Source organism: Calliphora vicina, chromosome 2 (assembly GCF_958450345.1).
Source record: "Calliphora vicina chromosome 2, idCalVici1.1, whole genome shotgun sequence".
NCBI classification, from domain to species: domain Eukaryota; kingdom Metazoa; phylum Arthropoda; class Insecta; order Diptera; family Calliphoridae; genus Calliphora; species Calliphora vicina.
In genome coordinates, this window is record NC_088781.1 from 89,085,222 (window position 1) to 89,229,400 (window position 144,179).

At 31.5% G+C, this 144,179-nt stretch overlaps 2 protein-coding genes across 2 annotated transcripts; one reads left to right on the forward strand and one right to left on the reverse strand.

The window, feature by feature from the left end:
- Nucleotides 1-13,968: 13,968 nt before the first annotated feature.
- LOC135950659 (uncharacterized) lies at nucleotides 13,969-91,436 on the forward strand. The gene is made up of 2 exons (XM_065500189.1): nucleotides 13,969-14,836; nucleotides 91,276-91,436. The coding sequence occupies exons 1-2, from the start codon at nucleotides 13,969-13,971 to the stop codon at nucleotides 91,434-91,436; spliced, it is 1,029 nt and encodes a 342-aa protein (XP_065356261.1).
- Nucleotides 91,437-92,048: 612 nt separating this feature from the next.
- Nucleotides 92,049-93,242, reverse strand: LOC135950660 (uncharacterized). The gene has a single exon (XM_065500190.1). The coding sequence runs from the start codon at nucleotides 93,240-93,242 to the stop codon at nucleotides 92,049-92,051; it is 1,194 nt and encodes a 397-aa protein (XP_065356262.1).
- Nucleotides 93,243-144,179: the final 50,937 nt, after the last annotated feature.

Here is a 144,179-nt window from a genome sequence, read left to right on the forward strand (position 1 = left end):
TTTGAACTTGATGCCCCTGTTGTAGATGTATAGAATGGGCCTCTGTTTGGTGTACATGCTGAAAGTTTAGACAAATGTAATAAATCCTTCATAAATCAAAGATTTCAATTTTGTAAGTGAATTAAATGATCACTTGATAAAAGGCTAAATAATCGAAAGACTGTGGGAGCCATAAATTCACTAGCTTCAGTCTGCCGGGGAGGTTCGTGTCTTCCTATATTTAGTCTCAAAAGAACAGATATTATTTATATAGACTCCCGGAAAATTAAATTAACAAAATTATAAGTGGACCACCATAACTATATATATCAAAAGAAATTCCCCAATATAGTTAAATATGTTGTAAATGTTACCTATTATGTTAAGATTCCATGATGTTGTTTGGAATCTACGGCTCAAAACCCGCGCCTACCTATATTCTGTTGCCGAATCTGTGTGGTCAGAATCCCATAATAGATCTATCCTAACTTAGATTACACCATGAACGAAAACATTAAAGATTTTAGCAATTCATCGCAAATTTATTAATTTTAAAAGTTATTCAACCCATAAGGTGTATTAGAAAGTAAACAAAAAAATATTAACTAATAATAATTTATAATAAGTAATTGATAGTAAATAAGAATATATTAATAAATTTACAAATAACAAAAATAATAATAATATTTAATAATCCATTTGAATGATTCTGTTTGCAAAATAAATTTAAGAGAATATCGGTTAAGAAACCAGAATTACAAAATTTAGAACAACAAAAAATAAAATAATGAGAATGTAAAGTTTTTTCAATTGTTTCAAGTTTTATGACTATTTAAAATTAAATTAACATTTTTCTGTTGTTCTCTTTTTCGTAAGTTTAGTTTCTCTTTAATATTTCTTCTTTTCTATATTTTATTTTCTATAACGATTTTGTTGTTTTTGTTATTTGCATGTTATTTTATTTTTAAATTTTAATAAAATTCATTTTAGTTTTTAAGAGAATATGCAAGAGTAGTAATTTTCATTGATTTAATATACAAATTATTAAGTTATTTTGAAACTCACCAACTTTAGATATGTCGCAGAGGCCTCTCGATTGTCATTAGATGGGATGTTGGACTAAATGATAATGAAAATAAAATTCTTGCATATACGTACAATAATATCTATAGTATAATAAAGATATAATGATGTTTAGGGTTTCCCTTTAGAGTTTAAGTTTTAGCAAAGTTATTTAACATACATTAACATTTATGATATTAGGACAATATTTAATATCAAAACCAAAACTTAACACATAAGATAAATATTTACGTTAAAAAAAATCTTTTTTGTAAAAAAAAAACTTGTCTTAAATTAGTTTATAATTATGAAGCAAATGTTTAATTGGATTTTAGGTAGGCATGTATCAAAACGGAATATTTTGTTATAATGTGCACTAGATGGATATTAGCACATGAAGAAAAATGTATAATAGTTTTAACAAAACTATTATTTCTTCTTGAAAATAATTAAAATAATATGTGAAATTATAATGACTTTGGCTTCGAAATCATAACCAATTTGAAGATAGTTGAGGTTATGTTTTTGATATTTGTGACTTTTAGGTTATCGAACGTGCTTAAACTTCACTTTGGGATGGAAAATATATTGGACAATAGTATTGGGAAAATTGTAGTTACGATATGCAAGAGTAAAATTTGTTGGCTGGCTATCATTTAGTCAAATTGTTAACGATGATAGACCTATTAGTAAAATAAAAGGCTTTAGAATTTATTCAAAATGGTAAAACGCAGAATTGTTTCTTACCAGCCAATGATTTACTAGCACTTTTGAATTTGGAAATATAAAAATTATCTAGTTTTGTCAAATAGAAATTAGCAAAACCGAACACCATTTGGTTACACAATGTTGAACTCCGGTAAAATGTATTTGGGATTACATAAATTTATGGGTAAATCTTATATCATGTGGTCTTTCAATATTACGTAAGATTTACATCCAGCTTATAGATGGCTTTAACACTTCGTGTGCCTAAATAAAGTTTCATTAGAATTAACACACAAAATTTACCAGAACAATTGTAACAATATACCTTTCAATTATTTGCAAGATCTTGGAGTTGACAGTAAATCTTTTAATTGTAACTTGATCACTTGTGTAGTTTTAAATGTAACTTTTTTTTAATAGAAGTAAAGACGTCTAAATAGTTGCACAATCCGATGATAAAAAGAAAGAATTTTTGGGGTTTTACATTAACGAAAGCACGTTCGTGGCTAGTGTTGCTAAACTTTTTCCACCAAACCTCAATGATTATTTTTTTATAAAATAATTATTATAATCAGTAATTCTACCTCAACATTTAAACCAGAGTTGGTCAAATAAGCTTTTGCTTATTAGTGAGACATTAAACATGTTTATAAACATTGTTTAATGTGCTCTCCACAGAAACATGTTTGTATACCACTATTGATATCCACTCTCATGCATATATCTATATATATAAAAGTGAATGTGTGTCTGTATGTATGTATGTTTATTATTATTAGTTTGGGATCTATAGACGGCTAAACGGCTGAACCGATTTGCTTGAAATTTTTACAGTACATTTATGTATGTCTGGAAGGAGCTATAGGCTACTTTTTGTTTTGAAATTTTAAGTGGGCGTGGTACCTCCCATACAAAGTTAATTTTAAAAATCAAATATTTAGGAAACTATAATAGCTATAGTCCTCAAATTTTGCATGAGCAATTCCACTGTTTGTTTAAATATTTGCGGCAAAAATGGGAGTAGTAGCCATAGAGGGCGTGGCACCTCCCATATGATGATAATTAAAAAAAATGTATATATGGGAAACAATAAGATATATGGTACGGTTATTCTACCATCAATATTAATATTTAGGACAAGAATGGGCGGACTATCAATAGTGGGCGTGGCACCTCCCATACATATGATGACAAATTATAAATAGGGAAAGCTATATCATCTATCAATATTAATATTTAGGACAGAAATGCGCTGACTACCAACAATATTAAGTAAATGTTAAAATTTGTATACATTTGAAACCCTTATCTATATATAAAAGTGAATGTGTGTTTGTTTGTATGATTGTTTGCTTATTTGTATTTTATACGTGGAGAAAAATCTTGATCAATCAATAATGTTAAGTTAAAATTAGTATACCTGTGAAAGTATATATAAATACTAATCTTCGAAATTACATGAGGTAGAAATTTTTATTACCATATTTCCTGTACGAAGTAAATATTATTTATTGCTTATTTAGGAAAATATGTAGATTCTACATTTTGTGTGAGCAATTCAATTACTAGATATTTGGGCCATAAATGATCGGTTGTGGACATATGGTCTTAGTATTTAGGTAGTAACATTTCGATGATAATTTATAAAAACTAAAAAACAACTTTTTACCCTTAGTAGTAATAAAACCCTATAAAAACTATTTTGAGACCTGCCATCAACGTGAATGTTTAAGTTTTATTACCTGAATTTTTATTCTTTAAGGGTTTGACCTGTTCCGAAATTTGTACCTAATTTTTTAAAGAAAAGTGATATGTTTAAATTTTATTACCTGAATTTTTATTATTTAAAGGGTATGACTTGTTCCGAAATGTGTACCTAATTTTTTAAAGAAAAAGTGATATATAACGTGCATGCAATTTTAATATTTAGTTGAATCTTTGATTCTAAAAGAGTTACACATTTTTAAGTGTCCAAATTTATTAATAAAAATGCCCCCCAAAAAATCATCGCTATACAAACGTACCAAAAAAGCGTTGTCTTCGCAATCTCAAAGAGCAAATGAAACTTCGGGAGAACGAGAAGCTCGCCTCAGAACTGAAGCGAGTAGAGCTTCAACGTCTAGAGCAGCTGCGGCTTTTGAACAATACAGCGAACGTATTGAAAGGGAAAGATCGCGATCATCAATAGAGCGAGCTGTCGAATCAGAACGCGAAGAACGACTTCAAAGTCAGCGACAACGATCCACAATATCACGAGCTAACGAAACGCCGTCAGAACGAGAACTACGCATAGAAAATATGCGGCAGCATGCCACAACATCACGAGCTAACGAAACACCGCCAGAACGAGAACTACGCATAGAAAATATGCGGCATCATGCCACTACATCACGAGCTAACGAAACGCCATCAGAAAGGGAAGGGCGCCTTCAAGGTCTGCGTCACCATGCCACAACATTGAGAGCAAATGAAACATCAGAACAACGAGAAGCACGCATGGAAGCCCAGCGTATTCAAACATCATCAAGAAGAGCAGCAGAGAGGTCAGAGCAACAAGACTTGCGTCGTGAACAAAATCGCAATCGAATGGCGGTTAATCGTCGGAATACTTCTGATGCTTACGCACGTATTGCATTTAATTACAGAACAGATATGGACTATGCTAATGATATATTAGTGGCAATTGGTCCCATGAATGTAGTTTGCCAATATTGTAATGCACACAGGTACAAAAATGAAGCTCCTGGAATGTGTTGTTCAAACGGTAAAATTGTTTTGCCAGATATGCTTCCACCACCAGAACCTTTAAAGTCACTGATTTCAGGTAAGTCTTTTTAAATCTATATCAATTAACATACCAAATATTTATTATGAATGACTCTTTTTAGGAACTAGCGAGGATTCTCGAAATTTTCTTAGTAACATAAGAAAATATAATTCGTGTTTTCAAATGACATCATTCGGAGCTACTAAAGTAGTTCGAGATAATTACATGCCAACATTTCGTGTGCAAGGACAAATATATCATCTAATGGGATCAATTTTGCCAATTCCAAATGAAGAGCCCAAGTTTCTTCAAATTTATTTCATGGGACAGGCAGATGATAATGTTCAGGTACAACAACGGCAGCATTATAACCCTGGAACAAAGCAACGTATTGTAGCTGAATTACAGGTAATGTTTCATGAAAACAACGAATTAATAAGGGCCTTTAAGCAAGCCAAAGATGACCCGCGATTATGTACAGATGACCACGTCATAGCGATTCATGCTGATAAAACACCAGCTGGACAATACCAAGGACGTTACAATGCACCCACAATGGACGATGTGGCAATTCTAATGGTTGGTGATCCAATAGCCCCACGTGATATTATTATTCGTAGACGTGACGATCGAACAAACAGGATAGCTGAAACTCATCGTTCATATGACGCACTTCAGTATCCAATTATATTGCCATATGGGGAAGATGGATATCATTTTGAGTTACGGCAAATTAATCCAGCAACAAGTAAGTTGAAATATTTTAAGATCTTATTATAGATATATTCCAAACTTAAACTAATTTTTATTTTTTCTAATTTCAGATGTAACAACAAGGAAAAAAGTGAGTGCAATGGATTTCTATGCATATCGCATAATGATACGCCAAAATGTGAATCACGTTCTAAATTGCCGGGAATTATTTCACCAATACATTGTAGATATGTACGCGAAAATTGAAACGGAGCAATTATTATACATACGCCGTAATCAAGCTAAATTACGAGTGGATAATTATATTCATCTTAGGGATGCGTTAAATAATCAAAATGATATAAATCCCAATGAACTTGGCCAAGCCATAATTCTACCAGCAACTTTCACAGGCAGCCCACGTCATATGCAGGAATATTGTCAAGATGCAATGACGTATGTTCGATCATATGGACGCCCAGATCTGTTTATTACATTTACATGTAATCCCAAGTGGAATGAAATTATTTCTGAATTGTCCAATGGCCAAAAATCAGCACATCGACATGACATAACAGCACGAGTGTTTAAAAAAAAATTAAAATCTCTTATGGATTTCATTGTAAAATGTCATGTATTTGGAGAAACACGGTGCTGGATGTATTCTGTCGAATGGCAGAAACGTGGATTGCCACACGCTCATATTTTGATTTGGTTGGTTGAAAAAATTACACCTAATCTTATTGATAATATAATTTCTGCAGAGATACCCGATCCAAACATTGATCCAGATTTGCACGAAATTGTAATTAAAAATATGATTCATGGTCCATGTGGAATCATTAATACACATTCTCCATGCATGGTTGATGGAAAATGCACAAAGAAATATCCACGTCAATTGCTTCAACAAACAATCTCGGGAAATGATGGATACCCACTTTATCGCCGACGTTCTGTGGATGATGGTGGCCAAACAATTTCAGTAAAGATAAATGAAAATGATGTTGATAATCGCTGGATAGTGCCTTACTGTCCATTGCTTTCAAAAACCTTTAAAGCGCATATAAATGTGGAGTATTGTCATTCTGTAAAGTCTATCAAATACAGCTGCAAATATGTAACTAAAGGGTCGGATATGGCTATTTTTTCGTTGCAAAATCCAAACGATGAAATTACTCAGTATCAGATGGCCAGGTACATTAGTAGCAATGAATTAGTTTGGCGAATTTTAGGATTTCCTATTCATGAACGGCATCCCACAGTTGTTCATTTATCAGTACATCTTGAAAATGGACAACGAGTTTATTTTACAGAAGGAAATGCGCGAGAGAGAGCAACAGAACCACCGGCTACAACACTAACTTCATTTTTTGATCTTTGCAGAATGGATTTATTTGCTAAAACATTGCTGTATTCAGAAATTCCAACGTACTATACGTGGAATGCATCAACAAGGAAGTTCCAACGTCGTAAGCAAGGGAAACCTGTTGCAGGATGGCCAAATTTATATTCAACAGATGCATTAGGTAGGGTGTATACTGTCCATCCCCAAAATTCAGAATGTTTTTATTTAAGACTGCTTTTAATTAATGTTCCAGGACCAACATCTTTTGAGAACTTGCGTACTGTTGATGGCGAAATATGTGCAACGTATCGAGAGGCATGCCAAAAACTACAATTATTGGAGAACGATAGTCATTGGGAAACCACGCTTGCAGATGCAGCGGCAATCAACCATCCTTCGAAAATAAGAATAATTAATAAATTTACAAATAACAAAAATAATAATAATATTTAATAATCCATTTGAATGATTCTGTTTGCAAAATAAATTTAAGAGAATATCGGTTAAGAAACCAGAATTACAAAATTTAGAACAACAAAAAATAAAATAATGAGAATGTAAAGTTTTTTCAATTGTTTCAAGTTTTATGACTATTTAAAATTAAATTAACATTTTTCTGTTGTTCTCTTTTTCGTAAGTTTAGTTTCTCTTTAATATTTCTTCTTTTCTATATTTTATTTTCTATAACGATTTTGTTGTTTTTGTTATTTGCATGTTATTTTATTTTTAAATTTTAATAAAATTCATTTTAGTTTTTAAGAGAATATGCAAGAGTAGTAATTTTCATTGATTTAATATACAAATTATTAAGTTATTTTGAAACTCACCAACTTTAGATATGTCGCAGAGGCCTCTCGATTGTCATTAGATGGGATGTTGGACTAAATGATAATGAAAATAAAATTCTTGCATATACGTACAATAATATCTATAGTATAATAAAGATATAATGATGTTTAGGGTTTCCCTTTAGAGTTTAAGTTTTAGCAAAGTTATTTAACATACATTAACATTTATGATATTAGGACAATATTTAATATCAAAACCAAAACTTAACACATAAGATAAATATTTACGTTAAAAAAAATCTTTTTTGTAAAAAAAAAACTTGTCTTAAATTAGTTTATAATTATGAAGCAAATGTTTAATTGGATTTTAGGTAGGCATGTATCAAAACGGAATATTTTGTTATAATGTGCACTAGATGGATATTAGCACATGAAGAAAAATGTATAATAGTTTTAACAAAACTATTATTTCTTCTTGAAAATAATTAAAATAATATGTGAAATTATAATGACTTTGGCTTCGAAATCATAACCAATTTGAAGATAGTTGAGGTTATGTTTTTGATATTTGTGACTTTTAGGTTATCGAACGTGCTTAAACTTCACTTTGGGATGGAAAATATATTGGACAATAGTATTGGGAAAATTGTAGTTACGATATGCAAGAGTAAAATTTGTTGGCTGGCTATCATTTAGTCAAATTGTTAACGATGATAGACCTATTAGTAAAATAAAAGGCTTTAGAATTTATTCAAAATGGTAAAACGCAGAATTGTTTCTTACCAGCCAATGATTTACTAGCACTTTTGAATTTGGAAATATAAAAATTATCTAGTTTTGTCAAATAGAAATTAGCAAAACCGAACACCATTTGGTTACACAATGTTGAACTCCGGTAAAATGTATTTGGGATTACATAAATTTATGGGTAAATCTTATATCATGTGGTCTTTCAATATTACGTAAGATTTACATCCAGCTTATAGATGGCTTTAACACTTCGTGTGCCTAAATAAAGTTTCATTAGAATTAACACACAAAATTTACCAGAACAATTGTAACAATATACCTTTCAATTATTTGCAAGATCTTGGAGTTGACAGTAAATCTTTTAATTGTAACTTGATCACTTGTGTAGTTTTAAATGTAACTTTTTTTTAATAGAAGTAAAGACGTCTAAATAGTTGCACAATCCGATGATAAAAAGAAAGAATTTTTGGGGTTTTACATTAACGAAAGCACGTTCGTGGCTAGTGTTGCTAAACTTTTTCCACCAAACCTCAATGATTATTTTTTTATAAAATAATTATTATAATCAGTAATTCTACCTCAACATTTAAACCAGAGTTGGTCAAATAAGCTTTTGCTTATTAGTGAGACATTAAACATGTTTATAAACATTGTTTAATGTGCTCTCCACAGAAACATGTTTGTATACCACTATTGATATCCACTCTCATGCATATATCTATATATATAAAAGTGAATGTGTGTCTGTATGTATGTATGTTTATTATTATTAGTTTGGGATCTATAGACGGCTAAACGGCTGAACCGATTTGCTTGAAATTTTTACAGTACATTTATGTATGTCTGGAAGGAGCTATAGGCTACTTTTTGTTTTGAAATTTTAAGTGGGCGTGGTACCTCCCATACAAAGTTAATTTTAAAAATCAAATATTTAGGAAACTATAATAGCTATAGTCCTCAAATTTTGCATGAGCAATTCCACTGTTTGTTTAAATATTTGCGGCAAAAATGGGAGTAGTAGCCATAGAGGGCGTGGCACCTCCCATATGATGATAATTAAAAAAAATGTATATATGGGAAACAATAAGATATATGGTACGGTTATTCTACCATCAATATTAATATTTAGGACAAGAATGGGCGGACTATCAATAGTGGGCGTGGCACCTCCCATACATATGATGACAAATTATAAATAGGGAAAGCTATATCATCTATCAATATTAATATTTAGGACAGAAATGCGCTGACTACCAACAATATTAAGTAAATGTTAAAATTTGTATACATTTGAAACCCTTATCTATATATAAAAGTGAATGTGTGTTTGTTTGTATGATTGTTTGCTTATTTGTATTTTATACGTGGAGAAAAATCTTGATCAATCAATAATGTTAAGTTAAAATTAGTATACCTGTGAAAGTATATATAAATACTAATCTTCGAAATTACATGAGGTAGAAATTTTTATTACCATATTTCCTGTACGAAGTAAATATTATTTATTGCTTATTTAGGAAAATATGTAGATTCTACATTTTGTGTGAGCAATTCAATTACTAGATATTTGGGCCATAAATGATCGGTTGTGGACATATGGTCTTAGTATTTAGGTAGTAACATTTCGATGATAATTTATAAAAACTAAAAAACAACTTTTTACCCTTAGTAGTAATAAAACCCTATAAAAACTATTTTGAGACCTGCCATCAACGTGAATGTTTAAGTTTTATTACCTGAATTTTTATTCTTTAAGGGTTTGACCTGTTCCGAAATTTGTACCTAATTTTTTAAAGAAAAGTGATATGTTTAAATTTTATTACCTGAATTTTTATTATTTAAAGGGTATGACTTGTTCCGAAATGTGTACCTAATTTTTTAAAGAAAAAGTGATATATATAACGTGCATGCAATTTTAATATTTAGTTGAATCTTTGATTCTAAAAGAGTTACACATTTTTAAGTGTCCAAATTTATTAATAAAAATGCCCCCCAAAAAATCATCGCTATACAAACGTACCAAAAAAGCGTTGTCTTCGCAATCTCAAAGAGCAAATGAAACTTCGGGAGAACGAGAAGCTCGCCTCAGAACTGAAGCGAGTAGAGCTTCAACGTCTAGAGCAGCTGCGGCTTTTGAACAATACAGCGAACGTATTGAAAGGGAAAGATCGCGATCATCAATAGAGCGAGCTGTCGAATCAGAACGCGAAGAACGACTTCAAAGTCAGCGACAACGATCCACAATATCACGAGCTAACGAAACGCCGTCAGAACGAGAACTACGCATAGAAAATATGCGGCAGCATGCCACAACATCACGAGCTAACGAAACACCGCCAGAACGAGAACTACGCATAGAAAATATGCGGCATCATGCCACTACATCACGAGCTAACGAAACGCCATCAGAAAGGGAAGGGCGCCTTCAAGGTCTGCGTCACCATGCCACAACATTGAGAGCAAATGAAACATCAGAACAACGAGAAGCACGCATGGAAGCCCAGCGTATTCAAACATCATCAAGAAGAGCAGCAGAGAGGTCAGAGCAACAAGACTTGCGTCGTGAACAAAATCGCAATCGAATGGCGGTTAATCGTCGGAATACTTCTGATGCTTACGCACGTATTGCATTTAATTACAGAACAGATATGGACTATGCTAATGATATATTAGTGGCAATTGGTCCCATGAATGTAGTTTGCCAATATTGTAATGCACACAGGTACAAAAATGAAGCTCCTGGAATGTGTTGTTCAAACGGTAAAATTGTTTTGCCAGATATGCTTCCACCACCAGAACCTTTAAAGTCACTGATTTCAGGTAAATCCTTTTAAATCTATATCAATTAACATACCAAATATTTATTATGAATGACTCTTTTTAGGAACTAGCGAGGATTCTCGAAATTTTCTTAGTAACATAAGAAAATATAATTCGTGTTTTCAAATGACATCATTCGGAGCTACTAAAGTAGTTCGAGATAATTACATGCCAACATTTCGTGTGCAAGGACAAATATATCATCTAATGGGATCAATTTTGCCAATTCCAAATGAAGAGCCCAAGTTTCTTCAAATTTATTTCATGGGACAGGCAGATGATAATGTTCAGGTACAACAACGGCAGCATTATAACCCTGGAACAAAGCAACGTATTGTAGCTGAATTACAGGTAATGTTTCATGAAAACAACGAATTAATAAGGGCCTTTAAGCAAGCCAAAGATGACCCGCGATTATGTACAGATGACCACGTCATAGCGATTCATGCTGATAAAACACCAGCTGGACAATACCAAGGACGTTACAATGCACCCACAATGGACGATGTGGCAATTCTAATGGTTGGTGATCCAATAGCCCCACGTGATATTATTATTCGTAGACGTGACGATCGAACAAACAGGATAGCTGAAACTCATCGTTCATATGACGCACTTCAGTATCCAATTATATTGCCATATGGGGAAGATGGATATCATTTTGAGTTACGGCAAATTAATCCAGCAACAAGTAAGTTGAAATATTTTAAGATCTTATTATAGATATATTCCAAACTTAAACTAATTTATTTTTATTTTTTCTAATTTCAGATGTAACAACAAGGAAAAAAGTGAGTGCAATGGATTTCTATGCATATCGCATAATGATACGCCAAAATGTGAATCACGTTCTAAATTGCCGGGAATTATTTCACCAATACATTGTAGATATGTACGCGAAAATTGAAACGGAGCAATTATTATACATACGCCGTAATCAAGCTAAATTACGAGTGGATAATTATATTCATCTTAGGGATGCGTTAAATAATCAAAATGATATAAATCCCAATGAACTTGGCCAAGCCATAATTCTACCAGCAACTTTCACAGGCAGCCCACGTCATATGCAGGAATATTGTCAAGATGCAATGACGTATGTTCGATCATATGGACGCCCAGATCTGTTTATTACATTTACATGTAATCCCAAGTGGAATGAAATTATTTCTGAATTGTCCAATGGCCAAAAATCAGCACATCGACATGACATAACAGCACGAGTGTTTAAAAAAAAATTAAAATCTCTTATGGATTTCATTGTAAAATGTCATGTATTTGGAGAAACACGGTGCTGGATGTATTCTGTCGAATGGCAGAAACGTGGATTGCCACACGCTCATATTTTGATTTGGTTGGTTGAAAAAAATTACACCTAATCTTATTGATAATATAATTTCTGCAGAGATACCCGATCCAAACATTGATCCAGATTTGCACGAAATTGTAATTAAAAATATGATTCATGGTCCATGTGGAATCATTAATACACATTCTCCATGCATGGTTGATGGAAAATGCACAAAGAAATATCCACGTCAATTGCTTCAACAAACAATCTCGGGAAATGATGGATACCCACTTTATCGCCGACGTTCTGTGGATGATGGTGGCCAAACAATTTCAGTAAAGATAAATGAAAATGATGTTGATAATCGCTGGATAGTGCCTTACTGTCCATTGCTTTCAAAAACCTTTAAAGCGCATATAAATGTGGAGTATTGTCATTCTGTAAAGTCTATCAAATACAGCTGCAAATATGTAACTAAAGGGTCGGATATGGCTATTTTTTCGTTGCAAAATCCAAACGATGAAATTACTCAGTATCAGATGGCCAGGTACATTAGTAGCAATGAATTAGTTTGGCGAATTTTAGGATTTCCTATTCATGAACGGCATCCCACAGTTGTTCATTTATCAGTACATCTTGAAAATGGACAACGAGTTTATTTTACAGAAGGAAATGCGCGAGAGAGAGCAACAGAACCACCGGCTACAACACTAACTTCATTTTTTGATCTTTGCAGAATGGATTTATTTGCTAAAACATTGCTGTATTCAGAAATTCCAACGTACTATACGTGGAATGCATCAACAAGGAAGTTCCAACGTCGTAAGCAAGGGAAACCTGTTGCAGGATGGCCAAATTTATATTCAACAGATGCATTAGGTAGGGTGTATACTGTCCATCCCCAAAATTCAGAATGTTTTTATTTAAGACTGCTTTTAATTAATGTTCCAGGACCAACATCTTTTGAGAACTTGCGTACTGTTGATGGCGAAATATGTGCAACGTATCGAGAGGCATGCCAAAAACTACAATTATTGGAGAACGATAGTCATTGGGAAACCACGCTTGCAGATGCAGCGGCAATCAACCATCCTTCGAAAATAAGAACGTTATTTGCAATAATATTGGTGTCTTGCTCACCAGCCAATCCAAAAGAACTATGGAATAAATTCAAAACATATATGGCTGAAGATATATTACACCGGGAGAGAGTTACCACAAACAACGCTACAATTGAACTCAACGAAAGAATGTATAATGAGGCATTAATTTTACTGGAAGACAAATGTTTGGAGATAAAGAATGTCGCACTCATTGACGTTGGAATGATTTCCCCGATTCGGTCAAGAACTGATGCACATGATCAAGATTTGCGACGAGAAAGAGATTACAACACCCAAGATTTGGAAAGTTTACTGGAAGAAAATTTACCACATTTACAACAAGAGCAGAGAATAGCATACAATACTACAATGGCAGCAATATCAAACAAACATGGAGGACTGTATTTTATTGATGCACCCGGAGGAACTGGAAAAACTTTTTTGATTTCATTAATTTTGGCAAAAGTTCGATCGCAAAAACATATTGCATTAGCTATTGCATCATCTGGTATTGCAGCAACACTCTTAGATGGTGGCAGAACAGCACATTCTGCACTCAAATTACCATTGAAGCCTCAATTTTACGAAGATTACACATGCAACATAAAGAAAAATTCTTCTATGGGTAAAGTAAAATCATAGTATGGGATGAATGCACCATGGCGCACAAAAAATCTTTGGAAGCCCTTGATCGCACTTTACAGGACTTAAGAAGTAATAACAAAATATTTGGAGGTGCATTAGTTCTATTAGCTGGCGATTTTCGTCAAACGCTTCCGGTAATACCGGGATCAACGCCAGCTGATGAGCTAAATGCATGTCTAAAATCATCATACCTTTGGAAACATGTTCACACACTAAAATTGACGACTAATATGCGTGTTCAGTTGCAACGTGATGCTTCAGCTTCAACTTTTTCCAAACAATTACTGGATTTAGGGAACGGTAAAATGCCAATCCATCCCACAACAAAATGTATAACATTTCCATCTGACTTCTGCAGGATGACGCAATCTATACAAGAGTTAATAAATTGCGTTTTCCCCAATATCGGACAAAATTTTAAAAACAAGCAATGGTTATGTGAACGCGCGTTACTGGCAGCCAAAAATATAGACGTTAACTCCATCAACAGCAACATTCTGAATACCATCGATGGTAATCTAAAAATTTATAAATCAATCGACACTGTTACAAATATTGAGGATGTCGTCAATTATCCAGTAGAATTTTTAAATTCGTTAGATTTGCCGGGCTTTCCACCACATGACTTGCAGTTGAAAATTGGTGCTCCTATTATTTTACTAAGAAACATTGATCCACCACGACTTTTTAATGGCACTCGACTTATAGTAAAGAAATTAATGAACAATCTAATCGAGGCGACCATTATAACTGGAAAGTACAATGGATCAGATGTATTGCTGCCACGTATTCCGATGATAACTTCGGAAATGCCATTTGATTTTAAGCGATTGCAGTTTCCTATTCGCCTAGCATTTGCAATGACAATTAATAAAGCTCAAGGTCAGTCTTTGCAAGTTTGTGGACTAAATCTAGAAAATCCATGTTTTTCACATGGACAGCTTTATGTTGCATGTTCGCGAGTGGGAAAACCCACAGACTTATATGTATATGCACCAGAAGGAAAAACCAAAAATATTGTATATCCTAAGGCATTAGAATAAAAAATAATTAATAAAAATAATGTATATATCAAACATTAAATAAAAAATGTTTTTCTATAAACTTCTATATTTAACATTAAGGTTATAAATAAGAAACAAATAATGTACTACTTATTAAAATAGAAACTAATTTGATAGACTAAATAAGTATATTGTAAATCATAAGATAATATAATAAGAATTAATTTAAAAGGAAAACTGTAGATTTTAATAACTTAATAAATATATTTGTTTAACTCTAAACTTTTTATTTCATTACGATACGGGTAGCGAAGCACACCGGGTTTTAGCTAGTTAATAATAAAGATAGATAAATACGAATGTTGATAAACAAATGCACAGTGTATCAATGGATATACAATTATTATAGAATTGTTTATTTAAATGCTTATGAGAAATATATTTTTTTTCATAATAAATATATAACAAATTTCCTGTATAAATTCATAACAAAGGTACTTTTATTGATATAATAATTTCATAAAAATCATAATTATATAATAATATAATTATTATTGAGTTAATTATAATAACTATTAAACATCCAAATTTTCTATATTTTGTAGAAGTTCTAATTAAATTTGAATTTAATTTGTATAAACTTGTAATAATAAGAAAAATCCAAAAAAAAAATTGTACTATAAAATCCTTAAGATTTTTTTCAAGAGTAATAGTCTTGAGTTTGTTGAAAAATATTAAAAAAACAAATAATTTTGAATTTTGTGATAAACGTCTATTACACAAATAATGGAAAACTAATGATAAATAATGGAAAACTAACTTACCTCTTGCAATACGATTGGAATCCATGATTGTCACATCTATAGTCTGTACATAATGCAATATCTTCAATACAATATTTCAATGCAATATTTATCCACATACATACGTATAAAATTACGAAAAATAATTTTACATTTGGCTGAAAAAATTATTTTGGTTTGGAATTGTCAAAATATTTGGTTGCTTTGATTTTTAAAATTTTTTGTCAACAGAAATTCGAATTGAATTAAAAGAAATAATTAAATCAATTAGTAATTGTATTGAAAATAAAATCAAAACCAAAAAAAAATTTAATTTAAAAAAAATCGACAATTATTTTTTCTGTGAAGCAATATGGAATCTGTTACTCTGTTTTTAAAAGTTATTATTTATTATTTATGACTGAAATAAAACACTTAATGTTTATTGCATTATTTTCTATTTAAACACATTATGTGTTTTTAATGATTTTTAATCTTTGGTCATTAAAGTGTTTTATGTGGTTGGTCTATAATTATTACTGTTGTTTTGTTGGTTGATAATGCGTTTAACGCAACACATTTTTATAGAGACCATCACTGGTAAAGTTTATATTTCATATGGCTATCAGTTTGCGAGAAATTAAAACAATAATAAATATTATTTTTATAATGTTTAGTTATAACTGAGCTACATGGGGCTAAACAAAAATACCCTTGGCCAGCTGGAAAGTTTTGAGCTATGTTTAAATTTTCACCAGCTAACTTCCTCTGAAATTCCTAAACTTTTCGAAGTCATATTTTTATAGTAATCTATCTTGTCTATAGTTTTGATGTACTGTAGCATGGAAATGTAAACATCCTGCTGATATTTTAAAAAAAGCATAAGAATTTCAAATTTGTTAAACATTTTAGAAATGTCAGGTGGTTTCTGTTAGTTTTTATTTGAGGTTGTAGTTGTTAGGATCAACTCGAATTTAAAATTTCAGTTAACAGTAAATATTTTATAATTTGAAAGTAAATTTTTAATTAGGCTTAAGTTCATTTTTATATTCTTATTATTACAAATTTATTATTTTATTAGTGTTGCTGTAGTCAACCTTTGGTTAACAATTTAGCTATGAATGTTTTTGTGTTTTTTCTTTCTTTCTCCTTGGTGTTGATTCATTGAATCAAACTGGAGATTGAAAACTGATTTTAGTCTTTTATTGTGCCATGTGTATATTTTATTTAATTTATAGATTTTTGGTAATTATTCGAACTTTTTTATATATATAATTTGAAAGTAAATTTTTAATTAGGCTTAAGTTCATTTTTATATTCTTATTATTACAAATTTATCATTTTATTAGTGTTGCTGTAGTCAACCTTTGGTTAACAATTTAGCTATGAATGTTTTTGTGTTTTTTCTTTCTTTCTCCTTGGTGTTGATTCATTGAATCAAACTGGAGATTGAAAACTGATTTTAGTCTTTTATTGTGCCATGTGTATATTTTATTTAATTTATAGATTTTTGGTAATTATTCGAACTTTTTTATATATATAATTTGAAAGTAAATTTTTAATTAGGCTTAAGTTCATTTTTATATTCTTATTATTACAAATTTATCATTTTATTAGTGTTGCTGTAGTCAACCTTTGGTTAACAATTTAGCTATGAATGTTTTTGTGTTTTTTCTTTCTTTCTCCTTGGTGTTGATTCATTGAATCAAACTGGAGATTGAAAACTGATTTTAGTCTTTTATTGTGCCATGTGTATATTTTATTTAATTTATAGATTTTTGGTAATTATTCGAACTTTTTTATATATATAATTTGAAAGTAAATTTTTAATTAGGCTTAAGTTCATTTTTATATTCTTATTATTACAAATTTATCATTTTATTAGTGTTGCTGTAGTCAACCTTTTCAATCTCCAGTTTGATTCAATGAATCAACACCAAGGAGAAAGAAAGAAAAAACACCAAAACATTCATAGCTAAATTGTTAACCAAAGGTTGACTACAGCAACACTAATAAAATGATAAATTTGTAATAATAAGAATATAAAAATGAACTTAAGCCTAATTAAAAATTTACTTTCAAATTATATATATAAAAAAGTTCGAATAATTACCAAAAATCTATAAATTAAATAAAATACACACATGGCACAATAAAAGACTAAAATCAGTTTTCAATCTCCAGTTTGATTCAATGAATCAACACCAAGGAGAAAGAAAGAAAAAACACAAAAACATTCATAGCTAAATTGTTAACCAAAGGTTGACTACAGCAACACTAATAAAATGATAAATTTGTAATAATAAGAATATAAAAATGAACTTAAGCCTAATTAAAAATTTACTTTCAAATTATATATATAAAAAAGTTCGAATAATTACCAAAAATCTATAAATTAAATAAAATATACACATGGCACAATAAAAGACTAAAATCAGTTTTCAATCTCCAGTTTGATTCAATGAATCAACACCAAGGTGAAAGAAAGAAAAAACACAAAAACATTCATAGCTAAATTGTTAACCAAAGGTTGACTACAGCAACACTAATAAAATGATAAATTTGTAATAATAAGAATATAAAAATGAACTTAAGCCTAATTAAAAATTTACTTTCAAATTATATATATAAAAAAGTTCGAATAATTACCAAAAATCTATAAATTAAATAAAATATACACATGGCACAATAAAAGACTAAAATCAGTTTTCAATCTCCAGTTTGATTCAATGAATCAACACCAAGGAGAAAGAAAGAAAAAACACAAAAACATTCATAGACTACAGCAACACTAATAAAATGATAAATTTGTAATAATAAGAATATAAAGATGAACTTAAGCCTAATTAAAAATTTACTTTCAAATTATATATATAAAAAAGTTCGAATAATTACCAAAAATCTATAAATTAAATAAAATATACACATGGCACAATAAAAGACTAAAATCAGTTTTCAATCTCCAGTTTGATTCAATGAATCAACACCAAGGAGAAAGAAAGAAAAAACACAAAAACATTCATAGCTAAATTGTTAACCAAAGGTTGACTACAGCAACACTAATAAAATGATAAATTTGTAATAATAAGAATATAAAAATGAACTTAAGCCTAATTAAAAATTTACTTTCAAATTATATATATAAAAAAGTTCGAATAATTACCAAAAATCTATAAATTAAATAAAATATACACATGGCACAATAAAAGACTAAAATCAATTTTCAATCTCCAGTTTGATTCAATGAATCAACACCAAGGAGAAAGAAAGAAAAATCACAAAAACATTCATAGCTAAATTGTTAACCAAAGGTTGACTACAGCAACACTAATAAAATGATAAATTTGTAATAATAAGAATATAAAAATGAACTTAAGCCTAATTAAAAATTTACTTTCAAATTATATATATAAAAAAGTTCGAATAATTACCAAAAATCTATAAATTAAATAAAATATACACATGGCACAATAAAAGACTAAAATCAGTTTTCAATCTCCAGTTTGATTCAATGAATCAACACCAAGGTGAAAGAAAGAAAAAACACAAAAACATTCATAGCTAAATTGTTAACCAAAGGTTGACTACAGCAACACTAATAAAATGATAAATTTGTAATAATAAGAATATAAAAATGAACTTAAGCCTAATTAAAAATTTACTTTCAAATTATATATATAAAAAAGTTCGAATAATTACCAAAAATCTATAAATTAAATAAAATATACACATGGCACAATAAAAGACTAAAACCAGTTTTCAATCTCCAGTTTGATTCAATGAATCAACACCAAGGAGAAAGAAAGAAAAAACACAAAAACATTCATAGACTACAGCAACACTAATAAAATGATAAATTTGTAATAATAAGAATATAAAAATGAACTTAAGCCTAATTAAAAATTTACTTTCAAATTATATATATAAAAAAGTTCGAATAATTACCAAAAATCTATAAATTAAATAAAATATACACATGGCACAATAAAAGACTAAAATCAGTTTTCAATCTCCAGTTTGATTCAATGAATCAACACCAAGGAGAAAGAAAGAAAAAACACAAAAACATTCATAGCTAAATTGTTAACCAAAGGTTGACTATAGCAACACTAATAAAATGATAAATTTGTAATAATAAGAATATAAAGATGAACTTAAGCCTAATTAAAAATTTACTTTCAAATTATATATATAAAAAAGTTCGAATAATTACCAAAAATCTATAAATTAAATAAAATATACACATGGCACAATAAAAGACTAAAATCAGTTTTCAATCTCCAGTTTGATTCAATGAATCAACACCAAGGAGAAAGAAAGAAAAAACACAAAAACATTCATAGCTAAATTGTTAACCAAAGGTTGACTACAGCAACACTAATAAAATGATAAATTTGTAATAATAAGAATATAAAAATGAACTTAAGCCTAATTAAAAATTTACTTTCAAATTATATATATAAAAAAGTTCGAATAATTACCAAAAATCTATAAATTAAATAAAATATACACATGGCACAATAAAAGACTAAAATCAATTTTCAATCTCCAGTTTGATTCAATGAATCAACACCAAGGAGAAAGAAAAAACACAAAAACATTCATAGCTAAATTGTTAACCAAAGGTTGACTACAGCAACACTAATAAAATGATAAATTTGTAATAATAAGAATATAAAAATGAACTTAAGCCTAATTAAAAATTTACTTTCAAATTATATATATAAAAAAGTTCGAATAATTACCAAAAATCTATAAATTAAGTAAATATTTTAAGTATAAATACTATGTTGGCCCTTACTTAGCATTTTTGCAATAGTCGGTACTCCGGGAGTTCTTTGTCATCTAGAAATCAAATGCTGAAACTTTTAGCAATATCGGCTAGCGTTAGGAGTTCGCACATTTCATTAAAAAAATAAAATAAAACATCAAATGTTGCATAGCTTTAGTTTGATTTAGAATGTCTTTAGCTGAAACTTTTCGTATTCCATTTGATTTTTCTTAAGGAGAATCTGAATTATTATCAAGCTTAAGTTCGTCTAAATTTATTTAAATTAAATAAAATATACACATGGCACAATAAAAGACTAAAATCAGTTTTCAATCTCCAGTTTGATTCAATGAATCAACACCAAGGAGAAAGAAAGAAAAAACACAAAAACATTCATAGCTAAATTGTTAACCAAAGGTTGACTATAGCAACACTAATAAAATGATAAATTTGTAATAATAAGAATATAAAGATGAACTTAAGCCTAATTAAAAATTTACTTTCAAATTATATATATAAAAAAGTTCGAATAATTACCAAAAATCTATAAATTAAATAAAATATACACATGGCACAATAAAAGACTAAAATCAGTTTTCAATCTCCAGTTTGATTCAATGAATCAACACCAAGGAGAAAGAAAGAAAAAACACAAAAACATTCATAGCTAAATTGTTAACCAAAGGTTGACTACAGCAACACTAATAAAATGATAAATTTGTAATAATAAGAATATAAAAATGAACTTAAGCCTAATTAAAAATTTACTTTCAAATTATATATATAAAAAAGTTCGAATAATTACCAAAAATCTATAAATTAAATAAAATATACACATGGCACAATAAAAGACTAAAATCAATTTTCAATCTCCAGTTTGATTCAATGAATCAACACCAAGGAGAAAGAAAAAACACAAAAACATTCATAGCTAAATTGTTAACCAAAGGTTGACTACAGCAACACTAATAAAATGATAAATTTGTAATAATAAGAATATAAAAATGAACTTAAGCCTAATTAAAAATTTACTTTCAAATTATATATATAAAAAAGTTCGAATAATTACCAAAAATCTATAAATTAAGTAAATATTTTAAGTATAAATACTATGTTGGCCCTTACTTAGCATTTTTGCAATAGTCGGTACTCCGGGAGTTCTTTGTCATCTAGAAATCAAATGCTGAAACTTTTAGCAATATCGGCTAGCGTTAGGAGTTCGCACATTTCATTAAAAAAATAAAATAAAACATCAAATGTTGCATAGCTTTAGTTTGATTTAGAATGTCTTTAGCTGAAACTTTTCGTATTCCATTTGATTTTTCTTAAGGAGAATCTGAATTATTATCAAGCTTAAGTTCGTCTAAAATTAAGTGGAACTGGAATGTGGACAATTGGCAGCAATATGCATTAAAGGGTTAAGGAATAACGTGTGTTAAGGTTTTTTCGAACTCACTCCTTAAAAGCCCTTCCAAATGTTATTAAAAAGTTATTAAAAACAAAAACCGCGTTCTAAAGATGAGCCATCCATTGTAAATCCCTAATTTTTAAGTCATAATAAAGATTCTGAAATACAAATAGAAACTTCTGGAATTGACATGGAAAAATCTGTAATTTCTAAGAGAACCGTAAGATTTGCAAATTCGTCTAGAATATTTAAACGTAGCGATTTAAGCCAGCTAACTACCGTCTGCATTACTTAGAAGTAGCTTTGTAATGATAAGCATATGAATTGTAATGTAGCATTTAAAATAATCAATATGTAATTCTCATTTAGTTAAGATTATTTAACACATGAGTTAAGTTTTAATCAAAGGCTAGGAAGGAAATTCAATTGGAAATTTCTTAAATACAATTGCAAATGGTGTATTAAGTAGATATGTATGTGGGTACATTCATATATACATAAATATGCCCACCGTACATTTACTCGCATTATTGACAAATCTCACGAACCTCATCTTACACGAGTGTTAAATAAGCATCATATTCCAACAACCCCTTCCTTCCTGCCTGAATGCTTTCCGCACTGATTCCTATAATCTTGTTCTTCGTTAAAGGAAAATTTTGAGCATCTTCTTTCGTTGAAAACACCTACAAACAAATCGGAAAATATCCTTCATAATCTTGTTTTAACAAAAAATGTTATACATACACATGTAAAAGAACATTTACACACACACACACATAGACAAACAAACAAATACGCATACATATGTATGTAAATAAGTATACATCTATAGATGTATGTTTGTATGTATGTCTCTATGTATGTATGTATATGTTTATTATTTACATTGTACAACTAATACATAATGCAAAATATACATTCCTTATATACATACATTTACAATATAAAATAATAGTTTTCTATAAAAAATAGATTTTTGTTCAGAAATATGAGTGATCACAGATCGATATATTTTTCTCAATTTAATATTTTCGAAGTTTTCTATAAAAAAAAGATTTTGATCGTAAATCATATTCTTGATTTAGGATTTTTTAGTTTTTCACATAAAAATGGATTTTGGTCAGGAATATGAGAGATCACAGATCGATATTACTTTTTCCATTTAGGTTTTAATTAAGTTTTACATAACAAACTCAATGTTTGACCAGAAATATGAGTGATCACAGATTTCAATATTTAAAAAAATAGATTTTTTGGTTAAATAAATCAAATATGATCAGAAAAATTAGTGATCACTCAGAAATATCAGTGATAACTGATCGATATTACTTTCTCCATTTAAGGTTTTATTAAGTTTTACATAAAATAAATCGATTTCTGGCCAGAAATATTCGTATGAGTGATCATAGACTTCAAAATTTAAAAAAAATATATTTTTGTTAAATATATGAGTGATCACAGTTTGTAATCCTTTTTTCGATTTAAGATTTTTGTAGTTTTCTATAATAAAACCGTATTTTATTCAGAAAAAATAATGATCACAGATGGATATTCTATTCTCAATTTAAGATTTTTGAGATTTTCACATGAAAATTAGTTTTTGGTTAGGAATATACATAAGTGGTCACAGATCAAGCTCCTTTTCTTGATTTAATGATTTTAGAGTTTTTATATAAAAACAAGTTAGAGAGTATGATACCCTACACCTAGAAGATGATTATAAATAGTTATTTTTATGGAGCTATGACTAATTATGGACTGATCCCCACAAAACTGGGTGGCATGTCTTCTGTATATATGAAACTTATTTATTTTTCCAAATATGAAAAAATTTAGCTTCCTAGCGCTTTAGGGGCCTTTAGAATTGCGATTTATATGAAGTCGTTAAAAACTGGGGTCATTTTGGGACAGTTTTCGAAAAATGTCCGATATACCCGCCTATATATCGGGTATTATTTATGCTATCTACTTCAGTTATACCTTATCAGAAAGCTACGTTATCCTGCAATCCACATATAAAAAAATTTAGCTTCCTAGCTCTTTAGGGCCTTTTAAAATTGCGATTTATATGAAGTCGTTAAAAACTGGGGTAATTTTGGAACATTTTTCGAAAAATTTCCGATATACCCGCATATATATCGGGTATTATTTATGCTATCTACTTAAGTTATACCTTATCAGAAAGCTACATTCTCCTTCAATCCACATATTTATCCAAAAATTAAGCTTCCTAGCGCTTTAGGGGCCTTTAGAATTGCGATTTATATGAAGTCGTTAAAAACTGGGCTCATTTTGGGACAGTTTTCGAAAAATGTCCGATATACCCGCCTATATATCGGGTATTATTTATGCTATCTACTTAAGTTATACCTTATCAGAAAGCTACATTCTCCTGGAATCCACATATAAAAAATTTAGCTTCCTAGCTCTTTAGGGCCTTTTAAAATTGCGATTTATATGAAGTCGTTAAAAACTGGGGTCATTTTGGGACAGTTTTCGAAAAATGTCCGATATACCCGCATATATATCGGGTACTACTTATGCTATCTACTTAAGTTATACCTTATTAGAAAGCTACAATCTCAAGCAATCCAAATATAAAAAATTAGCTTCCTGGCTCTTAGGGGCCTCCAAAATTGCGATTTATATGAAGTCGTTAAAAACTGGGGTAATTTTGGGACAGTTTTCGAAAAATGTCCGATATATCCGCATATATATCGGGTACTAATTACGCTAGCTACTTAAGTTATACCTTATTAGAAAGCGACAATCTCAAGCAATCCAAATATAAAAAATTAGCTTCCTGGCTCTTAGGGGCCTCCAAAATTGCGATTTATATGAAGTCTTTAAAAACTGGGGTAATTTTGGGACAGTTTTCGAAAAATGTCCGATATACCCGCATATATATCGGGTACTATATATGCTAGCTACTTAAGTTATACCTTATTAGAAAGCTACAATCTCAAGCAATCCAAATATTTCCTAGCTCTTTAGGGCCTTTTAAAATTGCGATTTATATGAAGTCGTTAAAAACTGGGGTAATTTTGGGACATTTTTCGAGAAATGTCCGATATACCCGCGTATATATCGGGTAGTAATTACGCTAGCTACTTAAGTTATACCTTATCAGAAAGCTACATTCTCCTGCAATCCACATATAAAAAAATTTAGCTTCCTAGCTCTTTACGGCCTTTTAAAATTGCGATTTATATGAAGTCGTTAAAAACTGGGGTAATTTTGGGACAGTTTTCGAAAAATGTCCGATATACCCGCATATATATCGGGTACTAATTACGCTAGCTACTTAAGTTATACCTTATTAGAAAGGTACAATCTCAAGCAATCCAAATATGAAAAAATTTAGCTTCCTAGCTCTATAGGGCCTTTTAAAATTGTGATTTATATGAAGTCGTTAAAAACTGGGGTAATTTTGGGACATTTTTCGAAAAATGTCCGATATACCCGCATATATATAGGGTACTACTTACGCTAGCTACTTAAGTTATACCTTATGAGAAAGCTACATTCTCATGCAATCCAAATATAAAAAATTAGCTTCCTGTCTCTTAGGGGCCTCCAAAATTGCGATTTATATGAAGTCGTTAAAAACTGGGGTAATTTTGGGACAGTTTTCGAAAAATATCCGATATACCCGCATATATATCGGGTACTATATATGGTAGCTACTTAAGTTATACCTTATTAGAAAGCTACAATCTCAAGCAATCCAAATATGAAAAAATTTAGCTTCCTAGCTCTTTAGGGCCTTTTAAAATTGCGATTTATATGAAGTCGTTAAAAACTGGGGTAATTTTGGGACATTTTTCGAGAAATGTCCGATATACCCGCGTATATATCGGGTAGTAATTACGCTAGCTACTTAAGTTATACCTTATCAGAAAGCTACATTCTCCTGCAATCCACATATAAAAAAATTTAGCTTCCTAGCTCTTTACGGCCTTTTAAAATTGCGATTTATATGAAGTCGTTAAAAACTGGGGTAATTTTGGGACAGTTTTCGAAAAATGTCCGATATACCCGCATATATATCGGGTACTAATTACGCTAGCTACTTAAGTTATACCTTATTAGAAAGGTACAATCTCAAGCAATCCAAATATGAAAAAATTTAGCTTCCTAGCTCTATAGGGCCTTTTAAAATTGTGATTTATATGAAGTCGTTAAAAACTGGGGTAATTTTGGGACATTTTTCGAAAAATGTCCGATATACCCGCATATATATAGGGTACTACTTACGCTAGCTACTTAAGTTATACCTTATGAGAAAGCTACATTCTCATGCAATCCAAATATAAAAAATTAGCTTCCTGTCTCTTAGGGGCCTCCAAAATTGCGATTTATATGAAGTCGTTAAAAACTGGGGTAATTTTGGGACAGTTTTCGAAAAATATCCGATATACCCGCATATATATCGGGTACTATATATCCCAGTATGCAACATTTCGAGTCAGTTCTTTTTATCGAACTTATTTCGAATTAAAATCGAAAATATGAATTTATTATGATGCTCTATCCAATCTACATTTTTTAGAATATCGTATTTTAATATTTTATAGAAATCTCGAATAATGTTCGAGTTTTTTTTTTAATATAAAATTTTATTTATTCACAAATTGACAAGTTCATATACATACATATTATTCTTTTGTCAATTTGTGAGAAAATAATATTTTATTTCTTATCCTATCAATAACATATTCATAAAAATATAGTTTAACACGAAAAATGGATCGAAGACGTCTTAAAAGAAAAGCGCAGCCAATTATTGATGTTGTTTTTGACAATTCGATTCTTCAAAATCAGCAAACATCAGAAATATGTGCAGAGTTTATTGCATTTGAAAATGAAAACACATCTAACGCAACATTATTGTATAATAATAAAGATATTGAATATGCATTATTTCAAGAAGAAATTGCTCGATGGTATAAAGTATACGAAATTTTTCATATATTTAATCGAAATCGAATCATTTTAGAACATTTTTAATACCGAAAAAGGTATAGTATATCGATAAAAATTAGAATCAGAATAATAAACGATTTTCGACTCTTTATCGCTCTGCACTCTACTTAGGAAAACACGCACATTCTCGACATTATATCGAAGTCGATATCGATAAAATTTTACGAAAAAATGATTCATTTTCGATATAACTTCGAATCATTTTGCATACTGGGATGGTAGCTACTTAAGTTATACCTTATTAGAAAGCTACAATCTCAAGCAATCCAAATATGAAAAAATTTAGCTTCCTAGCTCTTTAGGGCCTTTTAAAATTGCGATTTATATGAAGTCGTTAAAAACTGGGGTAATTTTGGGACATTTTTCGAGAAATGTCCGATATACCCGCGTATATATCGGGTAGTAATTACGCTAGCTACTTAAGTTATACCTTATCAGAAAGCTACATTCTCCTGCAATCCACATATAAAAAAATTTAGCTTCCTAGCTCTTTACGGCCTTTTAAAATTGCGATTTATATGAAGTCGTTAAAAACTGGGGTAATTTTGGGACAGTTTTCGAAAAATGTCCGATATACCCGCATATATATCGGGTACTAATTACGCTAGCTACTTAAGTTATACCTTATTAGAAAGGTACAATCTCAAGCAATCCAAATATGAAAAAATTTAGCTTCCTAGCTCTATAGGGCCTTTTAAAATTGCGATTTATATGAAGTCGTTAAAAACTGGGGTAATTTTGGGACATTTTTCGAAAAATGTCCGATATACCCGCATATATATAGGGTACTAATTACGCTAGCTACTTAAGTTATACCTTATGAGAAAGCTACATTCTCATGCAATCCAAATATAAAAAATTAGCTTCCTGTCTCTTAGGGGCCTCCAAAATTGCGATTTATATGAAGTCGTTAAAAACTGGGGTAATTTTGGGACAGTTTTCGAAAAATGTCCGATATACCCGCATATATATCGGGTACTATATATGCTAGCTACTTAAGTTATACCTTATTAGAAAGCTACAATCTCAAGCAATCCAAATATGAAAAAATTTAGCTTCCTAGCTCTTTAGGGCCTTTTAAAATTGCGATTTATATGAAGTCGTTAAAAACTGGGGTAATTTTGGGACATTTTTCGAGAAATGTCCGATATACCCGCGTATATATCGGGTAGTAATTACGCTAGCTACTTAAGTTATACCTTATCAGAAAGCTACATTCTCCTGCAATCCACATATAAAAAAATTTAGCTTCCTAGCTCTTTACGGCCTTTTAAAATTGCGATTTATATGAAGTCGTTAAAAACTGGGGTAATTTTGGGACAGTTTTCGAAAAATGTCCGATATACCCGCATATATATCGGGTACTAATTACGCTAGCTACTTAAGTTATACCTTATTAGAAAGGTACAATCTCAAGCAATCCAAATATGAAAAAATTTAGCTTCCTAGCTCTATAGGGCCTTTTAAAATTGCGATTTATATGAAGTCGTTAAAAACTGGGGTAATTTTGGGACATTTTTCGAAAAATGTCCGATATACCCGCATATATATAGGGTACTAATTACGCTAGCTACTTAAGTTATACCTTATGAGAAAGCTACATTCTCATGCAATCCAAATATAAAAAATTAGCTTCCTGTCTCTTAGGGGCCTCCAAAATTGCGATTTATATGAAGTCGTTAAAAACTTGGGTAATTTTGGGACAGTTTTCGAAAAATGTCAGATATACCCGCATATATATCGGGTACTATTTATGCTATCTACTTAAGTTATACCTTATTAGAAAGCTACAATCTCAAGCAATCCAAATATAAAAAATAAGCTTCCTGGCTCTTAGGGGCCTCCAAAATTGCGATTTATATGAAGTCGTTAAAAACTGGGGTAATTTTGGGACAGTTTTCGAAAAATGTCCGATATACCCGCCTATATATCGGGTATTATTTATGCTATCTACTTAAGTTATACCTTATCAGAAAGCTACATTCTCCTGCAATCCACATATAAAAAAATTTAGCTTCCTAGCTCTTTAGGGCCTTTTAAAATTGCGATTTATATGAAGTCGTTAAAAACTGGGGTAATTTTGGGACAGTTTTCGAAAAATGTCCGATATACCCGAATATATATCGGGTACTAATTACGCTAGCTACTTAAGTTATACCTTATTAGAAAGCTACAATCTCAAGCAATCCAAATATGAAAAAATTTAGCTTCCTAGCTCTATAGGGCCTTTTAAAATTGCGATTTATATGAAGTCGTTAAAAACTGGGGTAATTTTGGGACATTTTTCGAAAAATGTCCGATATACCCGCATATATATAGGGTACTAATTACGCTAGCTACTTAAGTTATACCTTATGAGAAAGCTACATTCTCATGCAATCCAAATATAAAAAATTAGCTTCCTGTCTCTTAGGGGCCTCCAAAATTGCGATTTATATGAAGTCGTTAAAAACTGGGGTAATTTTGGGACAGTTTTCGAAAAATGTCCGATATACCCGCATATATATCGGGTACTATATATGCTAGCTACTTAAGTTATACCTTATTAGAAAGCTACAATCTCAAGCAATCCAAATATGAAAAAATTTAGCTTCCTAGCTCTTTAGGGCCTTTTAAAATTGCGATTTATATGAAGTCGTTAAAAACTGGGGTAATTTTGGGACATTTTTCGAGAAATGTCCGATATACCCGCGTATATATCGGGTAGTAATTACGCTAGCTACTTAAGTTATACCTTATCAGAAAGCTACATTCTCCTGCAATCCACATATAAAAAAATTTAGCTTCCTAGCTCTTTACGGCCTTTTAAAATTGCGATTTATATGAAGTCGTTAAAAACTGGGGTAATTTTGGGACAGTTTTCGAAAAATGTCCGCTATACCCGCATATATATCGGGTACTAATTACGCTAGCTACTTAAGTTATACCTTATTAGAAAGGTACAATCTCAAGCAATCCAAATATGAAAAAATTTAGCTTCCTAGCTCTATAGGGCCTTTTAAAATTGCGATTTATATGAAGTCGTTAAAAACTGGGGTAATTTTGGGACATTTTTCGAAAAATGTCCGATATACCCGCATATATATAGGGTACTAATTACGCTAGCTACTTAAGTTATACCTTATGAGAAAGCTACATTCTCATGCAATCCAAATATAAAAAATTAGCTTCCTGTCTCTTAGGGGCCTCCAAAATTGCGATTTATATGAAGTCGTTAAAAACTGGGGTAATTTTGGGACAGTTTTCGAAAAATGTCCGATATACCCGCATATATATCGGGTACTATATATGCTAGCTACTTAAGTTATACCTTATTAGAAAGCTACAATCTCAAGCAATCCAAATATGAAAAAATTTAGCTTCCTAGCTCTTTAGGGCCTTTTAAAATTGCGATTTATATGAAGTCGTTAAAAACTGGGGTAATTTTGGGACATTTTTCGAGAAATGTCCGATATACCCGCGTATATATCGGGTAGTAATTACGCTAGCTACTTAAGTTATACCTTATCAGAAAGCTACATTCTCCTGCAATCCACATATAAAAAAATTTAGCTTCCTAGCTCTTTACGGCCTTTTAAAATTGCGATTTATATGAAGTCGTTAAAAACTGGGGTAATTTTGGGACAGTTTTCGAAAAATGTCCGATATACCCGCATATATATCGGGTACTAATTACGCTAGCTACTTAAGTTATACCTTATTAGAAAGCTACAATCTCAAGCAATCCAAATATGAAAAAATTTAGCTTCCTAGCTCTATAGGGCCTTTTAAAATTGCGATTTATATGAAGTCGTTAAAAACTGGGGTAATTTTGGGACATTTTTCGAAAAATGTCCGATATACCCGCATATATATAGGGTACTAATTACGCTAGCTACTTAAGTTATACCTTATGAGAAAGCTACATTCTCATGCAATCCAAATATAAAAAATTAGCTTCCTGTCTCTTAGGGGCCTCCAAAATTGCGATTTATATGAAGTCGTTAAAAACTTGGGTAATTTTGGGACAGTTTTCGAAAAATGTCAGATATACCCGCATATATATCGGGTACTATTTATGCTATCTACTTAAGTTATACCTTATTAGAAAGCTACAATCTCAAGCAATCCAAATATAAAAAATAAGCTTCCTGGCTCTTAGGGGCCTCCAAAATTGCGATTTATATGAAGTCGTTAAAAACTGGGGTAATTTTGGGACAGTTTTCGAAAAATGTCCGATATACCCGCCTATATATCGGGTATTATTTATGCTATCTACTTAAGTTATACCTTATCAGAAAGCTACATTCTCCTGCAATCCACATATAAAAAAATTTAGCTTCCTAGCTCTTTAGGGCCTTTTAAAATTGCGATTTATATGAAGTCGTTAAAAACTGGGGTAATTTTGGGACAGTTTTCGAAAAATGTCCGATATACCCGAATATATATCGGGTACTAATTACGCTAGCTACTTAAGTTATACCTTATTAGAAAGCTACAATCTCAAGCAATCCAAATATGAAAAAATTTAGCTTCCTAGCTCTATAGGGCCTTTTAAAATTGCGATTTATATGAAGTCGTTAAAAACTGGGGTAATTTTGGGACATTTTTCGAAAAATGTCCGATATACCCGCATATATATAGGGTACTAATTACGCTAGCTACTTAAGTTATACCTTATGAGAAAGCTACATTCTCATGCAATCCAAATATAAAAAATTAGCTTCCTGTCTCTTAGGGGCCTCCAAAATTGCGATTTATATGAAGTCGTTAAAAACTAGGGTAATTTTGGGACAGTTTTCGAAAAATGTCCGATATACCCGCATATATATCGGGTACTATATATGCTAGCTACTTAAGTTATACCTTATTAGAAAGGTACAATCTCAAGCAATCCAAATATAAAAAAATTTAGCTTCCTAGCTCTTTAGGGGCCTTTAGAATTGCGATTTATATGAAGTCGTTAAAAACTGGGGTAATTTTGGGACAGTTTTCGAAAAATGTCCGATATATATCGGGTACTATTTATGCAATCTACTTAAGTTATACATACTCGCATATATATAGGGTACTATTTATGCTAGCTACTTAAGTTATACCTTATCAGAAAGCTACATTCTCCTGCAATCCACATATAAAAAATTTTAGCTTGCTAGCTCTTTAGGGCTTTTTAAAATTGCGATTTATATGAAGTCGTTAAAAACTGGGGTAATTCTGGAACATTTTTCGAAAAATGTCCGATATACCCGCATATATATCGGGTACTAATTACGTTAGCTACTTAAGTTATACCTTATTAGAAAGCTACATTATCATGCAATCCAAATATAAAAAAATTTAGCTTCCTAGCTCTTTAGGGGCCTTTAGAATTGCGATTTATATGAAGTCGTTAAAAACTGGGGTAATTTTGGGACAGTTTTCGAAAAATGTTCGATATACCCGCATACATATCGGGTACTATATATGCTAGCTACTTAAGTTATACCTTATTAGAAAGCTACAATCTCAAGCAATCCAAATATGAAAAAATTTAGCTTCCTAGCTCTTTAGGGCCTTTTAAAATTGCGATTTATATGAAGTCGTTAAAAACTGGGATAATTTTGGGACATTTTTCGAGAAATGTCCGATATATCCGCATATATATCGGGTACTAATTACTCTAGCTACTTAAGTTATACCTTATCAGAAAGCTACATTCTCATGCAATCCAAATATAAAAAAATTTAGCTTCCTAGCTCTTCAGGGGCCTTTAGAATTGCGATTTATATGAAGTCGTTAAAAACTTGGGTAATTTTGGGACAGTTTTCGAAAAATGTCAGATATACCCGCATATATATCGGGTACTATTTATGCTATCTACTTAAGTTATACCTTATTAGAAAGCTACAATCTCAAGCAATCCAAATATAAAAAATAAGCTTCCTGGCTCTTAGGGGCCTCCAAAATTGCGATTTATATGAAGTCGTTAAAAACTGGGGTAATTTTGGGACAGTTTTCGAAAAATGTCCGATATACCCGCCTATATATCGGGTATTATTTATGCTATCTACTTAAGTTATACCTTATCAGAAAGCTACATTCTCCTGCAATCCACATATAAAAAAATTTAGCTTCCTAGCTCTTTAGGGCCTTTTAAAATTGCGATTTATATGAAGTCGTTAAAAACTGGGGTAATTTTGGGACAGTTTTCGAAAAATGTCCGATATACCCGCATATATATCGGGTACTAATTACGCTAGCTACTTAAGTTATACCTTATTAGAAAGCTACAATCTCAAGCAATCCAAATATAAAAAAATTTAGCTTCCTAGCTCTTTAGGGGCCTTTAGAATTGCGATTTATATGAAGTCGTTAAAAACTGGGATAATTTTGGGACAGTTTTCGAAAAATGTCCGATATACCCGCATATATATCGGATACTATATATGCTAGCTACTTAAGTTATACCTTATTAGAAAGCCTTTAGAATTGCGATTTATATGAAGTCGTTAAAAACTGGGGTAATTTTGGGACAGTTTTCGAAAAATGTCCGATATACCCTCCTATATATCGGGTATTATTTATGCTATCTACTTAAGTTATACCTTATCAGAAAGCTACATTCTCCTGCAATCCACATATAAATAATTTAGCTTCCTAGCTCTTTAGGGCCTTTTAAAATTGCGATTTATATGAAGTCGTTAAAAACTGGGGTAATTTTGGGACAGTTTTCGAAAAATGTCCGATATACCCGCATATATATCGGGTACTAATTACGCTAGCTACTTAAGTTATACCTTATTAGAAAGCTACAATCTCAAGCAATCCAAATATAAAAAATTTTAGCTTGCTAGCTCTTTAGGGCTTTTTAAAATTGCGATTTATATGAAGTCGTTAAAAACTTTGGTAATTTTGGAACATTTTTCGAAAAATGTCCGATATACCCGCATATATATCGGGTACTAATTACGTTAGCTACTTAAGTTATACCTTATTAGAAAGCTACATTCTCATGCAATCCAAATATAAAATTTAGCTTCCTAGCTCTTTAGGGGCCTTTAGAATTGCGATTTATATGAAGTCGTTAAAAACTGGGGTAATTTTGGGACAGTTTTCGAAAAATGTCCGATATACCCGCATATATATCGGGTACTATATATGCTAGCTACTTAAGTTATACCTTATTAGAAAGCCTTTAGAATTGCGATTTATATGAAGTCGTTAAAAACTGGGGTAATTTTGGGACAGTTTTCGAAAAATGTCCGATATACCCGCCTATATATCGGGTATTATTTATGCTATCTACTTAAGTTATACCTTATCAGAAAGCTACATTCTCCTGCAATCCACATATAAAAAAATTTAGCTTCCTAGCTCTTTAGGGCCTTTTAAAATTGTGATTTATATGAAGTCGTTAAAAACTGGGGTAATTTTGGGACAGTTTTCGAAAAATGTCCGATATACCCGCATATATATCCGGTACTAATTACGCTAGCTACTGAATTTATACCTTATTATAAAGCTACAATCTCAAGCAATCCAAATATAAAAAAATTTAGCTTCCTAGCTCTTTAGGGGCCTTTAGAATTGCGATTTATATGAAGTCGTTAAAAACTGGGGTAATTTTGGGACAGTTTTCGAAAAATGTCCGATATATATCGGGTACTATTTATGCAATCTACTTAAGTTATACATACTCGCATATATATCGGGTACTATTTATGCTAGCTACTTAAGTTATACCTTATCAGAAAGCTACATTCTCCTGCAATCCACATATAAAAAATTTTAGCTTGCTAGCTCTTTAGGGCTTTTTAAAATTGCGATTTATATGAAGTCGTTAAAAACTTTGGTAATTTTGGAACATTTTTCGAAAAATGTCCGATATACCCGCATATATATCGGGTACTAATTACGTTAGCTACTTAAGTTATACCTTATTAGAAAGCTACATTCTCATGCAATCCAAATATAAAAAAATTTTGCTTCCTAGCTCTTTAGGGGCCTTTAGAATTGCGATTTATATGAAGTCGTTAAAAACTGGGGTAATTTTGGGACAGTTTTCGAAAAATGTCCGATATACCCGCATATATATCGGGTACTATATATGCTAGCTACTTAAGTTATACCTTATTAGAAAGCCTTTAGAATTGCGATTTATATGAAGTCGTTAAAAACTGGGGAAATTTTGGGACAGTTTTCGAAAAATGTCCGATATACCTGCATATATATCGGGTACTATTTATGCCAGCTACTTAAGATATACCTTATCAGAAAGCTACATTCTCCTGCAATCCACATATAAAAAATTTAGCTTCCTAGCGCTTTAGGGGCCTTTAGAATTGCGATTTATATGAAGTCGTTAAAAACTGGGGTAATTTTGGGACAGTTTTCGAAAAATGTCCGATATACCCGCCTATATATCGGGTATTATTTATGCTATCTACTTAAGTTATACCTTATCAGAAAGCTACACTCTCCTGCAATCCACATATAAAATTTAGCTTCCTAGCTCTTTAGGGGCCTTTAGAATTGCGATTTATATGAAGTCGTTAAAAACTGGGGTAATTTTGGGACAGTTTTCGAAAAATGTCCGATATACCCGCATATATATCGGGTACTATATATGCTAGCTACTTAAGTTATACCTTATTAGAAAGCCTTTAGAATTGCGATTTATATGAAGTCGTTAAAAACTGGGGTAATTTTGGGACAGTTTTCGAAAAATGTCCGATATACCCGCCTATATATCGGGTATTATTTATGCTATCTACTTAAGTTATACCTTATCAGAAAGCTACATTCTCCTGCAATCCACATATAAAAAAATTTAGCTTCCTAGCTCTTTAGGGCCTTTTAAAATTGTGATTTATATGAAGTCGTTAAAAACTGGGGTAATTTTGGGACAGTTTTCGAAAAATGTCCGATATACCCGCATATATATCCGGTACTAATTACGCTAGCTACTGAATTTATACCTTATTATAAAGCTACAATCTCAAGCAATCCAAATATAAAAAAATTTAGCTTCCTAGCTCTTTAGGGGCCTTTAGAATTGCGATTTATATGAAGTCGTTAAAAACTGGGGTAATTTTGGGACAGTTTTCGAAAAATGTCCGATATATATCGGGTACTATTTATGCAATCTACTTAAGTTATACATACTCGCATATATATCGGGTACTATTTATGCTAGCTACTTAAGTTATACCTTATCAGAAAGCTACATTCTCCTGCAATCCACATATAAAAAATTTTAGCTTGCTAGCTCTTTAGGGCTTTTTAAAATTGCGATTTATATGAAGTCGTTAAAAACTTTGGTAATTTTGGAACATTTTTCGAAAAATGTCCGATATACCCGCATATATATCGGGTACTAATTACGTTAGCTACTTAAGTTATACCTTATTAGCAAGCTACATTCTCATGCAATCCAAATATAAAAAAATTTAGCTTCCTAGCTCTTTAGGGGCCTTTAGAATTGCGATTTATATGAAGTCGTTAAAAACTGGGGTAATTTTGGGACAGTTTTCGAAAAATGTCCGATATACCCGCATATATATCGGGTACTATATATGCTAGCTACTTAAGTTATACCTTATTAGAAAGCCTTTAGAATTGCGATTTATATGAAGTCGTTAAAAACTGGGGAAATTTTGGGACAGTTTTCGAAAAATGTCCGATATACCCGCATATATATCGGGTATTATTTATGCTATCTACTTAAGTTATACCTTATCAGAAAGCTACACTCTCCTGCAATCCACATATAAAAAAATTTAGCTTCCTAGCGCTTTAGTTGCCTTTAGAATTGCGATTTATATGAAGTCGTTAAAAACTGGGGTAATTTTGGGACAGTTTTCGAAAAATGTCCGATATACCCGCATATATATCGGGTACTATTTATGCTAGCTCAAGCAATCCAAATATAAAAAAGTTAGCTTCCTAGCTCTTTAGGGCCTTTTAAAATTGCGATTTATATGAAGTCGTTAAAAGCTGGGGTAATTTTGGGACAGTTTTCGAAAAATGTCCGATATACCCGCATATATATCGGGTACTATATATGCAGCTACTTAAGTTATACCTTATTAGAAAGCTACAATCTCAAGCAATCCAAATATAAAAAATTTAGCTTCCTAGCTCTTTAGGTCCTTTTAAAATTGCGATTTATATGAAGTCGTTAAAAACTGGGGTAATTTTGGAACATTTTTCGAAAAATGTCCGATATACCCGCATATATATCGGGTACTATATATGCAGCTACTTAAGTTATACCTTATTAGAAAGCTACAATCTCAAGCAATCCAAATATAAAAAAAAATTTAACTTCCTAGCGCTTTAGGGGCCTTTAGAATTGCGATTTATATGAAGTCGTTAAAAACTGGGGTAATTTTGGGACAGTTTTCGAAAAATGTCCGATATACCCGCATATATATCGGGTACTATTTATGCCATCTACTTAAGTTATACCTTATTAGAAAGCTACAATCTCAAGCAATCCAAATATAAAAAAGCTAGCTTCCTAGCTCTTTAGGGCCTTTTAAAATTGCGATTTATATGAAGTCGTTAAAAACTGGGGTAATTTTGGGACAGTTTTCGAAAAATGTCCGATATACCCGCATATATATCGGGTACTATATATGCAGCTACTTAAGTTATACCTTATTAGAAAGCTACAATCTCAAGCAATCCAAATATAAAAAAAATTTAGCTTCCTAGCGCTTTAGGGGCCTTTAGAATTGCGTTTTATATGAAGTCGTTAAAAACTGGGGTAATTTTGGGACAGTTTTCGAAAAATGTCCGATATACCCGCCTATATATCGGGTATTATTTATGCTATCTACTTAAGTTATACCTTATTAGAAAGCTACAACCTCAAGCAATCCAAATATAGATAATTTAGCTTCCTAGCTCTTTAGGGCCTTTTCAAATTGCGATTTATATGAAGTCGTTAAAAACTGGGGTCATTTTGGAACATTTTTCGAAAAATTTCAGATATACCCGCATATATATCGGGTACTAATTACGCTAGATACTTAATATATACCTTATTAGAAAGCTACAACCTCAAGCAATCAAAATATAAATAATTTAGCTTCCTAGCTCTTTAGGGCCTTTTAAAATTGCGATTTATATGAAGTCGTTAAAAACTGGGGTCATTTTGGAACATTTTTCGAAAAATGTCAGATATACCCGCATATATATCGGGTACTAATTACGCTAGCTACTTAAGTTAAGATATACCTTATTAGAAAGCTACAACCTCAAGCAATGCAAATATAAAAAATTTAGCTTCCTAGCTCTTTAGGGGCCTTTTAAAATTGCGATTTATATGAAGTCGTTAAAAACTGGGGTAATTTTGGAACATTTTTCGAAAAATGTCCGATATACCCGCATATATATCGGGTACTATATATGCAGCTACTTAAGTTATACCTTATTAGAAAGCTACAATCTCAAGCAATCCAAATATAAAAAAAATTTAACTTCCTAGCGCTTTAGGGGCCTTTAGAATTGCGATTTATATGAAGTCGTTAAAAACTGGGGTAATTTTGGGACAGTTTTCGAAAAATGTCCGATATACCCGCCTATATATCGGGTATTATTTATGCTATCTACTTAAGTTATACCTTATCAGAAAGCTACATTCTCCTGCAATCCACATATAAATAATTTAGCTTCCTAGCTCTTTAGGGCCTTTTAAAATTGCGATTTATATGAAGTCGTTAAAATCTGGGGTCATTTTGGAACATTTTTCGAAAAATGTCAGATATACCCGCATATATATCGGGTACTATTTATGCTAGCTACTTAAGATATACCTTATTAGAAAGCTACAACCTCAAGCAATCCAAATATAAATAATTTAGCTTCCTAGCTCTTTAGGGCCTTTTAAAATTGCGATTTATATGAAGTCGTTAAAAACTGGGGTCATTTTGGAACATTTTTCGAAAAATGTCAGATATACCCGCATATATATCGGGTACTAATTACGCTAGCTACTTAAGTTAAGATATACCTTATTAGAAAGCTACAACCTCAAGCAATGCAAATATAAAAAATTTAGCTTCCTAGCTCTTTATGGGCCTTTAGAATTGCGATTTATATGAAGTCGTTAAAAACTGCAATCCAAATATGAAAAAATTTAGCTTCGTAGCTCTTTAGGGCCTTTTAATATTGCGATTTATATGAAGTCGTTAAAAACTGGGGTAATTTTGGGACATTTTTCGAAAAATGTCCGATATACCCGCATATATATGGTACTAATTACGCTAGCTACTTAAGTTATACCTTATCAGAAAGCTACATTCTTATGCAATCCAAATATAAAAAAATTTAGCTTCCTAGCTCTTTAGGGGCCTTTAGAATTGCGATTTATATGAAGTCGTTAAAAACTGGGGTAATTTTGGGACAGTTTTCGAAAAATGTCCGATATACCCGCATATATATCGGGTACTATTTATGCTATCTACTTAAGTTATACCTTATTAGAAAGCTACAATCTCAAGCAATCCAAATATAAAAAATTAGCTTCCTGGCTCTTAGGGGCCTCCAAAATTGCGATTTATACTGGGGTAATTTTGGGACAGTTTTCGAAAAATGTCCGATATACCCGCATATATATCGGGTACTATTTATGCCATCTACTTAAGTTATACGTTATTAGAAAGTTACAACCTCAAGCAATGCAAATATAAAAAATTTAGCTTCCTAGCTCTTTAGGGGCCTTTTAAAATTGCGATTTATATGAAGTCGTTAAAAACTGGGGTAATTTTGGAACATTTTTCGAAAAATGTCCGATATACCCGTATATATATGGGGTACTATATATGCAGCTACTTAAGTTATACCTTATTAGAAAGCTACAATCTCAAGCAATCCAAATATAAAAAAAATTTAACTTCCTAGCGCTTTAGGGGCCTTTAGAATTGCGATTTATATGAAGTCGTTAAAAACTGGGGTAATTTTGGGACAGTTTTCGAAAAATGTCCGATATACCCGCCTATATATCGGGTATTATTTATGCTATCTACTTAAGTTATACCTTATCAGAAAGCTACATTCTCCTGCAATCCACATATAAATAATTTAGCTTCCTAGCTCTTTAGGGCCTTTTAAAATTGCGATTTATATGAAGTCGTTAAAATCTGGGGTCATTTTGGAACATTTTTCGAAAAATGTCAGATATACCCGCATATATATCGGGTACTATTTATGCTAGCTACTTAAGTTAAGATATACCTTATTAGAAAGCTACAACCTCAAGCAATGCAAATATAAAAAATTTAGCTTCCTAGCTCTTTAGGGGCCTTTAGAATTGCGATTTATATGAAGTCGTTAAAAACTGCAATCCAAATATGAAAAAATTTAGCTTCGTAGCTCTTTAGGGCCTTTTAATATTGCGATTTATATGAAGTCGTTAAAAACTGGGGTAATTTTGGGACATTTTTCGAAAAATGTCCGATATACCCGCATATATATGGTACTAATTACGCTAGCTACTTAAGTTATACCTTATCAGAAAGCTACATTCTTATGCAATCCAAATATAAAAAAATTTAGCTTCCTAGCTCTTTAGGGGCCTTTAGAATTGCGATTTATATGAAGTCGTTAAAAACTGGGGTAATTTTGGGACAGTTTTCGAAAAATGTCCGATATACCCGCATATATATCGGGTACTATTTATGCTATCTACTTAAGTTATACCTTATTAGCAGGGAAACCAAAATATGCAAATGCATGTTTTTTCTGGTGAGTCTAATGAGCACATGGATAAGTTATTTACACGTTTCAGAACTATTTAAGAATTTTGGCATCGATTTGTTAGTGCATATTTTTGCATATTTTACCCTTAAATACATATTTTTGCATATATTTGTTTTAAGAGCATATTTATGTCATATTTTGCGTTTTTAGAGCATATTTTATTGTTTAATAGCATATTTTGAGTTTATCAAAAACAAATTTTGTCTTACTTATTTTTCGCTGTTGTGTTACAGGTTTTTACTTCCTTTGTTTAAAATTCAAAATTGAAAAATAGATGGCTTTTCACCAAAAAAAAAATTTAAAAAACAGAAATTTTTTTTTTTAAATTTAAAATAACAATTCGAAAAATTTTTTTATCCAAAAAATTAAAAAACTGAAAAAAAATTTTTGTTCACCTAAAAATATTTAAATTTTTTATTTTGAAGTATAATTAGGTGAAGGGTATATAAGATTCGGCACAGCCGAATATAGCTCTCTTACTTGTTTTAATATAAAATAAGCACTATTTTAATAATAGTTCCATCTAAATATCAAATTTTAGTTCTAATTCAAACTTAACCGTTCTAAGTGTTAAAGAAATATTGTCTTTTAAATTTGATCCTGTAACATCAGTTGATGTCGAAAGAACATTTGCTATGTTTAAAAATGTTTTCAGATCCAATAGACAACGATTTTTATTTGAAAATTTAAGTAAATTTTTTTGGTTAAAAATTATGTAAAAGTTTGTTTTTTTAAGAGCATATTTTTTAAATTTTAAGAGCATATTTTAAAGTTTTTACTGCATATTTAAAGCGCCTAAAACGCTTTTTTAGAGCATATTTCCGGTTTCCCTGCTTATTAGAAAGCTACAATCTCAAGCAATCCAAATATAAAAAATTAGCTTCCTGGCTCTTAGGGGCCTCCAAAATTGCGATTTATACTGGGGTAATTTTGGGACAGTTTTCGAAAAATGTCCGATATACCCGCATATATATCGGGTACTATTTATGCCATCTACTTAAGTTATACCTTATTAGAAAGTTACAATCTCAAGCAATCCAAATATAAAAAATTTAGCTTCCTAGCTCTTAAGGGCCTTTTAAAATTGCGATTTATATGAAGTCGTTAAAAACTGGGGTAATTTTGGGACAGTTTTCGAAAAATGTCCGATATACCCGCATATATATCGGGTACTATGTATGCAGCTACTTAAGTTATACCTTATTAGAAAGCTACAATCTCAAGCAATCCAAATATAGAAAAATTTAGCTTCCTAGCTCTTTAGGGGCCTTTAGAATTGCGATTTATATGAAGTCGTTAAAAACTGGGGTAATTTTGGGACAGTTTTCGAAAAATGTCCGATATACCCGCATATATATCGGGTACTATTTATGCTAGCTACTTAAGATATACCTTATTAGAAAGCTACAACCTCAAGCAATCCAAATATAAATAATTTAGCTTCCTAGCTCTTTAGGGCCTTTTAAAATTGCGATTTATATGAAGTCGTTAAAAACTGGGGTCATTTTGGAACATTTTTCGAAAAATGTCAGATATACCCGCATATATATCGGGTACTATATATGCAGCTACTTAAGTTATACCTTATTAGAAAGCTACAATCTCAAGCAATCCAAATATAAAAAAAAATTTAACTTCCTAGCGCTTTAGGGGCCTTTAGAATTGCGATTTATATGAAGTCGTTAAAAACTGGGGTAATTTTGGGACAGTTTTCGAAAAATGTCCGATATACCCGCATATATATCGGGTACTATTTATGCCATCTACTTAAGTTATACGTTATTAGAAAGTTACAACCTCAAGCAATGCAAATATAAAAAATTTAGCTTCCTAGCTCTTTAGGGGCCTTTTAAAATTGCGATTTATATGAAGTCGTTAAAAACTGGGGTAATTTTGGAACATTTTTCGAAAAATGTCCGATATACCCGTATATATATGGGGTACTATATATGCAGCTACTTAAGTTATACCTTATTAGAAAGCTACAATCTCAAGCAATCCAAATATAAAAAAAATTTAACTTCCTAGCGCTTTAGGGGCCTTTAGAATTGCGATTTATATGAAGTCGTTAAAAACTGGGGTAATTTTGGGACAGTTTTCGAAAAATGTCCGATATACCCGCCTATATATCGGGTATTATTTATGCTATCTACTTAAGTTATACCTTATCAGAAAGCTACATTCTCCTGCAATCCACATATAAATAATTTAGCTTCCTAGCTCTTTAGGGCCTTTTAAAATTGCGATTTATATGAAGTCGTTAAAATCTGGGGTCATTTTGGAACATTTTTCGAAAAATGTCAGATATACCCGCATATATATCGGGTACTATTTATGCTAGCTACTTAAGTTAAGATATACCTTATTAGAAAGCTACAACCTCAAGCAATCCAAATATAAATAATTTAGCTTCCTAGCTCTTTAGGGCCTTTTAAAATTGTGATTTATATGAAGTCGTTAAAAACTGGGGTCATTTTGGAACATTTTTCGAAAAATGTCAGATATACCCGCATATATATCGGGTACTAATTACGCTAGCTACTTAAGTTAAGATATACCTTATTAGAAAGCTACAACCTCAAGCAATGCAAATATAAAAAATTTAGCTTCCTAGCTCTTTAGGGGCCTTTAGAATTGCGATTTATATGAAGTCGTTAAAAACTGCAATCCAAATATGAAAAAATTTAGCTTCGTAGCTCTTTAGGGCCTTTTAATATTGCGATTTATATGAAGTCGTTAAAAACTGGGGTAATTTTGGGACATTTTTCGAAAAATGTCCGATATACCCGCATATATATGGTACTAATTACGCTAGCTACTTAAGTTATACCTTATCAGAAAGCTACATTCTTATGCAATCCAAATATAAAAAAATTTAGCTTCCTAGCTCTTTAGGGGCCTTTAGAATTGCGATTTATATGAAGTCGTTAAAAACTGGGGTAATTTTGGGACAGTTTTCGAAAAATGTCCGATATACCCGCATATATATCGGGTACTATTTATGCTATCTACTTAAGTTATACCTTATTAGCAGGGAAACCAAAATATGCAAATGCATGTTTTTTCTGGTGAGTCTAATGAGCACATGGATGAGTTATTTACACGTTTCAGAACTATTTAAGAATTTTGGCATCGATTTGTTAGTGCATATTTTTGCATATTTTACCCTTAAATACATATTTTTGCATATATTTGTTTTAAGAGCATATTTATGTCATATTTTGCGTTTTTAGAGCATATTTTATTGTTTAATAGCATATTTTGAGTTTATCAAAAACAAATTTTGTCTTACTTATTTTTCGCTGTTGTGTTACAGGTTTTTACTTCCTTTGTTTAAAATTCAAAATTGAAAAATAGATGGCTTTTCACCAAAAAAAAAATTTAAAAAACAGAAATTTTTTTTTTTAAATTTAAAATAACAATTCGAAAAATTTTTTTATCCAAAAAATTAAAAAACTGAAAAAAAATTTTTGTTCACCTAAAAATATTTAAATTTTTTATTTTGAAGTATAATTAGGTGAAGGGTATATAAGATTCGGCACAGCCGAATATAGCTCTCTTACTTGTTTTAATATAAAATAAGCACTATTTTAATAATAGTTCCATCTAAATATCAAATTTTAGTTCTAATTCAAACTTAACCGTTCTAAGTGTTAAAGAAATATTGTCTTTTAAATTTGATCCTGTAACATCAGTTGATGTCGAAAGAACATTTGCTATGTTTAAAAATGTTTTCAGATCCAATAGACAACGATTTTTATTTGAAAATTTAAGTAAATTTTTTTGGTTAAAAATTATGTAAAAGTTTGTTTTTTTAAGAGCATATTTTTTAAATTTTAAGAGCATATTTTAAAGTTTTTACTGCATATTTAAAGCGCCTAAAACGCTTTTTTAGAGCATATTTCCGGTTTCCCTGCTTATTAGAAAGCTACAATCTCAAGCAATCCAAATATAAAAAATTAGCTTCCTGGCTCTTAGGGGCCTCCAAAATTGCGATTTATACTGGGGTAATTTTGGGACAGTTTTCGAAAAATGTCCGATATACCCGCATATATATCGGGTACTATTTATGCCATCTACTTAAGTTATACCTTATTAGAAAGTTACAATCTCAAGCAATCCAAATATAAAAAATTTAGCTTCCTAGCTCTTAAGGGCCTTTTAAAATTGCGATTTATATGAAGTCGTTAAAAACTGGGGTAATTTTGGGACAGTTTTCGAAAAATGTCCGATATACCCGCATATATATCGGGTACTATGTATGCAGCTACTTAAGTTATACCTTATTAGAAAGCTACAATCTCAAGCAATCCAAATATAGAAAAATTTAGCTTCCTAGCTCTTTAGGGGCCTTTAGAATTGCGATTTATATGAAGTCGTTAAAAACTGGGGTAATTTTGGGACAGTTTTCGAAAAATGTCCGATATACCCGCATATATATCGGGTACTATTTATGCTAGCTACTTAAGATATACCTTATTAGAAAGCTACAACCTCAAGCAATCCAAATATAAATAATTTAGCTTCCTAGCTCTTTAGGGCCTTTTAAAATTGCGATTTATATGAAGTCGTTAAAAACTGGGGTCATTTTGGAACATTTTTCGAAAAATGTCAGATATACCCGCATATATATCGGGTACTATATATGCAGCTACTTAAGTTATACCTTATTAGAAAGCTACAATCTCAAGCAATCCAAATATAAAAAAAAATTTAACTTCCTAGCGCTTTAGGGGCCTTTAGAATTGCGATTTATATGAAGTCGTTAAAAACTGGGGTAATTTTGGGACAGTTTTCGAAAAATGTCCGATATACCCGCATATATATCGGGTACTATTTATGCCATCTACTTAAGTTATACCTTATTAGAAAGCTACAATCTCAAGCAATCCAAATATAAAAAAGCTAGCTTCCTAGCTCTTTACGGCCTTTTAAAATTGCGATTTATATGAAGTCGTTAAAAACTGGGGTAATTTTGGGACAGTTTTCGAAAAATGTCCGATATACCCGCATATATATCGGGTACTATATATGCAGCTACTTAAGTTATACCTTATTAGAAAGCTACAATCTAAAGCAATCCAAATATAAAAAAAATTTAGCTTCCTAGCGCTTTAGGGGCCTTTAGAATTGCGTTTTATATGAAGTCGTTAAAAACTGGGGTAATTTTGGGACAGTTTTCGAAAAATGTCCGATATACCCGCCTATATATCGGGTATTATTTATGCTATCTACTTAAGTTATACCTTATTAGAAAGCTACAACCTCAAGCAATCCAAATATAGATAATTTAGCTTCCTAGCTCTTTAGGGCCTTTTCAAATTGCGATTTATATGAAGTCGTTAAAAACTGGGGTCATTTTGGAACATTTTTCGAAAAATTTCAGATATACCCGCATATATATCGGGTACTAATTACGCTAGATACTTAATATATACCTTATTAGAAAGCTACAACCTCAAGCAATCAAAATATAAATAATTTAGCTTCCTAGCTCTTTAGGGCCTTTTAAAATTGCGATTTATATGAAGTCGTTAAAAACTGGGGTAATTTTGGAACATTTTTCGAAAAATGTCCGATATACCCGCATATATATCGGGTACTATATATGCAGCTACTTAAGTTATACCTTATTAGAAAGCTACAATCTCAAGCAATCCAAATATAAAAAAATTTAACTTCCTACCGCTTTAGGGGCCTTTAGAATTGCGATTTATATGAAGTCGTTAAAAACTGGGGTAATTTTGGGACAGTTTTCGAAAAATGTCCGATATACCCGCCTATATATCGGGTATTATTTATGCTATCTACTTAAGTTATACCTTATCAGAAAGCTACATTCTCCTGCAATCCACATATAAATAATTTAGCTTCCTAGCTCTTTAGGGCCTTTTAAAATTGCGATTTATATGAAGTCGTTAAAATCTGGGGTCATTTTGGAACATTTTTCGAAAAATGTCAGATATACCCGCATATATATCGGGTACTATTTATGCTAGCTACTTAAGATATACCTTATTAGAAAGCTACAACCTCAAGCAATCCAAATATAAATAATTTAGCTTCCTAGCTCTTTAGGGCCTTTTAAAATTGCGATTTATATGAAGTCGTTAAAAACTGGGGTCATTTTGGAACATTTTTCGAAAAATGTCAGATATACCCGCATATATATCGGGTACTAATTACGCTAGCTACTTAAGTTAAGATATACCTTATTAGAAAGCTACAACCTCAAGCAATGCAAATATAAAAAATTTAGCTTCCTAGCTCTTTAGGGGCCTTTAGAATTGCGATTTATATGAAGTCGTTAAAAACTGCAATCCAAATATGAAAAAATTTAGCTTCGTAGCTCTTTAGGGCCTTTTAATATTGCGATTTATATGAAGTCGTTAAAAACTGGGGTAATTTTGGGACATTTTTCGAAAAATGTCCGATATACCCGCATATATATGGTACTAATTACGCTAGCTACTTAAGTTATACCTTATCAGAAAGCTACATTCTTATGCAATCCAAATATAAAAAAATTTAGCTTCCTAGCTCTTTAGGGGCCTTTAGAATTGCGATTTATATGAAGTCGTTAAAAACTGGGGTAAGTTTGGGACAGTTTTCGAAAAATGTCCGATATACCCGCATATATATCGGGTACTATTTATGCTATCTACTTAAGTTATACCTTATTAGAAAGCTACAATCTCAAGCAATCCAAATATAAAAAATTAGCTTCCTGGCTCTTAGGGGCCTCCAAAATTGCGATTTATACTGGGGTAATTTTGGGACAGTTTTCGAAAAATGTCCGATATACCCGCATATATATCGGGTACTATTTATGCCATCTACTTAAGTTATACGTTATTAGAAAGTTACAACCTCAAGCAATGCAAATATAAAAAATTTAGCTTCCTAGCTCTTTAGGGGCCTTTTAAAATTGCGATTTATATGAAGTCGTTAAAAACTGGGGTAATTTTGGAACATTTTTCGAAAAATGTCCGATATACCCGCATATATATCGGGTACTATATATGCAGCTACTTAAGTTATACCTTATTAGAAAGCTACAATCTCAAGCAATCCAAATATAAAAAAAATTTAACTTCCTAGCGCTTTAGGGGCCTTTAGAATTGCGATTTATATGAAGTCGTTAAAAACTGGGGTAATTTTGGGACAGTTTTCGAAAAATGTCCGATATACCCGCCTATATATCGGGTATTATTTATGCTATCTACTTAAGTTATACCTTATTAGAAAGCTACAACCTCAAGCAATCCAAATATAGATAATTTAGCTTCCTAGCTCTTTAGGGCCTTTTCAAATTGCGATTTATATGAAGTCGTTAAAAACTGGGGTCATTTTGGAACATTTTTCGAAAAATTTCAGATATACCCGCATATATATCGGGTACTAATTACGCTAGATACTTAATATATACCTTATTAGAAAGCTACAACCTCAAGCAATCAAAATATAAATAATTTAGCTTCCTAGCTCTTTAGGGCCTTTTAAAATTGCGATTTATATGAAGTCGTTAAAAACTGGGGTCATTTTGGAACATTTTTCGAAAAATGTCAGATATACCCGCATATATATCGGGTACTAATTACGCTAGCTACTTAAGTTAAGATATACCTTATTAGAAAGCTACAACCTCAAGCAATGCAAATATAAAAAATTTAGCTTCCTAGCTCTTTAGGGGCCTTTTAAAATTGCGATTTATATGAAGTCGTTAAAAACTGGGGTAATTTTGGAACATTTTTCGAAAAATGTCCGATATACCCGCATATATATCGGGTACTATATATGCAGCTACTTAAGTTATACCTTATTAGAAAGCTACAATCTCAAGCAATCCAAATATAAAAAAAATTTAACTTCCTAGCGCTTTAGGGGCCTTTAGAATTGCGATTTATATGAAGTCGTTAAAAACTGGGGTAATTTTGGGACAGTTTTCGAAAAATGTCCGATATACCCGCCTATATATCGGGTATTATTTATGCTATCTACTTAAGTTATACCTTATCAGAAAGCTACATTCTCCTGCAATCCACATATAAATAATTTAGCTTCCTAGCTCTTTAGGGCCTTTTAAAATTGCGATTTATATGAAGTCGTTAAAATCTGGGGTCATTTTGGAACATTTTTCGAAAAATGTCAGATATACCCGCATATATATCGGGTACTATTTATGCTAGCTACTTAAGATATACCTTATTAGAAAGCTACAACCTCAAGCAATCCAAATATAAATAATTTAGCTTCCTAGCTCTTTAGGGCCTTTTAAAATTGCGATTTATATGAAGTCGTTAAAAACTGGGGTCATTTTGGAACATTTTTCGAAAAATGTCAGATATACCCGCATATATATCGGGTACTAATTACGCTAGCTACTTAAGTTAAGATATACCTTATTAGAAAGCTACAACCTCAAGCAATGCAAATATAAAAAATTTAGCTTCCTAGCTCTTTAGGGGCCTTTAGAATTGCGATTTATATGAAGTCGTTAAAAACTGCAATCCAAATATGAAAAAATTTAGCTTCGTAGCTCTTTAGGGCCTTTTAATATTGCGATTTATATGAAGTCGTTAAAAACTGGGGTAATTTTGGGACATTTTTCGAAAAATGTCCGATATACCCGCATATATATGGTACTAATTACGCTAGCTACTTAAGTTATACCTTATCAGAAAGCTACATTCTTATGCAATCCAAATATAAAAAAATTTAGCTTCCTAGCTCTTTAGGGGCCTTTAGAATTGCGATTTATATGAAGTCGTTAAAAACTGGGGTAATTTTGGGACAGTTTTCGAAAAATGTCCGATATACCCGCATATATATCGGGTACTATTTATGCTATCTACTTAAGTTATACCTTATTAGAAAGCTACAATCTCAAGCAATCCAAATATAAAAAATTAGCTTCCTGGCTCTTAGGGGCCTCCAAAATTGCGATTTATACTGGGGTAATTTTGGGACAGTTTTCGAAAAATGTCCGATATACCCGCATATATATCGGGTACTATTTATGCCATCTACTTAAGTTATACGTTATTAGAAAGTTACAACCTCAAGCAATGCAAATATAAAAAATTTAGCTTCCTAGCTCTTTAGGGGCTTTTTAAAATTGCGATTTATATGAAGTCGTTAAAAACTGGGGTAATTTTGGAACATTTTTCGAAAAATGTCCGATATACCCGCATATATATCGGGTACTATATATGCAGCTACTTAAGTTATACCTTATTAGAAAGCTACAATCTCAAGCAATCCAAATATAAAAAAAATTTAACTTCCTAGCGCTTTAGGGGCCTTTAGAATTGCGATTTATATGAAGTCGTTAAAAACTGGGGTAATTTTGGGACAGTTTTCGAAAAATGTCCGATATACCCGCCTATATATCGGGTATTATTTATGCTATCTACTTAAGTTATACCTTATCAGAAAGCTACATTCTCCTGCAATCCACATATAAATAATTTAGCTTCCTAGCTCTTTAGGGCCTTTTAAAATTGCGATTTATATGAAGTCGTTAAAATCTGGGGTCATTTTGGAACATTTTTCGAAAAATGTCAGATATACCCGCATATATATCGGGTACTATTTATGCTAGCTACTTAAGTTAAGATATACCTTATTAGAAAGCTACAACCTCAAGCAATCCAAATATAAATAATTTAGCTTCCTAGCTCTTTAGGGCCTTTTAAAATTGTGATTTATATGAAGTCGTTAAAAACTGGGGTCATTTTGGAACATTTTTCGAAAAATGTCAGATATACCCGCATATATATCGGGTACTAATTACGCTAGCTACTTAAGTTAAGATATACCTTATTAGAAAGCTACAACCTCAAGCAATGCAAATATAAAAAATTTAGCTTCCTAGCTCTTTAGGGGCCTTTAGAATTGCGATTTATATGAAGTCGTTAAAAACTGCAATCCAAATATGAAAAAATTTAGCTTCGTAGCTCTTTAGGGCCTTTTAATATTGCGATTTATATGAAGTCGTTAAAAACTGGGGTAATTTTGGGACATTTTTCGAAAAATGTCCGATATACCCGCATATATATGGTACTAATTACGCTAGCTACTTAAGTTATACCTTATCAGAAAGCTACATTCTTATGCAATCCAAATATAAAAAAATTTAGCTTCCTAGCTCTTTAGGGGCCTTTAGAATTGCGATTTATATGAAGTCGTTAAAAACTGGGGTAATTTTGGGACAGTTTTCGAAAAATGTCCGATATACCCGCATATATATCGGGTACTATTTATGCTATCTACTTAAGTTATACCTTATTAGCAGGGAAACCAAAATATGCAAATGCATGTTTTTTCTGGTGAGTCTAATGAGCACATGGATAAGTTATTTACACGTTTCAGAACTATTTAAGAATTTTGGCATCGATTTGTTAGTGCATATTTTTGCATATTTTACCCTTAAATACATATTTTTGCATATATTTGTTTTAAGAGCATATTTATGTCATATTTTGCGTTTTTAGAGCATATTTTATTGTTTAATAGCATATTTTGAGTTTATCAAAAACAAATTTTGTCTTACTTATTTTTCGCTGTTGTGTTACAGGTTTTTACTTCCTTTGTTTAAAATTCAAAATTGAAAAATAGATGGCTTTTCACCAAAAAAAAAATTTAAAAAACAGAAATTTTTTTTTTTAAATTTAAAATAACAATTCGAAAAATTTTTTTATCCAAAAAATTAAAAAACTGAAAAAAAATTTTTGTTCACCTAAAAATATTTAAATTTTTTATTTTGAAGTATAATTAGGTGAAGGGTATATAAGATTCGGCACAGCCGAATATAGCTCTCTTACTTGTTTTAATATAAAATAAGCACTATTTTAATAATAGTTCCATCTAAATATCAAATTTTAGTTCTAATTCAAACTTAACCGTTCTAAGTGTTAAAGAAATATTGTCTTTTAAATTTGATCCTGTAACATCAGTTGATGTCGAAAGAACATTTGCTATGTTTAAAAATGTTTTCAGATCCAATAGACAACGATTTTTATTTGAAAATTTAAGTAAATTTTTTTGGTTAAAAATTATGTAAAAGTTTGTTTTTTTAAGAGCATATTTTTTAAATTTTAAGAGCATATTTTAAAGTTTTTACTGCATATTTAAAGCGCCTAAAACGCTTTTTTTAGAGCATATTTCCGGTTTCCCTGCTTATTAGAAAGCTACAATCTCAAGCAATCCAAATATAAAAAATTAGCTTCCTGGCTCTTAGGGGCCTCCAAAATTGCGATTTATACTGGGGTAATTTTGGGACAGTTTTCGAAAAATGTCCGATATACCCGCATATATATCGGGTACTATTTATGCCATCTACTTAAGTTATACCTTATTAGAAAGTTACAATCTCAAGCAATCCAAATATAAAAAATTTAGCTTCCTAGCTCTTAAGGGCCTTTTAAAATTGCGATTTATATGAAGTCGTTAAAAACTGGGGTAATTTTGGGACAGTTTTCGAAAAATGTCCGATATACCCGCATATATATCGGGTACTATGTATGCAGCTACTTAAGTTATACCTTATTAGAAAGCTACAATCTCAAGCAATCCAAATATAGAAAAATTTAGCTTCCTAGCTCTTTAGGGACCTTTAGAATTGCGATTTATATGAAGTCGTTAAAAACTGGGGTAATTTTGGGACAGTTTTCGAAAAATGTCCGATATACCCGCATATATATCGGGTACTATTTATGCTAGCTACTTAAGATATACCTTATTAGAAAGCTACAACCTCAAGCAATCCAAATATAAATAATTTAGCTTCCTAGCTCTTTAGGGCCTTTTAAAATTGCGATTTATATGAAGTCGTTAAAAACTGGGGTCATTTTGGAACATTTTTCGAAAAATGTCAGATATACCCGCATATATATCGGGTACTATTTATGCTAGCTACTTAAGATATACCTTATTAGAAAGCTACAACCTCAAGCAATCCAAATATAAATAATTTAGCTTCCTAGCTCTTTAGGGCCTTTTAAAATTGCGATTTATATGAAGTCGTTAAAAACTGGGGTAATTTTGGAACTTTTTCGAAAAATGTCAGATATACCCGCATATATATCGGGTACTAATTACGCTAGCTACTTAAGTTAAGATATACCTTATTAGAAAGCTACAACCTCAAGCAATGCAAATATAAAAAATTTAGCTTCCTAGCTCTTTAGGGGCCTTTAGAATTGCGATTTATATGAAGTCGTTAAAAACTGCAATCCAAATATGAAAAAATTTAGCTTCCTAGCTCTTTAGGGCCTTTTAATATTGCGATTTATATGAAGTCGTTAAAAACTGGGGTAATTTTGGGACATTTTTCGAAAAATGTCCGATATACCCGCATATATATGGTACTAATTACGCTAGCTACTTAAGTTATACCTTATCAGAAAGCTACATTCTTATGCAATCCAAATATAAAAAAATTTAGCTTCCTAGCTCTTTAGGGGCCTCCAAAATTGCGATTTATATGAAGTCGTTAAAAACTGGGGTAATTTTGGGACAGTTTTCGAAAAATGTCCGATATACCCGCATATATATCGGGTACTATTTATGCCATCTACTTAAGTTATACCTTATTAGAAAGTTACAATCTCAAGCAATCCAAATATAAAAAATTTAGCTTCCTAGCTCTTTAGGTCCTTTTAAAATTGCGATTTATATGAAGTCGTTAAAAACTGGGGTAATTTTGGAACATTTTTCGAAAAATGTCCGATATACCCGCATATATATCGGGTACTATATATGCAGCTACTTAAGTTATACCTTATTAGAAAGCTACAATCTCAAGCAATCCAAATATAAAAAAAATTTAACTTCCTAGCGCTTTAGGGGCCTTTAGAATTGCGATTTATATGAAGTCGTTAAAAACTGGGGTAATTTTGGGACAGTTTTCGAAAAATGTCCGATATACCCGCCTATACATCGGGTATTATTTATGCTATCTACTTAAGTTATACCTTATCAGAAAGCTACATTCTCCTGCAATCCACATATAAATAATTTAGCTTCCTAGCTCTTTAGGGCCTTTTAAAATTGCGATTTATATGAAGTCGTTAAAATCTGGGGTCATTTTGGAACATTTTTCGAAAAATGTCAGATATACCCGCATATATATCGGGTACTATTTATGCTAGCTACTTAAGATATACCTTATTAGAAAGCTGCAACCTCAAGCAATCCAAATATAAATAATTTAGCTTCCTAGCTCTTTAGGGCCTTTTAAAATTGCGATTTATATGAAGTCGTTAAAAACTGGGGTCATTTTGGAACATTTTTCGAAAAATGTCAGATATACCCGCATATATATCGGGTACTAATTACGCTAGCTACTTAAGTTAAGATATACCTTATTAGAAAGCTACAACCTCAAGCGATGCAAATATAAAAAATTTAGCTTCCTAGCTCTTTAGGGGCCTTTAGAATTGCGATTTATATGAAGTCGTTAAAAACTGCAATCCAAATATGAAAAAATTTTGCTTCGTAGCTCTTTAGGGCCTTTTAATATTGCGATTTATATGAAGTCGTTAAAATCTGGGGTAATTTTGGGACATTTTTCGAAAAATGTCCGATATACCCGCATATATATGGTACTAATTACGCTAGCTACTTAAGTTATACCTTATCAGAAAGCTACAATCTCAAGCAATGCAAATATAAAAAATTTAGCTTCCTAGCTCTTAAGGGCCTTTTAAAATTGCGATTTATATGAAGTCGTTAAAAACTGGGGTAATTTTGGGACAGTTTTCGAAAAATGTCCGATATACCCGCATATATATCGGGTACTATTTATGCTATCTACTTAAGTTATACCTTATTAGAAAGCTACAATCTCAAGCAATCCAAATATAAAAAATTAGCTTCCTGGCTCTTAGGGGCCTCCAAAATTGCGATTTATACTGGGGTAATTTTGGGACAGTTTTCGAAAAATGTCCGATATACCCGCATATATATCGGGTACTATTTATGCTAGCTACTTAAGATATACCTTATTAGAAAGCTACAACCTCAAGCAATCCAAATATAAATAATTTAGCTTCCTAGCTCTTTAGGGCCTTTTAAAATTGCGATTTATATGAAGTCGTTAAAAACTGGGGTCATTTTGGAACTTTTTCGAAAAATGTCAGCATATATATCGGGTACTAATTACGCTAGCTACTTAAGTTAAGATATACCTTATTAGAAAGCTACAACCTCAAGCGATGCAAATATAAAAAATTTAGCTTCCTAGCTCTTTAGGGGCCTTTAGAATTGCGATTTATATGAAGTCGTTAAAAACTGCAATCCAAATATGAAAAAATTTAGCTTCGTAGCTCTTTAGGGCCTTTTAATATTGCGATTTATATGAAGTCGTTAAAAACTGGGGTAATTTTGGGACATTTTTCGAAAAATGTCCGATATTCCCGCATATATATGGTACTAATTACGCTAGCTACTTAAGTTATACCTTATCAGAAAGCTACATTCTTATGCAATCCAAATATAAAAAAATTTAGCTTCCTAGCTCTTTAGGGGCTTTTAAAATTGCGATTTATATGAAGTCGTTAAAAACTGGGGTAATTTTGGGACAGTTTTCGAAAAATGTCCGATATACCCGCATATATATCGGGTACTATTTATGCTATCTTATTATTATACCTTATTAGAAAGCTACAATCTCAAGCAATCCAAATATAAAAAATTAGCTTCCTGGCTCTTAGGGGCCTCCAAAATTGCGATTTATACTGGGGTAATTTTGGGACAGTTTTCGAAAAATGTCCGATATACCCGCATATATATCGGGTACTATTTATGCCATCTACTTAAGTTATACCTTATTAGAAAGTTACAATCTCAAGCAATCCAAATATAAAACATTTAGCTTCCTAGCTCTTAAGGGCCTTTTAAAATTGCGATTTATATGAAGTCGTTAAAAACTGGGGTAATTTTGGGACAGTTTTCGAAAAATGTCCGATATACCCGCATATATATCGGGTACTATGTATGCAGCTACTTAAGTTATACCTTATTAGAAAGCTACAATCTCAAGCAATCCAAATATAGAAAAATTTAGCTTCCTAGCTCTTTAGGGGCCTTTAGAATTGCGATTTATATGAAGTCGTTAAAAACTGGGGTAATTTTGGGACAGTTTTCGAAAAATGTCCGATATACCCGCATATATATCGGGTACTATTTATGCTAGCTACTTAAGATATACCTTATTAGAAAGCTACAACCTCAAGCAATCCAAATATAAATAATTTAGCTTCCTAGCTCTTTAGAGCCTTTTAAAATTGCGATTTATATGAAGTCGTTAAAAACTGGGGTCATTTTGGAACATTTTTCGAAAAATGTCAGATATACCCGCATATATATCGGGTACTATTTATGCTAGCTACTTAAGATATACCTTATTAGAAAGCTACAACCTCAAGCAATCCAAATATAAATAATTTAGCTTCCTAGCTATTTAGGGCCTTTTAAAATTGCGATTTATATGAAGTCGTTAAAAACTGGGGTCATTTTGGAACTTTTTCGAAAAATGTCAGATATACCCGCATATATATCGGGTACTAATTACGCTAGCTACTTAAGTTAAGATATACCTTATTAGAAAGCTACAACCTCAAGCAATGCAAATATAAAAAATTTAGCTTCCTAGCTCTTTAGGGGCCTTTAGAATTGCGATTTGTATGAAGTCGTTAAAAACTGCAATCCAAATATGAAAAAATTTAGCTTCCTAGCTCTTTAGGGCCTTTTAATATTGCGATTTATATGAAGTCGTTAAAAACTGGGGTCATTTGGTAATTTTGGGACAGTTTTCGAAAAATGTCCGATATACCCGCATATATATCGGGTACTTTTTATGCTATCTACTTAAGTTATACCTTATTAGAAAGCTACAATCTCAAGCAATCCAAATATAAAAAATTAGCTTCCTGGCTCTTAGGGGCCTCCAAAATTGCGATTTATATGAAGTCGTTAAAAACTGGGGTAATTTTGGGACTGTTTTCGAAAAATGTCCGATATACCCGCATATATATATATATGCAGCTACTTAAGTTATACCTTATTAGAAAGCTACAATCTCAAGCAATCCGCTTCCTAGCGCTTTAGGGGCCTTTAGAATTGCGATTTATATGAAGTCGTTAAAAACTGGGGTAATTTTGGGACAGTTTTCGAAAAATGTCCGATATACCCGCCTATATATCGGGTATTATTTATGCTATCTACTTAAGTTATACCTTATCAGAAAGCTACATTCTCCTGCAATCCACATATAAATAATTTAGCTTCCTAGCTCTTTAGGGCCTTTTAAAATTGCGATTTATATGAAGTCGTTAAAATCTGGGGTCATTTTGGAACATTTTTCGAAAAATGTCAGATATACCCGCATATATATCGGGTACTATTTATGCTAGCTACTTAAGATATACCTTATTAGAAAGCTACAACCTCAAGCAATCCAAATATAAATAATTTAGCTTCCTAGCTCTTTAGGGCCTTTTAAAATTGCGATTTATATGAAGTCGTTAAAAACTGGGGTCATTTTGGAACATTTTTCGAAAAATGTCAGATATACCCGCATATATATCGGGTACTAATTACGCTAGCTACTTAAGTTAAGATATACCTTATTAGAAAGCTACAACCTCAAGCAATGCAAATATAAAAAATTTAGCTTCCTAGCTCTTTAGGGGCCTTTAGAATTGCGATTTATATGAAGTCGTTAAAAACTGGGGTAATTTTGGGACAGTTTTCGAAAAATGTCCGATATACCCGCATATATATCGGGTACTATTTATGCTAGCTACTTAAGATATACCTTATTAGAAAGCTACAACCTCAAGCAATCCAAATATAAATAATTTAGCTTCCTAGCCCTTTAGGGCCTTTTAAAATTGCGATTTATATGAAGTCGTTAAAAACTGGGGTCATTTTGGAACATTTTTCGAAAAATGTCAGATATACCCGCATATATATCTTGTACTATTTATGCTAGCTACTTAAGATATACCTTATTAGAAAGCTACAACCTCAAGCAATCCAAATATAAATAATTTAGCTTCCTAGCTCTTTAGGGCCTTTTAAAATTGCGATTTATATGAAGTCGTTAAAAACTGGGGTAATTTTGGGACATTTTTCGAAAAATGTCCGATATTCCCGCATATATATGGTACTAATTACGCTAGCTACTTAAGTTATACCTTATCAGAAAGCTACATTCTTATGCAATCCAAATATAAAAAAATTTAGCTTCCTAGCTCTTTAGGGGCCTTTAGAATTGCGATTTATATGAAGTCGTTAAAAACTGGGGTAATTTTGGGACAATTTTCGAAAAATGTCCGATATACCCGCATATATATCGGGTACTATTTATGCTATCTACTTAAGTTATACCTTATTAGAAAGCTACAATCTCAAGCAATCCAAATATAAAAAATTAGCTTCCTGGCTTTTAGGGGCCTCCAAAATTGCGATTTATATGAAGTCGTTAAAAACTGGGGTAATTTTGGGACAGTTTTCGAAAAATGTCCGATATACCCGCATATATATCGGGTACTATTTATGCCATCTACTTAAGTTATACCTTATTAGAAAGCTACAATCTCAAGCAATCCAAATATAAAAAATTTTGCTTCCTAGCTCTTTAGGTCCTTTTAAATTGCGATTAATATGAAGTCGTTAAAAATTGGGGTAATTTTGGAACATTTTTCGAAAAATGTCCGATATACCCGCATATATATCGGGTACTATATATGCAGCTACTTAAGTTATACCTTATTAGAAAGCTACAATCTCAAGCAATCCAAATATAAAAAAAATTTAACTTCCTAGCGCTTTAGGGGCCTTTAGAATTGCGATTTATATGAAGTCGTTAAAAGCTGGGGTAATTTTGGGACAGTTTTCGAAAAATGTCCGATATACCCGCATATATATCGGGTACTATATATGCAGCTACTTAAGTTATACCTTATTAGAAAGCTACAATCTCAAGCAATCCAAATATAAAAAATTAGCTTCCTGGCTCTTAGGGGCCTCCAAAATTGCGATTTATATGATGTCGTTAAAAACTGGGGTAATTTTGGGACAGTTTTCGAAAAATGTCCGATATACCCGCATATATATCGGGTACTATGTATGCAGCTACTTAAGTTATACCTTATTAGAAAGCTACAATCTCAAGCAATCCAAATATATAAAAAATTTAGCTTCCTAGCGCTTTAGGGGCCTTTAGAATTGCGATTTATATGAAGTCGTTAAAAACTGGGGTAATTTTGGGACAGTTTTCGAAAAATGTCCGATATATCCGCATATATATCGGGTACTATTTATGCTATATACTTAAGTTATACCTTATCAGAAAGCTACATTCTCCTGCAATCCACATATAAAAAAATTTAGCTTCCTAGCGCTTTAGGGGCCTTTCGAATTGCGATTTATATGAAGTCGTTAAAAACTGGGGTAATTTTGGGACAGTTTTCGAAAAATGTCCGATATACCCGCATATATATCGGGTACTATGTATGCAGCTACTTAAGTTATACCTTATTAGAAAGCTACAATCTCAAGCAATCCAAATATAAAAAAATTTAGCTTCCTAGCGCTTTAGGGGCCTTTAGAATTGCGATTTATATGAAGTCGTTAAAAACTGGGGTAATTTTGGGACAGTTTTCGAAAAATGTCCGATATACCCGCATATATATCGGGTACTATTTATGCCATCTACTTAAGTTATACCTTATTAGAAAGCTACAATCCCAAGCAATCCAAATATAAAAAATTTAGCTTCCTAGCTCTTTAGGTCCTTTTAAAATTGCGATTTATATGAAGTCGTTAAAAACTGGGGTAATTTTGGAACATTTTTCGAAAAATGTCCGATATACCCGCATATATATCGGGTACTATATATGCAGCTACTTAAGTTATACCTTATTAGAAAGCTACAATCTCAAGCAATCCAAATATAAAAAAAATTTAACTTCCTAGCGCTTTAGGGGCCTTTAAAATTGTGATTTATATGAAGTCGTTAAAAACTGGGGTCATTTTGGAACATTTTTCGAAAAATGTCAGATATACCCGCATATATATCGGGTACTAATTACGCTAGCTACTTAAGTTAAGATATACCTTATTAGAAAGCTACAACCTCAAGCAATGCAAATATAAAAAATTTAGCTTCCTAGCTCTTTAGGGCCTTTTAAAATTGCGATTTATATGAAGTCGTTAAAAACTGGTGTAATTTTGGGACAGTTTTCGAAAAATGTCCGATATACTCGCCTATATATCGTGTATTATTTATGCTATATACTTAAGTTATACCTTATCAGAAAGCTACAATCTCAAGCAATCCAAATATAAAAAAAATTTAGCTTCCTAGCGCTTTAGGGGCCTTTAGAATTGCGATTTATATGAAGTCGTTAAAAACTGGTGTAATTTTGGGACAGTTTTCGAAAAATGTCCGATATACCCGCCTATATATCGGGTATTATTTATGCTATATACTTAAGTTATACCTTATCAGAAAGCTACATTCTCCTGCAATCCACATATAAAAAAATTTAGCTTCCTAGCTCTTTAGGGCCTTTTAATATTGCGATTTATATGAAGTCGTTAAAAACTGGGGTAATTTTGGGACATTTTTCGAAAAATGTCCGATATACCCGCATATATATGGTACTAATTACGCTAGCTACTTAAGTTATACCTTATCAGAAAGCTACATTCTTGTGCAATCCAAATATAAAAAAATTTAGTTTCCTAGCTATTTAGGGGCCTTTAGAATTGTGATTTATATGAAGTCGTTAAAAACTGGGGTAATTTTGGGACAGTTTTCGAAAAATGTCCGATATACCCGCATATATATCGGGTACTATATATGCTGTCTACTTAAGTTATACCTTATTAGAAAGCTACAACCTCAAGCAATCCAAATATAAATAATTTAGCTTCCTAGCTCTTTAGGGCCTTTTAAAATTGCGATTAATATGAAGTCGTTAAAAACTGGGGTCATTTTGGAACATTTTTCGAAAAATTTCAGATATACCCGCATACATATTGGGTACTAATTACGCTAGATACTTAAGTTATGCCTTATCAGAAAGCTATATTCTCATGCAATCCAAATATGAAAAAATTTAGCTTCCTAGCTCTTTAGGGCCTTTTAATATTGCGATTTATATGAAGTCGTTAAAAACTGGGGTAATTTTGGGACATTTTTCGAAAAATGTCCGATATACCCGCATATATATGGTACTAATTACGCTAGCTACTTAAGTTATACCTTATCAGAAAGCTACATTCTTATGCAATCCAAATATAAAAAAATTTAGCTTCCTAGCTCTTTAGGGGCCTTTAGAATTGCGATTTATATGAAGTCGTTAAAAACTGGGGTAATTTTGGGACAATTTTCGAAAAATGTCCGATATACCCGCATATATATCGGGTACTATTTATGCTATCTACTTAAGTTATACCTTATTAGAAAGCTACAATCTCAAGCAATCCAAATATAAAAAATTAGCTTCCTGGCTTTTAGGGGCCTCCAAAATTGCGATTTATATGAAGTCGTTAAAAACTGGGGTAATTTTGGGACAGTTTTCGAAAAATGTCCGATATACCCGCATGTATATCGGGTACTATTTATGCCATACCTTATTAGAAAGCTACAATCTCAAGCAATCCAAATATAAAAAATTTAGCTTCCTAGCTCTTTAGGTCCTTTTAAAATTGCGATTAATATGAAGTCGTTAAAAATTGGGGTAATTTTGGAACATTTTTCGAAAAATGTCCGATATACCCGCATATATATCGGGTACTATATATGCAGCTACTTAAGTTATACCTTATTAGAAAGCTACAATCTCAAGCAATCCAAATATAAAAAAAATTTAACTTCCTAGCGCTTTAGGGGCCTTTAGAATTGCGATTTATATGAAGTCGTTAAAAGCTGGGGTAATTTTGGGACAGTTTTCGAAAAATGTCCGATATCCCAAGCATATATATCGGGTACTATATATGCTGTCTACTTAAGTTATACCTTATTAGAAAGCTACAACCTCAAGCAATCCAAATATAAATAATTTAGCTTCCTAGCTCTTTAGGGCCTTTTAAAATTGCGATTAATATGAAGTCGTTAAAAACTGGGGTCATTTTGGAACATTTTTCGAAAAATTTCAGATATACCCGCATACATATTGGGTACTAATTACGCTAGATACTTAAGTTATGCCTTATCAGAAAGCTATATTCTCATGCAATCCAAATATGAAAAAATTTAGCTTCCTAGCTCTTTAGGGCCTTTTAATATTGCGATTTATATGAAGTCGTTAAAAACTGGGGTAATTTTGGGACATTTTTCGAAAAAAGCTACAATCCCAAGCAATCCAAATATAAAAAATTTAGCTTCCTAGCTCTTTAGGTCCTTTTAAAATTGCGATTTATATGAAGTCGTTAAAAACTGGGGTAATTTTGGAACATTTTTCGAAAAATGTCCGATATACCCGCATATATATCGGGTACTATATATGCAGCTACTTAAGTTATACCTTATTAGAAAGCTACAATCTCAAGCAATCCAAATATAAAAAAAATTTAACTTCCTAGCGCTTTAGGGGCCTTTAAAATTGTGATTTATATGAAGTCGTTAAAAACTGGGGTCATTTTGGAACATTTTTCGAAAAATGTCAGATATACCCGCATATATATCGGGTACTAATTACGCTAGCTACTTAAGTTAAGATATACCTTATTAGAAAGCTACAACCTCAAGCAATGCAAATATAAAAAATTTAGCTTCCTAGCTCTTTAGGGCCTTTTAAAATTGCGATTTATATGAAGTCGTTAAAAACTGGTGTAATTTTGGGACAGTTTTCGAAAAATGTCCGATATACTCGCCTATATATCGGGTATTATTTATGCTATATACTTAAGTTATACCTTATCAGAAAGCTACAATCTCAAGCAATCCAAATATAAAAAAAATTTAGCTTCCTAGCGCTTTAGGGGCCTTTAGAATTGCGATTTATATGAAGTCGTTAAAAACTGGTGTAATTTTGGGACAGTTTTCGAAAAATGTCCGATATACCCGCCTATATATCGGGTATTATTTATGCTATATACTTAAGTTATACCTTATCAGAAAGCTACATTCTCCTGCAATCCACATATAAAAAAATTTAGCTTCCTAGCTCTTTAGGGCCTTTTAATATTGCGATTTATATGAAGTCGTTAAAAACTGGGGTAATTTTGGGACATTTGTCGAAAAATGTCCGATATACCCGCATATATATGGTACTAATTACGCTAGCTACTTAAGTTATACCTTATCAGAAAGCTACATTCTTATGCAATCCAAATATAAAAAAAATTTAGTTTCCTAGCTATTTAGGGGCCTTTAGAATTGCGATTTATATGAAGTCGTTAAAAACTGGGGTAATTTTGGGACAGTTTTCGAAAAATGTCCGATATACCCGCATATATATCGGGTACTATATATGCTGTCTACTTAAGTTATACCTTATTAGAAAGCTACAACCTCAAGCAATCCAAATATAAATAATTTAGCTTCCTAGCTCTTTAGGGCCTTTTAAAATTGCGATTAATATGAAGTCGTTAAAAACTGGGGTCATTTTGGAACATTTTTCGAAAAATTTCAGATATACCCGCATACATATTGGGTACTAATTACGCTAGATACTTAAGTTATGCCTTATCAGAAAGCTATATTCTCATGCAATCCAAATATGAAAAAATTTAGCTTCCTAGCTCTTTAGGGCCTTTTAATATTGCGATTTATATGAAGTCGTTAAAAACTGGGGTAATTTTGGGACATTTTTCGAAAAATGTCCGATATACCCGCATATATATGGTACTAATTACGCTAGCTACTTAAGTTATACCTTATCAGAAAGCTACATTCTTATGCAATCCAAATATAAAAAAATTTAGCTTCCTAGCTCTTTAGGGGCCTTTAGAATTGCGATTTATATGAAGTCGTTAAAAACTGGGGTAATTTTGGGACAATTTTCGAAAAATGTCCGATATACCCGCATATATATCGGGTACTATTTATGCTATCTACTTAAGTTATACCTTATTAGAAAGCTACAATCTCAAGCAATCCAAATATAAAAAATTAGCTTCCTGGCTTTTAGGGGCCTCCAAAATTGCGATTTATATGAAGTCGTTAAAAACTGGGGTAATTTTGGGACAGTTTTCGAAAAATGTCCGATATACCCGCATGTATATCGGGTACTATTTATGCCATCTACTTAAGTTATACCTTATTAGAAAGCTACAATCTCAAGCAATCCAAATATAAAAAATTTAGCTTCCTAGCTCTTTAGGTCCTTTTAAAATTGCGATTAATATGAAGTCGTTAAAAATTGGGGTAATTTTGGAACATTTTTCGAAAAATGTCCGATATACCCGCATATATATCGGGTACTATATATGCAGCTACTTAAGTTATACCTTATTAGAAAGCTACAATCTCAAGCAATCCAAATATAAAAAAAATTTAACTTCCTAGCGCTTTAGGGGCCTTTAGAATTGCGATTTATATGAAGTCGTTAAAAGCTGGGGTAATTTTGGGACAGTTTTCGAAAAATGTCCGATATCCCAAGCATATATATCGGGTACTATATATGCTGTCTACTTAAGTTATACCTTATTAGAAAGCTACAACCTCAAGCAATCCAAATATAAATAATTTAGCTTCCTAGCTCTTTAGGGCCTTTTAAAATTGCGATTAATATGAAGTCGTTAAAAACTGGGGTCATTTTGGAACATTTTTCGAAAAATTTCAGATATACCCGCATACATATTGGGTACTAATTACGCTAGATACTTAAGTTATGCCTTATCAGAAAGCTATATTCTCATGCAATCCAAATATGAAAAAATTTAGCTTCCTAGCTCTTTAGGGCCTTTTAATATTGCGATTTATATGAAGTCGTTAAAAACTGGGGTAATTTTGGGACATTTTTCGAAAAATGTCCGATATACCCGCATATATATGGTACTAATTACGCTAGCTACTTAAGTTATACCTTATCAGAAAGCTACATTCTTATGCAATCCAAATATAAAAAAATTTAGCTTCCTAGCTCTTTAGGGGCCTTTAGAATTGCGATTTATATGAAGTCGTTAAAAACTGGGGTAATTTTGGGACAATTTTCGAAAAATGTCCGATATACCCGCATATATATCGGGTACTATTTATGCTATCTACTTAAGTTATACCTTATTAGAAAGCTACAATCTCAAGCAATCCAAATATAAAAAATTAGCTTCCTGGCTTTTAGGGGCCTCCAAAATTGCGATTTATATGAAGTCGTTAAAAACTGGGGTAATTTTGGGACAGTTTTCGAAAAATGTCCGATATACCCGCATGTATATCGGGTACTATTTATGCCATCTACTTAAGTTATACCTTATTAGAAAGCTACAATCTCAAGCAATCCAAATATAAAAAATTTAGCTTCCTAGCTCTTTAGGTCCTTTTAAAATTGCGATTAATATGAAGTCGTTAAAAATTGGGGTAATTTTGGAACATTTTTCGAAAAATGTCCGATATACCCGCATATATATCGGGTACTATATATGCAGCTACTTAAGTTATACCTTATTAGAAAGCTACAATCTCAAGCAATCCAAATATAAAAAAAATTTAACTTCCTAGCGCTTTAGGGCCTTTTAAAATTGCGATTTATATGAAGTCGTTAAAAACTGGGGTAATTTTGGAACATTTTTCGAAAAATGTCCGATATACCCGCATATATATCGGGTACTAATTACGCTAGCTACTTAAGTTATACCTTATTAAAGCTACATTCTATTATGCAATCTACTTAAGTTATACATACCCGCATATATATCGGGTACTATTTATGCTAGGTACTTAAGTTATACCTTATCAGAAAGCTACAATCCCAAGCAATCCAAATATAAAAAATTTAGCTTCCTAGCTCTTTAGGTCCTTTTAAAATTGCGATTTATATGAAGTCGTTAAAAACTGGGGTAATTTTGGAACATTTTTCGAAAAATGTCCGATATACCCGCATATATATCGGGTACTATATATGCAGCTACTTAAGTTATACCTTATTAGAAAGCTACAATCTCAAGCAATCCAAATATAAAAAAAATTTAACTTCCTAGCGCTTTAGGGGCCTTTAAAATTGTGATTTATATGAAGTCGTTAAAAACTGGGGTCATTTTGGAACATTTTTCGAAAAATGTCAGATATACCCGCATATATATCGGGTACTAATTACGCTAGCTACTTAAGTTAAGATATACCTTATTAGAAAGCTACAACCTCAAGCAATGCAAATATAAAAAATTTAGCTTCCTAGCTCTTTAGGGCCTTTTAAAATTGCGATTTATATGAAGTCGTTAAAAACTGGTGTAATTTTGGGACAGTTTTCGAAAAATGTCCGATATACTCGCCTATATATCGGGTATTATTTATGCTATATACTTAAGTTATACCTTATCAGAAAGCTACAATCTCAAGCAATCCAAATATAAAAAAAATTTAGCTTCCTAGCGCTTTAGGGGCCTTTAGAATTGCGATTTATATGAAGTCGTTAAAAACTGGTGTAATTTTGGGACAGTTTTCGAAAAATGTCCGATATACCCGCCTATATATCGGGTATTATTTATGCTATATACTTAAGTTATACCTTATCAGAAAGCTACATTCTCCTGCAATCCACATATAAAAAAATTTAGCTTCCTAGCTCTTTAGGGCCTTTTAATATTGCGATTTATATGAAGTCGTTAAAAACTGGGGTAATTTTGGGACATTTGTCGAAAAATGTCCGATATACCCGCATATATATGGTACTAATTACGCTAGCTACTTAAGTTATACCTTATCAGAAAGCTACATTCTTATGCAATCCAAATATAAAAAAAATTTAGTTTCCTAGCTATTTAGGGGCCTTTAGAATTGCGATTTATATGAAGTCGTTAAAAACTGGGGTAATTTTGGGACAGTTTTCGAAAAATGTCCGATATACCCGCATATATATCGGGTACTATATATGCTGTCTACTTAAGTTATACCTTATTAGAAAGCTACAACCTCAAGCAATCCAAATATAAATAACTTAGCTTCCTAGCTCTTTAGGGCCTTTTAAAATTGCGATTAATATGAAGTCGTTAAAAACTGGGGTCATTTTGGAACATTTTTCGAAAAATTTCAGATATACCCGCATACATATTGGGTACTAATTACGCTAGATACTTAAGTTATGCCTTATCAGAAAGCTATATTCTCATGCAATCCAAATATGAAAAAATTTAGCTTCCTAGCTCTTTAGGGCCTTTTAATATTGCGATTTATATGAAGTCGTTAAAAACTGGGGTAATTTTGGGACATTTTTCGAAAAATGTCCGATATACCCGCATATATATGGTACTAATTACGCTAGCTACTTAAGTTATACCTTATCAGAAAGCTACATTCTTATGCAATCCAAATATAAAAAAATTTAGCTTCCTAGCTCTTTAGGGGCCTTTAGAATTGCGATTTATATGAAGTCGTTAAAAACTGGGGTAATTTTGGGACAATTTTCGAAAAATGTCCGATATACCCGCATATATATCGGGTACTATTTATGCTATCTACTTAAGTTATACCTTATTAGAAAGCTACAATCTCAAGCAATCCAAATATAAAAAATTAGCTTCCTGGCTTTTAGGGGCCTCCAAAATTGCGATTTATATGAAGTCGTTAAAAACTGGGGTAATTTTGGGACAGTTTTCGAAAAATGTCCGATATACCCGCATGTATATCGGGTACTATTTATGCCATCTACTTAAGTTATACCTTATTAGAAAGCTACAATCTCAAGCAATCCAAATATAAAAAATTTAGCTTCCTAGCTCTTTAGGTCCTTTTAAAATTGCGATTAATATGAAGTCGTTAAAAATTGGGGTAATTTTGGAACATTTTTCGAAAAATGTCCGATATACCCGCATATATATCGGGTACTATATATGCAGCTACTTAAGTTATACCTTATTAGAAAGCTACAATCTCAAGCAATCCAAATATAAAAAAAATTTAACTTCCTAGCGCTTTAGGGGCCTTTAGAATTGCGATTTATATGAAGTCGTTAAAAGCTGGGGTAATTTTGGGACAGTTTTCGAAAAATGTCCGATATCCCAAGCATATATATCGGGTACTATATATGCTGTCTACTTAAGTTATACCTTATTAGAAAGCTACAACCTCAAGCAATCCAAATATAAATAATTTAGCTTCCTAGCTCTTTAGGGCCTTTTAAAATTGCGATTAATATGAAGTCGTTAAAAACTGGGGTCATTTTGGAACATTTTTCGAAAAATTTCAGATATACCCGCATACATATTGGGTACTAATTACGCTAGATACTTAAGTTATGCCTTATCAGAAAGCTATATTCTCATGCAATCCAAATATGAAAAAATTTAGCTTCCTAGCTCTTTAGGGCCTTTTAATATTGCGATTTATATGAAGTCGTTAAAAACTGGGGTAATTTTGGGACATTTTTCGAAAAATGTCCGATATACCCGCATATATATGGTACTAATTACGCTAGCTACTTAAGTTATACCTTATCAGAAAGCTACATTCTTATGCAATCCAAATATAAAAAAAATTAGCTTCCTAGCTCTTTAGGGGCCTTTAGAATTGCGATTTATATGAAGTCGTTAAAAACTGGGGTAATTTTGGGACAATTTTCGAAAAATGTCCGATATACCCGCATATATATCGGGTACTATTTATGCTATCTACTTAAGTTATACCTTATTAGAAAGCTACAATCTCAAGCAATCCAAATATAAAAAATTAGCTTCCTGGCTCTTAGGGGCCTCCAAAATTGCGATTTATATGAAGTCGTTAAAAACTGGGGTAATTTTGGGACAGTTTTCGAAAAATGTCCGATATACCCGCATATATATCGGGTACTATTTATGCCATCTACTTAAGTTATACCTTATTAGAAAGCTACAATCTCAAGCAATCCAAATATAAAAAATTAGCTTCCTGGCTCTTAGGGGCCTCCAAAATTGCGATTTATATGAAGTCGTTAAAAACTGGGGTAATTTTGGGACAGTTTTCGAAAAATGTCCGATATACCCGCATATATATCGGGTACTATTTATGCCATCTACTTAAGTTATACCTTATTAGAAAGCTACAATCTCAAGCAATCCAAATATAAAAAATTTTGCTTCCTAGCTCTTTAGGGGCCTTTAGAATTGCGATTTATATGAAGTCGTTAAAAACTGGGGTAATTTTGGGACAGTTTTCGAAAAATGTCCGATATACCCGCATATATATGGTACTAATTACGCTAGCTACTTAAGTTATACCTTATCAGAAAGCTACATTCTTATGCAATCCAAATATAAAAAAATGTAGCTTCCTAGCTCTTTAGGGGCCTTTAGAATTGCGATTTATATGAAGTCGTTAAAAACTGGGGTAATTTTGGGACAGTTTTCGAAAAATGTCCGATATACCCGCATATATATCGGGTACTATTTATGCTATCTACTTAAGTTATACCTTATTAGAAAGCTACAATCTCAAGCAATCCAAATATAAAAAATTAGCTTCCTGGCTTTTAGGGGCCTCCAAAATTGCGATTTATATGAAGTCGTTAAAAACTGGGGTAATTTTGGGACAGTTTTCGAAAAATGTCCGATATACCCGCATATATATCGGGTACTATTTATGCCATCTACTTAAGTTATACCTTATTAGAAAGCTACAACCTCAAGCAATCCAAATATAAATAATTTAGCTTCCTAGCTCTTTAGGGCCTTTTAAAATTGCGATTTATATGAAGTCGTTAAAAACTGGGGACATTTTGGAACATTTTTCGAAAAATGTCAGATATACCCGCATATATATCTGGTACTAATTACGCTAGCTACTTAAGTTAAGATATACCTTATTAGAAAGCTACAACCTCAAGCAATGCAAATATAAAAAATTTAGCTTCCTAGCCCTTTAGGGGCCTTTAGAATTGCGATTTATATGAAGTCGTTAAAAACTGCAATCCAAATATGAAAAAATTTAGCTTCCTAGCTCTTTATGGCCTTTTAATATTGCGATTTATATGAAGTCGTTAAAAACTGGGGTAATTTTGGGACATTTTTCGAAAAATGTCCGATATACCCGCATATATATGGTACTAATTACGCTAGCTACTTAAGTTATACCTTATCAGAAAGCTACATTCTTATGCAATCCAAATATAAAAAAATTTAGTTTCCTAGCTCTTTAGGGGCCTTTAGAATTGCGATTTATATGAAGTCGTTAAAAACTGGGGTAATTTTGGGACATTTTTCGAAAAATGTCCGATATACCCGCATATATATGGTACTAATTACGCTAGCTACTTAAGTTATGCCTTATCAGAAAGCTACATTCTTATGCAATCCAAATATAAAAAAAATTAGTTTCCTAGCTATTTAGGGGCCTTTAGAATTGCGATTTATATGAAGTCGTTAAAAACTGGGGTAATTTTGGGACAGTTTTCGAAAAATGTCCGATATACCCGCATATATATCGGGTACTATTTATGCTATCTACTTAAGTTATACCTTATTAGAAAGCTACATTCTCGTGCAATCCACATATAAAAAAATTTAGCTTCCTAGCGCTTTAGGGGCCTTTAGAATTGCGATTTATATGAAGTCGTTAAAAACTGGGGTAATTTTGGGACAGTTTTCGAAAAATGTCCGATATACCCGCATATATATCGGGTACTATTTATGCTATATACTTAAGTTATACCTTATCAGAAAGCTACATTCTCCTGCAATCCACATATAAAAAAATTTAGCTTCCTAGCGCTTTAGGGGCCTTTAGAATTGCGATTTATATGAAGTCGTTAAAAACTGGGGTAATTTTGGGACAGTTTTCGAAAAATGTCCGATATACCCGCATATATATCGGGTACTATGTATGCAGCTACTTAAGTTATACCTTATTAGAAAGCTACAATCTCAAGCAATCCAAATATAAAAAAATTTAGCTTCCTAGCGCTTTAGGGGCCTTTAGAATTGCGATTTATATGAAGTCGTTAAAAACTGGGGTAATTTTGGGACAGTTTTCGAAAAATGTCCGATATACCCGCATATATATCGGGTACTATTTATGCCATCTACTTAAGTTATACCTTATTAGAAAGCTACAATCCCAAGCAATCCAAATATAAAAAATTTAGCTTCCTAGCTCTTTAGGTCCTTTTAAAATTGCGATTTATATGAAGTCGTTAAAAACTGGGGTAATTTTGGAACATTTTTCGAAAAATGTCGGATATACCCGCATATATATCGGGTACTAATTACGCTAGCTACTTAAGTTAAGATATACCTTATTAGAAAGCTACAACCTCAAGCAATGCAAATATAAAAAATTTAGCTTCCTAGCTCTTTAGGGCCTTTTAAAATTGCGATTTATATGAAGTCGTTAAAAACTGGTGTAATTTTGGACAGTTTTCGAAAAATGCCCGATATACCCGCCTATATATCGGGTATTATTTATGCTATATACTTAAGTTATACCTTATCAGAAAGCTACATTCTCCTGCAATCCACATATAAAAAAATTTAGCTTCCTAGCTCTTTAGGGCCTTTTAATATTGCGATTTATATGAAGTCGTTAAAAACTGGGGTAATTTTGGGACATTTTTCGAAAAATGTCCGATATACCCGCATATATATGGTACTAATTACGCTAGCTACTTAAGTTATACCTTATCAGAAAGCTACATTCTTATGCAATCCAAATATAAAAAAATTTAGTTTCCTAGCTATTTAGGGGCCTTTAGAATTGCGATTTATATGAAGTCGTTAAAAACTGGGGTAATTTTGAGACAGTTTTCGAAAAATGTCCGATATACCCGCATATATATCGGGTACTATTTATGCTATCTACTTAAGTTATACCTTATTAGAAAGCTACAATCTCAAGCAATCCAAATATAAAAAATTAGCTTCCTGGCTCTTAGGGGCCTCCAAAATTGCGATTTATATGAAGTCGTTAAAAACTGGGGTAATTTTGGGACAGTTTTCGAAAAATGTCCGATATACCCGCATATATATCGGGTACTATTTATGCCATCTACTTAAGTTATACCTTATTAGAAAGCTACAATCTCAAGCAATCCAAATATAAAAAATTTTGCTTCCTAGCTCTTTAGGGCCTTTTAAAATTGCGATTTATATGAAGTCGTTAAAAACTGGGGTAATTTTGGGACGGTTTTCGAAAAATGTCCGATATACCCGCATATATATCGGGTACTATATATGCAGCTACTTAAGTTATACCTTATTAGAAAGCTACAATCTCAAGCAATCCGCTTCCTAGCGCTTTAGGGGCCTTTAGAATTGCGATTTATATGAAGTCGTTAAAAACTGGGGTAATTTTGGGACAGTTTTCGAAAAATGTCCGATATACCCGCCTATATATCGGGTATTATTTACGCTGTCTACTTAAGTTATACCTTATTAGAAAGCTACAACCTCAAGCAATCCAAATATAAATAATTTGGCTTCCTAGCTCTTTAGGGCCTTTTAAAATTGCGATTTATATGAAGTCGTTAAAAACTGGGGTCATTTTGGAACATTTTTCGAAAAACTTCAGATATACCCGCATACATATCGGGTACTAATTACGCTAGATACTTAAGTTATGCCTTATCAGAAAGCTATATTCTCATGCAATCCAAATATGAAAAAATTTAGCTTCCTAGCTCTTTAGGGCCTTTTAATATTGCGATTTATATGAAGTCGTTAAAAACTGGGGTAATTTTGGGACATTTTTCGAAAAATGTCCGATATACCCGCATATATATTGTACTAATTACGCTAGCTACTTAAGTTATACCTTATCAGAAAGCTACATTCTTATGCAATCCAAATATAAAAAAATGTAGCTTCCTAGCTCTTTAGGGGCCTTTAGAATTGCGATTTATATGAAGTCGTTAAAAACTGGGGTAATTTTGGGACAGTTTTCGAAAAATGTCCGATATACCCGCATATATATCGGGTACTATTTATGCCATCTACTTAAGTTATACCTTATTAGAAAGCTACAACCTCAAGCAATCCAAATATAAATAATTTAGTTTCCTAGCTCTTTAGGGGCCTTTAGAATTGCGATTTATATGAAGTCATTAAAAACTGGGGTAATTTTGGGACATTTTTCGAAAAATGTCCGATATACCCGCATATATATGGTACTAATTACGCTAGCTACTTAAGTTATGCCTTATCAGAAAGCTACATTCTTATGCAATCCAAATATAAAAAAAATTAGTTTCCTAGCTATTTAGGGGCCTTTAGAATTGCGATTTATATGAAGTCGTTAAAAACTGGGGTAATTTTGGGACAGTTTTCGAAAAATGTCCGATATACCCGCATATATATCGGGTACTATTTATGCTATCTACTTAAGTTATACCTTATTAGAAAGCTACATTCTCCTGCAATCCACATATAAAAAAATTTAGCTTCCTAGCGCTTTAGGGGCCTTTAGAATTGCGATTTATATGAAGTCGTTAAAAACTGGGGTAATTTTGGGACAGTTTTCGAAAAATGTCCGATATACCCGCATATATATCGGGTACTATTTATGCTATATACTTAAGTTATACCTTATCAGAAAGCTACATTCTCCTGCAATCCACATATAAAAAAATTTAGCTTCCTAGCGCTTTAGGGGCCTTTAGAATTGCGATTTATATGAAGTCGTTAAAAACTGGGGTAATTTTGGGACAGTTTTCGAAAAATGTCCGATATACCCGCATATATATCGGGTACTATGTATGCAGCTACTTAAGTTATACCTTATTAGAAAGCTACAATCTCAAGCAATCCAAATATAAAAAAATTTAGCTTCCTAGCGCTTTAGGGGCCTTTAGAATTGCGATTTATATGAAGTCGTTAAAAACTGGGGTAATTTTGGGACAGTTTTCGAAAAATGTCCGATATACCCGCATATATATCGGGTACTATTTATGCCATCTACTTAAGTTATACCTTATTAGAAAGCTACAATCCCAAGCAATCCAAATATAAAAAATTTAGCTTCCTAGCTCTTTAGGTCCTTTTAAAATTGCGATTTATATGAAGTCGTTAAAAACTGGGGTAATTTTGGAACATTTTTCGAAAAATGTCGGATATACCCGCATATATATCGGGTACTAATTACGCTAGCTACTTAAGTTAAGATATACCTTATTAGAAAGCTACAACCTCAAGCAATGCAAATATAAAAAATTTAGCTTCCTAGCTCTTTAGGGCCTTTTAAAATTGCGATTTATATGAAGTCGTTAAAAACTGGTGTAATTTTGGACAGTTTTCGAAAAATGTCCGATATACCCGCCTATATATCGGGTATTATTTATGCTATATACTTAAGTTATACCTTATCAGAAAGCTACATTCTCCTGCAATCCACATATAAAAAAATTTAGCTTCCTAGCTCTTTAGGGCCTTTTAATATTGCGATTTATATGAAGTCGTTAAAAACTGGGGTAATTTTGGGACATTTTTCGAAAAATGTCCGATATACCCGCATATATATGGTACTAATTACGCTAGCTACTTAAGTTATACCTTATCAGAAAGCTACATTCTTATGCAATCCAAATATAAAAAAATTTAGTTTCCTAGCTATTTAGGGGCCTTTAGAATTGCGATTTATATGAAGTCGTTAAAAACTGGGGTAATTTTGAGACAGTTTTCGAAAAATGTCCGATATACCCGCATATATATCGGGTACTATTTATGCTATCTACTTAAGTTATACCTTATTAGAAAGCTACAATCTCAAGCAATCCAAATATAAAAAATTAGCTTCCTGGCTCTTAGGGGCCTCCAAAATTGCGATTTATATGAAGTCGTTAAAAACTGGGGTAATTTTGGGACAGTTTTCGAAAAATGTCCGATATACCCGCATATATATCGGGTACTATTTATGCCATCTACTTAAGTTATACCTTATTAGAAAGCTACAATCTCAAGCAATCCAAATATAAAAAATTTTGCTTCCTAGCTCTTTAGGGCCTTTTAAAATTGCGATTTATATGAAGTCGTTAAAAACTGGGGTAATTTTGGGACGGTTTTCGAAAAATGTCCGATATACCCGCATATATATCGGGTACTATATATGCAGCTACTTAAGTTATACCTTATTAGAAAGCTACAATCTCAAGCAATCCGCTTCCTAGCGCTTTAGGGGCCTTTAGAATTGCGATTTATATGAAGTCGTTAAAAACTGGGGTAATTTTGGGACAGTTTTCGAAAAATGTCCGATATACCCGCCTATATATCGGGTATTATTTACGCTGTCTACTTAAGTTATACCTTATTAGAAAGCTACAACCTCAAGCAATCCAAATATAAATAATTTGGCTTCCTAGCTCTTTAGGGCCTTTTAAAATTGCGATTTATATGAAGTCGTTAAAAACTGGGGTCATTTTGGAACATTTTTCGAAAAACTTCAGATATACCCGCATACATATCGGGTACTAATTACGCTAGATACTTAAGTTATGCCTTATCAGAAAGCTATATTCTCATGCAATCCAAATATGAAAAAATTTAGCTTCCTAGCTCTTTAGGGCCTTTTAATATTGCGATTTATATGAAGTCGTTAAAAACTGGGGTAATTTTGGGACATTTTTCGAAAAATGTCCGATATACCCGCATATATATGGTACTAATTACGCTAGCTACTTAAGTTATACCTTATCAGAAAGCTACATTCTTATGCAATCCAAATATAAAAAAATGTAGCTTCCTAGCTCTTTAGGGGCCTTTAGAATTGCGATTTATATGAAGTCGTTAAAAACTGGGGTAATTTTGGGACAGTTTTCGAAAAATGTCCGATATACCCGCATATATATCGGGTACTATTTATGCTATCTACTTAAGTTATACCTTATTAGAAAGCTACAATCTCAAGCAATCCAAATATAAAAAATTAGCTTCCTGGCTTTTAGGGGCCTCCAAAATTGCGATTTATATGAAGTCGTTAAAAACTGGGGTAATTTTGGGACAGTTTTCGAAAAATGTCCGATATACCCGCATATATATCGGGTACTATTTATGCCATCTACTTAAGTTATACCTTATTAGAAAGCTACAACCTCAAGCAATCCAAATATAAATAATTTAGCTTCCTAGCTCTTTAGGGCCTTTTAAAATTGCGATTTATATGAAGTCGTTAAAAACTGGGGACATTTTGGAACATTTTTCGAAAAATGTCAGATATACCCGCATATATATCGGGTACTAATTACGCTAGCTACCTAAGTTAAGATATACCTTATTAGAAAGCTACAACCTCAAGCAATGCAAATATAAAAAATTTAGCTTCCTAGCTCTTTAGGGGCCTTTAGAATTGCGATTTATATGATGTCGTTAAAAACTGCAATCCAAATATGAAAAAATTTAGCTTCCTAGCTCTTTAGGGCCTTTTAATATTGCGATTTATAGGAAGTCGTTAAAAACTGGGGTAATTTTGGGACATTTTTCGAAAAATGTCCGATATACCCGCATATATATGGTACTAATTACGCTAGCTACTTAAGTTATACCTTATCAGAAAGCTACATTCTTATGCAATCCAAATATAAAAAAATTTAGCTTCCTAGCTCTTTAGGGGCCTTTAGAATTGCGATTTATATGAAGTCGTTAAAAACTGGGGTAATTTTGGGACAGTTTTCGAAAAATGTCCGATATACCCGCATATATATCGGGTACTATTTATGCTATCTACTTAAGTTATACCTTATTAGAAAGCTACAATCTCAAGCAATCCAAATATAAAAAATTAGCTTCCTGGCTTTTAGGGGCCTCCAAAATTGCGATTTATATGAAGTCGTTAAAAACTGGGGTAATTTTGGGACAGTTTTCGAAAAATGTCCGATATACCCGCATATATATCGGGTACTATTTATGCCATCTACTTAAGTTATACCTTATTAGAAAGCTACAATCTCAAGCAATCCAAATATAAAAAATTTAGCTTCCTAGCTCTTTAGGTCCTTTTAAAATTGCGATTTATATGAAGTCGTTAAAAACTGGGGTAATTTTGGAACATTTTTCGAAAAATGTCCGATATACCCGTATATATATCGGGTACTATATATGCAGCTACTTAAGTTATACCTTATTAGAAAGCTACAATCTCAAGCAATCCAAATATAAAAAAAATTTAACTTCCTAGCGCTTTAGGGGCCTTTAGAATTGCGATTTATATGAAGTCGTTAAAAACTGGGGTAATTTTGGGACAGTTTTCGAAAAATGTCCGATATACCCGCCTATATATCGGGTATTATTTATGCTATCTACTTAAGTTATACCTTATCAGAAAGCTACATTCTCCTGCAATCCACATATAAATAATTTAGCTTCCTAGCTCTTTAGGGCCTTTTGAAATTGCGATTTATATGAAGTCGTTAAAAGCTGGGGTAATTTTGGGACAGTTTTCGAAAAATGTCCGATATACCCGCATATATATCGGGTGCTATTTATGCCATCTACTTAAGTTATACCTTATCAGAAAGCTACATTCTCAAGCAATCCAAAGCTACATTTTCATGCAATCCAAATATAAAACAATTTAGCTTCCTAGCTCTTTAGGGGCCTTTAGAATGGCGTTTTATATGAAGTCGTTAAAAACTGGGGTAATTTTGGGACAATTTTTGAAAAATGTCCGATATACCCGCATATATATCGGGTACTAATTACGCTAGCTACTTAGGTTATACCTTATCAGAAAGCTACATTCTCATGCAATGCAAATATAAAAAAATTTAGCTTCCTAGCTATTTAGGGCCTTCTAAAATTGCGATTTATATGAAGTCGTTAGGGGCCTTTAGAATGGCGTTTTATATGAAGTCGTTAAAAACTGGGGTAATTTTGGGACATTTTTCTAAAAATGTCCGATATACCCGCATATATATCGGGTACTAATTACGCTAGCTACTTAAGTTAAGATATACCTTATTAGAAAGCTACAACCTCAAGCAATCCAAATATAAAAAATTTAGCTTCCTAGCTCTTTAGGGGCCTTTAGAATTGCGATTTATATGAAGTCGTTAAAAACTGCAATCCAAATATGAAAAAATTTAGCTTCCTAGCTCTTTAGGGCCTTTTAATATTGCGATTTATATGAAGTCGTTAAAAACTGGGGTAATTTTGGGACATTTTTCGAAAAATGTCCGATATACCCGCATATATATCGGGTACTATTTATGCCATCTACTTAAGTTATACCTTATTAGAAAGCTACAATCTCAAGCAATCCAAATATAAAAAAAATTTAACTTCCTAGCGCTTTAGAATTGCGATTTATATGAAGTCGTTAAAAACTGGGGTAATTTTGGGACAGTTTTCGAAAAATGTCCGATATACCCGCATATATATCGGGTACTATGTATGCAGCTACTTAAGTTATACCTTATTAGAAAGCTACAATCTCAAGCAATCCAAATATAAAAAAAATTTAGCTTCCTAGCGCTTTAGGGGCCTTTAGAATTGCGATTTATATGAAGTCGTTAAAAGCTGGGGTAATTTTGGGACAGTTTTCGAAAAATGTCCGATATACCCGCATATATATCGGGTGCTATTTATGCCATCTACTTAAGTTATACCTTATTAGAAAGCTACAATCTCAAGCAATCCAAATATAAAAAATTAGCTTCCTGGCTCTTAGGGGCCTCCAAAATTGCGATTTATATGATGTCGTTAAAAACTGGGGTAATTTTGGGACAGTTTTCGAAAAATGTCCGATATACCCGCATATATATCGGGTACTATGTATGCAGCTACTTAAGTTATACCTTATTAGAAAGCTACAATCTCAAGCAATCCAAATATAAAAAAAATTTTGCTTCCTAGCGCTTTAGGGGCCTTTAGAATTGCGATTTAAATGAAGTCGTTAAAAACTGGGGTAATTTTGGGACAGTTTTCGAAAAATGTCCGATATACCCGCATATATATCGGGTACTATTTATGCTATCTACTTAAGTTATACCTTATTAGAAAGCTACAATCTCAATCAATCCAAATATAAAAAATTAGCTTCCTGGCTCTTAGGGGCCTCCAAAATTGCGATTTATATGAAGTCGTTAAAAACTGAGGTAATTTTGGGACAGTTTTCGAAAAATGTCCGATATACCCGCATATATATCGGGTACTATTTATGCCATCTACTTAAGTTATACCTTATTAGAAAGTTACAATCTCAAGCAATCCAAATATAAAAAATTTAGCTTCCTAGCTCTTAAGGGCCTTTTAAAATTGCGATTTATATGAAGTCGTTAAAAACTGGGGTAATTTTGGGACAGTTTTCGAAAAATTTCCGATACCCGCATATATATCGGGTACTATATATGCAGCTACTTAAGTTATACCTTATTAGAAAGCTACAATCTCAAGCAATCCAAATATAAAAAATTAGCTTCCTGGCTCTTAGGGGCCTCCAAAATTGCGATTTATATGAAGTCGTTAAAAACTGGGGTTATTTTGGGACAGTTTTCGAAAAATGTCCGATATACCCGCATATATATCGGGTACTATTTATGCCATCTACTTAAGTTATACCTTATTAGAAAGTTACAATCTCAAGCAATCCAAATATAAAAAATTTAGCTTCCTAGCTCTTAAGGACCTTTTAAAATTGCGATTTATATGAAGTCGTTAAAAACTGGGGTAATTTTGGGACAGTTTTCGAAAAATGTCCGATATACCCGCATATATATCGGGTACTATATATGCAGCTACTTAAGTTATACCTTATTAGAAAGCTACAATCTCAAGCAATCCAAATATAAAAAAATTTAGCTTCCTAGCGCTTTAGGGGCCTTTAGAATTGCGATTTATATGAAGTCGTTAAAAACTGGGGTAATTTTGGGACAGTTTTCGAAAAATGTCCGATTACCCGCCTATTATATTTATGCTATCTACTTAAGTTATACCTTATCAGAAAGCTACATTCTCCTGCAATCCACATATAAAAAAATTTAGCTTCCTAGCGCTTTAGGGGCCTTTAGAATTGCGATTTATATGAAGTCGTCAAAAACTGGGGTAATTTTGGGACAGTTTTCGAAAAATGTCCGATATACCCGCATATATATCGGGTACTATTTATGCTAGCTACTTAAGATATACCTTATTAGAAAGCTACAACCTCAAGCAATCCAAATATAAATAATTTAGCTTCCTAGCTCTTTACGGCCTTTTAAAATTGCGATTTATATGAAGTCGTTAAAAACTGGGTTCATTTTGGAACATTTATCGAAAAATGTCCGATATACCCGCATATATATCGGGTACTAATTACGGTAGCTACTTAAGTTATACCTTATTAGAAAGCTACATTCTCATGCAATCCAAATATAAAAAAAATTAGCTTCCTAGCGCTTTAGGGGCCTTTAGAATTGCGATTTATATGAAGTCGTTAAAAACTGGGGTAATTTTGGGACAGTTTTCGAAAAATGTCCGATATACCCGCATATATATCGGGTACCATTTATGCTATCTACTTAAGTTATACCTTATTAGAAAGCTACAATCTCAGGCAATCCAAATATAAAAAATTTGCTTCCTGGCACTTAGGGGCCTCCAAAATTGCGATTTATATGAAATCGTTAAAAACTGGTGTAATTTTGGGACAGTTTCCGTAAAATGTCCGATATACCCGCATATATATCGGGTACTATTTATGCCATCTACTTAAGTTATACCTTATTAGAAAGCTACAATCTCAAGCAATCCAAATATAAAAAATTTAGCTTCCTACCTCTTTAGGGCCTTTTAAAATAGCGATTTATATGAAGTCGTTAAAAACTGGGGTAATTTTTGGACAGTTTTCGAAAAATGTCCGATATACCCGCATATATATCGGGTACTATATATGCAGCTACTTAAGTTATACCTTATTAGAAAGCTACAATCTCAAGCAATCCAAATATAAAAAAAATTTAGCTTCCTAGCGCTTTAGGTGCCTTCAGAATTGCGATTTATATGAAGTCGTTAAAAACTGGGGTAAGTTTGGGACAGTTTTCGAAAAATGTCCGATATACCCGCCTATATATCGGGTATTATTTATGCTATCTACTTAAGTTATACCTTATCAGAAAGCTACATTCTCCTGCAATCCAAATAGTTTGGGACAGTTTTCGAAAAATGTCCGATATACCCGCATATATATCGGGTACTAATTACGGTAGCTACTTAAGTTATAACTTATTAGAAAGCTACATTCTCATGCAATCCAAATATAAAAAAATTTAGCTTCCTAGCTCTTTAGGGGCCTTTAGAATTGCGATTTATATGAAGTCGTTAAAAACTGGGGTAATTTTGGGACAGTTTTCGAAAAAGTTTTCTAATAAGGTATAACTTATTAGAAAGCGACAATCTCAAGCAATCCAAATATAAAAAATTTAGCTTCCTAGCTCTTTAGGGCCTTTTAAAATTGCGATTTATATGAAGTCGTTAAAAACTGGGGTAATTTTGAAACATTTTTCGAAAAATGTCCGATATACCCGCATTAGACTGACAGCCGATTTTTTTTTTTTAGATTTCGAAGAGTGCCGGGTGGAATATTGTGACACTATGCCTAAATGTTAAGTGCTGAAAATTTGAGCCAAATCGGGCAACGATTTCTGGACGCGCATCGAGGTCAAAGTTCAGATATATGCAAAATTTTACTATTAATGTGGAATAAATAGGTGAAACTCGTTAACTTTCTGCATTGTTTTCTAGAAATATGTGGATTTATTTATATTAATGAATATTACATTAAAAAACATTTTTTGGAAATTAAACCTGTATCTCCTTTGGTTCAAAATGACCCAAAAACTGTATTATCGCCAAAATTAGAGAAAAATGCAAATTTTTCAGTTTTTGAAAAAATTTTGCTACTAAATAAATACTTTTGCAATTGAATGCAAAAGAATCGAAATATGTACGTAATTATCGTTGTAATGAGATATAAATGACAAAATTTGGTTAAAAAATGTTAAAGTTATTACAAATTCGCCAGACCATTAACGTGTTTCAGGCCAATTGAACAAAAAAATTAGGAAAAAAATTAAGATATTTCGAGAAAAATTAAAATAAAAGCTCATTATTACTTAAAATATGTCCATATTTACTTGTATATGAGTTTTTGTCTTCGTAGGATACCGTTAACCTATTCGCAAATATGACCAAAAAGTTCAACATTTTTTAACGGCAGTTAAAATTTCAAAATTTTTCGATCATCACATTGGGGTTTATTGAGATCAAAATAGGGAATAAAAATATGAAAAAATTATATCAATACCTCTTACAGTTTTTCCGTACCAGCGATTTAAATTTTGCGATTTTTAAGAAAAACAAATTTTTTGTCCATATTTAGGCGAATGAGCCCAATTTCCTTACTGTTATAAATTTAAAGTAAAACCTATTCATAATATTATAGTCCTTATAATTTTAAATATGCTCTGAAAGTTTTACTAAAATCGGAAAACGATAACCTTTGAATGTGAAGGTCGAAGGTCAAATTTTTCAATATTTGGAATTTCTAATGAAAAGATAGCGAAATGTTATATATTTTTGGGCCGATTTTAATGAAACTTGAGGAAAATATATATTGGGGTCTAGCATTTACAACAACAGTGCAAAAATGGATTTTAACCTTTAAGAGGACTACAAGAAAGCTACAATCTCAAGCAATCCAAATATAAAAAAATTTAGCTTCCTAGCGCTTTAGGGGCCTTTAGAATTGCGATTTATATGAAGTTGTAAAAAACTGGGGTAATTTTGGGACAGATTTCGAAAAAGTTTTCTAATAAGGTATAACTTATTAGAAAGCGACAATCTCAAGCAATCCAAATATAAAAAATTTAGCTTCCTAGCTCTTTAGGGCCTTTTAAAATTGCGATTTATATGAAGTCGTTAAAAACTGGGGTAATTTTGAAACATTTTTCGAAAAATGTCCGATATACCCGCATTAGACTGACAGCCGATTTTTTTTTTTAGATTTCGAAGAGTGCCGGGTGGAATATTGTGACACTATGCCTAAATGTTAAGTGCTGAAAATTTGAGCCAAATCGGGCAACGATTTCTGGACGCGCATTGTACCTTATAGAAAGCTACATTCTCCTGCAATCCACATATAAAAAAATTTAGCTTCCTAGCTCTTTAGGGCCTTTAGAATTGCGATTTATATGAAGTCGTTAAAAACTGGGATAATTTTTGGACAGTTTTCGAAAAATGTCCGATATACCCGCATATATATCGGGTACTATTTATGCTAGCTACTTAAGATATACCTTATTAGAAAGCTACAACCTCAGGCAATCCAAATATAAATAATTTAGCTTCCTTGCTCTTTAGGGCCTTTTAAAATTGCGATTTATATGAAGTCGTTAAAAACTGGGGTAATTTTGGAACATTTTTCGAAAAATGTCCGATATACCCGCATATATATCGGGTACTAATTACGCTAGCTACTTAAATTAAGACATACCTTATTAGAAAGCTACAACCTCAAGCAATGCAAATATAAAACATTTAGCTTGCTAGCTCTTTAGGGCCTTTTAAAATTGCAATTTATATGAAGTCGTTAAAAACTGGGGTAATTTTGGAACATTTTTCGAAAAATGTCCGATATACCCGCATATATATCGGGTACTAATTACGCTAGCTACTTAAGTTATACCTTATTAAAGCTACATTCTATTATGCAATCTACTTAAGTTATACATACCCGCATATATATCGGGTACTATTTATGGTAGCTACTTAAGTTATACCTTATCAGAAAGCTACATTCTCCTGCAATCCACATATAAAAAAATTTAGCTTGCTAGCTCTTTAGGGGCCTTTAGAATTGCGATTTATATGAAGTCGTTAAAAACTGGTCTAGTAAGGTATAACTTATTAGAAAGCGACTATCTCAAGCAATCCAAATATAAAAAATTTAGCTTCCTAGCTCTTTAGGGCCTTTTAAAATTGCGATTTATATGAAGTCGTTAAAAACTGGGGTAATTTTGAAACATTTTTCGAAAAATGTCCGATATACCCGCATTAGACTGACAGCCGATTTTTTTTTTTAGATTTCGAAGAGTGCCGGGTGGAATATTGTGACACTATGCCTAAATGTTAAGTGCTGAAAATTTGAGCCAAATCGGGCAACGATTTCTGGACGCGCATCGAGGTCAAAGTTCAGATATATGCAAAATTTTACTATTAATATGGAATAAATAGGTGAAACTCGTTAACTTTCTGCATTGTTTTCTAGAAATATGTAGATTTATTTATATTAATGAATATTACATTAAAAAACATTTTTTGGAAATTAAACCTGTATCTCCTTTGGTTCAAAATGACCCAAAAACTGTATTATCGCCAAAATTAGAGAAAAATGCAAATTTTTCAGTTTTTGAAAAAATTTTGCTACTAAATAAATACTTTTGCAATTGAATGCAAAAGAATCGAAATATGTACGTAATTATCGTTGTAATGAGATATAAATGAAAAAATTTGGTTAAAAAATGTTAAAGTTATTACAAATTCGCCAGACCATTAACGTGTTTCAGGCCAATTGAACAAAAAAATTAGGAAAAAAATTAAGATATTTCGAGAAAAATTAAAATAAAAGCTCATTATTACTTAAAATATGTCTATATTTACTTGTATATGAGTTTTTGTCTTCGTAGGATACCGTTAACCTATTCGCAAATATGACCAAAAAGTTCAACATTTTTTAACGGCAGTTAAAATTTCAAAATTTTTCGATCATCACATTGGGGTTTATTGAGATCAAAATAGGGAATAAAAATATGAAAAAATTATATCAATACCTCTTGCAGTTTTTCCGTACCAGCGATTTAAATTTTGCGATTTTCAAGAAAAACTAATTTTTTGTCCATTTTTAGGCGAATGAGCCCAATTTCCTTACTGTTATAAATTTAAAGTAAAACCTATTCATAATATTATAGTCCTTATAATTTTAAATATGCTCTGAAAGTTTTACTAAAATCGGAAAACGATAACCTTTGAATGTGAAGGTCGAAGGTCAAATTTTTCAATATTTGGAATTTCTAATGAAAAGATAGCGAAATGTTATATATTTTTGGGCCGATTTTAATGAAACTTGAGGAAAATATATATTGGGGTCTAGCATTTACAACAACAGTGCAAAAATGGATTTTAACCTTTAAGAGGACTTGGGGTCAAAATGGTTGTGTTTATCGTGATTTTAAAAGTTAAGGGTAATTTGGACCCCAAGTGCTGCTATCGGTTAATTTCCGTTTTTGTGCTGTTATTTTAAATTCTGGACTTAATATTATATTTTCCTTAAGTTTCATTAAAATCGGCACAAAAATATATAATATTTCGCTATCTTTTAATTAGAATTCCAAATATTGAAAAATTTGACATTTGACCTTCACGATTTAAAGGTTAACGTTTTCCGATTTTAATAAAACTTTCAGAGCTACTTAAGTTATACCTTATTAGAAAGCTACATTCTCCTGCAATCCACATATAAAAAAATTTAGCTTGCTAGCTCTTTAGGGCCTTTTAAAATTGCGATTTATATGAAGTCGTTAAAAACTGGGGTAATTTTGGAACATTTTTCGAAAAATGTCCGATATACCCGCATATATATCGGGTACTAATTACGCTAGCTACTTAAGTTAAGATATACCTTATTAGAAAGCTACAACCTCAAGCAATGCAAATATAAAAAATTTAGCTTGCTAGCTACTTAGGGCCTTTTAAAATTACGATTTATATGAAGTCGTTAAAAACTGGGGTAATTTTGGGACAGTTTTCGAAAAATGTCCGATATACCCGCATATATATCGGGTACTATTTATGCTAGCTACTTAAGTTAAGATATACATTATTAGAAAGCTACAACCTCAAGCAATGCAAATATAAAAAATTTTGCTTGCTAGCTCTTTAGGGCCTTTTAAAATTGCGATTTATATGAAGTCGTTAAAAACTGGGGTAATTTTGGAACATTTTTCGAAAAATGTCCGATATACCCGCATATATATCGGGTACTAATTACGCTAGCTACTTAAGTTATACCTTATTAAAGCTCCATTCTATTATGCAATCTACTTAAGTTATACATACCCGCATATATATCGGGTACTATTTATGCTAGCTACTTAAGTTACACCTTATCAGAAAGCTACATTCTCCTGCAATCCACATATAAAAAAATTTAGCTTGCTAGCTCTTTAGGGGCCTTTAGAATTGCGATTTATATGAAGTCGTTAAAAACTGGGGTAATTTTGGGACAGTTTTCGAAAAATGTCCGATATACCCGCATATATATCGGGTACTATATATGCTAGCTACTTAAGTTATACCTTATTAGAAAGCTACAATCTCAAGCAATCCAAATATAAAAAATTTAGCTTCCTAGCTCTTTAGGGCCTTTTAAAATTGCGATTTATATGAAGTCGTTAAAAACTGGTGTAATTTTGGAACATTTTTCGAAAAATGTCCGATATACCCGCATTAGACTGACAGCCGATTTTTTTTTTTAGATTTCGAAGAGTGCCGGGTGGAATATTGTGACACTATGCCTAAATGTTAAGTGCTGAAAATTTGAGCCAAATCGGGCAACGATTTCTGGACGCGCATCGTTAAAAACTGGGGTAATTTTGGAACATTTTTCGAAAAATGTCCGATATACCCGCATATATATCGGGTACTAATTACGCTAGCTACTTAAGTTAAGATATACCTTATTAGAAAGCTACAACCTCAAGCAATGCAAATGTCCGATATACCCGCATATATATCGGGTACTATATATGCTAGCTACTTAAGTTATACCTTATTAGAAAGCTACAATCTCAAGCAATCCAAATATAAAAATATAAACAATCTACTTAAGTTATACATACCCGCATATATATCGGGTACTATTTATGCTAGCAGTAGTAGTAATATGGGGATACTAACACAGAGAATTTTTTTTCTCTCATATAAAATTGAGTTTGGGATAATAAATTTTGTGTTTAGTATCTGTATGGAAGAATAATTAGAAATTTTTTCTCCCATATAAAATTGATTTTGGGATAGTAAATTTGAAATTTACAATCTCTATGGGAGTGTATTTTGTTTGATTTCTGTGCCTACTTTATGTATTTTTTCCATAAGGAAATTTTTTTTTCTCTCATATAAAATATTGTTTGGGATATAAAATTGAATTTGGGATTATAAATTTTGTGTTTAGAATCTGTATGGGAGAATAATTTTTGTTATGAATTGGGATAAATATATATTTTTCTTATAATATATTTTTTTCTGTTGAAAAGGTTATTCATTTCTCAAACCTTTTTTTTGAGTATTTATAGGTTTTTGATTAATTTTTTCTCTATTTCTCACACCTTTTTTTGGTATTTATTCAAGTATTGAGTACTTTTTATGTTAATAACAAAATTTAAAAATGTTTATTCGTAGATTTTATAGATCTATAAATTGAGTATTTTTAAATAAAAAACTAAACTTATTGAAAATAATTGTTATAAATACTAGGTTTTAAAACAATATAATTGCATTCGTTCATAGAAGGTTCTAAAAAGAGTAAAGATGAGTTCCGATACAATTACAAATGCCGAGATTGTAACCGCTTTTAATAAATTAAAAGCAAAATCATATTTATCGGTTAAGGACTTGCAACCATCAAAGTCATATAAAATTTTGAATATGTTTCGTCATAGAAACAAATATGGAAATGTGGTGATTGCAGAACTAGAGGATGGAATGCTGTATCTCCCTAAGCGTTACAATAGCTTGGAGGATAAAATAATTGTAGGAGCTGGCGATGAAATTTAATTTAACAAAGAAGTTGGAGAACAACTCTTATATATTAGAATTGGAAGAGGCAATCCCAGTGGATCCCAATGATAAAGATGCTGAAGAAGACTTTTTCATCCCTAATTCTCAACCTTTTTTTAGTTGGGAAGCAACAAAAATACCAAGAATATATTAACAATAATATTTAATTATCTATATATATGTTATATGTATCTAAAAAATAGTATATAGATAATGTATATACATTAGAGTGCTCCAAGATTGTATGGACGAAAAAAACTTTCTAGGTACAGGCCGTCCCCCCCTCTAGAATTGTTCTATGTATTGTAGAAACACGTTGTGTAAAATATTAGGATGATAGGATAACGTTAACTGGTGGCGCAACCACGCTGAAGTTTTGAGGTGCTTTTACAAGGGGAAAATATGCAATTTTTTCAGTTTTTGTAAAAATTTTGCCATTAAATAATGACTTTTACAATTTAATTTAAAAGAATCGAAATGTGTACGTAATTGTTGTTATAATAAGATATAAAAGACAAATATTGGTGAAAAAATGTTAAAGTTATTAAAAAATCGCCAGGCCATTAACGTGTCTCAGGCCAATAGAACAAGAAATTTATGAACAAAATTAACATATTTTGAGAAATATTAAAATGAAAGCTTATTTTTACTTAACATATATCCATATTTACTTGTGTATGAGTTTTTGTCCTCGTAGGATACCGTTAACCTATTCGCAGGTATGACCAAAAAAATTAAATTTTTTTAACGGCAGTTTCAAAACTCCAATCTCAAATTTTTAAAAATTTTGTTAAACAAATTGCAGAATTTTTTGATCATCACATGGGGATTTATTGACAACATAATATGGAATAAAAATGTGAAAAAAATATGTCAATACCTCTTATAGTTTTTCCGTACCTGCGATATAAATTTTGCGATTTTCGAGAAAAACTAATTTTTTGGCCATATTTTGGGGAATGACCAGAATTTCCTTACTGTAATGATTTTTAAGTAAAAGCTATTCAGAATAATATAGTCCAGGTAATTTTAAATATAGTCTGAAAGTTTTACCAAAATCGGAAAACTTTAACCTTTAAATCATGAAGGTCAAAGGTCAATTTTTTCAATATTTTATTTATTTATTTATTTATTTATTTATTTATTTATTTATTTATTTATTTATTTATTTATTTATTTATTTATTTATTTATTTATTTATTTATTTATTTAAAAACTTAATAATAATTAATTACTATAAAGTTAGAGTTAGAGCACTAGCTACCTAGGCCATCAGCTCTTCAATATTTGGAATTTCTCATGGAAAGATAGCGAAATATTATATATTTTTGGGCCGATTTTCATGAAACTTAAGAAAAATATAAAATGAAGTCTAGTATTCACAATAACAGTACAAAAATGGAAATTAACCCTTAATAGCACTTGGGGTCCAAATGACCCTCAACTTTTAAAATCACGAAAAACACAGTCATTTTGGCCTAAAGTACTCTTAAGGCTTAATTTCCATTTTTGTACTGTTATTGTGAATACTAGACTTCATTTTATATTTTTCGTAAGTTTCATCAAAATCGGCCCAAAAATATATAATATTTCGCTATCTTTCCACGAGAAATTCCAAATATTGAAAAAATTGACCTTTGACCTTCACGATTTAAGGGTTAAAGTTTTCCGATTTTAGTAAAACTTTCAGACTATATTTAAAATTACATGGACTATATTATTCTGAATAGCTTTTACTTAAAAATCATTACAGTAAGGAAATTCTGGTCATTCCCCAAAATATGGCCAAAAAATTAGTTTTTCTCGAAAATCGCAAAATTTATATCGCAGGTACGGAAAAACTATAGGAGGTATTGACATACTTTTTTCACATTTTTATTCCCTATTATGTTGTCAATAAATCCCCATGTGATGATCAAAAAATTCTGAAATTTGTTTAACAACATTTTTAAAAATTTGAAATTGGAGTTTTGAAACTGCCGTTAAAAAAATTTCATTTGTTTGGTCATACCTGCGAATAGGTTAACGGTATCCTACGAGGACAAAAACTCATATACAAGTAAATATGGATATATTTTAAGTAAAAATGAGCTTTTATTTTAATATTTCTCAAAATATGTTAATTTTGTTCATAAATTTCTTGTTCTAGTGGCCTGAGACACGTTAATGGCCTGGCGATTTTTTAATAACTTTAACATTTTTTCACCAATTTTTGTCTTTTATATCTTATTATAACAACAATTACGTACACATTTCGATTCATTTAAATTAAATTGTAAAAGTCATTATTTAATGGCAAAATTTTTACAAAAACTGAAAAAATTGCATATTTTCCCCTTGTAAATGCACCTCAAAACTTCAGCGTCGTTGCGCCACCAGTTAACGTTATCCTATCATCCTAATATTTTACACAATGTGTTTCTACAATACATAGAACAATTCTAGAGGGGGGGACGGTCAAAATTCGCAATTTTATTTTTTTGGAGCACTCTAATATACATATATTTGTATAAAAATAAAAGTTTTGAATAAAAATTCTATATAAGTATTATAAATTAAAAAAGCTATGGTCATTCAATCTTAGGGAATTATAGAAGACATATCAAATACAAATATGGAACAAAAAATCCTCAAGTTTTTAAAAGATTTTGAAAATGACATTTTTCCTGAACATAAGGATTTAATAGATGAATTTTTAAAATTGGATGGACAAGAACTAATAATGATTATAAGTTCTAAACATGGTGCTCACTATAAAAATTGTCCTTGGTCGAGGAAAAACGCTACTGAAGGTCCTGACACATGCAGTTGTATAGCATACGATAGACTTAAAAGCAAGATAAATGACATAATAAAAAAATATTATTTATTATCGAAACGTTTTTAATTTTTATATAGTATTTTATTAAATTTATTTATGTATATACATTTATTAAGTAAATATTGTAAAAAATAATAATAAAACCTACATATATAAAAATTATAAAAAAGTTTTTGTTTTATTGTCCTTTTTAAGAATGTTTTTATTTATTTTCCAAATTTTTGTTTGCTTCTACAAATTCTTTGTTATACCACTAAATTGAACGCAACTGTACTTAAAAAAAAAAAAAAAACACGAACGAATTCTGTGTGTTCTATATTTATATTCACAAACAATTAAAAAATCGAAATAAAAATTATACAATGTATTGTAATAAAAAGAAACATAAAACTAGATGTAGTTGTTCACAACAGCAAACTCAAAAAACACAATTTTAATTGACCGTATTTTAAATACTACTGAAATAAAAATTATTGTGTTTATATTAAAAACAAAAAAAAACATGAATATTTTTCAAATTAATTTCAGTTTCAAATTACACAGACATTTAAAAAATCTTCAAGTGTTTTTTTTTTTTTATTATACAATGTATTGATTTACTAATAACCATAAAACTAGCAATAGCCGACCACACAAAATCTGTGACAATTTTTGTCTTAAGAAATTGCTTACAATGCATTTCTAATATTTTTTGTTTATAAGTATGTAAAGTTTTTGAACTTTCTTATAAAAATTATTGTTAAGTATGGTCATGGATAACATAAAAATATTTGTTTAACAAATTCTGTAAGTATGAATTCTTAAATTTCGATAATCTAATTCATTTCAAAAATGGAAGCTCAAAGCCTAAGTTGTGAGTTTTGCCAAAACATATCATTTTCAAATATTGGCAACAAAAAACGACATTTTATGTCGTTTCACAACTTTGCTTATAAAAAAGCAAAGTCCTACAAAGAACCAAAGAAGATAACGTCTGACAGTTCCTTAATACAAGATGTAACAGTTATTCCCAATTTGGACATGTCGCTTTTCCTAGCTATGTTTGATGATCAGGATCAATTACTGGTGGATGTTGCGACAAGAGCTGAGGCAGAATTATAAAAAAAACAATTTTATTTTTGATATTTATTTATACATATTTTTTTATTGAATATTACTTAAGAATATATTAATACATATGTATATATTTAATAAATTTATATAGTATATTGAAAATAAAAAAAAAAAATATAAAAAAATTATTTCATTTCTTTTTCAAGTAAAAGAGCATTTCTTAAGGCACATACTCCATAACTGTGATAATTACAATAATTGCAGAATGGATATTTTGATTCTAATTGCTTAAAATTAATATAATCTATATCCTCAACATTAAATTCTCTTTGTTGTATAATTGTTTCCAACCATTTAGTTTTTTCAACACCTTTTACAAATACTTTAGAATATCTCACATTAGCTTTTAAAAAAATACATAGACTCTTAAATGATATGGATCCATCATTCCAGTTCAGGTGATGATAATTTCTCATTAACCAATTTGCTTCTCTTTGATACTTTGTTGATAAACACTTAAAATTAAATGGTGGTTTTATGAGGAAATTGATGTACTCTTTAGAATTAAAAACAACTGCAACTTCTTTAGCAATAAAAATATTTCCGTTGACTTTAAATCCTTGTAAATCGATAAAAATTGTATTTACCATGTTGTATGATTTATAAGACTTTTATAACTTGTCCTCTTAATGGATTATATTCAATTATGCGATCGTGAATAAGAATACAATAAGCTGATGTCTTTTCGGGAATATTAGTATCTGTTTCAAATTCGATTTTTATATCGATTGGTCCACTGCTAACTGATTCGTTTTGATGTTGTACATCTATTACAATTATCGGAGCTTTATTTTTAAACTCTTGAGAAGTGAGTAGTGGTTTGGCATCTCTCATATAATAATAATTTTCCTGAAATCTAGCATACATATCATATAGAATCGCAAAACGCTCATTCTTAAATTTAATATTTAGATCATCATATGGATGCGATTCAGAATTTAAATGTACTTTTAAATTAGTTAAATCACAATGAATGAATTTGTCTTCATGTTGAAAAGCAATTAATACAAAACGAGGACGTTCTCTATTTGAAGCTAATTTAACATTCCATATATGATTAACACCTATATTTAGTTGTGGATTAATATGACAATCCCAGCTACGAAATGCTATTGGTATAGAAGCACCACTGTTGATTGTCTTCATCATATTTAATTTACTTAAATCAGATAACTGAACGTGTGGTATTCTCCATGAAATATTTGAAATTTTCATTTTTGGTTTTTCAGTGGAAACAGATGAGTACACAAGATCAGCATCATTTTTACTACGCAAAAGAATCAACTCATGTTTACCATTTAATATAATTTTATTATAGTCTTCTGCGAATCCCAATAACATTTTCAGTGGAGCATAGAAATTAAAATATCCATTAATAAGTTTAATATCGTCAATTTTGTTCCATCCTGAATTTTCCATAGCATTACTATCCGTTGGTGATAATGAAACTAAATTTTTAATGGTGCTGGATGTTCCCAAATGTCTTGTACGATCTATCTCAATACCATTAAGCTCATAACGAATTTCATCAAAGAGATAGACAAGAAAATTATTCTTCACTTTAAAATTGGATGAAGTAGTTATCAATTTTGTATTGTTAGCATCAGTAACGAACCCCTCTACATATATAAAACTTTCACCAGGTAAAACATATAAATCTTGATTTTGTATTGAAATTCTAATTTCATCATTACTGTTGTAAGACTGAAGATATGGTGAATAAGTATGATAATCTTTTTTTATAATATTGTCATCAGAAATCAGTTTTTCTAAAATATCTATTACAGAATTCATGTTTTTTTTAATTTAAAATTCAATAATTTGAGAAAATTTTTGTTTGCTTGAGTTAATTTTATATGTGGTAGTGATTTGTATAATTGAGATATATTGTTGAATAATTTATTGCGATGATAAGAAATATTATTTTTTGAAATATTCTTATTGTAAATTAGCATTATTTTGTCGGTTTTAAGTGGATTCGAATTGTGATTTCCTCTCCTCGAAAGTTCACTAAATCTCCGTGTTGATCAACTACTCGTAAAGTTAGACTACTTATCTCTCGACAGTTGACTGGTAAATAAATGAGATTTCTAGGATTCTCATCTATTTTATACCCAGGAGGTACATTAAGCGCAAATTCATGTAATGTATGTGCTCTAGAGTTATTCATATACGTGTTGACGACTATTTTGCTTTCAATTCGTAAAACATTTACTTTAAAAATATTAACTGGAAGATCTGAGTAGTAGACTTCGTTTGCATAAAGAATTTTATTTTTAAATCCAAAAAGATTACCAATCGTGTTTGTTTTATTAAAATAGATTGGATCATTAGAGCTAAAAATTTTAACTTGCATTGTATTATTATTTGCTTCTATATTAATTTCATTTTTTGGACTATATCGTTTATATTGTTCTTTAATATAATCAACTATATCATTTAATTCATACGATCCAATTGGAATTTCAATTACATATTCACCAATATGAAACAAATTATTATAAACATCTACATTAGGAATACTATTGTATGAATGAAAATCAGTTAGAGCGCACTCATATTCACTATCCAAATCAATTCTAGGAAAATAATTGGCTGTTAACTCAGATGAGTTAGAGCTAAGAGTTAATGTTATTGACATTATGCCAGCTGGATTGTAAATAAAACAAATCTGGTATAATGTTGCTTTATTAAAAGGTTTTATTAATTTTATTATAAATAAGATTAAATACATTCATAATTTTTCTTATAATTATAGTATTTCATTTTTATTAATCCAAGAGTTATGTTGATTTGAAAATCCCAACCATTTTACATACGCCTTTTCTCCTTTAGTTCTTAGAATCTTTTCAACAAGGTACGTATCCGGAAATTGAGTTTTACAAAGTTCCTCACCATAGAATCCGCCTTCTATTGAATTTCCACGATAGTCTTCTAATATATATGTTGTAGGATATGTATTTTTTACTGTTATTATTTTTCCCTTTTCAAAAATATGCTTATATTTACTAATGCGGACATAATTTCCAACAGTAAATTTAAATGTTTTATATATCTTCAAATGGTTGTATATTGTATTTAACAATTTTTTCTCGTTTATAGAATTCACTTCAATGGGGGCCATTTTGATGGTTCGATGAAATTTTTTGTTATATCTATTAATCAATTCTTTGTAAATGTCGAGCCAATAATATGAACCGTTAAAACTAAATTCTTTCCACATCATTCCTTTTAATGTTCGATTAAATCGTTCTATTATTGACGCTTTCATTACACTAAATGTTGAGTAGTGATTTATCTTATGTTTATCCATTAGTTTTTGAAAGTGTTTATTAAAGAATTCTTTACCATCGTCTGTCTGTAAATTTTTTGGAATCCGACCTAATTTAAAAATATATTCCATTGCTTGGAATACTTCAAGAGCAGTTTTTGTTTTAAGTGGTGCGGCCCATGCATATTTTGAGAATGTATCAATTACAGTTAACAAATATCGATAACTTTTATTATATGTAGAATAATTTCCCATTTCAACTAAATCAGCTTGCCAAAGATCGTCTAATCCTTTCATCACAACTCTTCGACGAGTGAAATTTTTTCGAGCTTGTTTATGTAGTTCATTTACTAAGTCTCTTTTTGTAAGCATTATTTAATCTTTATTGAAAACAATTTCGTATGGATTGTTATCTACTGATGTACTTTCACCTATTGTGATGTGTTCTAAATTATTATGTGTATAAATGATTTCTTTTAATATTTTGATTTGTTCTTCAAAATATAACTGTATATTTAAAATTACATCTTGAATTTCATTAATATTCTTTCCTAAATGGTTCATTATTTCCTTTTGTGCCTTTTCAATCTGAGATTGCAAAAACATTTTATTAACAACATCATTCTCTTCTAAAGCATTTGCAACATTTCTAATTATTTTGCTTTGAACGTCAATGTTGTTGTCCATATCTATAAAGAACCCCAACAATTTATGTGCATTTTTCATTGAAATTATATCACTTCTGTCATTAAGGTAGTGTCCAAATTTATCAATAGACATAGTTTGTTCATATAGTAATGTTATTCAATAATGTTAGCTTCATATAATTCTTCAATGATTGATACAATTTCGTTATTATGATTGCTATGACCTGCTGCTTGTGATGCTAGCAATAGTTTAAGTCGATCTACTAACTCATTTGGATCATCCCAGTATATATAGTTGGGTCTATGTATGTTTAAGTTCATGATTCCATTTCCTAAATAATTATCTGTTGTTGTTGTAATTGGTGATGGTAATATTAAGGATTTGTTTGAAGATTTTTCTTTAAATAATTTTCCAATAATGTGTTTGTATTTATAGGCTTTCGTGCCCTTTATTTGACCATCAGATCTATAATCTCTTTTATACGCGTTAGTATTAATCAGAATCTTTTTATAAATTTCTAATTCGGATTTATCGTAGTTCTTTGGTGTTTTATGAAACATTAATGAAAATAAACCTGGTGTAAGGGCCCATATTTGATTACCAATTTGAATTTTATCTTCATTAAATTTGATTTTACTATCACCAAATTTCCACTCATTATTATCATCTTTATGTGGGCCATAGAGATTGTCTAACTGATTATTTTTTTCCAAATGTAATAAATCCATATCACTATTTAAATTTTCAGTTTCTGATTGAGAGTAAAAATCATCATCCCGATCAACTGAGTGGGTTGTATTTAATAATGTATCTTCAACAAGTTTCTTTGGAGTACTTGTATCCACATTCATCAGAAATTTGTTAGACATAAGACTTGTATTATTTATGATTTCATTTTTAATTTCTTTTCTTTCGGTTTTAGGGATATTTCTAACAATGTTAGATTTATTAATGAAATTATTCAAAGGTTCTGTTATGGTTTTAAATGTATCTTTTAGTTGTTTATTCGCATCTGCATCACCAATTTTAATACTACGAAACTTTTTCTTTAATACATTTCTGGTTTTTATCAACTCCTTTAAAACTTTTTCATTCATTTTTGTGTTTTTTTTTTTAGTTATTTGGTTTAGATATTACTAAATTATGTTTCAGATATTAGATTAGCTATACGATCAGATCAGTTTAGTGGATTAGAAAATAAATCAGATAATCAGGTATCAGATATCAGGGTAGACAATTTTAGATAACAAATATCAGATAGTAAGAATTTATTATGATTTATCTGATAAAGATATTAGTAATGTTGTATATTGTTCAAACGTTACTGTTATACTAATATCAATATACAATTTATAATAATTTATATTGTTATAAAATAATTAAACAGCTTTCGATAGCGTCCGTTATTCAATTCGTCATCTTTATTAATCACCAAAAATCCATATTTATCCTTCCAACATTCTCGACAAATTTCATGAAACTTTTCAAAACTCATATCGCCAGCAACATGATCGCTATAAACATGTCTCATATTCATTTCATCTTGTTTAAACATTATAATCATATTAGCATTATCTCTAACTAAATGTTTTGGAATTCTTGTATATGTTTGACATAAATAGAATGAGTCAACATTTTTATGTCGACCCATACAGAAATATTCGCATATATTATTCTGTTTTTCACATGCAACATCATCAAATATCATAATTGAGTTTCTTTTTGCTTTATCTAGCGATATTACCGATTCATTATCTGAAAATGTAAAATAACCCATTCCTTTAATTGATGATATAAGACTCTTCAAATAGTTATATTTTGGTTGATCTAATGATTTCGAGTATAAATAGATATTTTCAAATTTAACCCCGTTAGGACTTTCTAATAATCCAATCATAACATTAGTCTTTCCACAATTCGAAGGACCAACTATCAGTGCACGAATAGAATTCGGTAATAAAAAACTATGTTTTATTTCTGAATTGATATTCGCTGAAGAATCTATATTGCGAATTAAAATACTTTTATGTTGTTTAACTAAACGCATCTTTACAACTGAATGCAATAACTCATAATAACTTTTTTCTTATAGAATATAATAATAATAACATGGTAATACACTATAAGAATTACGTTAATTGTAAAAGAGCTGTCATTGGGAGAGGTTTAGTAGATAAATTAATAAACAATCTACCTATTGAACTACATTTTCCTGGATATCAATACTGTGGTCCTGGTACAAAACTACAAAAACGTTTAAATCGATTTGATCCAGGAATAAATTTATTAGATGCTGCTTGCAAAGATCACGATATAGCATATTCCAAAAGTAAAGATATAAATATAAGACATCAAGCAGATAAAATTCTTGAAAATAAAGCTTGAGATCGAGTTATTTCAAAAGATAGCAGTCTTGGAGAAAAATCATTTGCATATTTGACCGCTAACATAATGAAAGCTAAAACTAAATTTGGTATGGGGATAGAGAAGAAAAGGTTAATAAATAAATCTAATGGAAGAAAACTTTTCAATACAACAATTAAAACGGCAACAAAAATTTTAAATAAGGAAAAACCCCAAGATATAAATTCTGCAATTAAGATTGCCTGCAAAATCGTAAAAAAATCATTTAAGGGAAAAAAGTCACAAGTTGTAATACCGCGAGTAATAAATGTACCCAAAATTGGAGGGTTTTTACCTTTAATACCCATTTTAACTGCTCTGGGAGCAATTGGTAGTCTATCGGCTGGAGGTGCTGCCATAGCTAAAGCTGTAAATGCTGCAAAAAATGCTAAAACTCAACTTGATGAAGCGATTAGACATAATAAAACGATGGAAGCTGTTGCAATGGGGAAAGGTTTATACCTCAGACCATATAAAAAAGGATATGGATTAGTTTGTGAAGAAAAATCAAAAAACTTGTAAAGATGCTACCTAAGCGATGTTGACCTGAAAATGTTTGCATCAAATATTCCAAATTTTAGAGGAGTTTTTATGTTAGACTCACTACCAAAACGCTCAAGAAAATCAGAATGTGCAATAGTTAATTTAGATTCTATAACCGGAACTGGAACACATTGGGTGGCATATTATAAAGATAAACAACAAAAGGAATATTTCGACAGCTTTGGAAATTTACAACCTCCATTGGAATTAGTCGAATATTTAGGGAAAAATATTAAATATAACTACAATCGTCATCAGAATTATGATTCATTTAATTGTGGACACTTATGTCTTGAATTTTTATATCAAATATCTGAAAAGAATAAATAAAGTACAATCTCCTTTTTAATTGAATAATTTTTTATTGTTTTTCTTTATTAATAATATAGTATAAGAAGAAACTAATTTGTTTTTTCTATAAATATATATTTGTTTGTTTTAGGTATATTTGAGATTTTATATATATTCAAGATTAATATATATATATATTAATCTTGAATGTGAACAACTATTTAGCTCTCATCCATTAATACATCAATTATAAAATGACCCCATGCAATAGTGTCTATTTTATTATCACAAATGTATCTTTTTTCATCCATACAACTTAAAGATATTTTATTAATTAATGTTGTATATAAAGTATGTAGTTTAGACTTAAATGTATACATGTTAGAATAATAAATTTGTTGGTTATATAAACAATTTTTATAATCAGATAAACTTAACTTTCTACAAACATTACTTTTTACTCCTTTTGCTTTTTTTACTTCCCTCATATCTTCAGTAATAAAGGAGTACATTTTTGATCTCAAGCCAATGAATTCTCTCATTATAATTCCATTGTTTTCATCTTTCATCAATCCTAATATTTTTTTATTTTTTTGAGGAATATTGAATTTATTATCTATTGCATATTCAGATGTATCAAATTTATCGTCAATGTCATTGTAGATATCTTTATAAAAATCATCAGTATGAATCGTATAAATAAATGAATCTGTGTCCATATGATTAAGTTCAATATTAGATTCATATTTAGGTAGCATGTAATCATAATGGAAATTATACATTTTCCACTTTGAAAGTTCTAAAATACAAAATCCAAGATAAATGGGTTTATTGTAAAGGGAATGAGTTTTATTTAATTCTACTGCAATCATGTTTTCCTCAAAAACACTCATGGAGTTGAATTCTGGTTTAGAAATTAGTGCACGAGCTCCTAACCTTCTTTTATTAGTATTTTCCCAAGAGTTTGCAATTTTTATGATCTTGCGTTTGTCAACGTTTTCCATGGTTTTTCCATATATAGCATTATTTAATAACTTAAAGAAATTTTTCTCGAATGTATTTTTAGCATTGGTTCTATGTAAGGTATTTAAAGATATATATTTTTTTAACCAGTCGGACTGTTTAAATTTTAGTATTCTATGATTTTTTTTTAATTTCAAGCCATGTTTAAGACAATGCTGTAAATTTGTATAGTAAATAACATATTTATTTTTATCAGTTAAATCAGAAACTAATTTTGATTCTTTGGCATTCGGAGGGATTTTATTTTCGCAACAAAATGGTAGATAGTTGTGATTATCATGAATCTCTATAGGATATATCAAATCAACTTCTAGAATATAACCAATAGTTGAGTCATCAGGAATTAAATTTATTGAGAAATTGTCTATATCACTAAGCCACTCAAAATTACTTTCTGGCAAATACTGTGACATAGCCCATCCGTACAAATTGTTTGCATCTAGATACATTAAATATTTGGATGGCAGATTTCGATTGTAATCTACCATATATTTATTATTAGCTACAGAATGTCTCTTTGAACATTGAACAATTCCTCCCCTTATTCCCTTTTGAATAAAAGTTATCATGTCAATATCCATTAAGAGTTCTAATTCTATTTTGGTTATTTTTAGCATGGCATCTCATGAAAACCCAGGTGCTGTATAATAGTGACAGGGATCAAGTTTATAAATATTTTTGCATAGCAATCTAAAATTTTCAAAAACGTCTGTTAACAGTAGTACATCGGTTTTCAGATAAAGCATAAGGTAATCCTCTAATGATTTACAATCGAATTCTTTCCAAACTTCTTTAGCATGATTGTAATCATCAATAGAACATTCAGACTCAGTTAATATATTAAAAAAATCCTCTCTCTTTGGTAAATTACATTCTTTAAGCTTATCAGTACTATTTAAATAATTATATGGAAAAACTCCTTTCCTCATTAGTAATGAAAACTGTTTTATATCTGGAAATATTGATTTAATTGTTATAAAGTCAGTTTTAGACAAATTATTTGCTAATGAGTCCAGACTTGATGACATAAATCTAAACGAATCTAAAAATCGAATTTCTATATTTTCATTTTCCGCTCTAATAGTTTTTGATAGAGATATGTACAACTCTTTATTAAGTGGGATAATATTTATTGGACCATTATCAATTAAATTAAGTTCCTTTATGAATAAATGACAATCATAAGAAGAAAAGTTATGAAATATAACAGGAAAAAATTTTGGAATTTGATAATTTAATGTGCTGTTTTTCTATAGCGAGTGGACGTTTTGAGTGAACGTTTTACATGTATTTTGTTTTTGTTACAATAACAAAACACATGTTAAATTTCCACTCAAAGTACTCGTTCGCTATAGAAAAACAGCACATAAATTACATATGTTGTGTGCTGGTCCTCTATATTTTCCACTTAAATGACAATGATCTTTTACCTTCAATTCATTGATGAAAGGAGATCCACAAATATGACATAGATTATCATTTTCAAAATTTCTTTGTTCCTCTTCATTCAAAGGAATCATTGGCTTGATATCTTTCAAAAAATTTGTGTGCAAATACTCTACATCCTTAAATAATTCTGTTATAAATAATTTGGGTGAATTCAACCCTTTAAAAGATTTTAATTTATCTAAGTTCTTATCAAAACTACATTTAATAAAGTATGAAAAAGCATAAGGTATATGTTTGTTTATGAATGTTGTTGACGAAATATTAGGATCTGGAATGGATGTATCAATATTTTGAAATATACATTCGGAATCCGCATAAATAACAAATGGTACATCTATTGCTTTTCCATGATTATTAAATTTTAGTGTAGACTTATCTTCATTAGGCAGATATACTACTCGTTTGTTGCACTCCGTTATATGTTTAGATGGTATATATTCCTTCGTAAAATGTTGTAGACAAAAGTTACAAACAAAATTTTTTCCTTTATGTTTGCTGGTTTGTTTTCTAATTAATCTGTTTTTGAGAAATAAAATTATTTAAGTATTTTTATAAAATTCGATAGTTTTCATATTATTATACCTTGAAATATTTTTTATCCATACGTAATGTGCTGTAGTTGATGAATTAGTTTCCTTTTGAAGAAACAGAAGATTAATATGTTGCGTCTTAATCTCTTTAGTTTTATAATATGGTCCAATTATAATGTTTTTTCTTCATCGTATCCAAAGACGTTTATGCTTATCCATTCGTTGAGATTTTCAAAAAGCTCAACATGTTTTATTTGTAATGGAAAGCATAAACCTTCAAAGTTTAATAATAATTTTTGTTGAATGTATATCCACTGGATAAGATGATGTCCTCTCAGCACTTATGGTAAAATTATATATTGCTGAAACTATTGCCCATTTAAAACAAAATTCATCATTGTTTCTTATGTTGATACAAGCTTTTTTTAATGATAACATTTTCGGGGTAGGAATATATGTTGAACCCTTTAGTGGTTGATACTTATTTAAGTTTATTTCTGCTCTTAATATTTGAATCAAGGTCCAACCACTATCCCTTTCTTGAAATTCCTCCATCTTTGTTGAGATGCTTGTAATTTTTTCCAAAAACACATTGCTGAAATCCTCAATTGAGAATATAGTTATCATTTTTGATTGAAAGTGTGATCTAAGTTATCCAAATTAGGCTTAACATATAATGCGAAAAGCTCAATATTGAATTTCATAGCATTATATAAAGAAATCCACAAAGTCATCTCCTCTTTTAACGCGACACACGCTCTCTTTAAGAAATCTTCCGGAATGAGACATCCTTCATCTGTGTTTTCAAAAGATAGAGTTTGAATTCGTCTTTTAAAAGCACTATTTTTTCTTTTAATTCCAATACATGGAGAAGGAAAATTTGTAAGACTTCTTGAAGAGCTAGCATGCACTCTTTCATGTGAAAATAAATTTGTTTCGCTAGCGAATTTCTTTCCACATTCAATGCAATTAAACTTGTTTTCCATATTGTTTTTATTTATTTTTTGGTTAGATGTTATACACTTCAACAATGTTTGTATACTAAATAAACCCTTGATTTTGAATAACAAATTGATATTATTCTAGAATCTACTTTAGAAAATGTAAAGAAAAATTTATTGTAAACATTTGAATAAAAATTAAATTTGAAAATATTTTTTTTGAGTGTTTATGTTTAAGTGTGTTTGTGTAGTCTACTACAGCTAGTTCAGTTTTATGTATACATTATATAATAATAGAAAAAAAAAAAACACACAGCTGACATTTTTTTATTGGTTTTGTAATTTTATACATTGTAAAACCTAGTATTTATAACAATTATTTTCAATAAGTTGAGTTTTTTATTTAAAAATACTCAATTTATAGATCTATAAAATCTACGAATAAACATTTTTAAATTTTGTTATTAACATAAAAAGTACTCAATACTTGAATAAATACCAAAAAAGGTGTGAGAAATAGAGAAAAAATTAATCAAAAACCTATAAATACTCAAAAAAAAGGTTTGAGAAATGAATAACCTTTTCAACAGAAAAAAATATATTATAAGAAAAATATATATTTATCCCAATTCATAACAAAAATTATTCTCCCATACAGATTCTAAACACAAAATTTATAATCCAAAATTCAATTTTATATCCCAAACAATATTTTATATGAGAGAAAAAAATTTTCCTTATGGAAAAAATACATAAAGTAGGCACAGAAATCAAACAAAATACACTCCCATAGAGATTGTAAATTTCCAATTTACTATCCCAAAATCAATTTTATATGGGAGAAAAAATTTCTAATTATTCTCCCATACAGATACTAAACACAAAATTTATTATCCCAAACTCAATTTTATATGAGAGAAAAAAAATTCTCCACATATAAAAAAATTTAGCTTCCTAGCTCTTTAGGGCCTTTTAAAATTGCGATTTATATGAAGTCGTTAAAAACTGGGGTAATTTTGGAACATTTTTCGAAAAATGTCCGATATACCCGCATTAGACTGACAACCGATTTTTTTTTAGATTTCGAAGAGTGCCGGGTGGAATATACTGACACTATGCCTAAATGTTAAGTGCTGAAAATTTGAGCCAAATCGGGCAACGATTTCTGGACGCGCATCGAGGTCAAAGTTCAGATATATGCAAAATTTTACTATTAATATGGAATAAATAGGTGAAACTCGTTAACTTTCTGCATTGTTTTCTAGAAATATGTAGATTTATTTATATTAATGAATATTACATTAAACAATTTTTTTTGGAAATTAAACCTGTATCTCCTTTGGTTCAAAATGACCCAAAAACTGTATTATCGCCAAAATTAGAGAAAACTGCAAATTTTTCAGTTTTTGAAAAAATTTTGCTACTAAATAAATACTTTTGCAATTGAATGCAAAAGAATCGCAATATGTACGTAATTATCGTTGTAATGAGATATAAATTACAAAATTTGGTTAAAAAATGTTAAAGTTATTACGAATTCGCCAGACCATTAACGTGTTTCAGGCCAATTGAACAAAAAAATTAGGAAAAAAATTAAGATATTTCGAGAAAAATTAAAATAAAAGCTCATTATTACTTAAAATATGTCCATATTTACTTGTATATGAGTTTTTGTCTTCGTAGGATACCGTTAACCTATTCGCAAATATAACCAAAAAGTTCAACATTTTTTAACGGCAGTTTCAAAACTCCATTTTCAAATTTTTAAAAATTTTGTTAAACAAATTTCAGAATTTTTCGATCATCACATTGGGGTTTATTGAGATCAAAATAGGGAATAAAAATATGAAAAAATTATATCAATACCTCTTACAGTTTTTCCGTATCAGCGATTTAAATTTTGCGATTTTCAAGAAAAACTAATTTTTTGTCCATATTTAGGCGAATGAGCCCAATTTCCTTACTGTTATAAATTTAAAGTAAAACCTATTCATAATATTATAGTCCTTATAATTTTAAATATGCTCTGAAAGTTTTACTAAAATCGGAAAACGATAACCTTTGAATGTGAAGGTCGATGGTCAAAAGATAGCGAAATGTTATATATTTTTGGGCCGATTTTAATGAAACTTGAGGAAAATATATATTGGGGTCTAGCATTTACAACAACAGTGCAAAAATGGATTTTAACCTTTAAGAGGACTTGGGGTCAAAATGGTTGTGTTTATCGTGATTTTAAAAGTTAAGGGTAATTTGGACCCCAAGTGCTGCTATCGGTTAATTTCCGTTTTTGTGCTGTTATTTTAAATTCTGGACTTAATATTATATTTTCCTTAAGGTTCATTAAAATCGGCACAAAATTATATAATATTTCGCTATCTTTTAATTAGAATTCCAAATATTAAAAAATTTGACATTTGACCTTCACGATTTAAAGGTTAACGTTTTCCGATTTTAATAAAACTTTCAGAGCTACTTAAGTTATACCTTATTAGAAAGCTACATTCTCCTGCAATCCACATATCAAAAAAATTTAGCTTGCTAGCTCTTTAGGGCCTTTTAAAATTGCGATTTATATGAAGTCGTTAAAAACTGGGGTAATTTTGGAACATTTTTCGAAAAATGTCCGATATACCCGCATATATATCGGGTACTAATTACGCTAGCTACTTAAGTTATACCTTATTAAAGCTACATTCTATTATGCAATCTACTTAAGTTATACATACCCGCATATATATCGGGTACTATTTATGCTAGCTACTTAAGTTATACCTTATCAGAAAGCTACATTCTCCTACAATCCACATATAAAAAAATTTAGCTTGCTAGCTCTTTAGGGGCCTTTAGAATTGCGATTTATATGAAGTCGTTAAAAACTGGGGTAATTTTGGAACATTTTTCGAAAAATGTCCGATATACCCGCATTAGACTGACAGCCGATTTTTTTTTTAGATTTCGAAGAGTGCCGGGTGGAATATTGTGACACTATGCCTAAATGTTAAGTGCTGAGAATTTGAGCCAAAGCGGGCAACGATTTCTGGACGCGCATCGTTAAAAACTGGGGTAATTTTGGAACATTTTTCGAAAAATGTCCGATATACCCGCATATATATCGGGTACTAATTACGCTAGGTACTTAAGTTAAGATATACCTTATTAGAAAGCTACAACCTCAAGCAATGCAAATATAAAAAATTTAGCTTGCTAGCTCTTTAGGGCCTTTTAGAATTGCTATTTATATGAAGTCGTTAAAAACTGGGGTAATTTTGGAACATTTTTCGAAAAATGTCCGATATCCGCATATATATCGGGTACTAATTACGCTAGCTACTTAAGTTATACCTTATTAAAGCTACATTCTATTATGCAATCTACTTAAGTTATACATACTCGCATATATATCGGGTACTATTTATGCTAGCTACTTAAGTTATACCTTATCAGAAAGCTACATTCTCCTGCAATCCACATATAAAAAAATTATGCTTGCTAGCTCTTTAGGGGCCTTTAGAATAGTTTTCGAAAAATGTCCGATATACCCGCATATATATCGGGTACTATATATGCTAGCTACTTAAGTTATACCTTATTAGAAAGCTACAATCTCAAGCAATCCAAATATAAAAAATTTAGCTTCCTAGCTCTTTAGGGCCTTTTAAAATTGCGATTTATATGAAGTCGTTAAAAACTGGGGTAATTTTGGAACATTTTTCGAAAAATGTCCGATATACCCGCATTAGACTGACAGCCGATTTTTTTATTTTAGATTTCGAAGAGTGCCGGGTGGAATATTGTGACACTATGCCTAAATGTTAATTGCTGAAAATTTGAGCCAAATCGGGCAACGATTTCTGGACGCGCATCGTTAAAAACTGGGGTAATTTTGGAACATTTTTCGAAAAATGTCCGATATACCCGCATATATATCCGGTACTAATTACGCTAGCTACTTAAGTTAAGATATACCTTATTAGAAAGCTACAACCTCAAGCAATGCAAATATAAAAAATTTAGCTTGCTAGCTCTTTAGGGCCTTTTAAAATTGCGATTTATATGAAGTCGTTAAAAACTGGGGTAATTTTGGAAAATTTTTTGAAAAATGTCCGATATACCCGCATATATATCGGGTACTAATTACGCTAGCTACTTAAGTTATACCTTATTAAAGCTACATTCTATTATGCAATCTACTTAAGTTATACATACCCGCATATATATCGGGTACTATTTATGCTAGCTACTTAAGTTATACCTTATCAGAAAGCTACAATCTCCTGCAATCCACATATAAAAAAATTTTGCTTGCTAGCTCTTTAGGGGCCTTTAGAATAGTTTTCGAAAAATGTCCGATATACCCGCATATATATCGGGTACTATATATGCTAGCTACTTAAGTTATACCTTGTTAGAAAGCTACAATCTCAAGCAATCCAAATATAAAAAATTTAGCTTCCTAGCTCTTTAAGGCCTTTTAAAATTGCGATTTATATGAAGTCGTTAAAAACTGGGGTAATTTTGGAACATTTTTCGAAAAATGTCCGATATACCCGCATATATATCGGGTACTAATTACGCTAGCTACTTAAGTTATACCTTATTAAAGCTACATTATATTATGCAATCTACTTAAGTTATACATACCCGCATATATATCGGGTACTATTTATGCTAGCTACTTAAGTTATACCTTATCAGAAAGCTACATTCTCCTGCAATCCACATATAAAAAAATTTAGCTTGCTAGCTCTTTACGGGCCTTTAGAATTGCGATTTGTATGAAGTCGTTAAAAGCTGGGGTAATTTTGGGACAGTTTTCGAAAAATGTCCGATATACCCGCATATATATCGGGTACTATATATGCTAGCTACTTAAGTTATACCTTATTAGAAAGCTACAATCTCAAGCACTCTAAATATAAAAATATAAACAATTAACTTAAGTTATACAAATTTTGCTTGCTAGCTCTTTAGGGGCCTTTAGAATAGTTTTCGAAAAATGTCCGATATACCCGCATATATATCGGGTACTATATATGCTAGCTACTTAAGTTATACCTTATTAGAAAGCTACAATCTCAAGCAATCCAAATATAAAAAATTTAGCTTCCTAGCTCTTTAGGGCCTTTTAAAATTGCGATTTATATGAAGTCGTTAAAAACTGGGGTAATTTTGGAACATTTTTCGAAAAATGTCCGATATACCCGCATATATATCGGGTACTAATTACGCTAGCTACTAATGTTATACCTTATTAAAGCTACATTCTATTATGCAATCTACTTAAGTTATACATACCCGCATATATATCGGGTACTATTTATGCTAGCTACTTAAGTTATACCTTATCAGAAAGCTACATTCTCCTGCAATCAATATATAAAAAAATTTAGCTTGCTAGCTCTTTATGGGCCTTTAGAATTGCGATTTATATGAAGTCGTTAAAAACTGGGGTAATTTTGGGACAGTTTTCGAAAAATGTCCGATATACCCGCATATATATCGGGTACTATATATGCTAGCTACTTAAGTTATACCTTATTAGAAAGCTACAATCTCAAGTAATCCAAATATAAAAAAATTAGCTTCCTAGCTCTTTAGGGCCTTTTAAAATTCCGATTTATATGAAGTCGTTAAAAACTGGGGTAATTTTGGAACATTTTTCGAAAAATGTCCGATATACCCGCATATATGTCGGGTACTAATTACGCTAGCTACTTAAGTTATACCTTATTAAAGCTACATTATATTATGCAATCTACTTAAGTTATACATACCCGCATATATATCGGGTACTATTTATGCTAGCTACTTAAGTTATACCTTATCAGAAAGCTACATTCTCCTGCAATCCACATATAAAAAAATTTAGCTTGCTAGCTCTTTACGGGCCTTTAGAATTGCGATTTATATGAAGTCGTTAAAAACTGGGGTAATTTTGGGACAGTTTTCGAAAAATGTCCGATATACCCGCATATATATCGGGTACTATATATGCTAGCTACTTAAGTTATACCTTATTAGAAAGCTACAATCTCAAGCAATCCAAATATAAAAAAATTAGCTTCCTAGCTCTTTAGGGCCTTTTAAAATTGCGATTTATATGAAGTCGTTAAAAACTGGGGTAATTTTGGAACATTTTTCGAAAAATGTCCGATATACCCGCATATATATCGGGTACTAATTACGCTAGCTACTTAAGTTAAGATATACCTTATTAGAAAGCTACAACCTCAAGCAATGCAAATATAAAAAATTTAGCTTGCTAGCTCTTTAGGGCCTTTTAAAATTGCGATTTATATGAAGTCGTTAAAAACTGGGGTAATTTTGGAACATTTTTCGAAAAATGTCCGATATACCCGCATATATATCGGGTACTAATTACGCTAGCTACTTAAGTTATACCTTATTAAAGCTACATTCTATTATGCAATCTACTTAAGTTATACATACCCGCATATATATCGGGTACTATTTATGCTAGGTACTTAAGTTATACCTTATCAGAAAGCTACAATCTCCTGCAATCCACATATAAAAAAATTTTGCTTGCTAGCTCTTTAGGGCCTTTTAAAATTGCGATTTATATGAAGTCGTTAAAAACTGGGGTAATTTTGGAACATTTTTCGAAAAATGTCCGATATACCCGCATATATATCGGGTACTAATTACGCTACCTACTTAAGTTAAGATATACCTTATTAGAAAGCTACAACCTCAAGCAATGCAAATATAAAAAATTTAGCTTGCTAGCTACTTAGGGCCTTTTAAAATTGCGATTTATATGAAGTCGTTAAAAACTGGGGTAATTTTGGAACATTTTTCGAAAAATGTCCGATTGGCGTTAGACTGACAGCCAATTTTTTTTTTAGATTTCGAAGAGTGCCGGGTGGAATATTGTGACACTATGCCTAAATGTTAAGTGCTGAAAATTTGAGCCAAATCGGGCAACGATTTCTGGACGCGCATCGAGGTCAAAGTTCAGATATATGCAAAATTTTACTATTAATATGGATAAATAGGTGAAACTCGTTAACTTTCTGCATTGTTTTCTAGAAATATGTAGATTTATTTATATTAATGAATATTACATTAAAAAAAATTTTTTGAAAATTAAACCTGTATCTCCTTTGGTTCAAAATGACCCAAAAACTGTATTATCGCCAAAATTAGAGAAAAATGCAAATTTTTCAGTTTTTGAAAAAATTTTGCTACTAAATAAATACTTTTCCAATTGAATGCAAAAGAATCGAAATATGTACGTAATTATCGTTGTAATGAGATATAAATTACAAAATTTGGTTAAAAAATGTTAAAGTTATTACAAATTCGCCAGACCATTAACGTGTTTCAGGCCAATTGAACAAAAAAATTAGGAAAAAAATTAAGATATTTCGAGAAAAATTAAAATAAAAGCTCATTATTACTTAAAATATGTCCATATTTACTTGTATATGAGTTTTTGTCTTCGTAGGATACCGTTAACCTATTCGCAAATATGACCAAAAAGTTCAAAATTTTTTAACGGCAGTTTTAAAACTCCATTTTCAAATTTTTAAAAATTTTGTTAAACAAATTTCAGAATTTTTCGATCATCACATTGGGGTTTATTGAGATCAAAATAGGGAATAAAAATATGAAAAAATTATATCAATACCTCTTACAGTTTTTCCGTACCAGCGATTTAAATTTTGCGATTTTCAAGAAAAACCAATTTTTTGTCCATATTTAGGCGAATGAGCCCAATTTCCTTACTGTTATAAATTTAAAGTAAAACCTATTCATAATATTATAGTCCTTATAATTTTAAATATGCTCTGAAAGTTTTACTAAAATCGGAAAACGATAACCTTTGAATGTGAAGGTCGAAGGTCAAATTTTTCAATATTTGGAATTTCTAATGAAAAGATAGCGAAATGTTATATATTTTTGGGCCGATTTTAATGAAACTTGAGGAAAATATATATTGGGGTCTAGCATTTACAACAACAGTGCAAAAATGGATTTTAACCTTTAAGAGGACTTGGGGTCAAAATGGTTGTGTTTATCGTGATTTTAAAAGTTAAGGGTAATTTGGACCCCAAGTGCTGCTATCGGTTAATTTCCGTTTTTGTGCTGTTATTTTAAATTCTGGACTTAATATTATATTTTCCTTAAGTTTAATTAAAATCGGCACAAAAATATATAATATTTCGCTATCTTTTAATTAGAATTCCAAATATTGAAAAATTTGACATTTGACCTTCACGATTTAAAGGTTAACGTTTTCCGATTTTAATAAAACTTTCAGAGCTACTTAAGTTATACCTTATTAGAAAGCTACAACCTCAAGCAATCCAAATATAAATAATTTAGCTTCCTAGCTCTTTAGGGCCTTTTAAAATTGCGATTTATATGAAGTCGTTAAAAACTGGGATAATTTTGGAACATTTTTCGAAAAATGTCCGATATACCCGCATATATATCGGGTACTAATTACGTTAGCTACTTAAGTTAAGATATACCTTATTAGAAAGCTACAACCTCAAGCAATGCAAATATAAAAAATTTAGCTTCCTAGCTCTTTAGGGCCTTTTAAAATTGCGATTTATATGAAGTCGTTAAAAACTGGGGTAATTTTGGAACATTTTTCGAAAAATGTCCGATATACCCGCATTAGACTGACAGCCGATTTTTATACCCTTCAGCTTCGTGAGAAGGGTATATATAAGTTTGTCATTCCGTTTGTAATTTCTACATTTTTCATTTCCGACCCTATAAAGTATATATATTCTGGATCCTTATAGATAGCGGAGTCGATTAAGCCATGTCCGTCTGTCTGTCTGTCTGTCTGTCTGTCTGTCTGTCTGTCTGTCCGTCTGTCTGTCTGTCTGTCTGTCTGTCTGTCTGTCTGTCTGTCTGTCTGTTGAAATCAATTTTCTGAAGGCCCCAGATATCTTCGGGATCCAAATCTTCAACAATTCTGTCAGACATACTTTCGAGAATTTTGCTATTTAAAATCAGCAAAATCCGTCCATAAATAACGGAGATATGAGCAAAAATCCGAGACAACCTCTGAAAATTTCATCAAAAAACACAATGTATTATTGCATGCTTTGACAAAAAAACAACAAAACGTATGCTTGGATGTGCAAGCTTTGTGTATTTTGTTTTTTTTTGTGTTTTGTTTCTTTTGGCGTTGTTGTTGTTTTTTATACAACTAAACTTTTGTTTGGTTGTGTGTTGGTTTTTTTGACAAAAAATCAACAAATCGTATGTTTGAATGTGCATGCTTTGCGTATTTTGTTTCTTTTGTCGTTGTTGTTGTTTTTTATACAATTAAACGTATGTTTGGATGTGTGTTGGTTTCATTGCCTTGCGTATTTTGTTTTTGTTTTTTCTTTTGGTGTTTTGTTTCGTTTGGCGTTGTTGTTGTTTTTTGTGTTCTTGATAAATTTAGGATACTGTACGCTGAAAGTGGGCAATGTACATACATATATACTAATTATAAAAAATAATAATGCATCCACAACAAAGGTGAAGGGTATATAAGATTCGGCATAGCCGAATATAGCACTCTTACTTGTTTTTTTTAGATTTCGAAGAGTGCCGGGTGGAATATTGTGACACTATGATTAAATGTTAAGTGCTGAAAATTTGAGCCAAATGGGGCAACGATTTCTGGACGCGCATCGTTAAAAACTGGGGTAATTTTGGAACATTTTTCGAAAAATGTCCGATATACCCGCATATATATCGGGTACTAATTACGCTAGCTACTTAAGTTAAGATATACCTTATTAGAAAGCTACAACCTCAAGCAATGCAAATATAAAAAATTTAGCTTGCTAGCTCTGTAGGGCCTTTTAAAATTGCGATTTATATGAAGTCGTTAAAAACTGGGGTAATTTTGGAACATTTTTCGAAAAATGCCCGATATACCCGCATATATATCGGGTACTAATTACGCTAGCTACTTAAGTTATACCTTATTAAAGCTACATTCTATTATGCAATCTACTTAAGTTATACATACCCGCATATATATCGGGTACTATTTATGCTAGCTACTTAAGTTATACCTTATCAGAAAGCTACATTCTCCTGCAATCCACATATAAAAAAATTTAGCTTGCTAGCTCTTTACGGGCCTTTAGAATTGCGATTTATATGAAGTCGTTAAAAACTGGGGTAATTTTGGGACAGTTTTCGAAAAATGTCCGATATACCCGCATATATATCGGGTACTATATATGCTAGCTACTTAAGTTATACCTTATTAGAAAGCTACAATCTCAAGCAATCCAAATATAAAAAAAATCGTTAAAAACTGGGGTAATTTTGGAACATTTTTCGAAAAATGTCCGATATACCCGCATTAGACTGACAGCCGATTTTTTTTTAGATTTCGAAAAGTGCCGGGTGGAATATTGTGACACTATGCCTAAATGTTAAGTGCTGAAAATTTGAGCCAAATCGGGCAACGATTTCTGGACGCGCATCGTTAAAAACTGGGGTAATTTTGGAACATTTTTCGAAAAATGTCCGATATACCCGCATATATATCGGGTACTAATTACGCTAGCTACTTAAGTTAAGATATACCTTATTAGAAAGCTACAACCTCAAGCAATGCAAATATAAAAAATTTAGCTTGCTAGCTCTTTAGGGCCTTTTAAAATTGCGATTTATATGAAGTCGTTAAAAACTGGGGTAATTTTGGAACATTTTTCGAAAAATATATATCGGGTACTAATTACGCTAGCTACTTAAGTTAAGATATACCTTATTAGAAAGCTACAACCTCAAGCAATGCAAATATAAAAAATTTAGCTTGCTAGCTCTTTAGGGCCTTTTAAAATTGCGATTTATATGAAGTCGTTAAAAACTGGGGTAATTTTGGAACATTTTTCGAAAAATGTCCGATATACCCGCATATATATCGGGTACTAATTACGCTAGCTACTTAAGTTATACCTTATTAAAGCTACATTCTATTATGCAATCTACTTAAGTTATACATACCCGCATATATATCGGGTACTATTTATGCTAGGTACTTAAGTTATACCTTATCAGAAAGCTACAATCTCCTGCAATCCACATATAAAAAAATTTTGCTTGCTAGCTCTTTAGGGGCCTTTAGAATAGTTTTCGAAAAACTGGGGTAATTTTGGAACATTTTTCGAAAAATGTCCGATATACCCGCATATATATCGGGTACTAATTACGCTAGCTACTTAAGTTATACCTTATTAAAGCTACATTCTATTATGCAATCTACTTAAGTTATACATACCCGAATATATATCGGGTACTATTTATGCTAGCTACTTAAGTTATACCTTATCAGAAAGCTACATTCTCCTGCAATCCACATATAAAAAAAATTAGCTTGCTAGCTCTTTACGGGCCTTTAGAATTGCGATTTATATGAAGTCGTTAAAAACTGGGGTAATTTTGGGACAGTTTTCGAAAAATGTCCGATATACCCGCATATATATCGGGTACTATATATACCAGCTACTTAAGTTATACCTTATTAGAAAGCTACAATCTCAAGCAATCCAAATATAAAAATATAAACAATCTACTTAAGTTATACATACCCGCATATATATCGGGTACTATTTATGCTAGCTACTTAAGTTATACCTTATCAGAAAGCTACATTCTCCTGCAATCCACATATAAAAAATTTAGCTTCCTAGCTCTTTAGGGCCTTTTAAAATTGCGATTTATATGAAGTCGTTAAAAACTGGGGTAATTTTGGAACATTTTTCGAAAAATGTCCGATATACCCGCGTTAGACTGACAGCCAATTTTTTTTTTAGATTTCGAAGAGTGCCGGGTGGAATATTGTGACACTATGCCTAAATGTTAAGTGCTGAAAATTTGAGCCAAATCGGTCAACGATTTCTGGACGCGCATCGAGGTCAAAGTTCAGATATATGCAAAATTTTACTATTAATATGGATAAATAGGTGAAACTCGTTAACTTTCTGCATTGTTTTCTAGAAATATGTAGATTTATTTATATTAATGAATATTACATTAAAAAAAATTTTTTGAAAATTAAACCTGTATCTCCTTTGGTTCAAAATGACCCAAAAACTGTATTATCGCCAAAATTAGAGAAAAATGCAAATTTTTCAGTTTTTGAAAAAATTTTGCTACTAAATAAATACTTTTGCAATTGAATGCAAAAGAATCGAAATATGTACGTAATTATCGTTGTAATGAGATATAAATTACAAAATTTGGTTAAAAAATGTTAAAGTTATTACAAATTCGCCAGACCATTAACGTGTTTCAGGCCAATTGAACAAAAAAATTAGGAAAAAAATTAAGATATTTCGAGAAAAATTAAAATAAAAGCTCATTATTACTTAAAATATGTCCATATTTACTTGTATATGAGTTTTTGTCTTCGTAGGATACCGTTAACCTATTCGCAAATATGACCAAAAAGTTCAAAATTTTTTAACGGCAGTTTTAAAACTCCATTTTCAAATTTTTAAAAATTTTGTTAAACAAATTTCAGAATTTTTCGATCATCACATTGGGGTTTATTGAGATCAAAATAGGGAATAAAAATATGAAAAAATTATATCAATACCTCTTACAGTTTTTCCGTACCAGCGATTTAAATTTTGCGATTTTCAAGAAAAACAAATTTTTTGTCCATATTTAGGCGAATGAGCCCAATTTCCTTACTGTTATAAATTTAAAGTAAAACCTATTCATAATATTATAGTCCTTATAATTTTAAATATGCTCTGAAAGTTTTACTAAAATCGGAAAACGATAACCTTTGAATGTGAAGGTCGAAGGTCAAATTTTTCAATATTTGGAATTTCTAATGAAAAGATAGCGAAATGTTATATATTTTTGGGCCGATTTTAATGAAACTTGAGGAAAATATATATTGGGGTCTGGCATTTACAACAACAGTGCAAAAATGGATTTTAACCTTTAAGAGGACTTGGGGTCAAAATGGTTGTGTTTATCGTGATTTTAAAAGTTAAGGGTAATTTGGACCCCAAGTGCTGCTATCGGTTAATTTCCGTTTTTGTGCTGTTATTTTAAATTCTGGACTTAATATCATATTTTCCTTAAGTTTCATTAAAATCGGCACAAAAATATATAATATTTCGCTATCTTTTAATTAGAATTCCAAATATTGAAAAATTTGACATTTGACCTTCACGATTTAAAGGTTAACGTTTTCCGATTTTAATAAAACTTTCAGAGCTACTTAAGTTATACCTTATTAGAAAGCTACATTCTCCTGCAATCCACATATAAAAAAATTTAGCTTGCTAGCTCTTTAGGGCCTTTTAAAATTGCGAATTATATGAAGTCGTTAAAAACTGGGGTAATTTTGGAACATTTTTCGAAAAATGTCCGATATACCCGCATATATATCGGGTACTAATTACGTTAGCTACTTAAGTTAAGATATACCTTATTAGAAAGCTACAACCTCAAGCAATGCAAATATAAAAAATTTAGCTTCCTAGCTCTTTAGGGCCTTTTAAAATTGCGATTTATATGAAGTCGTTAAAAACTGGGGTAATTTTGGAACATTTTTCGAAAAATGTCCGATATACCCGCATTAGACTGACAGCCGATTTTTTTTTTTAGATTTCGAAGAGTGCCGGGTGGAATATTGTGACACTATGCCTAAATGTTAAGTGCTGAAAATTTGAGCCAAATCGGGCAACGATTTCTGGACGCGCATCGTTAAAAACTGGGGTAATTTTGGAACATTTTTCGAAAAATGTCCGATATACCCGCATATATATCGGGTACTAATTACGCTAGCTACTTAAGTTAAGATATACCTTATTAGAAAGCTACAACCTCAAGCAATGCAAATATAAACAATTTAGTTTGCTAGCTCTTTAGGGCCTTTTAAAATTCCGATTTATATGAAGTCGTTAAAAACTGGGGTAATTTTGGAACATTTTTCGAAAAATGTCCGATATACCCGCATATATATCGGGTACTAATTACGCTAGCTACTTAAGTTATACCTTATTAAAGCTACATTCTATTATGCAATCTACTTAAGTTATACATACCCGCATATATATCGGGTACTATTTATGCTAGCTACTTAAGTTATACCTTATCAGAAAGCTACAATCTCCTGCAATCCACATATAAAAAAATTTTGCTTGCTAGCTCTTTAGGGGCCTTTAGAATAGTTTTCGAAAAATGTCCGATATACCCGCATATATATCGGGTACTATATATGCTAGCTACTTAAGTTATACCTTATTAAAGCTACATTCTATTATGCAATCTACTTAAGTTATACATACCCGCATATATATCGGGTACTATTTATGCTAGCTACTTAAGTTATACCTTATCAGAAAGCTACATTCTCCTGCAATCCACATATAAAAAAATTTAGCTTGCTAGCTCTTTACGGGCCTTTAGAATTGCGATTTATATGAAGTCGTTAAAAACTGGGGTAATTTTGGGACAGTTTTCGAAAAATGTCCGATATACCCGCATATATATCGGGTACTATATATGCCAGCTACTTAAGTTATACCTTATTAGAAAGCTACAATCTCAAGCAATCCAAATATAAAAATATAAACAATCTACTTAAGTTATACATACCCGCATATATATCGGGTACTATTTATGCTAGCTACTTAAGTTATACCTTATCAGAAAGCTACATTCTCCTGCAATCCACATATAAAAAATTTAGCTTCCTAGCTCTTTAGGGCCTTTTAAAATTGCGATTTATATGAAGTCGTTAAAAACTGGGGTAATTTTGGAACATTTTTCGAAAAATGTCCGATATACCCGCGTTAGACTGACAGCCAATTTTTTTTTTAGATTTCGAAGAGTGCCGGGTGGAATATTGTGACACTATGCCTAAATGTTAAGTGCTGAAAATTTGAGCCAAATCGGGCAACGATTTCTGGACGCGCATCGAGGTCAAATTTCAGATATATGCAAAATTTTACTATTAATATGGAATAATTAGGTGAAACTCGTTAACTTTCTGCATTGTTTTCTAGAAATATGTAGATTTATTTATATTAATGAATATTCCATTAAAAAAAATTTTTGGAAATTAAACCTGTATCTCCTTTGGTTCAAAATGACCCAAAAACTGTATTATCGCCAAAATTAGAGAAAAATGCAAATTTTTCAGTTTTTGAAAAAATTTTGCTACTAAATAAATACTTTTGCAATTGAATGCAAAAGAATCGAAATATGTACGTAATTATCGTTGTAAGGAGATATAAATTACAAAATTTGGTTAAAAAATGTTAAAGTTATTACAAATTCGCCAGACCATTAATGTGTTTCAGGCCAATTGAACAAAAAAATTAGGAAAAAAATTAAGATATTTCGAGAAAAATTAAAATAAAAGCTCATTATTACTTAAAATATGTCCATATTTACTTGTATATGAGTTTTTGTCTTCGTAGGATACCGTTAACCTATTCGCAAATATGACCAAAAAGTTCAACATTTTTTAACGGCAGTTTTAAAACTCCATTTTCAAATTTTTAAAAATTTTGTTAAACAAATTTCAGAATTTTTCGATCATCACATTGGGGTTTATTGAGATCAAAATAGGGAATAAAAATATGAAAAAATTATATCAATACCTCTTACAGTTTTTCCGTACCAGCGATTTAAATTTTGCGATTTTCAAGAAAAACCAATTTTTTGTCCATATTTAGGCGAATGAGCCCAATTTCCTTACTGTTATAAATTTAAAGTAAAACCTATTCATAATATTATAGTCCTTATAATTTTAAATATGCTCTGAAAGTTTTACTAAAATCGCAAACGATAACCTTTGAATGTGAAGGTCGAAGGTCAAATTTTTCAATATTTGGAATTTCTAATGAAAAGATAGCGAAATGTTATATATTTTTGGGCCGATTTTAATGAAACTTGAGGAAAATATATATTGGGGTCTAGCATTTACAACAACAGTGAAAAAATGGATTTTAACCTTTAAGAGGACTTGGGGTCAAAATGGTTGTGTTTATCGTGATTTTAAAAGTTAAGGGTAATTTGGACCCCAAGTGCTGCTATCGGTTAATTTCCGTTTTTGTGCTGTTATTTTAAATTCTGTACTTAATATTATATATTCCTTAAGTTTCATTAAAATCGACACAAAAATATATAATATTTCGCTATCTTTTAATTAGAATTCCAAATATTGAAAAATTTGACATTTGACCTTCACGATTTAAAGGTTAACGTTTTCCGATTTTAATAAAACTTTCAGAGCTACTTAAGTTATACCTTATTAGAAAGCTACATTCTCCTGCAATCCACATATAAAAAAATTTCTAGCTCTTTACGGGCCTTTAGAATTGCGTTTTATATGAAGTCGTTAAAAACTGGGGTAATTTTGGGACAGTTTTCGAAAAATGTCCGATATACCCGCATATATATCGGGTACTATATATGCTAGCTACTTAAGTTATACCTTATTAGAAAGCTACAATCTCAAGCAATCCAAATATAAAAATATAAACAATCTACTTAAGTTATACATACCCGCATATATATCGGGTACTATTTATGCTAGCTACTTAAGTTAAACCTTATCAGAAAGCTACATTCTCCTGCAATCCACATATAAAAAAATTTAGCTTCCTAGCTCTTTAGGGCCTTTTAAAATTGCGATTTATATGAAGTCGTTAAAAACTGGGGTAATTTTGGAACATTTTTCGAAAAATGTCCGATATACCCGCATTAGACTGACAGCCGATTTTTTTTTTTTAGATTTCGAAGAGTGCCGGGTGGAATATTATGACACTATGCCTAAATGTTAAGTGCTGAAAATTTGAGCCAAATCGGGCAACGATTTCTGGACGCGCATCGTTAAAAACTGGGGTAATTTTGGAACATTTTTCGAAAAATGTCCGATATACCCGCATATATATCGGGTACTAATTACGCTAGCTACTTAAGTTAAGATATACCTTATTAGAAAGCTACAACCTCAAGCAATGCAAATATAAAAAATTTAGCTTGCTAGCTCTTTAGGGCCTTTTAAAATTGCGATTTATATGAAGTCGTTAAAAACTGGGGTAATTTTGGAACATTTTTCGAAAAATATATATCGGGTACTAATTACGCTAGCTACTTAAGTTAAGATATACCTTATTAGAAAGCTACAACCTCAAGCAATGCAAATATAAAAAATTTAGCTTGCTAGCTCTTTAGGGCCTTTTAAAATTGCGATTTTTATAAAGTCGTTAAAAACTGGGGTAATTTTGGAACATTTTTCGAAAAATGTCCGATATACCCGCATATATATCGGGTACTAATTACGATAGCTACTTAAGTTAAGATATACCTTATTAAAAAGCTACAACCTCAAGCAATCCAAATATAAAAATATAAACAATCTACTTAAGTTATACATACCCGCATATATATCGGGTACTATTTATGCTACCTACTTAGGTTATACCTTTAGAATTGCGATTTATATGAAGTCGTTAAAAACTGGGGTATTTTTGGGACATTTTTCGAAAAATGTCTGATATACCCGCATATATATCGGGTACTGTTTATGCTAGCTACTTAAGTTATACCTTATTAGAAAGCTTCCTAGCTCTTTAGGGGCCATTAGAATTGCGATTTATATGAAGTCGTTAAAAACTGGGGTAATTTTGGGACAGTTTTCGAAAAATGTCCGATATACCCGCATATATATCGGGTACTATTTATGCAATGTACTTAAGTTATACATACCCCGCATATATATCGGGTACTGTTTATGCTAGCTACTTAAGTTATACCTTATCAGAATGCTACAATCTCAAGCAATCCAAATATAAAAAAATTTAGCTTCCTAACTCTTTAGGGGCCTTTAGAATTGCGATTTATATGAAGTCGTTAAAAACTGGGGTAATTTTGGGACAGTTTTCGAAAAATGTCCGATATACCCGCATATATATCGGGCACTATATATGCTAGCTACTTAAGTTATACCTTATTAGAAAGCTACAATCTCAAGCAATCCAAATATAATAAACCTAGTTTCCTAGCTCTTTAGGGGCCTTTAGAATTGCGATTTATATGAAGTCGGTAAAAACTGGGGTAATTTTGGGACAGTTTTCGAAAAATGTCCGATATACCCGCATATATATCGGGTACTAATTACTCTAGCTACTTAAGTTATACCTTATTAGAAAGCTACATTCTCATGCAATCCAAATATAAAAAACTTAGCTTCCTAGCTCTTTAGGGGCCTTTAGAATGGCGATTTATATGAAGTCGTTAAAAACTGGGGTAATTTTGGGACAGTTTTCGAAAAATGTCCGATATACCCGCATATATATCGGGTACTATTTATGCTAGCTACTTAAGATATACCTTATTAGAAAGCTACAACCTCAAGCAATCCAAATATAAATAATTTAGCTTCCTAGCTCTTTAGGGCCTTTTAAAATTGCGATTTATATGAAGTCGTTAAAAACTGGGGTAATTTTGGAACATTTTTCGAAAAATGTCCGATATACCCGCATATATATCGGGTACTAATTACGCTAGCTACTTAAGTTAAGATATACCTTATTAGAAAGCTACAACCTCAAGCAATCCAAATATAAATAATTTAGCTTCCTAGCTCTTTAGGGCCTTTTAAAATTGCGATTTATATGAAGTCGTTAAAAACTGGGGTAATTTTGGAACATTTTTCGAAAAATGTCCGATATACCCGCATATATATCGGGTACTAATTACGCTAGCTACTTAAGTTAAGATATACCTTATTAGAAAGCTACAACCTCAAGCAATCCAAATATAAATAATTTAGCTTCCTAGCTCTTTAGGGCCTTTTAAAATTGCGATTTATATGAAGTCGTTAAAAACTGGTGTAATTTTGGAACATTTTTCGAAAAATGTCCGATATACCCGCATATATATCGGGTACTAATTAATACTTAAGTTATACCTTATTAGAAAGCTACATTCTCATGCAATCCAAATATAAAAAAAATTAGCTTCCTGGCTATTTAGGGGCCTCCAAAATTGCGATTTATATGAAGTCTTTAAAAACTGGGGTAATTTTGGGACAGTTTTCGAAAAATGTCCGATATACCCGCATATATATCGGGTACTATTTATGCTAGCTACCTAAGTTATACCTTTAGAATTGCGATTTATATGAAGTCGTTAAAAACTGGGGTAATTTTGCGACAGTTTTCGAAAAATGTCCGATATACCCGCATATATATCGGGTACTATTTATGCTAGCTACTTAAGATATATATACCTTATTAGAAAGCTACAACCTCATGCAATCCAAATATAAATAATTTAGCTTCCTAGCTCTTTAGGGCCTTTTAAAATTGCGATTTATATGAAGTCATTAAAAACTGGGGTAATTTTGGAACATTTTTCGAAAAATGTCCGATATACCCGCATATATATCGGGCACTGTTTATGCTAGCTACTTAAGTTATACCTTATCAGAAAACTACATTCTCATGCAATCCAAATATAAAAAAACTTAGCTTCCAAAATTGCGATTTATATGAAGTCGTTAAAAACTGGGGTAATTTTGGGACAGTTTTCGAAAAATGTCCGATATACCCGCATATATATCGGGTACTATTTATGCTAGCTACTTAAGTTATACCTTAGAATTGCGATTTATATGAAGTCGTTAAAAACTGGGGTAATTTTGGGACAGTTTTCGAAAAATGTCCGATATACCCGCATATATATCGGGTATTATTTATGCTAGCTACTTAAGTTATACCTTTAGAATTGCGAATTATATGAAGTCGTTAAAAACTGGGGTAATTTTGGGACAGTTTTCGAAAAATGTCCGATATACCCGCATATATATCGGGTACTATTTATGCTAGCTACTTAAGATATACCTTATTAGAAAGCTACAACCTCATGCAATCCAAATATAAATAATTTAGCTTCCTAGCTCTTTAGGGCCTTTTAAAATTGCGATTTTTATAAAGTCGTTAAAAACTGGGGTAATTTTGGAACATTTTTCGAAAAATGTCCGATATACCCGCATATATATCGGGTACTAATTACGATAGCTACTTAAGTTAAGATATACCTTATTAGAAAGCTTCAACCTCAAGCAATCCAAATATAAATAATTTAGCTTCCTAGCTCTTTAGGGCCTTTTAAAATTGCGATTTATATGAAGTCGTTAAAAACTGGGGTAATTTTGGAACATTTTTCGAAAAATGTCCGATATACCCGCATATATATCGGGCACTGTTTATGCTAGCTACTTAAGTTATACCTTATCAGAAAACTACATTCTCATGCAATCCAAATATAAAAAAACTTAGCTTCCAAAATTGCGATTTATATGAAGTCGTTAAAAACTGGGGTAATTTTGGGACCGTTTTCGAAAAATGTCCGATATACCCGCATATATATCGGGTACTATTTATGCTAGCTACTTAAGTTATACCTTTAGAATTGCGATTTATATGAAGTCGTTAAAAACTGGGGTAATTTTGGGACAGTTTTCGAAAAATGTCCGATATACCCGCATATATATCGGGTACTATTTATGCTAGCTACTTAAGATATACCTTATTAGAAAGCTACAACCTCATGCAATCCAAATATAAATAATTTAGCTTCCTAGCTCTTTAGGGCCTTTTAAAATTGCGATTTTTATAAAGTCGTTAGAAACTGGGGTAATTTTGGAACATTTTTCGAAAAATGTCCGATATACCCGCATATATATCGGGTACTAATTACGATAGCTACTTAAGTTAAGATATACCTTATTAGAAAGCTACAACCTCAAGCAATCCAAATATAAATAATTTAGCTTCCTAGCTCTTTAGGGCCTTTTAAAATTGCGATTTATATGAAGTCGTTAAAAACTGGGGTAATTTTGGAACATTTTTCGAAAAATGTCCGATATACCCGCATATATATCGGGCACTGTTTATGCTAGCTACTTAAGTTATACCTTATCAGAAAACTACATTCTCATGCAATCCAAATATAAAAAACTTAGCTTCCTGGCTATTTAGGGGCCTCCAAAATTGCGATTTATATGAAGTCGTTAAAAACTGGGGTAATTTTGGGACAGTTTTCGAAAAATGTCCGATATACCCGCATATATATCGGGTACTATTTATGCAATGTACTTAAGTTATACATACACCGCATATATATCGGGTACTATTTACGCTAGCTACTTATGTTATACCTTATTAGAAAGCTACAATCTCAAGCAATCCAAATATAAAAAAATTTAGCTTCCTAGCTCTTTAGGGGCCTTTAGAATTGCGATTTATATGAAGTCGTTAAAAACTGGTAATTTTGTGACAGTTTTCGAAAAATGTCCGATATACCCGCATATATATCGGGCACTATGTATGCTAGCTACTTAAGTTATACCTTATCAGAAAGCTACATTATCCTGCAATCCACACATAAAAAAATTTAACTTGCTAGCTCTTTAGGGCCTTTTAAAATTGCGATTTATATGAAGTCGTTAAAAACTGGGGTAATTTTGGAACATTTTTCGAAAAATGTCCGATATACCCGCATATATATCGGGTACTAATTACAAGAGCTACTTAAGTTAAGATATACCTTATTAGAAAGCTACAACCTCAAGCAATCCAAATATAAATAATTTAGCTTCCTAGCTCTTTAGGGCCTTTTAAAATTGCGATTTATATGAAGTCGTTAAAAACTGGGGTAATTTTGGAACATTTTTCGAAAAATGTCCGATATACCCGCATATATATCGGGTACTAATTAATACTTAAGTTATACCTTATCAGAAAGCTACATTCTCATGCAATCCAAATATAAAAAAATTATATATCGGGTACTATTTATGCTAGCTACTTAAGATATACCTTATTAGAAAGCTACAACCTCAAGCAATCCAAATATAAATAATTTAGCTTCCTAACTCTTTAGGGGCCTTTAGAATTGCGATTTATATGAAGTCGTTAAAAACTGGGGTAATTTTGGGACAGTTTTCGAAAAATGTCCGATATACCCGCATATATATCGTGCACTATATATGCTAGCTACTTAAGTTATACCTTATTAGAAAGCTACAATCTCAAGCAATCCAAATATAATAAACCTAGTTTCCTAGCTCTTTAGGGGCCTTTAGAATTGCGATTTATATGAAGTCGGTAAAAACTGGGGTAATTTTGGGACAGTTTTCGAAAAATGTCCGATATACCCGCATATATATCGGGTACTAATTACTCTAGCTACTTAAGTTATACCTTATTAGAAAGCTACATTCTCATGCAATCCAAATATAAAAAACTTAGCTTCCTAGCTCTTTAGGGGCCTTTAGAATTGCGATTTATATGAAGTCGTTAAAAACTGGGGTAATTTTGGGACAGTTTTCGAAAAATGTCCGATATACCCGCATATATATCGGGTACTATTTATGCTAGCTACTTAAGATATACCTTATTAGAAAGCTACAACCTCAAGCAATCCAAATATAAATAATTTAGCTTCCTAGCTCTTTAGGGCCTTTTAAAATTGCGATTTATATGAAGTCGTTAAAAACTGGGGTAATTTTGGAACAGTTTTCGAAAAATGTCCGATATACCCGCATATATATCGGGCACTATATATGCTAGCTACTTAAGTTATACCTTATTAGAAAGCTACATTATCCTGCAATCCACACATAAAAAAATTTAACTTGCTAGCTCTTTAGGGCCTTTTAAAATTGCGATTTATATGAAGTCGTTAAAAACTGGGGTAATTTTGGAACATTTTTCGAAAAATGTCCGATATACCCGCATATATATCGGGTACTAATTAATACCTAAGTTATACCTTATCAGAAAGCTACATTCTCATGCAATCCAAATATAAAAAAAATTAGCTTCCTGGCTATTTAGGGGCCTCCAAAATTGCGATTTATATGAAGTCTTTAAAAACTGGGGTAATTTTGGGACAGTTTTCGAAAAATGTCCGATATACCCGCATATATATCGGGTACTATTTATGCTAGCTACCTAAGTTATACCTTTAGAATTGCGATTTATATGAAGTCGTTAAAAACTGGGGTAATTTTGCGACAGTTTTCGAAAAATGTCCGATATACCCGCATATATATCGGGTACTATTTATGCTAGCTACTTAAGATATATATACCTTATTAGAAAGCTACAACCTCATGCAATCCAAATATAAATAATTTAGCTTCCTAGCTCTTTAAGGCCTTTTAAAATTGCGATTTATATGAAGTCATTAAAAACTGGGGTAATTTTGGAACATTTTTCGAAAAATGTCCGATATACCCGCATATATATCGGGCACTGTTTATGCTAGCTACTTAAGTTATACCTTATCAGAAAACTACATTCTCATGCAATCCAAATATAAAAAAACTTAGCTTCCAAAATTGCGATTTATATGAAGTCGTTAAAAACTGGGGTAATTTTGGGACAGTTTTCGAAAAATGTCCGATATACCCGCATATATATCGGGTACTATTTATGCTAGCTACTTAAGTTATACCTTAGAATTGCGATTTATATGAAGTCGTTAAAAACTGGGGTAATTTTGGGACAGTTTTCGAAAAATGTCCGATATACCCGCATATATATCGGGTATTATTTATGCTAGCTACTTAAGTTATACCTTTAGAATTGCGAATTATATGAAGTCGTTAAAAACTGGGGTAATTTTGGGACAGTTTTCGAAAAATGTCCGATATACCCGCATATATATCGGGTACTATTTATGCTAGCTACTTAAGATATACCTTATTAGAAAGCTACAACCTCATGCAATCCAAATATAAATAATTTAGCTTCCTAGCTCTTTAGGGCCTTTTAAAATTGCGATTTTTATAAAGTCGTTAAAAACTGGGGTAATTTTGGAACATTTTTCGAAAAATGTCCGATATACCCGCATATATATCGGGTACTAATTACGATAGCTACTTAAGTTAAGATATACCTTATTAGAAAGCTTCAACCTCAAGCAATCCAAATATAAATAATTTAGCTTCCTAGCTCTTTAGGGCCTTTTAAAATTGCGATTTATATGAAGTCGTTAAAAACTGGGGTAATTTTGGAACATTTTTCGAAAAATGTCCGATATACCCGCATATATATCGGGCACTGTTTATGCTAGCTACTTAAGTTATACCTTATCAGAAAACTACATTCTCATGCAATCCAAATATAAAAAAACTTAGCTTCCAAAATTGCGATTTATATGAAGTCGTTAAAAACTGGGGTAATTTTGGGACCGTTTTCGAAAAATGTCCGATATACCCGCATATATATCGGGTACTATTTATGCTAGCTACTTAAGTTATACCTTTAGAATTGCGATTTATATGAAGTCGTTAAAAACTGGGGTAATTTTGGGACAGTTTTCGAAAAATGTCCGATATACCCGCATATATATCGGGTACTATTTATGCTAGCTACTTAAGATATACCTTATTAGAAAGCTACAACCTCATGCAATCCAAATATAAATAATTTAGCTTCCTAGCTCTTTAGGGCCTTTTAAAATTGCGATTTTTATAAAGTCGTTAGAAACTGGGGTAATTTTGGAACATTTTTCGAAAAATGTCCGATATACCCGCATATATATCGGGTTCTAATTACGATAGCTACTTAAGTTAAGATATACCTTATTAGAAAGCTACAACCTCAAGCAATCCAAATATAAATAATTTAGCTTCCTAGCTCTTTAGGGCCTTTTAAAATTGCGATTTATATGAAGTCGTTAAAAACTGGGGTAATTTTGGAACATTTTTCGAAAAATGTCCGATATACCCGCATATATATCGGGCACTGTTTATGCTAGCTACTTAAGTTATACCTTATCAGAAAACTACATTCTCATGCAATCCAAATATAAAAAACTTAGCTTCCTGGCTATTTAGGGGCCTCCAAAATTGCGATTTATATGAAGTCGTTAAAAACTGGGGTAATTTTGGGACAGTTTTCGAAAAATGTCCGATATACCCGCATATATATCGGGTACTATTTATGCAATGTACTTAAGTTATACATACCCCGCATATATATCGGGTACTATTTATGCTAGCTACTTATGTTATACCTTATTAGAAAGCTACAATCTCAAGCAATCCAAATATAAAAAAATTTAGCTTCCTAGCTCTTTAGGGGCCTTTAGAATTGCGATTTATATGAAGTCGTTAAAAACTGGTAATTTTGTGACAGTTTTCGAAAAATGTCCGATATACCCGCATATATATCGGGCACTATGTATGCTAGCTACTTAAGTTATACCTTATCAGAAAGCTACATTATCCTGCAATCCACACATAAAAAAATTTAACTTGCTAGCTCTTTAGGGCCTTTTAAAATTGCGATTTATATGAAGTCGTTAAAAACTGGGGTAATTTTGGAACATTTTTCGAAAAATGTCCGATATACCCGCATATATATCGGGTACTAATTACAAGAGCTACTTAAGTTAAGATATACCTTATTAGAAAGCTACAACCTCAAGCAATCCAAATATAAATAATTTAGCTTCCTAGCTCTTTAGGGCCTTTTAAAATTGCGATTTATATGAAGTCGTTAAAAACTGGGGTAATTTTGGAACATTTTTCGAAAAATGTCCGATATACCCGCATATATATCGGGTACTAATTAATACTTAAGTTATACCTTATCAGAAAGCTACATTCTCATGCAATCCAAATATAAAAAAATTAGCTTTCTGGCTATTTAGGGGCTCCAAAATTGTGATTTATATGAAGTCGTTAAAAACTGGGGTAATTTTGGGACAGTTTTCGAAAAATGTCCGATATACCCGCATATATATCGGGTACTATTTATGCTACCTACTTAGGTTATACCTTTAGAATTGCGATTTATATGAAGTCGTTAAAAACTGGGGAAATTTTGGGACATTTTTCGAAAAATGTCTGATATACCCGCATATATATCGGGTACTGTTTATGCTAGCTACTTAAGTTATACCTTATTAGAAAGCTTCCTAGCTCTTTAGGGGCCTTTAGAATTGCGATTTATATGAAGTCGTTAAAAACTGGGGTAATTTTGGGACAGTTTTCGAAAAATGTCCGATATACCCGCATATATATCGGGTACTATTTATGCAATGTACTTAAGTTATACATACCCCGCATATATATCGGGTACTGTTTATGCTAGCTACTTAAGTTATACCTTATCAGAAAGCTACATTCTCCTGCAATCCACATATAAAAAAATTTAACTTGCTATCTCTTTAGGGCCTTTTAAAATTGCGATTTATATGAAGTCGTTAAAAACTGGCTTAATTTTGGAACATTTTTCGAAAAATGTCCGATATACCCGCATATATATCGGGTATTAATTACTCTAGCTACTTAAGTTATTCCTTACTAGAAAGCTACATTCTCATGCAATCCAAATATAAAAAAAATTAGCTTCCTGGCTATTTAGGGGCCTCCAAAATTGCGATTTATATGAAGTCGTTAAAAACTGGGGTAATTTTCGGACAGTTTTCGAAAAATGTCCGATATACCCGCATATATATCGGGTACTAATTAATACTTAAGTTATACCTTATCAGAAAGCTACATTCTCATGCAATCCAAATATAAAAAAATTAGCTTCCTGGCTATTTAGGGGCTCCAAAATTATGATTTATATGAAGTCGTTAAAAACTGGGGTAATTTTGGGACAGTTTTCGAAAAATGTCCGATATACCCTCATATATATCGGGTACTATTTATGCTACCTACTTAGGTTATACCTTTAGAATTGCGATTTATATGAAGTCGTTAAAAACTGGGGTAATTTTGGGACATTTTTCGAAAAATGTCTGATATACCCGCATATATATCGGGTACTGTTTATGCTAGCTACTTAAGTTATACCTTATTAGAAAGCTTCCTAGCTCTTTAGGGGCCATTAGAATTGCGATTTATATGAAGTCGTTAAAAACTGGGGTAATTTTGGGACAGTTTTCGAAAAATGTCCGATATACCCGCATATATATCGGGTACTATTTATGCAATGTACTTAAGTTATACATACCCCGCATATATATCGGGTACTGTTTATGCTAGCTACTTAAGTTATACCTTATTAGAAAGCTACATTCTCATGCAATCCAAATATAAAAAAAATTAGCTTCCTGGCTATTTAGGGGCCTCCAAAATTGCGATTTATATGAAGTCTTTAAAAACTGGGGTAATTTTGGGACAGTTTTCGAAAAATGTCCGATATACCCGCATATATATCGGGTACTATTTATGCTAGCTACTTAAGTTATACCTTTAGAATTGCGATTTATATGAAGTCTTTAAAAACTGGGGTAATTTTGGGACATTTTTCGAAAAATGTCTGATATACCCGCATATATATCGGGTACTGTTTATGCTAGCTACTTAAGTTATACCTTATTAGAAAGCTTCCTAGCTCTTTAGGGGCCATTAGAATTGCGATTTATATGAAGTCGTTAAAAACTGGGGTAATTTTGGGACAGTTTTCGAAAAATGTCCGATATACCCGCATATATATCGGGTACTATTTATGCAATGTACTTAAGTTATACATACCCCGCATATATATCGGGTACTGTTTATGCTAGCTACTTAAGTTATACCTTATTAGAAAGCTACAATCTCAAGCAATCCAAATATAATAAACCTAGTTTCCTAGCTCTTTAGGGGCCTTTAGAATTGCGATTTATATGAAGTCGGTAAAAACTGGGGTAATTTTGGGACAGTTTTCGAAAAATGTCCGATATACCCGCATATATATCGGGTACTGTATATGCTAGCTACTTAAGTTATACCTTATCAGAAAGCTACATTCTCCTGCAATCCACATATAAAAAAATTTAACTTGCTATCTCTTTAGGTCCTTTTAAAATTGCGATTTATATGAAGTCGTTAAAAACTGGCTTAATTTTGGAACATTTTTCGAAAAATGTCCGATATACCCGCATATATATCGGGTACTAATTACTCTAGCTACTTAAGCTATTCCTTATTAGAAAGCTACATTCTCATGCAATCCAAATATAAAAAAAATTAGCTTCCTGGCTATTTAGGGGCCTCCAAAATTGCGATTTATATGAAGTCGTTAAAAACTGGGGTAATTTTGGGACAGTTTTCGAAAAATGTCCGATATACCCGCATATATATCGGGTACTAATTAATACTTAAGCTATACCTTATCAGAAAGCTACATTCTCATGCAATCCAAATATAAAAAAATTAGCTTCCTGGCTATTTAGGGGCTCCAAAATTATGATTTATATGAAGTCGTTAAAAACTGGGGTAATTTTGGGACAGTTTTCGAAAAATGTCCGATATACCCGCATATATATCGGGTACTATTTATGCTACCTACTTAGGTTATACCTTTAGAATTGCGATTTATATGAAGTCGTTAAAAACTGGGGTAATTTTGGGACATTTTTCGAAAAATGTCTGATATACCCGCATATATATCGGGTACTGTTTATGCTAGCTACTTAAGTTATACCTTATTAGAAAGCTTCCTAGCTCTTTAGGGGCCATTAGAATTGCGATTTATATGAAGTCGTTAAAAACTGGGGTAATTTTGGGACAGTTTTCGAAAAATGTCCGATATACCCGCATATATATCGGGTACTATTTATGCAATGTACTTAAGTTATACATACCCCGCATATATATCGGGTACTGTTTATGCTAGCTACTTAAGTTATACCTTATTAGAAAGCTACATTCTCATGCAATCCAAATATAAAAAAAATTAGCTTCCTGGCTATTTAGGGGCCTTTAGAATTGCGATTTATATGAAGTCGTTAAAAACTGGGGTAATTTTGGGACAGTTTTCGAAAAATGTCCGATATACCCGCATATATATCGGGTACTATTTATGCTAGCTACTTAAGTTATACCTTTAGAATTGCGATTTATATGAAGTCTTTAAAAACTGGGGTAATTTTGGGACATTTTTCGAAAAATGTCTGATATACCCGCATATATATCGGGTACTGTTTATGCTAGCTACTTAAGTTATACCTTATTAGAAAGCTACATTCTCATGCAATCCAAATATAAAAAAAACTTAGCTTCCTAGCTCTTTAGGGGCCTTTAGAATTGCGATTTATATGAAGTCGTTAAAAACTGGGGTAATTTTGGGACAGTTTTCGAAAAATATCCGATATACCCGCATATATATCGGGTACTATTTATGCTAGCTACTTAAGATATACCTTATTAGAAAGCTACAACCTCAGGCAATCCAAATATAAATAATTTAGCTTCCTAGCTCTTTAGGGCCTTTTAAAATTGCGATTTTTATAAAGTCGTTAAAAACTGGGGTAATTTTGGAACATTTTTCGAAAAATGTCCGATATACCCGCATATATATCGGGTACTAATTACGATAGCTACTTAAGTTAAGATATACCTTATTAGAAAGCTACAACCTCAAGCAATCCAAATATAAATAATTTAGCTTCCTAGCTCTTTAGGGCCTTTTAAAATTGCGATTTATATGAAGTCGTTAAAAACTGGGGTAATTTTGGAACATTTTTCGAAAAATGTCCGATATACCCGCATATATATCGGGTACTAATTACGCTAGCTACTTAAGTTATACCTTATCAGAAAGCTACATTCTCATGCAATCCAAATATAAAAAAAATTAGCTTCCTGGCTATCTAGGGGCCTCCAAAATTGCGATTTATATGAAGTCGTTAAAAACTGGGGTAATTTTGGAACATTTTTCGAAAAATGTCCGATATACCCGCATATATATCGGGTACTAATTAATACTTAAGTTATACCTTATTAGAAAGTTACATTCTCATGCAATCCAAATATAAAAAAAAATTAGCTTCCTGGCTATTTAGGGGCCTCCAAAATTGCGATTTATATGAAGTCGTTAAAAACTGGGGTAATTTTGGGACAGTTTTCGAAAAATGTCCGATATACCCGCATATATATCGGGTACTATTTATGCTAGCTACTTAAGTTATACCTTTAGAATTGCGATTTATATGAAGTCGTTAAAAACTGGGGTAATTTTGGGACATTTTTCGAAAAATGTCTGATATACCCGCATATATATCGGGTACTGTTTATGCTAGCTACTTAAGTTATACCTTATTAGAAAGCTACATTCTCATGCAATCCAAATATAAAAAAACTTAGCTTCCTAGCTCTTTAGGGGCCTTTAGAGTTGCGATTTATATGAAGTCGTTAAAAACTGGGGTAATTTTGGGACAGTTTTCGAAAAATGTCCGATATACCCGCATATATATCGGGCACTATATATGCTAGCTACTTAAGTTATACCTTATCAGAAAGCTACATTCTCCTGCAATCCACATATAAAAAAAATTAACTTTCTAGCTCTTTAGGGCCTTTTAAAATTGCGATTTATATGAAGTCGTTAAAAACTGGGTAATTTTGGAACATTTTTCGAAAAATGTCCGATATACCCGCATATATATCGGGTACTAATTACGATAGCTACTTAAGTTAAGATATACCTTATTAGAAAGCTACAACCTCAAGCAATCCAAATATAAATAATTTAGCTTCCTAGCTCTTTAGGGCCTTTTAAAATTGCGATTTATATGAAGTCGTTAAAAACTGGGGTAATTTTGGAACATTTTTCGAAAAATGTCCGATATACCCGCATATATATCGGGTACTAATTACGCTAGCTACTTAAGTTAGGATATACCTTATAAGAAAGCTACAACCTCAAGCAATCCAAATATAAATAATTTAGCTTCCTAGCTCTTTAGGGCCTTTTAAAATTGCGATTTATATGAAGTCGTTAAAAACTGGGTAATTTTGGAACATTTTTCGAAAAATGTCCGATATACCCGCATATATATCGGGTACTAATTACGATAGCTACTTAAGTTAAGATATACCTTATTAGAAAGCTACAACCTCAAGCAATCCAAATATAAATAATTTAGCTTCCTAGCTCTTTAGGGCCTTTTAAAATTGCGATTTATATGAAGTCGTTAAAAACTGGGGTAATTTTGGAACATTTTTCGAAAAATGTCCGATATACCCGCATATATATCGGGTACTAATTACGCTAGCTACTTAAGTTAGGATATACCTTATAAGAAAGCTACAACCTCAAGCAATCCAAATATAAATAATTTAGCTTCCTAGCTCTTTAGGGCCTTTTAAAATTGCGATTTATATGAAGTCGTTAAAAACTGGGGTAATTTTGGAACATTTTTCGAAAAATGTCCGATATACCCGCATATATATCGGGTACTAATTACGCTAGCTACTTAAGTTAGGATATACCTTATAAGAAAGCTACAACCTCAAGCAATCCAAATATAAATAATTTAGCTTCCTAGCTCTTTAGGGCCTTTTAAAATTGCTATTTATATGAAGTCGTTAAAAACTGGGGTAATTTTGGAACATTTTTCGAAAAATGTCCGATATACCCGCATATATATCGGGTACTATTTATGCTAGCTACTTAAGTTATACCTTTTGAATTCCGATTTATATGAAGTCGTTAAAAACTGGCCCCTAAAAGCTTCCTAGCTCTTTAGAGGCCTTTAGAATTGCGATTTATATGAAGCCGTTAAAAACTGTGGTAATTTTGGGACAGTTTTCGAAAAATGTCCGATATACCCGCATATATATCGGGCACTATATATGCTAGCTACTTAAGTTTTACCTTATCAGAAAGCTACATTCTCCTGCAATCCATATATAAAAAAATTTAACTTGCTAGCTCTTTAGGGCCTTTTAAAATTGCGATTTATATGAAGTCGTTAAAAACTTGGGTAATTTTGGAACATTTTTCGAAAAATGTCCGATATACCCCCATATATATCGGGTACTAATTACGCTATCTACTTAAGTTATACCTTATTAGAAAGCTACATTCTCATGCAATCCAAGTATAAAAAAATTTAGCTTCCTAGCTCTTTAGGGGCCTTTAGAATTGCGATTTATATGAAGTCGTTAAAAACTGGGGTAATTTTGGGACAGTTTTCGAAAAATGTCCGATATACCCGCATATATATCGGGCACTATATATGCTAGCTACTTAAGTTATACCTTATCAGAAAGCTACATTCTCCTGCAATCCACATATAAAAAAATTTAACTTGCTAGCTCTTTAGGGCCTTTTAAAATTGCGATTTATATGAAGTCGTTAAAAACTGGGCTAATTTTGGAACATTTTTCGAAAAATGTCCGATATACCCGCATATATATCGGGTACTAATTACGCTAGCTACTTATGGTATACCTTATTAGAAAGCTACATTCTCATGCAATCCAAATATAAAAAACCTTAGCTTCCTAGCTCTTTAGGGCCCTTTAAAATTGCGATTTATATGAAGTCGTTAAAAACTGGGGTAATTTTATACGCGCATATATATCGGGTACTAATTACGCTAGCTACTTAAGTTAAGATATACCTTGTTAGAAAGCTACAACCTCAAGCAATCCAAATATAAATAATTTAGCTTCCTAGCTCTTTAGGGCCTTTTAAAATTGCGATTTATATTTTTTTTCATAATTTATTTATTGTATCTTCATTATTTAATGAACTAACAATAAGTGGTTCAAATCTTATATCTAATATTATTATTTAATTAGTCCAGCCAGTGCCGGACGAAAAAATGTTGTGTTCATGGTTGTTTTGGTTAAATTGGCATTCTTCCTTCTAGATTAGGTCTGTTGTGTCCCTCCTTCTTAATCGAGTGTGGCCACGGTTATCTAATATGTTGCGGGCCAGCGGGTTTGGGTGAACTTCAAGTTTTTTTAAATATTTTTGTACGTTTTTCGAGATTTCAGTGGGCACGTTTAGATCTTTGTGTATATTCGCGTTTTTGATATACCAGGGGGCAGCTGTGATCATTCTTAGAAACTTGTTTTGGCGTCTTTGGATTTTTTCTACATTTGACGCTGAGGCCGTGCCCCATAAGTGTATGCCATAACACCATATTGGTTTTATGATCATGTTATAAAGTAGAAGTTTACAATCTAAACTAAGCGTGGAGTTTCTGCCAATAAGCCAATTAATTTGAATTGATTTCAATTTCATTTGAGTCAACTTTGCATCTATATGACTTTTCCATGTAAGGCGACGATCGAGATGTATTCCGAGGTATTTCACTTCCGATTGTTGAATTATTGTTTGGTTATTGATATGAATAGGGGGGCATGATTCTCTACGCAATGTAAATGTAATGTGTGTACATTTTTGCTCGTTGACTTTAATTTTCCATTGTTTTAACCATTTTTCTAATTCAAATATGTGGTTTTGTAAGTAACGAGACGCTTCTTGAGGGTTTTCATGGATGCTTAGAATAGCAGTATCATCAGCAAATGTTGATGTATGAGTGCGATTGTTAGTTGGCATATCAGACGAATACATCAAATATAAAAAAGGTCCCAGGATACTGCCTTGGGGGACTCCAGCTTCAATGGGTTGTGCAGTACTTAAAAAGTTTCCCTCTTTAACCTTAAATGTTCGACCAGTTAAATAGCTTTCCAACAGCTTATGTGTGTTTGCCGGTAAATTTTGACTCAATTTGTATATTAATCCAGCATGCCATACCTTATCAAACGCTTGAGAGATGTCGATGAAGAGTGCAGAACAGTATTTCTTTTCTTCAAACGCTTTTATATGAAGTCGTTAAAAACTGGGGTAATTTTGGAACATTTTTCGAAAAATGTCCGATATATCCGCATATACATCGGGTACTAATTACGCTAGCTACTTAAGTTAAGATATACCTTATTAGAAAGCTACAACCTCAAGCAATCCAAATGTAAATAATTTAGCTTCCTAGCTCTTTAGGGCCTTTTAAAATTGCGATTTATATGAAGTCGTTAAAAACTGGGGTAATTTTGGAACATTTTTCGAAAAATGTCCGATATACCCGCATATATATCGGGTACTAATTACGCTAGCTACTTAAGTTAAGATATACCTTATTAGAAAGCTACAACCTCAAGCAATCCAAATATATATAATTTAGCTTCCTAGCTCTTTAGGGCCTTTTAAAATTGCGATTTATATGAAGTCGTTAAAAACTGGGGTCATTTTGGAACATTTTTCGAAAAATGTCCGATATACCCGCATATATATCGGGTACTAATTACGCTAGATACTTAAGTTATACCTTATCAGAAAGCTACATTCTCATGCAATCCAAATTTTAAAATTGCGATTTATATGTAGTCGTTAAAAACTGGGGTAATTTTGGAACATTTTTCGAAAAATGTCCGATATACCCGCATATATATCGGGCACTGTTTATACTAGCTACTTAAGTTATACCTTATCAGAAAACTACATTCTCATGCAATCCAAATATAAAAAAAATTAGCTTCCTGGCTATTTAGGGGCCTCCAAAATTGCGATTTATATGAAGTCGTTAAAAACTGGGGTAATTTTGGGACAGTTTTCGAAAAATGTCCGATATACCCGCATATATATCGGGTACTATTTATGCTAGCTACTTAAGTTATACCTTTAGAATTCCGATTTATATGAAGTCGTTAAAAACTGGAACCTAAAATCTTCCTAGCTCTTTAGGGGCCTTTAGAATTGCGATTTATATGAAGTCGTTAAAAACTGTGGTAATTTTGGGACAGTTTTCGAAAAATGTCCGATATACCCGCATATATATCGGGCACTATATATGCTAGCTACTTAAGTTTTACCTTATCAGAAAGCTACATTCTCCTGCAATCCATATATAAAAAAATTTAACTTGCTAGCTCTTCAGGGCCTTTTAAAATTGCGATTTATATGAAGTCGTTAAAAACTGGGGTAATTTTGGAACATTTTTCGAAAAATGTCCGATATACCCCCATATATATCGGGTACTAATTACGCTATCTACTTAAGTTATACCTTATTAGAAAGCTACATTCTCATGCAATCCAAGTATAAAAAAATTTAGCTTCCTAGCTCTTTAGGGGCCTTTAGAATTGCGATTTATATGAAGTCGTTAAAAACTGGGGTAATTTTGGGAAAGTTTTCGAAAAATGTCCGATATACCCGCATATATATCGGGAACTATATGTGCTAGCTACTTAAGTTATACCTTATCATTATACCTTATATGAAGTCGTTAAAAACTGGGGTAATTTTGGGACAGTTTTCGAAAAATGTCCGATATACCAGTTTTCGAATAATGTCCGATATACCCGCATATATATCGGGCACTATATATGCTAGCTACTTAAGTTATACCTTATCATTATACCTTATATGAAGTCGTTAAAAACTGGGGTAATTTTGGGACAGTTTTCGAAAAATGTCCGATATACTCGCATATATATCGGGTACTAGCTACCTAAGATATACCTTATTAGAAAGCTACAACCTCAAGCAATCCAAATATAAATAATTTAGCTTCCTAGCTCTTTAGGGCCTTTTAAAATTGCGATTTATATGAAGTCGTTAAAAACTGGGGTAATTTTGGAACATTTTTCGAAAAATGTCCGATATACCCGCATATATATCGGGTACTAATTACGCTAGCTACTTAAGTTATACCTTATCAGAAAGCTACATTCTCATGCAATCCAAATATAAAAAAAATTAGCTTCCTGGCGATCTAGGGGCCTCCAAAATTGCGATTTATATGAAGTCGTTAAAAACTGGGGTAATTTTGGAACATTTTTCGAAAAATGTCCGATATACCCGCATATATATCGGGTACTAATTAATACTTAAGTTATACCTTATTAGAAAGCTACATTCTCATGCAATCCAAATATAAAAAAAATTAGCTTCCTGGCTATTTAGGGGCCTCCAAAATTGCGATTTATATGAAGTCGTTAAAAACTGGGGTAATTTTGGGACAGTTTTCGAAAAATGTCCGATATACCCGCATATATATCGGGTACTATTTATGCTAGCTACTTAAGTTATACCTTTAGAATTGCGATTTATATGAAGTCGTTAAAAACTGGGGTAATTTTGGGACATTTTTCGAAAAATGTCTGATATACTCGCATATATATCGGGTACTGTTTATGCTAGCTACTTAAGTTATACCTTATTAGAAAGCTACATTCTCATGCAATCCAAATATAAAAAAACTTAGCTTCCTAGCTCTTTAGGGGCCTTTAGAATTGCGATTTATATGAAGTCGTTAAAAACTGGGGTAATTTTGGGACAGTTTTCGAAAAATGTCCGATATACCCGCATATATATCGGGCACTGTTTACGCTAGCTACTTAAGTTATACCTTATCAGAAAACTACATTCTCATGCAATCCAAATATAAAAAAAATTAGCTTCCTGGCTATTTAGGGGTCTCCAAAATTGCGATTTATATGAAGTCGTTAAAAACTGGGGTAATTTTGGGACAGTTTTCGAAAAATGTCCGATATACCCGCATATATATCGGGTACTATTTATGCTAGCTACTTAAGTTATACCTTTAAAATTGCGATTTATATGAAGTCGTTAAAAACTGGGTAATTTTGGAACATTTTTCGAAAAATGTCCGATATACCCGCATATATATCGGGTACTAATTACGATAGCTACTTAAGTTAAGATATACCTTATTAGAAAGCTACAACCTCAAGCAATCCAAATATAAATAATTTAGCTTCCTAGCTCTTTAGGGCCTTTTAAAATTGCGATTTATATGAAGTCGTTAAAAACTGGGGTAATTTTGGAACATTTTTCGAAAAATGTCCGATATACCCGCATATATATCGGGTACTATTTATGCTAGCTACTTAAGTTATACCTTTAGAATTCCGATTTATATGAAGTCGTTAAAAACTGGCCCCTAAAAGCTTCCTAGCTCTTTAGGGGCCTTTAGAATTGCGATTTATATGAAGTCGTTAAAAACTGTGGTAATTTTGGGACAGTTTTCGAAAAATGTCCGATATACCCGCATATATATCGGGCACTATATATGCTAGCTACTTAAGTTTTACCTTATCAGAAAGCTACATTCTCCTGCAATCCATATATAAAAAAATTTAACTTGGTAGCTCTTTAGGGCCTTTTAAAATTGGGATTTATATGAAGTCGTTAAAAACTTGGGTAATTTTGGAACATTTTTCGAAAAATGTCCGATATACCCCCATATATATCGGGTACTAATTACGCTATCTACTTAAGTTATACCTTATTAGAAAGCTACATTCTCATGCAATCCAAGTATAAAAAAATTTAGCTTCCTAGCTCTTTAGGGGCCTTTAGAATTGCGATTTATATGAAGTCGTTAAAAACTGGGGTAATTTTGGGACAGTTTTCGAAAAATGTCCGATATACCCGCATATATATCGGGCACTATATATGCCAGCTACTTAAGTTATACCTTATCAGAAAGCTACATTCTCCTGCAATCCACATATAAAAAAATTTAACTTGCTAGCTCTTTAGGGCCTTTTAAAATTGCGATTTATATAAAGTCGTTAAAAACTGGGCTAATTTTGGAACATTTTTCGAAAAATGTCCGATATACCCGCATATATATCGGGTACTAATTACGCTAGCTACTTATGGTATACCTTATTAGAAAGCTACATTCTCATGCAATCCAAATATAAAAAACCTTAGCTTCCTAGCTCTTTAGGGCCCTTTAAAATTGCGATTTATATGAAGTCGTTAAAAACTGGGGTAATTTTATACCCGCATATATATCGGGTACTAATTACGCTAGCTACTTAAGTTAAGATATACCTTGTTAGAAAGCTACAACCTCAAGCAATCCAAATATAAATAATTTAGCTTCCTAGCTCTTTAGGGCCTTTTAAAATTGCGATTTATATGAAGTCGTTAAAAACTGGGGTAATTTTGGAACATTTTTCGAAAAATGTCCGATATACCCGCATATATATCGGGTACTATTTATGCTAGCTAGTTAAGTTATACCTTTAGAATTCCGATTTATATGAAGTCGTTAAAAACTGGCCCCTAAAAGCTTCCTAGCTCTTTAGGGGCCTTTAGAATTGCGATTTATATGAAGTCGTTAAAAACTGTGGTAATTTTGGGACAGTTTTCGAAAAATGTCCGATATACCCGCATATATATCGGGCACTATATATGCTAGCTACTTAAGTTTTACCTTATCAGAAAGCTACATTCTCCTGCAATCCATATATAAAAAAATTTAACTTGGTAGCTCTTTAGGGCCTTTTAAAATTGGGATTTATATGAAGTCGTTAAAAACTTGGGTAATTTTGGAACATTTTTCGAAAAATGTCCGATATACCCCCATATATATCGGGTACTAATTACGCTATCTACTTAAGTTATACCTTATTAGAAAGCTACATTCTCATGCAATCCAAGTATAAAAAAATTTTGCTTCCTAGCTCTTTAGGGGCCTTTAGAATTGCGATTTATATGAAGTCGTTAAAAACTGGGGTAATTTTGGGACAGTTTTCGAAAAATGTCCGATATACCCGCATATATATCGGGCACTATATATGCCAGCTACTTAAGTTATACCTTATCAGAAAGCTACATTCTACTGCAATCCACATTAGAAAAAATAAAACTTGCTAGCTCTTTAGGGCCTTTTAAAATTGCGATTTATATGAAGTCGTTAAAAACTGGGGTAATTTTGGAACATTTTTCGAAAAATGTCCGATATACCCGCATATATATCGGGTACTGATTACGCTAGCTACTTAAGGTATACCTTATTAGAAAGCTACATTCTCATGCAATCCAAATATAAAAAACCTTAGCTTCCTAGCTCTTTAGGGCCCTTTAAAATTGCGATTTATATGAAGTCGTTAAAAACTGGGGTAATTTTATACCCGCATATATATCGGGTACTAATTACGCTAGCTACTTAAGTTAAGATATACCTTATTAGAAAGCTACAACCTCAAGCAATCCAAATATAAATAATTTAGCTTCCTAGCTCTTTAGGGCCTTTTAAAATTGCGATTTATATGAAGTCGTTAAAAACTGGGGTAATTTTGGAACATTTTTCGAAAAATGTCCGATATATCCGCATATATATCGGGTACTAATTACGCTAGCTACTTAAGTTAAGATATACCTTATTAGAAAGCTACAACCTCAAGCAATCCAAATGTAAATAATTTAGCTTCCTAGCTCTTTAGGGCCTTTTAAAATTGCGATTTATATGAAGTCGTTAAAAACTGGGGTAATTTTGGAACATTTTTCGAAAAATGTCCGATATACCCGCATATATATCGGGTACTAATTACGCTAGCTACTTAAGTTAAGATATACCTTATTAGAAAGCTACAACCTCAAGCAATCCAAATATAAATAATTTAGCTTCCTAGCTCTTTAGGGCCTTTTAAAATTGCGATTTATATGAAGTCGTTAAAAACTGGGGTAATTTTGGAACATTTTTCGAAAAATGTCCGATATACCCGCATATATATCGGGTACTAATTACGCTAGATACTTAAGTTATACCTTATCAGAAAGCTACATTCTCATGCAATCCAAATTTTAAAATTGCGATTTATATGAAGTCGTTAAAAACTGGGGTAATTTTGGAACATTTTTCGAAAAATGTCCGATATACCCGCATATATATCGGGCACTGTTTATGCTAGCTACTTAAGTTATACCTTATCAGAAAACTACATTCTCATGCAATCCAAATATTAAAAAAATTAGCTTCCTGGCTATTTAGGGGCCTCCAAAATTGCGATTTATATGAAGTCGTTAAAAACTGGGGTAATTTTGGGACAGTTTTCGAAAAATGTCCGATATACCCGCATATATATCGGGTACTATTTATGCTAGCTACTTAAGTTATACCTTTAGAATTCCGATTTATATGAAGTCGTTAAAAACTGGCCCCTATAATCTTCCTAGCTCTTTAGGGGCCTTTAGAATTGCGATTTATATGAAGTCGTTAAAAACTGTGGTAATTTTGGGACAGTTTTCGAAAAATGTCCGATATACCCGCATATATATCGGGCACTATATATGCTAGCTACTAAAGTTTTACCTTATCAGAAAGCTACATTCTCCTGCAATCCATATATAAATTTAACTTGCTAGCTCTTTAGGGCCTTTTAAAATTGCGATTTATATGAAGTCGTTAAAAACTGGGGTAATTTTGGAACATTTTTCGAAAAATGTCCGATATACCCCATATATATCGGGTACTAATTACGCTATCTACTTAAGTTATACCTTATTAGAAAGCTACATTCTCATGCAATCCAAGTATAAAAAAATTTAGCTTCCTAGCTGTTTAGGGGCCTTTAGAATTGCGATTTATATGAAGTCGTTAAAAACTGGGGTAATTTTGGAACAGTTTTCGAAAAATGTCCGATATACCCGCATATATATTGGGAACTATATGTGCTAGCTACTTAAGTTATACCTTATCATTATACCTTATATGAAGTCGTTAAAAACTGGGGTAATTTTGGGACAGTTTTCGAAAAATGTCCGATATACCAGTTTTCGAAAAATGTCCGATATACCCGCATATATATCGGGCACTATATATGCTAGCTACTTAAGTTATACCTTATCATTATACCTTATATGAAGTCGTTAAAAACTGGGGTAATTTTGGGACAGTTTTCGAAAAAAGTCCGATATACTCGCATATATATCGGGTACTAGCTACTTAAGATATACCTTATTAGAAAGCTACAACCTCAAGCAATCCAAATATAAATAATTTAGCTTCCTATCTCTTTAGGGCCTTTTAAAATTGCGATTTATATGAAGTCGTTAAAAACTGGGGTAATTTTGGAACATTTTTCGAAAAATGTCCGATATACCCGCATATATATCGGGTACTAATTACGCTAGCTACTTAAGTTAAGATATACCTTATAAGAAAGCTACAACCTCAAGCAATCCAAATATAAATAATTTAGCTTCCTAGCTCTTTAGGGCCTTTTAAAATTGCGATTTATATGAAGTCGTTAAAAACTGGGTAATTTTGGAACATTTTTCGAAAAATGTCCGATATACCCGCATATATATCGGGTACTAATTACGCTAGCTACTTAAGTTATACCTTATCAGAAAGCTACATTCTCATGCAATCCAAATATAAAAAAAATTAGCTTCCTGGCTATTTAGGGGCCTCCAAAATTGCGATTTATATGAAGTCGTTAAAAACTGGGGTAATTTTGGGACAGTTTTCGAAAAATGTCCGATATACCCGCATATATATCGGGTACTAATTAATACTTAAGTTATACCTTATCAGAAAGCTACATTCTCATGCAATCCAAATATAAAAAAATTAGCTTCCTGGCTATTTAGGGGCTCCAAAATTATGATTTATATGAAGTCGTTAAAAACTGGGGTAATTTTGGGACAGTTTTCGAAAAATGTCCGATATACCCGCATATATATCGGGTACTATTTATGCTACCTACTTAGGTTATACCTTTAGAATTGCGATTTATATGAAGTCGTTAAAAACTGGGGTAATTTTGGGACATTTTTCGAAAAATGTCTGATATACCCGCATATATATCGGGTACTGTTTATGCTAGCTACTTAAGTTATACCTTATTAGAAAGCTTCCTAGCTCTTTAGGGGCCATTAGAATTGCGATTTATATGAAGTCGTTAAAAACTGGGGTAATTTTGGGACAGTTTTCGAAAAATGTCCGATATACCCGCATATATATCGGGTACTATTTATGCAATGTACTTAAGTTATACATACCCCGCATATATATCGGG

Coding starts and splice junctions, on each gene's coding strand:
- LOC135950660 (XM_065500190.1), bottom strand. CDS start 93,242: ATGAATTCTGTAATAGATATTTTAGAAAAACTGATTTCTGATGACAAT.
- LOC135950659 (XM_065500189.1), top strand. CDS start 13,969: ATGGCGCACAAAAAATCTTTGGAAGCCCTTGATCGCACTTTACAGGAC. Junction 14,837..91,275: donor GACAATTAATAAAGCTCAAG/GTCAGTCTTTGC, acceptor CTTATAAAAAAG/CAAAGTCCTACAAAGAACCA.